The sequence below is a fragment of the Lithobates pipiens genome, unplaced genomic scaffold (assembly GCF_037356315.1).
Source record: "Lithobates pipiens isolate NorthernLeopardFrog02 unplaced genomic scaffold, aLitPip1_a1.2 Scaffold_8, whole genome shotgun sequence".
Lineage (NCBI taxonomy): Eukaryota > Metazoa > Chordata > Amphibia > Anura > Ranidae > Lithobates > Lithobates pipiens.
The window spans coordinates 128,274,183-128,418,361 of NW_027507903.1; the positions used below are offsets into that span (position 1 = coordinate 128,274,183).

General features: G+C 42.7%; 1 protein-coding gene and 1 pseudogene across 1 annotated transcript; both read right to left on the reverse strand.

Annotated features, from left to right (window-relative positions):
• Window positions 1–530: 530 nt before the first annotated feature.
• Window positions 531–103,276, reverse strand: LOC143963745 (death-associated protein kinase 1-like). Its single transcript, XM_077473470.1, has 17 exons — window positions 103,145–103,276; window positions 93,566–93,695; window positions 90,294–90,359; window positions 85,315–85,413; window positions 79,084–79,188; window positions 75,402–75,497; window positions 53,687–53,797; window positions 51,347–51,457; window positions 50,023–50,103; window positions 37,846–38,061; window positions 37,583–37,676; window positions 37,306–37,469; window positions 33,740–33,854; window positions 29,152–29,300; window positions 24,152–24,205; window positions 8,037–8,162; window positions 531–6,723 (listed from the first exon to the last, which is right to left on the reverse strand). The coding sequence occupies exons 3-17, from the start codon at window positions 90,312–90,314 to the stop codon at window positions 5,530–5,532; spliced, it is 2,736 nt and encodes a 911-aa protein (XP_077329596.1). The 5' UTR covers window positions 90,315–90,359; window positions 93,566–93,695; window positions 103,145–103,276; the 3' UTR covers window positions 531–5,529.
• Window positions 83,737–84,749, reverse strand: LOC143964388 (uncharacterized; annotated as a pseudogene).
• Window positions 103,277–144,179: the final 40,903 nt, after the last annotated feature.

Consider the following 144,179-nt stretch of genomic DNA (forward strand, 5'->3'; position numbering starts at 1 on the left):
CATTTGGCTCAAACATCGGGCTCATCCCTACTGTACAGTATTTTAGAGTATCCCACGTCCTAACCCCCCTCCTGTTGACAGTTCTTCAAGCAATAAATATCAAAAAGCCATCCCCTAGGCTGAGGTATTGAGCCGTGTGTATGAACAGCTGCTTGCAGGAACAAGCATCCTCTATTTATTAGGGAAAAAACAGTTATTATCAGTGCTCCCTTGCAGGGTTAGCTCTGCACACATTTTAATATATCTGCATTGTTTTGTTTATTCTTTGAATTAACTATTAATTATTTATATTTGCATATGTATTGTGCTTATTCTGACATTTAGCTGTCTTTGCTCCATTGAATATTATTTTAAAGGCATAGCACACCTATTTTTAGTTTATTATTATGTTTTGATCCTGTATTTGGGCATTTCGTGTGCTGCTTTCCCAGGCTGGGTACACTAAGTTTGTTTTTTTTGGTTTATAGATCCCATAATACATGGCTGCAAAAATTCTCTTAATTAGGCTCCTTTAAATAATACGCACCATCTGAGCAGAATTTTACAAAAAGTTTATTTTAATGGAATTCTTAGAAATTTTACAAAAAATATTATTCATAAAATACATGTTACGTTCACTCTGAGTTGTACATCTTGCTCAAGTGTATTCATGAGTGAATTTACAAACTTTTAATACAAGAGGAAATACCAGTTACTGTTGTATCTTCCACTTCCCTTTCATGCGTTAAAAATTACAAAAATAGAGAATTTAAAAAAACCTCTATCTAATAGAATATTGCTTACAGGGATTCCTAAAGTAGATCTGAAGTTCCTTAACCACTTCAATACCGGGCACTTAAACACCTTCCTGCCCAGACCAATTTTGAGCTTTCAGCTCTGTCGCATTTTGAATGACAATTGCGCGGTCATACAACATTGTACCCAAATGAAATTTTTATCATTTTTTTCCCACAAATAGAGATTTCTTTTGGTGGTATTTGATCACCTCTGCGGTTTTTATTTTTTGCTAAACAAATAAAAAAATACTGAAAATTTTGAAAAAAAAATGTTTTTTTTTGTTTCAGTTTCAAAACTTTGCAAATAAGTAAGTTTTCTCCTTCACTGATGGGTACTGATGGGGTTACACTGATGGGCAATGATAAGGCGGCACTGATGGGCACCAATGAGATGGCACCAATGAAGTGGCACTGATGAGGTGGCATTGATGGACACTGATATGTGGCACTCATAGGCGGCACTGATGGGTGGCACTGATGGGCGACACGGATGGGCACTGATAGGTGGCACAAATTGGCACTGATAGCTGGCACGGATTGGAATGGATGGGTATGGGTTAGTCGGCACAGGTGGGCATGGGTTAGTCGGCACAGGTGGGCATGGGTAGGCGGCACAGGTGGGCATGGGTAGGCAGCACAGGTGGGCATGGATGGGCACTGATAGGCGGCACAGATGGGAACTGATAGGCGGCATTGTATTATAATATACTGTACTAATGGATGCCAATCAGTGCCAAACAATAATGCATGCCAATCAGTGATGCCCATTGTGGGCACTGATTGGCATCCATTATGGGCACTGATTGCCATCCATTGTGGCACTGATTCCAGGTCCCTGGTGGTCTAGGGTGGCATACCTTGTCCTGGGCATGCCTGGTGGTCTGGTGGCGTCCCTGGTGGTCCAGTGTGGGCATCCTCGGGGGGGCTGTGCTGATAATCGATCAGCACAGACCCCCCCTGTCAGAGGAGCAGCCGATCGGCTCTCCTCTACTCGCGTCTGACAGACGCGAGTGAGGAAAAGCCGATCACCGGCTTTTCCTATTTACACTGTGATCAGCCGTGATTGGACACGGCTAATCACGTGGTAAAGAGTCTCCGTCGGAGACTCTTTACCGAGATCGTAGTTGCAGGGTGTCAGACTGACACCCCGCAACAACGATCGCAGCGATGCGCGCCCCCGGGGGCACGCAGCGGCTCATAATCCTGATCACGTCATATGACGTCCGATCAGGATTATGAAACCACTTTGCCCCCGTCAATTTGTTATAGGACGGGCGGCCAGTGGTTAATTTTAATAGATTATATGGTTTGGGTGTTTCAGAACTGGCAAAAACCTTTGGACATGTCCAGAACAGGATGCTATGGCTCAGCTGGCTTGGCAATGTCTTAAGCCCCCTACACATGATCGGAAATTCGGCCAGCAAAAGACCGATGAGAGCTTTTGATTGGAAAATGCGATCGTGTGTATGCTTATGTTCTCAATCTTTCGGTCTGACACGCAAAAACTCACACATGCTCAGATTCATCTACAAGATGGAAACTATTGGCTACTGGCTATTGAACTTCCTTTTTCTAGACCCGTTGTACGTGTTGTACGTCACCGCATTCTTGACAGTCGGAATTTGGTGTGACCGTGTGTATGAAAGACCGCTTGAGCGAAATTCCATTGGAATTCCATCGGGAAAACCACCAGATCTTTTTCCGACCAAAATTCTGATCGTGTGTACGCGGCATTAGAATCTCCGAAGGGCAGATAAAGTGGGAGGACAAGCAAAGAAAACTGTTGTTGATGTATTCAGTTGAATTACTTTTGATTAAATACTGTACGTGACTATAACCCCAAGTGCAGTTGACCGTAATCATTCAGAGGGTTTTGGATTCCCAAAATGAAGGATCCAAAATGCAGCTTTTTTCTCTAAATATTCAAGAACACTAAGAAGAATATTACTACAGTATTACAACTTAGTCTACAATGAAGCATCTTAAGACTATGTGGTGTATTTATAAAGCAGTGAATGTGACATTCACCAAACATTCACTGTAGGTGTATCTGCCTTGTGCATGTGTCTTATTTGAATTACCTGCAGTGAACATTCTGTGAACGTTACATTTACTGCTTTATAAATATACCTCTAAGGCCGCGTACACACGGGCGGGTTGTTGTGTTTCACCGGACAATCCGCTCGTGTGTGGGCTTCAGCGGACTTTTTCAGCGGACAGTCTGACGGACTAAGTCTTTCGGAATTTCTGTAATTTTGTCCGTCCAAACTTGGTTTCAGCGGACAGTCCGCTCGTGTGTAGGCAAGTTGGACGGACTAAGTATGGCGCATGCTCAGAAAGGATTTACACGCCGTAGGTTGCATTGCAGTGTATTGGACGTCGTATTTCTAGTCCCGTCGTACGTGCTGTACACGTCATCGCGTAAGCTTTCAGCGGACTGTCTGTTCATCGTGTGTGGTCAAGTCCGTTCATTCAAAAGTTGGACGGACTGTCTGTCGGATTGTCTGACGAACTTAGTTGGGCAGACAATCCGCCCGTGTGTACGCGGCCTAAGGCTTCATGCACAATGCTGCTCCTAAACTCATGTTTAGGAGCTTTTTGCATTTTTTTGCCAAAGCCACTGAACTCAACTCAATAAAAACCATGCACACATAGGTTTTTACCAGTGTTTAGGAGCAGCAGAGTTTAGAGGCAGTCAAAGTTCCTTCTCCTTAACGAAAAAAAATTGCATTCAGAAGAGGAGCTTTTAGGTACAAAAACCGCCAAATGTGATTAAACACATCTACATGCGCCTAAGAGCTAGGTGCATTTAGCACTTCAGCGTAATATTCTTTTCAATAGCCATCAAACAAATCTGACCAATTAAATAAATAATTGTCCAAACCTCAACTGCTGCTAAACTCTCCTAAACTGTTTTGAAAACAAAATGCAACATAGGTGAGTTTTAACGCTGATTTTCTTCTGTCAGGAGAAACAGCGTTTACAATAAACCAGTGTGCATGAGGCCTAAATGTTTGAATGAGGGCCATTGTCTTTCAACTGCATTAAATAATAAAGGGGCATTTCAATCTATTATCAATTACAAGCCATTTTAAGAATAACTTTTTATCTACAACCATGTACTTAGTTCTTTGTGTACAATGTAATATTAAAGAAAAAAAATAAGTTTAGCTGGAGGACAGTTTAGTGAAAAAAAAATTCCAAAGCTATCCTTAAAGTATAAATAAAGGAAAAGCTTTATTTTTATATTTGGATAGAGTGGAAAGGGATTAAAATTCCTGTTTTTCTTGCTGTCTGTGCCCTTATTAGGGAGATTCAATTCTCTATTTGTCATGAAAAGTGGCTAGCATTGCTCTGTAGCATTGAGGTCCATGTCAAGTTAACATGCCCTTGTGCATGTAATTGTGTGCTGGAAAGTGGTTCATGGAACAGAAATAGATATCACTGTACTGCAATGCAAGGGGTAAATATTAAACAAGCCTTTTCAGAGGGTGGAAAAAAGCCTGAATTATTTTACCCTATTAGGCAATGCAATAATCATAATGTGTTTTCTTTTTGCATTAGACTTTTTATAGACAAATGTAAGTGGTTCTAAAGGCTCAAGGTTTTTTACCTTCATGCATTCTATGCATGGAGGTAAAAATGGAGGTAAAAACCTTCTGTGTGCAGCAGCCTTCTCTAATACTTACCTGAGTCCCATTGCTATCCAGCGATGTGAACGAGAGCCTCAGTTCTCCAGGGATTCTCCCTCCTAATTGGCTGAGATTTCAGTCAGTGAACCAATGAGGAGAGAAAGGGTGTGGGGCGAGCCTGCTTGTGTGCCCCCGGAGAAAGCTGTTGGGGGCACTTGGCAGGAGAGAGGGGCAAGGAATGCCGGTGGGAGGACCTGAGAAGAGGAGTGTTGGGGCTGCTCTGTGTAAAACCACTGCACAGAGCAGGTAAGTATGACATGTTTATTGTTAAAAAAAAAACAAAGAACTTGCCTTTAATATCACTTTAAGCATACAGTATGTGTACATATTTTATGCCATGCAAATGTATGCTACATAGGTACGTTGTAATACCTTAAAAAAAGTGATATTTATTTTCAGTAAACATTAGCTTAAAATGAAATGTGAGAAGCAGTACATGATGTAACCAGTAAAATATTAAGTATTATACCTTAAAATATATTGCACGCAGTGACATAAACCAAAAGAAAACAATTCTGTGGCCAGGATTCCCTTTATTTTCTATCATCATCCGGGGTTAGTTGCAAGAATCCCCAGTGCAAAGGGTAAAGGGGCGTTAGAAGTTAATTTAACCCTAGGAATTGGGGAGTGTGAAGTTCCTCTTTTACTAAACGTAATTTCTACTTACAAATGATTTCATCATATGGTAGGGAGGGAATTGGCTAAATGTGTCACAGATTTACTTTAGGCCATGAAGAATCATAACTTAAAACTCTGTATTAATTTTTTACAGCTTAATGCCAGTCAACGTGTTTTTTCTTGGTCTAAGTAACAAACAGAGGGTTAGAACCAGTTGGGTTGTTATTCCTGGCAGCTATATTCGGAAAATTTCCCCAGAGTTTTTTGTTAAAGAAAGCATAGGAACAGAGAAGAAGCTCACCAAAGCTCAAACCAATAAGAACATTACAGAGGTTCTAAACCCTCCCATTTCTGGAGAGAGTCTGCTTATTTTCTGTCCCAGTAACCATACCCATTGAGGAAAAATCTCCTCAATAAACATACAAAAGAGATCTTAGCTGGAACTAAGTGGAGTTGAAACCTGCCATCATTTTTTCAATCTCAGGTAGGCAGTCTTCTCTCTTCATTACACTTAAAGACTCCTTTAGCTGTAAAATAGTCACAGGATACTGATTTAAGACAAGGCTTGTTGGTGATAATCCCTTTTTTGTAGCTTCTTCCTCAATTTGTTTGACAATACTGATGGTTGCTTTCCCAAGCAATTCTGCGAACCATCGCCAATCTTGTCCAGTTGGATGCATCTCATCCAGCAGATGGCAAAGTTTTTTTAATGTTGAACCTTCAATAAAACGTGTGTAGCAATTCCATCCAAGATGACGTAAAATTCTTGTGTCATGCTGTGGAAACAAGACTTCCCATGTTCGAATATAACTACCACAAAGGGAACCATTGTTTATTTCAGCATTCAGGATATCCTCAAAGCTATATCCTTTGATTTCTCTAGTTATGCCAGATTGCATTGATAGTTGTTGTTCCTTGTCACAATTTATACATGATACCTCAGTTACATCACGTAGCTCGATAGGACAAAGGTACAATTTTTCGTAGCTTTGATCCCACCCATTCCTAAGAAGAGTCTCAACTTCTTTTTCTATCTTCACCAAGAGATTGTAACAGTCACCGTCTTTGTCTTTGTCTCCCCAGCATGCAATTAGGTATAAAGATCTCTTGTCTTCTGAGACCTCAATTCTAACCTGAGCCTCTGTGAATAACAGCGCTCCTTCCTTCCACAGTTTGCAATTGTCTTTTCCAAATATGCGAATAAGTTGAATCTGAAGTCTGCCAACAAAGTAATGACTAAAAAATATCCTGCTGTCATTTTTCCAGCGATATACTACCCCTCGCAGATTTTCCCACCTTCGTCTCTGAAGTCCCCCTCTTTTCAACCAAGCTGGCACAACATAATCCCCTTCTGTTGTTTTTAAAATAAGTTCTAATGTCTCCAGCAACTCCAAAGCGGCCTCAGCATCTCCTTCGCCATCATTCAAGCTAAGGGCTCCAACCACCTCCTCAAAACTCCATAACTGTTTGTTTGTTCCGGATGCTGGGCTCAATGCAAAATTGCCAAATCTAGCAAAGATTTTCTGTAGGAGCCAGTTCATGTCCAAGATAATAACACCTGATGGCACTGGAGAGGTAAAGTCACAACAGACTGATGAGATTATTCTTGAAGGACTGTACTGAGGCAAGTACAACAACTGTTAAAAAAAAGAGAACATAGATCAAGCCACAACTCAGCAATTTAAAAACATATATTGTTCTTAAAACAGCCTTCATCAACTTTTATCCTAAAAATTGCAATCCCCTCAACTGTGACTCCTCTAATATACATTACTCTGCTCTGCAGCCATTGTTCCCCAAGTTGATTTTTTTACCACACTCCAATTTAGTGTACTCCATCTTTGTTTTTGTTCTCTCCTCCATCCCTTAGAATGTTTCCTCTGCCATTCTTATTGCCCCTACTTTCCTTCTCTGCACCCCCTAATCCTCCTATTAAGTGTAATCTGAATATTTCTCTAGTTCTTTTCTTAATACTTCTGTGTCCGATATGCTCTTTTCATATTTGTGTTCTGTTCTTTGATGCCTCTTTCTATTTCTCCCCAGTGTTTTCCAAATGCCCTTTATCTGTGATCTCTGTTTGGCACAGACGTCTCACACCTTTTCTTTTTATCTCAAGTACAAATGGGCAGTGTCTACTGAGCTAGACTACCGATTCATGAGGCTTTTGTCCCAGGCACATAAATTTAATTTATGTGAGTTGCTCAGTGTGCAGAAGCAACCAGCCCAGTGGCCTGAGATTGTATATTAACAACACCACCACTCTATTGGATAGTAATAAGGACACCACATGGGATTTAGCACCATCTATTCGCTCCCTCAAGCCCCCAAACTTCATCCCCTTGCTGCTATATAACAAGACTTCTAAACAAATGTGAGTTATCAAAGCCTGAAATTTCATTATATTGTACCTGTACATGGGAGATACAGGGCAAAAAGCCAATTCACCTCATGGGAGGGACCTTTAGAAGTGAGTTTTCTAGTTATAGGGGAAAACCTAACGCTCATCTTGCTTCCTCACTCTGCAGCATTCACATAATGAATAGTCATGTTAAAAGGACTGATTGCTTGACTGCTGTCATGTGACATGGGTGTAGATATAAAACAACAGTTAAAAATATATAAACTTGGAAAAAAAAAAATATTGACTCACAACCTGTAGCGTTTCCCTATAAGGTAGGTACGTGTTACGGAAAGAACACCATCTGAAGCTCCCCTTAGTTATAATGTGATAATAGAGAAACCTGTACACACTCCCACATTTCTGCTGGTTATATACACATTTAGTAGTAGTAGTAGTATCTAACAACCCTTGACACTGATGACATTAGTACATATGGCAACCATAATCTATATTTTAACAAATATTTAACAAAACAAGAAACGAGTATTTTCTGTAGGTGATATATTAGTTATAACATTTTATGTCCCCTGCTGTCATAATTCTAAATACCTCAGAGATGTTGTGCAGATATTCCACAGCAGTCAGTAAAGTAGGAGGGCAGACTGGCTGGCATCCCCTTGCTGCAAGCCATTGTGTAATACTCTCAATAAATTTCTGCCAGCGCTGGAAGCGAACCTAGAAAGTAAATATAAAATGGGTTTAACTGGCAATCTTTAAAATTTGATCACACACAGCATGTAAGAATGATAGTAAATCGCATTTAAAAAAAAAGGTTCATGTCATAATTTGCTAGCATGCATGGCTGAGCCACATTGGCTCCTGCACATGCATGGAGTAGTCACAGCCATGGCACCTCGCTCTCAATGGATAGAGAAACCTGTACACACTCCCCAATTTCTGCTGGTTACAACTGAGCCTTTTTATTGGCTAACCTGTAGGTACAGGATAAAAAGCAAAGTTTACTAATAGGCCATTTCTGCGGGTTCATCCCAGTAGTTTAGAAGAACATGTCACATGTCATCTAGTATCATGTCACTGTCACAGTGGTAAGCTCAAGGAAATTTTGGATCAATGGACGACTCAGAATGACCACATAGCGTTGTTATATTATTATGTTGTGATATCAGGGAAATAGTTGAATCTACCTGCATTCACAAGGTGCACAATACCTTACTGATGACAGAGTAAAGGTAATTTATACTATATCAAAATAAAAAATAAAAATAAAAAATAAAAGACAGATGCTGATACAAGCCTTCACCACTGTCCCTGCGTTGACCCTACCAGACCATGGGAAATCCTTTACTCTTTTCTGCCATAAAACATGCAGCTGGAGCTCTTACACAAGAACATGGTAGGAAAAAACAAGCCACTGAGATATATTTCATGCCATCTGAACCCACTAATCAAGAATTTACCTAGCTGTATCAGACCAGTAGCTGCATGCAAAGTGCTACTAGACAAATTTGCAGACATTAGTTTGGACCATTATTTAAACAGTAATGTCCCTGCATTCCATTCTGAAATTTTTGCAGAGAGCCCCAACAAAAACATTGGTCCGGGGCAGGTTCACAATATGAATATGCGCTGTTTTTCAATTATTTTTGATTAAAGGGTTTTGCAGTTTTTACATAGATACAAACAACCAAACAAAACATTTGACATTTTAAAACAAAAGAGCACAAGTTTCCAACTGTTTGCATACTTAGGTGAGTGGAACAGTAAGATGAGTCAATGAAACATGTTAACATTAATGTCAATGTCCATCAGGTATGAGTAATGTACACATTATATATGTAGGACAAAAGGGGTTATTTACTAAAGGGAAATCAACTTTGCACTGCAAGTGCACTTGAAAGTGCACTTAAAGTGCACTTGGAAGTAAAGTCGCTGTAGATCCGAGGGGAACATGCAAGGAAAATAAAAAACAGCATTTTAGCTTGCACATGATTGGATGATAAAATCAGCAGAGCTTCCACTCATTTCAGATCTACCCCTTAGATTTAGAGCGACTGCACTTCCAAGTGCACTTGCAGTGCAAAGTGGATTTGCCTTTCGTAAATAACCCCCATAGTGTTCTTACTGCTAATAGCAAGGTATACAGCAAGAATCAATAAATGTAGCCCTCCTTCACAATCCGGACATGCCAACTAATTCTGTATCTTAGATTTGTCTACATAAGTATGCCTTAAATACCATTATAGGCCTTGCGGAATTTGCATAGAGACAAGGGTTATTGGAGGTAACCTTGGTATCTGTAACCAGGGGTCCCATGGTTTATTAAATTTAAAGAGGAAGTAAAGGGAAAAAAAAATAAAAAATAAAAAACACACCCTGTAACGCAAAGGCATAGCATACTAGCTCATTTTGAATAACTTACCTGAGAACGAAGCCCCCGAAGCGGTCCTCCGTCTTCCTCTTCGCCGCTGCCATGTATCCCAGAGCGACTTCCGGATCTCGCTGCTCCGGCGCTGTGATTCGCCCGGAGCCACGATGACGTCACTCCTGCACATGCACAGGGGAGCCGACACTCGCGGCATATCGCCGTGATCTGCGGCCTGCCCAGTGCGCCTGCGCGTCGCTGTCTACGGCGCATGCACTGTAGTCAGCGGTGGCTGTCTTCGGGTAAACATCTCCTAAACCGCATAGGTTTAGGAGATATTTCTTGGACCTACAGGTAAGCCTGTAGGTCAAAGTGGTTTGTAAGGGTTTACAACCACTTTAAGGGGAATACCTCAGGATTTTAGGAATTTGGACATGAGGTATAAATAGTTCTTCATCAAGAAAACCCAGAATGCAGGTCAGAGGGTCATTTTGAAGGAAGACCTGAAAAGCCTGATTAATGACCAAAATAATTTTGTTCCAGCAATGTACAAGCTTGGGGCACCTCCAGAACATATACAGATGGTCATCTGGAGTACCCCCACTTTTCAGGCAATCTGGGTTTTCTCTAAGGCGCCACTTAAACAACTTGAGGGGGTTCTATGTACCCAATGAATAACAAAAAGTTGTAACAAACGCTGAGTAGGTGAGATGGAGACAAGGGGGACCTGTTCCAAAATAGACTGCCATTCCTTGCCATCTAATGTTAGGATATATGATGATCAGTCCCTTTTGCCATGAACCTGCACTGTACTGTGAAGATGATGCACCGTTGGCCCATATGAGGCGAGGATATGAGACCTTTTTTGTCAGTAACATTAGCTATTTGTTCAATTAATGGGGTGTTTATCTGTGTGAGGGCCATGGAACTAGCCTGGATATAAAGTGTATGAAAAATCTGGAGGTATTGAAAAAAGCTGGAATGAGGGATACCAAATTCATCCTGTAAATCTTTTAGAGTATAATTGATAGAGAAAAAGCATACCTCGAATATACTAACTGGTAAATCCCTGCAGCTTTCCAAGTTCCTCCAGCCTCCTCGCTCCCAATTTGGATGCAATCTAGAAATATCAACATATCCCAAAATCCTGCGCATTTCATCCCAAACCTTAACCATCATGAGCAGAGTAGGATATTGGCATCTAGTCCTAAACCCACCTGCCTCCAATTGCGCTAACAAGTAATATATAGTAGATCTGGACAACACTGCTTTAATGAGATAGTGGGTGTCCATATTTCCCCAGCCCAAAAAGTGTTGCAGCTTGGATGCTAAAAAATAAAGTCTAGCCAAGGGGACAGCCAATACACAACCATCTTTAGGCAATTTTCCATTTTCCTGACGCCTTCATGGCAGCACACACTGGGAAATAACTCGCCAGTCGGGTGGGTGCAAGTAAAATAATAATTATTCCTTATAATGCTGAAGAATTGGCTCTAATGACGGATCTGCCAAAGTCGGCCATGGATAAATGAGCAGAATCCACCTTGTAGTGGGAAATAAAGGTATTCCTGGAGGACCACGTTGCTGCCCTGCATATTGTCTCTGGTGAGACCCTGCAAAACGCTGCCCAAGAGGTAGCCACTGCCCTAGTTGAATGAGCCCTGATGTCTTCAAGAATCGCCATATGCTGGGTGGAGTAAGCTTTTTTAATGGTTCTGACTAACCAGGATGCAATAGTGCATGAGGAAGCGGCTTGCCCACGCCTGGTTCCATGGGGAATGATCAAAAGAGAGTTTGTTTTCCTAAAAGAGGTGGTAGCAGTTAAGTAGTTCATGATGGTTGTTTTGACATCTAGTGGATGAGGATTACCCTGATCGTCCGTGAAGGATGGAAGGATGATGGTTGTAATGGAAGGAAGTTGTCACTTTTGGTATGAAGTGTTCGGAAGGTCTGAGGACTACTTTGTCAGGAAAGAGAACTAACTTAATGCTTGGATCTCTGACACTCTCCTAGCTGATGTAATCACAATGAGAAAAGACAGTTTTAAAGTCAAGTCCCATAAAGAGATAGTTTAAAATGGAACAAACGGAGGAGAAGCGAGAGCATGGAGAACTATTGAAAGATCCCATGATGCAAAGACTGGCCTCCTGGGGGGTTTAATGTTTAGATCTGTAAGGCTCTGTAAATTGGATTACCAATGGGTGGAATGCCCACTTAGTATCTGTTTTAGCTGACAGAGCTGATACCTGAACCTTTGGGGTACTTAAGCTTAGACCCTTGTTGACCCCCGACTGGAGGAATTCCAGGACCTGAGAGGGTTCCGGAGAAAGGGAATTCCATCCTTTCTGTTGTGCCATGAAGCAGAATCTTCCCCAAACCTTTGAATAGATGGTATTGGTAGTGGCTTTCCTGGCTTGCATCAGGGTTGACTTCATGAGAACAGCCTTGCGCTCTTAGTCTAGCCCTCTCAATCTCCAGGCCATCAGGTGCAATTTCTCTGATGCAGGATGTAAAAATTGACCTTGAGACAGAAGACCCGGAGTTATTGGGAGAGGAACTGGAGGTTGAAGGCTGAGCTGTAAGAGTGTCGTGAACCACGGCCTCCTCGGCCACAGTGGAATAATCGTAAATACCGTCACCGAGGATATCCGAAGCCTGGATAGGAACCTCACAATTAACGGAGTTGGAGGGAATATATACCCCAACTTGAAGTTCCATGGGTGAACTAGACAGTCCACTCCCTCCACCGATGGGAATGAACCTCTTGACAGGAATCTGTGGCACTCGGTATTCATCGGAGTGGCTGCTAAATCTACTTCTGGCGTTCCCCAGATTTCCGCAAGGAGGGAGAAAGTCCGAGGGTTCAACCACCACTCGTTGTTGGATAGCGTTTCTCGACTCAGGCAGTCAGGTAGTATGTTCTGTGCCGCTGGGACATACACTGCTTTTAAACTTGTTAGATGTATCTGAGCCCATTCCAAGATGAGCCGAACTTCTTCCATCAAGGTGGCACTCCTGGTACCCCCTTGCTTCTGAACATAAGACACTGCTACTTGGTTGTCCATTCGAATGAGCACATTCTTGTCCGTCAGAAATGGTGCGAATGCCCTTAAAGGCATAAACGGCTTCCCTGAGCTCTAAAATGTTAGAGACCAAACCTTGAGCCTGAATATGCCACTGGCCCTGGGCTGCCTGGTCTTGATAGTGGGCCCCCCAACCGCTCTGGCAGGCATCCGAAGTGACTACTTCCGGGTCTGGAGGGACTATCGGTTTGTATTTCCTGAGATTGCTCGGGCGCGTCCACCACCATATCGATTGCTTCACTGATCTGGAGATGAAGATGGTCTGACGCATTGAGACTCCATTCCACTGCCTGAGGAATGAGTTCTGTAAGGTTCTCATGTGTCACTGTGCCCATCGCACCATGGGTATGGTTGCGGACATGGACCCTAGTACACTCAGACAGGCTCTGGCTGGTAAGTGATTCCTTGATAGCAGCTTCTGCATTTTCTGTATCAGAGGTCGGATCTTCTCTTGTGGGAGCTGTATCTTGTTTGTTTTGGTGTTCAGATCTGCCCCTAAAAAGATCATATTTTGTGTGGGTCGCAGACAGCTCTTTTCCCAATTGATTATCCACCCAAACTTCTGGAGGGTTGTAAGGAGGATCTCTCGGTGATGAATCAACGTCTCTTGATCCTTTGCTAAAAGTAGGATGTCGTCCAGATAATGGTGGACGCGTAATCCCTTTTCTCTGAGGAAAGCCAACGGTAACAATACTTTTGTAAATGTCCTGGGTGCCGAAGAGATGCCGAATGGGAGGCACTGGAATTGGAAATGATGTTGGTTTATGGCTAACTGGAGAAACTTTTGAAAGGCCGGATGAATTGGTATATGCAGATAAGCGTCCGATAAATCTATTGAAAGCATCCAATCACCCAGATTTATTGCTAGAAGTATGGATTGAAGGTTTTCCATTTTGAAAGCCTCCACTTTGATATCCTTGTTGAGCATCTTGAGGTCTAATACAGGACGCAAATCCCCTGTCTTTTAGCAGAAACAAGGAAGAGTAGAACCCTCTTCCCTTTTGGCATGATGGGACCTCCAGGATCACTCCCTTTTGTTTCAATTCTGCTACGTACTTTACTAGCAGAATCCTTTGGGGTACTGAGGATGGTACTCTGGTTGCCTGGAAATGATTTGGTGGGAGTCTGTTTTTGAATTTCCACCTGTGTCCGAATCGGATTGTGGACAATGTCCATAAATCCTTTATATGGTCTGACTAGATCTTGGTGAAGTTCCTTCTGTTCCCCTGCCGGGGTGGCCTTAGATTTCTGTATCCTTAGAAAAGAAGGTTTTGTGTTTTTCCAGTCCCTTCTAAATTCCCTACCAGGAGAGTAGGACCTGGACTCTCTATATTTGTCCGGAAGATTACGTCTGTAAACAGGTCCCTTCTGCGTCTTGGGTCTCCTGTCGGAGGGGATCAGGCCTGACTTCCCTCCTGTTACCTTGGATATGGCAGAGTCTAACTTGGCACCGAAACAGATTTGCGCCATCATATGGAATTCTGCACCAATTTATTTTTGATGCTGTATTGGCCATCCACGGTTTGAGCCATAGCGCTCTTCTCGCTGTTACGGAGGCCAGCATAGCCTTGGCTAAAGATCTTATAATATCTACTGATGCCTCTGCTAACTTGACTTCTTGCAGAGAGGAAATAATCTTTCCCATTTCAATGCCATCCTGTAGGTCTTTTTCTATTTTAGATGCCAATCCTGAGATGGCTGTGGCCACTGCTGCTGTGGTAATTGCTGGTCTACATGCTCCACCAGCCATGGAATATGCCTTCTTCAATTATAGGTCCATCTTTCGGTCGAGCACATCCCGAAAGGAAACAGCATCCTCGATTGGTAGTGTGACGTGGCGGGTGAGGCGCATTAATGAGGAATTGACGATGGGAGCATTAATTAAAGGCTTCACTTTTGACTCTTTTAAAGGGTACATCTTGGCTAATCTGTTTGTAAGACTAGATCTTTTGTCAGATCTCTCCCACTCGTCTTTAATGAGATCCTCCAGCTCCTCTATAAATGGGAAGGATAACGGATCTCTTTTTAGGTTTGGAAAATATTTCCGTATTTTCTGAGGTTCCGCCGCATCATCTTGCCAGCCGAATGCTTCTTTAACGCCCTTTGCAAAGGGTTCCACCAGGGAAAAATCAAAGCCCACTGACATCTCCTGACCCTCATCTTCAGAGGAAGATTGTGATGCCTGAGTGAGATGGGGGTCTGCTGGAAGTACTGGGAGCAGCTCTATCTAATGCTGGTGTTGTTGTTTCCAGTATGGACTCCCGCACTGATTCTCTTATGAGGTCTGTAGCAATTCTTGCGTCTGCGACAGGCAAGTTATCTGGCAGTGCCGGAGTGCCGCATACCCAGCAAGCGTTTGCTGCAGGTTGGGTGTGGCGGCTTTGACATTGTGAGGAAGCAGATCTCCTGCGACTTGATCGACTGTGGCGTGAGTAGCTATGTTGTGAGTGGCTGTGTCTTCAGTGCCATGAAGGAGATCTTGAGCGGCTCCTGCGGGACATCCTGCTAGACGTATGGCTAGACCTTCTCCCATGGCTGGAACTTGCGCCTCTTGATCTAGACGGGCTGCCAAAAAAATGCAGCATTTAACGTCTGGCACTCTTTTTTTCTCCCCTTCAATAATTACCTTGCCCGGTAAAGCCTCTTACCTAACTTGCTGATGGTGGTCTGCGTGGGCAGTGCACTCCATAGAAAAAAAGGGGTGAAGGACAGTCTGAGATATAGAGAGAAATAATGTGTACATATATATATATACACACATATACACATACAATTCACCTATAAATATAAATATATATATTATTTATTAACAAAGTTTATCTGCAAGAAACAATATAATAACAATAATAATATATATAGGAGTCCCACAGGGACTTACCTGGAGACTGCAGAGTGATCTACATGCAGAGGCAGCAACCTTCCTTAAGTTTTGCAGATTGCACAGCAGAATCACAGAGAAATACAGCTCTGTATTTGAAAATAGCGCCCTTGCGGCGGCTAATTGGCGCTCTGCGCATGCACAGAAGCGTCCCGAGTGTTCCGGCACCATTTTGGATAAGGGAACACACATTAAAAACATAGGGGGGAAAAAAACACTAGCACTGCACGTGCTCAGAGTGGCCGAACGGCGCCATCTAGGCTGGAATTACAGCATAGAAAAAACACCACTGAAGGAGAAACAAACGGCAGCCATGACAGGGGACTACAAGAGACAGCAATCCCAAAGTTAGAGAAAAAAAGGGAATATAAACCACCACTTACTATAGGAATAAAAGATGGATATTATTTAAATAAGAGGAATTAATAGGCAAAAGAAGAAGGGGAGTCCACTGCAAAGGTAAAAAAGCTTCTTTAAAGCTTTGGTAATGCCAGAAATCCAGTAGCCCCTTGAGACCACCAGAGCGGGGGTTCCCTCCATAGAAGCTCCTTTAGAGACTGTACAGGAGGGACTTCCAAACAGGAGAGGCTTGAACCTGCTGGGGCCAATGCGGTAGAGGCTTATTCATCTGAAACAGGAAAACTCTGTCCGTCCAACCTGTCAGGTGAGGATAAAAAAGAGAATGCAGCAGGGTGTCTCCCCTTCAAATTTATAGTTAATCCAATCCTGTCAGGTTGTGGGGGCAGAGTCACAACCCAGTGTGTGCTGCCATGAAGGCGTCAGTAAACAACTTTTATTTGCCACGCGCAGGGAGGGAGACCCACCTGCTGCTTATCTCTTGGGAGGAGCACAGACCTGTCCCAATTAATCGTAAATCCCGAGAAGGATCCAAAGGTCCTAATAAGGGACATGAGGGATTTATTAAAGTACATAGTTAGTCAGGTTGAAAAAAAGACACAAGTCCATCTAGTTCAACCATAAAAAAAAAGAAAAAGAGATCATACTAACCCATATACCCAATCCTATAGCCACAGTTGATCCAGAGGAAGGCGGAAAAAAATGCAGAAAAGCAGGATCCAACTTGCTACAGCAGGGGAAAAAATTCCTTCCTGATCCCAGAGAGGCAATCAGATTTTCCCTGGATCAACTTTACCTATAAATGTTAGTACCTAGTTATACTATGTACATGTATATTTAGGAATGAATCCAGGCTTTTCTTAAAGCAATTTACTGAGCTGGCCAGAACCACCTCTGGAGGGAGTCTGTTTCACATTTTTACAGCTCTTACTGTGAAGAAACCTTTCTGTATTTGGAGATTAAATGTCTTTTCTTCTAGACGTAAAGAGTGCCCCCTTGAACTCAGTGTTGACCGTAAAGGGAATAATTCAACATCAAGTTCACTATATGGACCCCTTATATATTTATACATGGTGATCATATCCCCTCTTAATCTCCTCTTCTCAAGGGTGAATAAATTCAGTTCCTCTAATCTTTCCTAATAGCTGAGGTCCTCCATGTCTCTTATCACCTAAAAATAATAATGCATCATCCATGTATAGGGCTTGTTTATCTTCCATTATCATCCAAATATCTATAAAAATGTTGAACTCAGCCACCCTACTACCTGTATTAGAGAAGGCAGGAGAAAAAAAAAAAAAAGTAAATACTAACAGAGATAGCAGATGTGCTTTGCAGGTGGTGCATGATTTTATTCCCATTCAGAGGGCTACGAGTTTTTTAAGTTCAGCAGGTAAACCAATCAAGCATGCCAAGGTAGTTGATTGGCTGTCTTCAGCCTTCCAACATCTTTCTGAGGTAGCCCTAAAAAAAATTAAAGCACACACTAGAGCAAACATGCCGAAGACTGACGGAAATCAGAAAGCAGACTAGATGGCCAAGAATGCCACATTACAGCCCCGGACACTTGCAGGGTCTATGCAATTTCAATAAAAGTACCCCAGAACGAGAAGAACAAGTGGACCACAGCGGGGGCAACTCCTGATGAAACAAGACTTTGGAAAAAAAGGCGAGCTTTTATGTCTGCCAGTCACTCTTTTTCCATGATTAAAAAAAAAGAAAACATTTCCCTCAATAGAGATAATTACACATGGGTAGGGGCAAGAACCATCATCCTTAATTGACAATGATATAAAAAGAGGTTGTCTGGAGCTACTCCAATATATGCCCCAAGACAGATCTGGGAATGGACTTTCGGTAACCAGGGATGGGTACCGAGGGTACCATAAACTATAGAGAATGACAAAGGAACTCACTTTAAGGGAGAGATCTTCCAAGTTTTGAATGCTTTGGGAATAGAACAAGTTTTCTACATCCCTTACTGTCCACAAATGAGTGGAAACGTAGAAAGACTTTATGAAACTGTAAAAATTGAGTAGCCAGGTTGATTTCAGAAACTAGAAAACTATGGCCTGGATGTCTCCTACTATTTTTCTATTAGGTTACGACTGCACCTAAAGGAAATACTGGACTTGAGATTTTGTTTGGCAGCATGTAATTTTATTTTTCTCAGCAGCTGAAGGCCTCCAATCTTACAGAGTATGTTGTTGATCTCCAAAGGCTTTTGACTAAAACATATTTGTGTGTAGCGCCCTTCTGGATTACAGTAAACTGATGGGTAAAATTTAGCTAGCTCCAATGTAATCAGAGGAGCAGAGGTGAATTGCTTAGGCCTGTTTCCCAGACTGCTGCTCTGTTACTTTCCCCTGTCTTCTAGAGAATTCTGGAACATGGGAGGAAGGACAGAGTCTGCAGTCTGAATATTTATAGGACTCCGGTCAATCCCTGGGAAGGTAAGCTCAAAAGGTGGTGAAATAGCCCATAAATAATCTGAGGCCTGAGCAGCAAGGGGCCGTGTTCCTGAGTCCTGTTCTGCAGGAGTAGACCCCTGTGCAGAGGCTCTGCACACCCCCGTGGCAGAAATCAGGGAAGCCAGCCAGAAGACACCAAGGTCCCAACTAGACTTAGCTGGGGGGGCTATTTGCAAGTCCAGATCCAAGGATCAAGTTTGGTTAGGAGAAGCTCACTGGACAGAGAGCAAAAGGTCAGTTGTAGGAGAGAGCCCAAGCTGTCCTGTGGTGGTTTGAGTCTGTATTTCCCTCATTAGGAAGAGCCTGGTGGATGTCAGCAGCAGACAAATGATGATATTGAGTTTAAGTCGGTATACGACCCAGTGCTGAAGAGTTGTGACAGTGCATAGCTTTGAAACTCTGGAACAGGTCACAGTCAACCTAGAGATCCAGTGCAGCCAACAGTTTGTGCAGTGCAGCCAGAGGTTTGTGAAGTGCAAGCAGAAGTGAGCAGTACTCAACTTGATCTAAAATTTGTATGCCCGTGCTAAAATAGAAAAAAGTGTCTATTAAAAAATAATAACAATAAAGTGTTACAAACTAGTGTATGGGTTTCTGCTGGTAAAAAAAGATGTGTGGTCCCTTTAAATGATATACTGTATATGCAGATCTACAGCGCTGTCCCCTTAAAATTATACAATTCATACCTATACACCATAAATCATTTAAAAAAAAAATATCATTTCATAGAATTCAGTTGTGCAAAAAAACGTCAAAGTTTGAACTCACCATTCACGTGCGATTCAGCTCCAAAATTTTTCCTGAATTTGCACCTAAACTGGACCCAAAAATGCACAGGACCCTTTTCAAATTCGCACTGCAGCCTCCATGGACATGTTTGAACTGGCTCCCTTAAAAGCCGGTAATATTCACATGTTATACGAATTGGATGTGGTGAAAAACACATCTAATTCGCTTATACAATATGTGAACCCAGCCTCAAAGTGCAATCGGTGCTCCAAATCTTTTTATGTGTGATAAGGTGCCATGATCCCCTTTTGTGAAATGCATTAGGTGGGAACTTCCAGTGACGTTACGATCAGCGTTTGGTGCGCACACTACTCTGCTGGTTCTGTACCGGCGTTACATGCTTGTTTGCACAGGAAACTTGTAAATGGAAAATGTGCATGTTTTAAATCTTTTTAACAATAAAACTGAATTACACTAGGGAGATTTCTCTACCTCTTTATGCGACCATTAACCTGCCATTCTATTGAGAGAAGTAGAGGAGCTGGAGAAACAGCATCTGAGCATCCACCTATGATAGGTGTATTCACATTCGTAATCTGTGGAGGAGCTGGAGAAACGACATCTGAGCATTCATCTGTGACAGACGCATTTACAAAAAATACAGATACAAGGGGGTGATCCTTTTTCCAACTCAGTGATTCTCTTTTTGAAATTTTATTGTATTTTTTATTTTTTTCTGATATGTTATATCTTTCACTTGGATGTTAGTTAGTAAGGTTGAATAAAGACACCAGTCCATCCAGTTCAACCTGAGTGAGTGTCTACAATTGTCACTATCCCTGTACATTGCATACTCACATCGGTTCCTACTCTCAAGGAGCCCACAATCCAAGGTCCCCATTAATATACTAGGGCCAATTTTTGGACAGAAGCCAATTAACCTACCAGCATGCCTTTGGAGTGTGGGAGGAAACTCACGCAGGCACAGGGAGAATGTACAAACTCCAGGCAGATAGTGCCGTGGCTGGGATTTGAACCAGCTGCCCTTTTTACTAATAGGCGAGAGTGCTAATCACTACACCACTGTGCCGCCACTTATATATATAATAAGATAAAATAAAAATAAATAATAATAAATTATAAGTTGCTGGATAAAACAAAACTCTGTCTGTCTTTATTTCAGGCTGCAAAGCAACACAATGTGATTATTTTAGGGGAAGTTTCCCTGTTCCACTATCATTTACAACTGCTTTTTTTTTTTTAACCAAATAGTTATTATACTGCTTTATCAATACACAAAATCAAGTTGCACAGACAAAGAGTAGTAACATTGTTCAACAGTGAACATGGCATGTAATTGAGTAGGCATGTACAAATGCAGAATCTATTAAGACAAACAAACCGTAAAGAGTAAAGGGCTTACAGAGATAGGTATATTCAACATTATATAAAGACTAGGTCATTCCCCGGGAATCACGTGCACTTCTACATCAACCTTATTGCTAGGGAAATAGAACCTATTATATCCCCCCTTGTGATCAAGTATTGGTTTGAGGGTCTATTGAGACTCACGATTATACTGGAGCACGACAACTAATCCAAGTATAGTTGGTTCGTGAGTCACGGAAATAACAACTGCCAGTGTTAGCGATTCCCTTCGTCTTTCCACTCATTTGTTATAGTGCGTTATAGCTCCCGTAGGGAATAGTAGCACAACAAGGAGATGTCAAGGAGGGACAAAGAAGTAAAATAAAAATAAGAGAGAGAGAGGAAAAAAAATGGGGATGGGGGTGAGAGAAAAGAAAATAAACTAAGGGGGGGAGGGGGGGTCTCAGGGTTCGGGAAGGGGGGGATGGAATTGAGTATTGGAGAAAAGTTGCAAGAAGAAGAACTACTGGGCAAAGAGGGAGTGGAGATTGCCACCAGCTAACCTCTCCTTCTGCGAATAACATCGATTTAAATTAAAGTTAAACCCGAGATACCAGGTACCTGTTTTCCGAGTGTCAATCACGTTGACAATACTTCAATGCCAGAAGTCAATCGTTACTCTGTATCAGTGCTTGGTATTGCTGCGATTTCTTAAAGGTGAGCAATGGCTCCCAGATTGCTGAAAAGCTAGATATTCTATCTTGAGAGGAATGAATCAGCTCCTCCATTGTCGCTATGTGCTTGATACGATGTACCCAGTTTTTGATCGAAGGTGGGAATTTAGACTTCTAATGTACCGGAATGCACATCCTGGCAGCGTTAATCATGTGCATGGCTGCCAATTTAAAGTATGTCTTTTGAGGGATATTAGATAAATGAAGGCGATATTGCGCTGGTGTAAATTCCAAGGGCATTGAAGAGATGGAAGTTGTCACCTCATGTACCTTGCTCCAGTATGGTCGGATCAGAGAGCATGTCCACCACGCATGGAGGAAGGTGCCTGTTTCCTTTTCACATCTCCAACATTGATCTGATACTGTCAGGAAAATCCTATGGAGCAGGTCAGGGGTTTATACCATCTCGTTTTAACCTTATATCCATTCTCCTGTACATTTACGTTGAGAGACCCCTTGTGGATAAGTAGGTGAATGCGATCCCAGTCCGTGTCTTCTATCTCCCCGCCCAACGCAGATCCCCAGAATACATGGCCCGAGTACATTACAGAGTAAGTCTCTTCAAACATGGAGGCATAAACTGCAGAAATTACATGATTCTGGGGAACTGAGCTCGAGCATAGAGATTCAAACACTGTGGGCGTTCTTGTGAATCCTTCCCTTCTCCCTGGGTTATCTAAAAAGTGTTTCAATTGAGTGTAGGGCCAGAAGGGGAAGGACTTTGTATTAGATATTCCTGCTAAGCTCTTGTTGTCGTACAAACTTGCCCCTGCGGAAGAAGTGTTTTGCAAACATCTCTTCATATGCCGATTCCTGTGCTAAGGAAGACTTGGCTAGCCCTGGAGGAAAGTCAGGGTTACCTCTTATAGGTGTAATCGAGCATTCCGTGGTTGAGAGCGCATGTGTTTTGCAGGACCTATTGAATTCATGGAGAGTCGCCCCAATAAGGGGGTGTGTGTGTAGATGAGGACTGGTTGGTATTTTGGAGAACCAAGGGAGTGAGCGAAGATTATAGCCTCGATATCAGTCGTTCAAGATTTACCCAGTCCTTGTAACGGTCATTAATCCTCCAATCTACAACCCTAGTCATATGTACTGCCCAATAGTACCTTAGTATGTCAGGGAGGCCAATTTCTCCTTTAGATTTGGGTAAAACTAGTTTCAGAATAAAAACCTAAAAAATACAGCGCTGTTCCTATAAACTTAATGTGAAGTAATGAAACAAAAAAAATAAAAAATAAATTGTGAATTATAAACGCAGCAGCAGCTTTAACCGTGAGATACCCACAATTCAAATAATTATTCCCAAATAAGCTGCGCTATACTGATCCGATAAATGCTATGTGAAGTAAATGAGTGAATAAATAAAGCATGAAATCAAAAAATATTAACAAAGTGCAGACAGGGAAATGCATATACTAATGTTCAAATATTAGTCCATCATCCCATCAACAAAAAATGTTTTGCTTGTAATCTCCAACGTGTTTTAAACACACCACACCGATATAGGAAAAGTGTCATCAGAGTTTGCAGGAAAAAAGAGGACTTCCACCACCAACACTACTGCCGCTTACCAGCTACACTGATCCCATCTCAGAGACCAGATATCGCCAAATCAAAAACGCTTCCTCTGAGTCAGGACTGCATGGAGGGTGTATCCTCTTTAAGCGCTTGGTTCAAATGGTTAGAAGAATCCTACGGCCACACCGCTTATTCCAATGGTTAGAAAAATCCTACGGCCACACCGCTCATTGCCCAGCACATATAATAACGAAAGGAATCGCCATAGTGTGATATAGTCACAAAATTTAATATAATAAAAAAGATTGCACTTACATCAAGTAGAAAAAACTTTGCTTTGTAAAACAAACAAATTCGCCGGCCGGCTTAGTAACGCTGCCCGTCGCTTCCGGGTCCAGCGTAGATCGCGGTGACGTCAGTACGTCGCTCCTCCCTACGCCGTTTCGTTATAGGTAACGTCTTCCAGGGGCACTAAAACTAGTTTCGCCCAGCCGATACGCACCGGTTATGATCTCCAAAGGAAAGTTCTACACATCTTCTTGTAAGTTGCAAAGAAATTTGGCAGTAGGCGTATTGGTACAGTTTTCATTTTATATAATATACGGGGGAGAACAGTCATTTTCAGAGCGGAAGCCCTTCCAAACCAAGATAGTGTCAGGACATTCCATTTTTGTAGATCCTGTTGTAAGTGTTTCAGCACAGATAAAAAGTTTTTTTCATAGAGAGTATCTAGCTTACTGGGGTACAACTGCTTTTTTTAACTAAAAGAAGACAGTTTAACCATATATTCTATTATGAACTTAAAGCGGTTATGACAGATAGTGTGGAGGCAAACTCAAAATGCACTGGGACCTATCCAAAGGGGTAAATAAGTAATTGCTATTGGTTACTCACTCTCTTACCAGAGGCCAGAGAGTGAATAGCTGAGAAGCTGTACAGGGAGTGCAGTAAACCAGTAAGGGTGCAAACATGACTTGCCTATTACCACACCAAACAAAGTGGTGGTTTCCTTTTGCATATTTGATGCACAATAACTAGATTGGATTTAAAAAGGCACTAATTAGTCCAGGCTCAGCAAGAAGAGACATCACCAGACACAACAGAGGTCACAGGTTCAGACCTGGGTCCTGACATAGATGTTACAGAGTGATTATCCATTACATGTGTGGATAAAATATCATAAAGCATATCATCACTTACCCGCTGCAGGCCCAGATGCTCCATGACAAGCTGACATATTTTAGGCTTAGGTTCCTGGCAATAAACACAAAAGTAGACAGTTATTCATAAGTACTAATAAACTGGAGATATAATTCCACATACAATATCTCTTGTAAATATGTAGAATCTAAATAATTTCAACTCTAAATAAATATAATAAAGACATTGCATTTCTTACATGATTTATAGGGCCAGCGCCAGTATAAGGCGGCTTAGGCAGCTGCCTTAGGGCGCAAGGATGGGGGGGATAAAATCTGAATCCTCAGTCACTTGCTAGGGATTCAGATTTTTTTGTGAGCTGTATTCCCCCATGAAGCAGGTTGCGCTTCTTCTCTGTGTGGCAGAGATGTGCTGGGAATGAGTGAGGCAGAACTCGGGGAGAGGACTCGAACCTGCTATACAGTGGGGTGTGGATCAGCTATAAGGTACCCACCATGTCCCTTTACACCTCTGGCCAGCAGTTCACACTATACAGCGGTGTAGTTTGACCCTGGTAGGCACCGGCTTTAGTACACAAGTGAGTCGCTTGGCTTGTGAACTTGCCTGTGTCTACCCGGGTCAGTTGCCCCTCCCCCTCTCCCCTGGCCCGTCATGACAGGATAGGCAAAACAAGCAATTGCTTGGGGCCCGAGCTGGCCTGGGGCCCCAGCCGCACCACCGGCCGGCGCTTCCTATAAGCTGCAGCCTGTAGCATGGCCGAGCTCCTCTTCCTTCCTCCTGCAGTCCGCGCAATACAGGGGACTCAGTTTCCTGTTCCCGACCAGACTGACAGGAAGTGCACACACTGAGTGTTCACTTCCTTTCAGTCTGGCCGGCTGGGAACAGAAAACTGAATCTCCTGCCTCGCCGTACACAGTAGGTAAGGGGGTTAAAAAGAAAACGGGGGGGTAGTAATGGGGGGGCAGTCATCAAGACCCATTTAGTAATAAAAATATGGTAGCTTCCTGACCATAATAAAAAACAATTACCATAGCCTTCTTTCCATTTTCTTTCTTTACCATCCCATTTCCATCTTATTGCTTCTTTTTTGAATTAGGTAATATTTATTAAAGTTTTTTGCAAAAATTTACAAAGCAGAGAAAAGACTCTACAGTACACTCTATGGGTGCATATGGGTACTTTAAGACCTCATTGTTTACTGGCACAATGCTTCCATGTTGGTGTGTACATAAGACCCTTTTCACACTGGAGCATATAGCGCAATCCGCCCTTAAAGTGCTTTCACATTCACTCACTGGAGCGTTGCGCTAGCAGGACAGTAAAAAAAGTCCTGCTAGGTGCATCTTTGGAGTGGATAAGGAGCGGTGTGTTTACCACTCCTTCACTACTGCTGCCCATTGAAATCAATGGGACAGCGCGGCTATACCCTTTAACCCTTTCTCAGCCTCTAGCGGGGGGTAAAACCACCCTGCTAGTGGCCGAAATGCGCCGCAAATACGCCCATAGCGTCAGCGGTAAAAATATCGATGTTTTACCTCCGACGCTATGGGCGCCTCAGGGTGAAAGGGCTCTAACCTTGCTATTTTGGTTGTTCCAGAGTGGAACAACTAAAATAGCAGGGTTACGTACACTGGTACACACCAACATGGAACCTTGGAAACAATGAGGTCTTAAAGCACCCATATGGCTGGGCATATAATGGATAAGGGATAAACATCTTGTACAGTGGACAAAGTATATCTAATGATATCTAATGAGGAGAGCAAAAAAGAAAGGCAGTTCCATAATATAACAAACCTATGGACACAGATGTATGTGTTGTAGAGGACTATATGGGTCCCGACTCCTGCTACTAGTCCAGAGAAGAGATGCTGGAGATGTCAACAAGGAGGTTGACAAGGAAACCGCACTTTTTGGAATTTTTTTGGAGAGCCCCTATGCTGGTAGATAAGTTTCTCTCTCCAATATAGTGTTAACTGCATTTCACAATTGTGCCATAGTAGGGGGACATGAAGACAACCATCTGTCTTCTATAAGTTTACGAGCAAGGAAGAACAGACGTATTAGTAACAATTTGATGAATTTGATGGCTGGCTAAATAGCATCTTCAGGGATGATGCTCAGAGGGGCCACTTCAAGGTAGTAAAGAAGCCATAGCTCCTAAATAGTTTGAAATTTGTTAGACCAATATCTATATAATATATAATCTCATTGCTTCTGATACCCTCTAGTTACTCCCTGTCTACACGCACTTGCTTGTCAGCATTAGCTCATCATGAAGTGGAATTATGATATAGGACTGGCACTTACGTCAATTGAACGTGATGTTCGCCAGTCTTTAGACATGGAGGACATTGTGATTGCCTTTGCAGAAAACAAGGCTCGCAAATAGCAGTTTTAGATAATTTGCACGTTTGTGTGAAGTGAAAAATGTGAGAGTGTGTGTGAGCGCGCGTGTCTTAAGTATGTTGGATTTAGTTATTGTGCACTTTTTTAATGTATATTTGATTTTATGGTACAATGGTATTTTTTTGTAAATGTTCAAATGTTGAAAATGTTCAAATTTTATGCACATTATATGCAACAGCAGTATTTGCACTGTAAACCTTTTTTATTTATATAAAGTGTTGGTGAACTTAAACTGTATCGCTATGCTGTGATTCCTGTAGGCTTTGCGTGCGTGCATACGGGGGGGGGGGGTCTCCATGTCAATTTTGCTTGGTGCCACCAAATTCCTTCAAACATCCCTGCCTCCCCCTATAGTGTGACCTGCTGGTTGGAGGTGTAAAAGGAGATGTCTGGCACTACAGAGGTGTGGACCAATAGTGCAGCATAGGAGAGTGACCATAGGGTGACAGCAGATCCTCTTTACATAGACTGCAGAGAGCTTATTTCTGCGGGAAGGAGGGGAGGGCGTGGAGTACAAAGGATACTGAAAATGCAGAGTTGTGTGTGTGGAGGGGGGGGGGGGAGATATATGTGTACATGTGGGTACAGAGGTGTGTTAGGGATGTGGGGGTGCAGTGGAGTACATGTGCTGGGGGGTGCAGATGGGTGCTGTGAGTACGGAGGCGTACTGCAAGATATAGAAGATTCTGGGGGGTTTCAGGGGTTTACAAGGGGTACGGAAGTGTGCTGGGATTGTAGAGGCCTGCTGGGATTTACAAAGACATGCTGGGGGTGCAGAGGTGTATGTAAAGGTGAAGAGGTGTGCAGAGGGTGCAAAGGCTTGCTGGGGGCACAGAGGACTACTTGGGAATAAAGAGGATTCTGAGGAATGCAGAGGTATGAGGGGATAAAGGAAGTATACTGGGGCTGTAAAGGTCTGCAAGGGGGATGTGCAGGGGTGGGGGGGGGGGGGGGGGGGGGTAGGTTGCAGCAAAAATTATCCATTAATTCTTACAGAAGTTCTGACCTGTCTCTAAATATGCTGGCTATCTTGGTAATCTCAATAGTTTCAATATTTTCTATACTGTCAAGGAACGTGGACAAGTATGCAGAACAGGAGTTCTGAACTTCTGACGTTCTGCATACTTCTGACAAGTCAATGACTCAGAAAACTCTGAATCCGGGAGTAACCAGGCAACTGTCTTTTTTAGCGGAAGGCCAGAAATAGCGGCTTTTGTATTTGTCTTAGTACCAGTTTCTTGTTAAGCAAATTTGTTAATTGTTAAAAGTTATTTGTTAATAATTTTCCAAACATACAATATCTCGTATCTGAACATTTATTACTTTATCAATGCCTGAAGCATTTTTTTGCCTTCCTGTGGATCAACTGCCTTATTTTCCCTTCTTAGAACACAAGCAAGATTTTTACTCTTGATAGTAAAAGTAATATAAAGCCAGTGCACACTGATAATGCTTAAACTAAAGATTACAAACTGTAACTAATGTATATTTCCAGGTTACCAAGTTAGAGGATTTGTTTTCTCAGCCAAGTCACAGTATTCCTCACTACTCCAGTACAAAACTAAAATGCTTACGCAAATTAATTCTCACTGGAAACGATACAATGGCTAAACAATCCTCCCCCCCCTTTGCCCTAAATGCCCATCTGAAAAGGGCACATTTTACTACATGGTCCAGGAATGCCCTGTTATATTACTTTTGGTTGGCTGATACAGACTTCAGGAGCTCCGTCCTTCAAACACCTAAGATATGCAACTCATGTAGCTGTCTGTTGGGGTATTTGGAGGACTTTGATTTACCTAACTGCATAAAACTCTTTTATGTCAAAAAGACTATACCGATTCATTAAAAAAAAATCACACAATCCTCCTACCCTTGCTCAATGGCTCAGAGCTGTTGACCTCAAGTAATCCCTATACAGTATATAAGTTAATATATGAGGCTCAAGGATGGCCAAAAAATGTGAAAGGCTCTGGTCTCTCTGTCTAGTATCGCAATCCACGATACTGCTTGTTAAGTTGTATATGAGTGTATATATGAATAGAAGTTTAGATGGTACCTGAACATTATATAGCTGATACACATTTATAATCTGTGTTGATGGGGGAATCGCTCTGGCAGCACTATTTTGTTCTGCAGTTAGGGAGCCTTCACCACTGGCAGAACAGAATGATCCCTGCCTGGGGCTATATCCAACAGCCAAGTTGATCAATGGATTGATTTTAGTACAACCAGCCTACCCATAAATTCAGTCCCTGCTGAGCCAGCCAAGATTCAATCCATCTATGGCTGGCTTAAAAGTCACACAATGTCTGAAAAGGTCAATGTTCATTAAATTACATTATCCACTTTAAATATATAAACTAAACTTAAACTTGAAACTATACATACATAAATGCAAATATACAAAATGTAAAAAAAATACCTTCATAACTACAAAAAGTATAGTGACGGTCTGCATCTCCCTGTTTTGCACTTTTATGTCATTTGCTACCATATGACCGGTACCCATGAACTGGTAAATGCATCTCCCTGTGTTCACAGTTTAATTGAGATGCAGATGAATCCTTGAAAAACTAGGCCCTATAATCTTGGGGCAACAGATATGCATTGCTTACAGATGTGATTACCTGTTTCGTTTTTGCAACAATTATTTCCAGGACGTCTTTGATGGGCTCCACATCTGTCTTCTTTTTACAGTTTATTGGGAAAAACTGTTTCTGAAAACAATTGAACAGCTCTGTCTCTCTTTTCATCACATTTCCGTAAAAGCGTTGTGCTGTAAAGGAATTCACCAAAATGTTTGAAATAACTGTCTGGGTATTTTCCAGTAACTTGTCATGTAAAACTAATATAACAATCTGGGCTCTGCAACTCTCACTAGGTATGCTCCTACTTCATCAGATAACATAAAAGTAGATATTACTGAGCAGGAACTTTAAGAACCATTTTCAAACTTCATGATTTGGCAGACAAAGCATTTTTTGAAATTATAACTAAAGGACATCTGTGACATTATTTTCCCTGAACAACTTTTCATGGACAAACCTATTATAGCAATCTCATGTGTCTTTAAGACTTTCTTCTTGAGGCATTAGGTGCAAAGCAGAGGCCCTTGTCCCTCAACACTGGGCTTTGCCACCCCCCTTGAAAAATGCCCTACTCAATATTGAAAGACAAGTGGCCTGGTCTAGTACAAGAAAAAGGGATGGGGATGGGGGTCAAGGATCCAATTGGAATTTTGAGGGGAATGCAACAACATTTCAATTTTATTTTAATGTGTACTGTCAGGACTACATTGTAAACCACACGCAGCTTTAATGCATTTGATAAGCTTGTTATTCAAAAGATTACTGTATTTTTACCGTTTGACCATATTTTGACCTTTAAGCCACATGTACAGACCCTCTCCCCGATAAATAGTATTTTTTATTTCTTTTTGCATTGGTACATGCCTACCATGGCAGTTTCCAGCTCCCTGTGTTCTTTTTTTCAATAATAGTGTGCCTATTACTCTTGAAAATGGCCCAAATAACATGATTCAGTTCCCATAGACTCAATGAGGTTAGGCTCTAAGTTTGGGGTTCACAGACTTCACACTGGATTTGTCAATCCCTTACTTTAACATGGTTTGCATGATATTCAAGACAATAGCATTTCAATAAATAATAATTTGGCTGCTAGTTAAAGTTCAACTCCAGCGAAAAACTGTTTTAGGCTATGTACAGTATGTGTCCCCGCTGGGGAGATGAGAAGGGTATTGGCATCGCACATTAAATCGGAGTACATTGAACCAACTGCCTACCGATTACGGTATGTCCCACCGCTTCTGTTGACCTGGAAATCTCTTTCACACCTGAACAATGTGACAATATTCTTTACTTTTCCCACAAGTCATCTATTGCCAATAGGATTCAAGATTTGGGCTTTAAACGTCTCTCTCGATGGTACAGACCCGTGAAATTTTTTTATCCATAGGTCCCTTCAGTTTGTTGGCAATGTGAAAAGAAGAATGTACATTCCTACACATAACTTGGGAATGTCCTACTCTTAAAAGTTTCTCGAGTGGTGTACAGGCCTATACTAAAAAGCTTACCGATGTTGACCTGGGGAACAACCCTGCTGCGTTCCTACTGCATCTAAATTACTTATCAAGAAAACAATACAAAAACGTCCTTTTGATTCACATGATCAATCCAGCAAAAGCATGTATCCCACTCAAATGGAAACAACCTTCGCTGTCTTTGACTATGTGGTTCTTGAAAATTCTGGATTTATACACCACGGAAAACATTGCTGCTACCTGGGAACACATGATTTTACTTGGTGGACCTTATCTCATCCTCATAGTTTAGGAATTCCTTTATTGGAGTTTAGTACAACCCCCAGGGCTATTTATATGGTTGGTAGACATGTCCAATTTGTTTAGTTCCAAATTAGTTTAACAAATCTTGACAAATTCTTTAATTTCCGAATTTTGAATTTCCAAATATATCAATTTATAATATATAAAAAAATAAGAGTGAAAATCTGAACATTCAAAAGAATGTAATCGGAAAATTCAAAAACCTGAAAATCTGAAATACTAACTAACTAATAATAAATTATAGCTATTGGAATTTCCTTTAAAATTTTGAATTAGTGAACATAGTTTAACGAATTATCTGAAATAACGAATGCCATATCTAAACGAATGGAGTGTAAAAATCTAATAATAATAAATAACAATAATAATAATAAAACCTTTTTTATTATTATTATTAATTTGTTCTATTCCATTTGTTTAGATGCGGCATTATTTGGAATAATTTGTAACCTCTGATTAATTTGTATTCGTTATGTTCACAAACAACCAAATTTATTATTAGTAAGTTATTATTTAGAATTTTACTGATTTTCTTTCAATTTTTAAGATTTTCAAATTTTAGAATTTCTTAATTTCCAAATTTTTGAATTCCGAAAATCTGGGAATTTGGAATTCAAAAATTCAGAATTAGAAAATTCAGAAATTCGAAAATTTGAACATTCGGAAATTCTGTAGCTTGAAATTCGGAAAATTCCGAAATTCGGGATTTTGAAAATCCGAGTTTTCGGATTTTCGAATTTCCAATTTCCAAAAAAAGTTAAAAAACAAATTTTTTGTCAGTGCACATGTCTAATGGTTGGAATCTGTTTCATGGGATTTGCAGATCCCACTCATTTTCCCTCCCTCATCTTCCCCCTACTTTCTCCCCCTTTTTTCCTCTTTTCCCTTTTGTTATTACTGTGGATACATTGCTTTTTTTGTGGACCTACAATCTGATACTCATCCTTTTTCCCAACCTAGGTGATTTTTTATATCTTCCTCTGCCTCTGTAGGGGTGACCCAGGACTATAGGTGTGGCCTGGGTCTCCTTTTTGCCTTTAGTAAAATTTGTTTGAGCACTAATACACTGGCCAACAAGAATTCTCTTGTCTTTGTCGCGCTCGTTCCCGACACCCCTCTGCTCTTTAGGGGTACCATTAATTCTTAATGGTACCCCACACTTCGGAAAACGTGGGGTGCTTTTGGTGCAGTGCAATTAAATGTTTTTGCATTTTTGTGGGTAGGGAAGCCCATTGAAATGAATGGGCTGCCCTACAAGCAACACGCAGCCACGCAGATGTGAACCAAGGGCTTGTTCACATGTCAGGTTAGAGGGGCAGTAAAACCACATTATTAAGCTGTTTTTACCACCCAAACTTCTACCCCTTTAGCTGCAGAGGGAGCAGTTGGGGGTGCACACATGTTGTGGCTGCAGATGGAAGTATACCCAGGTTAAATGGGCCTGCACTGCCACTGCAACTGTGTGGATTGCACAGTTGCGGTATAGTGATGCTGTATTTATGGGCTTCTCTGAAAAGCGATCTGTGCATGGATTGCTTTTCAGAGGAGCAGCAGTACTGGCTGCTATCACACACAAGCCCTACAAAAGCAGTTCTGATGGTACAAGAATGGGGGGGGGGTCCGGGTCAAAAGTAACATACACACATACATACACACAGACACATGCACACACACATACACACACACATACAGACAAATGCACACAGACAGACATACATACATACATACATACACACAGACATACATACAGACACATGCGCACACACATACAGACACATACATACAGACATACATACAGACACATGCACACACATACAGACACATGCAGACACATGCATACACATACAGACACATGCATACGCATACAGACACATGCATACGCATACAGGCACATGTATACGCATACATACAGACATACATACAGACACATGCACACACATACATGCAGACAAATGCACACACATACAGACACATGCATACACATACATATAGACACATGTGCACACACACATACATACAGACATACATACACATACAGACACGTTCATACACATACATACAGACATACATGCACACACATGCATACACATGCATACAGACACATGTACACACATGCACACACGCAGACACATGCAGATACATGCATACACATGCACACTTATATAGACACATGCATACGCAGACATACATACAGACACATGCACACACATACATACAGACATACATACAGTCACATGCGTGCACACACATACATACAGACATACATACAGACACATGCATACATATACATACAGACACACATGCACACACATACAGACATGCATAGACGTACATGCACACACATACAGACACATACATACAGACATACATACACATACAGACAGACACATGCACACACATACAGACACATACATACAGACATACATACAGACAGACACATGCACACCCACATAAATACAGACATACAACACACACACACATGCACACACACATACATACAGACATACAGACACATGAATAAAGCCCTTTTAACACTAATCTAGCTTTTAGCACAGTACTATACCTTTCCAGCTTCCTCATTCAGCCGGTTACTGCACTGTAGGGGGAAGCAGAGAGCACAGCACACTCCTCTGCACTTTACTTTCACTTTTGAAGCTGACTGAGCTTCTCACAGTGCTGAGATCAGGCTCATCTGACAGCCCTGATCCCATGGCACACTGGTTGAGAGAGACCGGTTTAGATAACTGCTTAAAACTGGACCGCGGGCGGCGATTGGACATGCCTGCTCTAGCTTTAGTAAATTAACCCCTTAGTAAACTGAAGTTTTTCATACAGGTTCTCATTTTTCTTACCTATCAGCATGTGGTTTTCTTCAGGCAGGGTGTCTAAGTGGCTTCCTATGAGTATAACATGTGGCAAAGAGTCAGGGTTATAGGCTAAGCTCAGGAACCGCAGCCAGAAAATCATCTAATAGAGAATTTAAAAGAGAACATATGCAAAAAGATATTAGAAACAGTGACAGTATTAAAAAGAAGTACATTTTAATAAGAATTATATCCAACAAATTTACAAATTGACATATCGGCAGCGGTGACGCTAAATTGTTTAGAGACCTAATTAAAAAACATGAAAATGAGCATCTCAACATAGCATGCAACTATGTTTATGCAACAATAAGTATAAAAAATTTAACACCCTTGTCCCAAAACAGGGATACAGGAAAATTTAGTTGTGCTGGATGGTAGCCAGCCTGGCTAATTTGTAGTGTTTAGTGGTCAAATGGCTTCCTTCCTCATCCTGTTTAGCTGTGGCTTCTCCTTTTTGTCAGTAGGTAGCACTGTTGCCTTTGACATTAATTTGATGAGCTACAGTGAATTCAGTTTATGAATAAACATACTTTTCTCAACCAATCAGACTGGCTGCTATGAATGCTGGGAAAAAGTATTTATTTGGATACAGGTGATTGGGGTCTTCCCTGCCCAGGCTGCAGTCTGGGTGGGATGTGTGAAACAGCTCCTGCTGGGTAGACCTAAAGCCTGTAGACATGTGCGGTTAGTTTCATAGGAAACGAAAATTCGTATGAATCCGAAATACAAATTTTTATGCATACGAATTCAGAACGAATTTCGTTTACGAATTTTGGATCCAAATTCATAACGAAATTTCGTAATTAACGAAAAGTTAACGAACCTAAAAGTTAAAAACCCAGGAAGTCAGCACAGCACAGGAATGGTGGGAACCCCTCATAATGATAAATTCATCATAACAAAAATTCGTAATTGTTACGAAAAGTTCATGAATCTAAAAGTTAAAACCCCAGGAAGTCAGCACAGGGATGGTGGGAACCCTATGGAAATTTCTATGCTTACGAATTTCATATGAAATACGAAATTTCATTAACAAATTTTAGATCCAAATTAACAGAAACATGACTGGTGTTTGGTTCACCAATTCAAGGAAGTCAGCACAGCACAGGGATGGTGTGAACCCCTCATAATGATAAATTCATCATAATGAACTTTCGTTATTTTTTTTGAAAAAATTAACGAAACTAAAGGTTAAAAACCCAAGAAGTCAGCACAGCACAGGGATAGTGTGAGCCCCTCATAATGATAAATTCATCATAACGAACTTTCATTATTTAACTAAAAGTTTACGAATCTAACGTAAATTCGTATTTCGTACGAATCCGAATTTAATTTTGTACACGAATTAAGATATACAAATTTTTTTCGTACAGAGCAAAATGGAGCGGAACGTCTTGATGGTGCCCCTGTCTAAAAGCCTAAGGCCTAACCATGTGCTCAAGGTTCTGCAAGAGAGCCTGTTCACTACCTAAAGGCATGAAGGAAAGGATGGAGACCTGAGATGTACCAAAGGTGACTCTTGCATGACCCGGGTACCCATGAAAAGCGTCAAGACGGAATCATCCATAGAGTTCCTGCACCACCTGTGAGTTAAGTTCAGCTACCATAGGAGACAGCCTATTCTACAAAGTAGAGATGTGTTGGTTAAGCTTAAAGGTTCTTTTCCTGTACTGCTGTCTGCCTTATCTTACCTTTTTGTCTAAGGAGTCTGCCTATCTGCTGATTGTTACTATTTTTGACTAAGGGTGTCCTGCGCCCTATCCCCTTTCTCCCGCATTTTTCCTGATGTGAGAAATAAACGTATCTCTGTTCAAGCATAAAAATACCTGGCACCCAATTTTCTATCTTGTTCATCACGCACCATGCCTAGTAACTGACACCCTGAGGAAGTATGTTGGCACTCCCCGCCTCTGGGAGTCACCACCAGGCTCCCAAAAAGTTGGGGTAGGCGCTACACAAACTTATGAGCATGACAGCCCACTCTCGCTAATAAGCACAAAACAATGACACTCCCATTGGTGTGTGAATCACTGTCACAGTCGGGTCTAACCCAAAAGCAGTCAATTTCTCTACTACTTCAATTGCTACCATGTCATCTTCCATCCAAATGCCAGCACTGGCTATTGGGGTGTAAGTCCAGAGAACTAAGTTTAAATGTCAATTTTGTGGTTTTGGATAAAGTGTAGAGGGATTAGAACACCTGTCAGATTTTTATTGCGGTCTGTGTCCCCATTAGGGTGATTCACCCTCTCTATTTGTCCTGTTTACCATTATTATCAAAAGTGAAAGTAAAAGAAAATCTCATATTATGAGTTGTCCCTAGAACAGGAATAAAGGGAAATTTTCCAATGGGCACGATAGATCTTGTAATTCTAGGGCCAGCCAAGCATTTCGCTCATTTTGGGGAGATTTTCTCTATCTTCCTGTATTTGCTATGGAACAGGAAGTGAATGGAAATCTCTCCAGTGGAACACAGATTGCAGAAAAAATCTGATAGGGGTTAAAACCCTCCCTTACTCTCTCAAAAATAAAAAAATAAAAAAATTGCCTTTAGTTCTACTTTAACCTCTTACTGACCCACTCACAGTAAATGTACTGCTAAGTAGTGGTATGTTGCAATGAGCATGTGCACTGGTACACCCACTGGGGCGTGCAGTGACGTGATTTTGTGACCGCTGTGTCTGCTGTACCCAGCGGAACACTGTGACCGGTACCTGGCCGCTGTGAGCTGCTGAGGTATCATGTGATTGCTATGATTGGTCATAGCAATCACATGATTAGAATGTCGGCAAAACAGTCATGAATGGCTTCCATTTATAACTGTTTTGCTTAGTATTGTGATACTGTGATTGGTATCAAATGGTACCAGGGCCAATCACAGCACTCTGTACTGTGTGATTAGCATCTCAGATCACAACAGTAATCAAGCTATCATAAATGAAAGCCATTCATGATAGCTAAAACTATTCCGAATAACAATGATCATCACTGTTATAAGCAATAATAGTGTAAAAGAAAATTCATGATCCTCCCAGATTAGTACAGTGTCACAATGGTGACAATAAAGTACTCTAATGACAGGATGTACAAAGAATTTAATACCTTTTTTTTTTACATACTGTCATCAGTCATTATAACTGATCACCACCACACCAGTCATATGATGATACTGTACTGCTGGGATTTTATAGGAACAACGCTCTTGAATACACAATTTTGCTGTTAAAAAACACAACATCTCCACAACATCTAATCACCTTAAATAATATTTTTTTATTTTCTAGCTAATAAAAGTCTCAAAAATGCTACAGAAGCAGCTATATTTTGATCTAAATAGTTTATAAAAAAAAGTATGGCGGTGATAAAGTCACCGAATGTCAATCTAGAAAAGCATACTACTATGGTTGCTTATGTTTAGTTGTGACTAGTGAAGTTGATTTACTAAAGCATATAAATAAGAGTGAAGACACAGGAACTTTGTAAACCTTTATCAGTTGTCTGTTAATAATATTTCAATTAAAATAACAAGAATGACAGTGGGACTTCTGTACCTGGTCAATTGCTTGCCTTTGTGCTCCATGCAGGTCACTCTCAATCCCTTTGAGACTAAAGACCACACAATATATAGTGTTGGGTCCACTAGTGTTGAGAAGGAGAGAATGAGTAAAGCAGTACTCCATTTGCCCAGCAAAGTCCCATATAACCAAGGAACCATCTGAAGAAAGAGGACAGAAAAGAAAAATAGTGTAATTTATTTTGAACTCACAAAAATGTCACTGTTTTTGTTGTCTCATCACCACGTAAAAAGTTAAATGCGTAGCCACTCACCCTTTAGATCAGTCTCCGAACAGGACACCCCTTGTGTAGATGGAGGAGATTCAGTTCCATTAAAATAATACTGAAATTTTGAAAGTAGCCCAGTCTGTTAAATAAAAATGGGTATTAAAATAACGAATATATATGTGTGAAGTTTTGTAATCAAGGAGTTAGCTGTAGCTAGAAAACCCAAGTAGTAGTGTAGAACAAATCAGTAACAACTATGTGATGTTAAGATTTGGAATTTAAATTCTGCTTGTATAGCTTTCATTTACCTCTTTTAACGTGTTGACAAATGTGGTTTTTCCAACTCCACTATGCCCACAGATAAAGAGCTTCACCTTCTTCCTAGGCTTTCCACTCTGAGTACCAACCTCCATAATAGGATCACCATCCTCCATAACAGGATTACCATCCTCCATAACAGGATCACCAGCCTCCATAACAGGAAAAGGCAAAGGTCGGTCTTTCAAGAACATCATCTGCTGCTCCTAAACAGATCAGAATAAAATTGACTATAGACATTTAAAGTTGATTGGACATGTAGGCACGATAGGACTACCCTTTTGTTGCCCAGCACTCACACAAATATGAATGCTCAGCTATTCAGCAGCTATGGGAATAGGAGAAAAGTGCAGGTAGCAGTTTTAATTTTGACATTAAATTTCGATTTAGTATTAGTCCTCGTCTTTTGACTAAAATGCAATTTTGGTTTTAGTCATATTTTAGTCTTTTGACTAAAATGTCATTTTAGTTTGAGTCGTATTTTAGTCATCTGAATTGTTTTAGTAGTACTTTAGTCAACTAAAATCTCCTACATTTTAAGTGACTAAAATCCACTTTTACTTAAATTGTAATGCATTGTTTCTCTAGAATTGCCAAGCTCATATACTGCTGGAGTAAAAATATTTTCCAAAGTTTTGTACGATATACAAAAGCATAAAGGATGTCAAATAAATGCCAACGAGCCAATGCTTCCTCCAATATAATCATAGGCCATAACATAGTAATTTAAGAGGAGCTACATCAAGAAGAATTTAGCCTAACCATATGTCTATGGCTATAAACCCAGAAGTATAAGCAACTGGTTACAAACGTAAGATATATTTTTTTTAATAATTATGAAATAACATTTCAATAAACTGTAGGTCACCCATAGCCAAGTACATGGAGAGATAGGGGTACATCATTGTCAGGAAGTAAACCTAAAGCCTCATATCACACAGCCTCACTCCTGAGGAAGTATGAGAAGAAAGAAAGAAAGAAAGAAAGAAAGAAAGAAAGAAAGAAAGAAAGAAAGAAAGAAAGAAAGAAAGAAAGAAGCTGGGTTGGTCCCCTCAGCCCAGGCCTCTGTCCTCAGGGTGACCCAACATCTAGGGGGCTTGGAGGTATGCAATCCAGGGGTTTCTCACTTTTTCAAACATAGCTTGTTTATCTTTACGGACACTGTTCAGCCATAATCGGAAATATTTTATGTTTCAGCAACGTGATATTAATCACAGGCGTTTTCCTTGCTAGTGTTAATTTTGTCAACTAAAACATTTTATTTGACTAAATGAATACTATTTTAGTCAACTAAAATATGACTAAAACTAAAACAATTGAGATGACTAAAACTAAAATGCCATTTTAGTGTTCCCTTTGAAGAACTTCAAATAAACTTTATGTTAAAAAAAAAGCCATTTTAGTCAAAAGACTAAAATGGGAGAAAAACTAAAAGACTATGACTAAAACTAAATTGAAATTTGACTTCAAAATGAACACTAGTCTGTAGTGCATGTTCATACCTCAATACCATAAATAATAACATGTTCGATTTTTCATTCCAGCAGTAAATAATGAGTTTGGAAATTGTAGAGAAAGGTTAACTAAAGCATTACAATTTAATTACACCCATTCGATTTTAGATGACTAAAATTAGTTTTGGTCGACTAAAATGTACTGGAGATTTTAGTTGACTAAAACGTAGGACATTTTAGTAAACTAAAATGGACTGGAGACTAAATGGGACTAAGACTAACAAGCCATTTTAGTCCTAAGATTATGACTAAAACTAAATTGAAATTTGCGGCAAAAATTAACACTGGTTCCAGTACAGTCCAGTGCAGGAAAAAAGCAACATGTTCTACTTTTCTAAGGCCGCGTACACACGCGGGGACTGTTCGCTCAACTTTGTCCGTCAAACAGTTTCAGCGGACAGTCCGCTCAAAATTAGCATGGACGGACTTGCCCACACACGACGAACGAACAGTCCGCTGAAACCGTGCGCGATGACGTGAACGGCACGTACGACGGGACGAAAAATACGACGTCCTATACACTGCAATGCAAACTTCGGCGTGTAAATCCTTTCTGAGCATGCGCGGAACTTAGTTTGACGAACAAGCCTACACACGAGGGGACTGTTCGCTGAAACAGAGTTTCAGCGGACAGTTTTTCGGAATTTCCGAAAAACTTTGTTCAGCAGACTGTCCGCTGAAAGCCCACACACGAGCCGTTCAGCGGACAAAGTTGAGCGAACAGTCCCCGCGTGTGTACGCGGCCTTACTGGAACACTCTGGAACTGACTGCACTGGTGTGAACTATGTCATTGGAAACCATATACTGTAACCTACTTTCTATGCGTTTTTGATGCAGAGAAAAAAACGCACTAGACTGCCTGTATTGGGAACTGGACCTATAGGCCTTTGTTGATCCTTTGTTGATCCACTATGTGAATCCTGGAATAAAAATCTAATAACATGTTAATATTGATGGTATTAAGATTTGAACATGCACTACAGACACAGATTTAGCCCTCTTTATAAATAAAACCAAATTTCACAAACAAACCAAAAATTTAGCTTTTTGGTAAACAGAAGTTCGACTTTAAAATATATATAAAAAAAAAAAAAAGCTGTGAACTCTATTGGCTGTAATGCCATTGCACATATAACTTGAATGTATATATTTAAGTAATCCCTGTGGCGATCAAGATTTATAATTATTTTCTGTGAGGGCTGGAGGTGAAGGTTTAATTCTGGTTTATGAGCAGGATTTTGTATTGTTTTTATAGTATGTTGGTATTGTGTTGGTTATTATCTGGGATGGTATATTATTTGTATTTGATAGTTTGATTGTCTGTTTTTTTAATCTTTGTTATTTATTAAATGTTGTATTTCAATTGTATGGATATTTTATGTGTAATGTAATTTTAATTTTGTTAAATTGGTGCTAATGGCTGTTATTGGTAATTTTGTTGTGTTTTGCATCTTGTTCAGTTTATTATTGTGATCTTGTGTTGTCTTTGTTCAATGTGTCTGTGTCGGTAACAAATTTTCCCAATTTCCCTTTGGGATTAATAAAGTATTCTGTATTCTGTGTATTCTGTAATATATTAGTAACATTGAAAATTAAGAAAAAAAATAAGAAAAACTTTTTTGCTATTTTTTTTTCTTTCAGCAGCTTAGTAAATGCCCCCTTTCCCGACAGGCTCCATGGCAGCATACGTGTGGGTTGACCCTGCCTCCATAACCACCCAATAGGACCCCTCCCTATAAATTTCAGCTGTGAGCTCCTAGCCATGTTCCTTTTTTGTCCTCCTCCGTAGGGCCATATGTTTTGGTTCTCCTACCTGAAGACAATGTCCTACAATCATGATCGGCGGAATGATTTGGTGTCAAGTCCCTCCGATAAACCTTGACTGTTAGCAGGATATGGAGTGTATGGCAGAGTAAGCGCAGAAAAGCTGGAGTCATGTCTACCATTGGAAAGACAAGCGCGCACAGGCCTGTTTACCTAGCAGTTTTCAGGTGGCCATTATCTGCCCTGAAAAGCCCGGTGTGTGTATGGATGTCCTGGCCAATTTGTTTCGTAGGTAGTGGTAAGCGATCGCCCTCGTGATAGCAGTGTTTATGTTTGTTGTGTATTGTTTTTCTGCATTAGCTGTCCTTTTCACATTTTTCCTTAGTAGCAGCTGGCTCCCTGTGCGTCCCTCTTACTTACGGGTTCCGTCTGCGTTCTGCGCATCCGCGGTTCCGGAACGAAAGCGAGGTTTGGTTTTGCACATGCACGCAAGGATCGCAGGCCTGGCGCAGCCATGACATCACGCGATGGCAATTTTAAAAGCCTGGGGAGGCCTGAGATCTTGGGAACGATCGTGGGCATATCGGTGACTTCCCTGAGTACCTGCAGAGCCTAACCCAGGTAAGTGCAATTTTAGATGGGTCTGAACTTTGTCTTTTCGCTTGCGGATGTCTGATGTATTGTCTGTTCCACCTGCAGTGTATTCAGTATCAGTCATGGACTCTTCACTGCCTCCTGGTGGCCAGTCCTCTCGCAGCAGGTAGGTTTGGAAACTGTGTTTTTTCCTTTACTTTGCCTGCTGGGGGGAAGAGAGCTGAGTGTAGGGCATTATTCCTGATCTTGTGCCTTTCTCTCTCTATTTCTGTCTTTCCTCTTTCTCAGCCCTTCTAGTTCTGACCAATGGCAGAGTAGTTCCCGCAGAAGGAGTGGGTCCTCTAAATCACACCACTGGCACTCCTCCTCTGATTCTAGACACCATGGTTCCTCCTCTAAGTCTAAGGACCATAGTAGAGGTTCTCCCCACCCCCCCACCCTCATCTCACAGTAGGGGCCCGGAGAGATAATGTTGGGGATGCAGGATCCCAGTTCCTGCGAGCAAGTCTCTCTGTGACCCCTGTTTCTCTAAAGCAGCTAATGAGAGGGAAGCTGCAGACCAACACTGGAAACACAGATTAAGTGGGTCATGAAAGAGTCGCTACAGGAGAAAGACACTGAAAAGCCTTGTGATTCCCCTCCAGATCCACTGATTCCCCTGTCAGGAGAGGGACAAGTCCATGAGACATGGGAGTCTTCCCAACCTAGTCACCGGTCAGCTCCCCCTTCAGATAGTGGTTCCGATGTTGTCAGCAGTCACCGCCCGGTCAGGCCTTGTGACTCCGACCCTGGTTGGCGGATCCAGTTTCTAAACAAGCTTGGTGCCTTATTCCCTTTGAGGGCACCTCCCTCTTTGGCAAAAAGCTTGATTGCCCATAACTCAGGCCATGGGTGGTAAGTCGGGGTTCCTTCCTCAGGATAGGCGTTTACAGAACCAGAAACGCACCTTTTCAAGAACACAGAATACCGATCGTGCAAGGGAAGCACGCAGCTACAGGCCTGGTCGTGAATTTTCAAGATCATGGAAATCCAGGCAGTCCTCTTCTTAAAAGCCAACAAAAGGGGCTTCCTCTGGTAACCAGGACTCCACTAAGTCCTTTTGAAATTTGACCCTCTTAAACATGTCAGATGGGGGCTCACCTTCTCCACTTCCAGCATGTTTGGGCGGCCTCAATTCAGGATTTCTGGACCGTCAAGACGGTCTCCTCAGGCCACACCAGGGTGTTCAACAGCACTCCCAGACTAAGATTTATGCCTACAAATCTTCCAAGTTCAGAAGAAACTAGACAAGTTCTTTTAGCTTACGTAAGCTCTTTATTGGTTCAAGATTAGTTCATTTCTGTTCCAGATGGTGAACGAGGCAAAGGCATGTATTCCCCTCTATTCTTGGTACAGAAGAAGAATGGCACATGGAGGGCAGTCATAGATTTGGCACATCTCAACCGGTTTATCCGAAAAGAAAAATTCAAGATGGAATCACTATTAACGATCCAGTAGTCGGTCAATCTAGGGGACTGGTTGGTGTCAATAGACTTGAAAGCTGCCTACTTTCATGTTCCTATGGTGACATACTTCCAAAAGTTCCTATGCTTTGCAGTAGGCGATCAACATTTACAGTTTACTTGCCTTCCATTTGGTCTCATGACATCACCTCGGGTGTTCTCCAACGTTCTGTTAGCTGTTGTTGCTCTGCTCAGAGTCAAGGGAGTTCATCTTCACCACTATTTAGATGTCCTCCTCCTTCGAGCCCAGGACAAAGGTCAACTTCTAGAGCACAGGAAATAGTAATTGCCACTCTCCAAGAGTTTGGGTGGCTCCTGAATTTGGAGAAAAGTCACCTGAGTCCATCTCAGTCTCTCATATTTCTAGGTGCGCATTTCAACACAGTGGAAGGCACCATCACGTTACCCGAGGAGAAGGTTGTGGTGATCTGGGACAGGATCCGCTCAACTCTCGCTTCTTCTCACCTGACCGCTCTTCAATGTCTGAAGGTGACTGGCACCATGGCAGCTAGTATTCCTATGGTGAAGTGGGCGCAATGGCACACTCGCCCATTCCAAAAAGGGTTTCTCCAACAACGGGATTCTCCCAGCAAGAGTCAGCACATCCTTCTCACTCCATCCATGAGAAAGTCTCTCCTTTAGTGGCTTCAGGGGAAAAATCTCTGCAACTGCCATTTGATCCTTCCCATGACATGGGTTACAATAACCTCAGATGCCAGTAATCGGGGCTGGGGCGCTCATTGCTCATCGGAAGTGGCTCAGGGCAGATGGGACTCACCATCTCAAAGGATTGTGTCCAATATTCTGGAACTGTGGGCAGCCTTTCAGGCACTCAGGTCCTTCCGCCATCTGATAGAGAACTCCTCAGTGATGCTCCGGTTGGACAATACAACCGCGGTGGCTTACATAAGGAAGCAAAGTGGAACTCGCAGCTGGTTTCTGCTACGAGAGGTTGAGCCAATCATGAACTGGGCTCAGAAGAATTTATCCAACATTTTGGCAGGCTACATTCCAGGGGTTCAGAATGTAAAGGTGGATTTTCTATCTTGTGTTCAAATGGACTACAACAAGTGGTCCTTACACAAGGAGGTGTTCAATTGGCTCCTAACACTGGGAGTGTTTCCAGAAGTAGATCTTTTTGCATCCCCATGCAATTACAAGCTGACCAAGTATTATTCAAAGTTCTGGGATCCCCAAGCCTATGGGATAGATGCCCTCCGGTTGAGGTCCAGCAAGGCATACGCCTCCCCTCCAGTACCTGTGATATTTCAGTTTCTCTGCAGGCTCCGAACAAAGGATGTGGAAGTCACAGCAGTCATACCGTTCTGGCCCAACAGGCCATGGTTTCCCCTCTTAACACTCCTCAGTTATCGGGACTCAATTCCTCTGCCTCTCAGCCCAGATCTTCTGTCCCAAGGCATAACTCTACATCCATGTCCAGCTCACCTACACCTCAGGGTCTGGTTTTTGAGAGGGGAAGGCTTAAAGCCTTAGGTTGTCCTGAAGAAGCTATTCCGACTCTTCTTAATGCCAGAAGGAAGAGCACGAATAGAGTTTACGAATGGATTTGGTCCAAGTTTTCAGAACACATGTCCTTTAGACCTAATCCGTGTGGTTCTCCAGAGGTCCAGGATATCCTTAGTTTTCTGCAATCATGTTTGGATTTGCCTCTAGCAGTAAGCTCTCTTTGTGTACAAATATCAGCCAACTCTGCGTTTACAGGAATTTCATGGGCTAATCACTCCCTGATTCGTCAGTTCTTCAAGGGTGCTATTAGACTTAGACCTCAAAGAAAACCAAGGTTTCCTAAATGGGATCTTCCTCTTGTTCTAGATTTCCTTTCCACGCTTGGAACAGATCCTGACACACCTCTATCAGTCAAAGACCTTACGCTCAAAACCGTTTTCCTGGTGGCAGTAACAAAAGAGTGTCTGAAATCAGAAACTTAGGTTCCAAGGAGCCGTTCCTGACCTTTTTTCCACATAGAGCAGTGTTAATTCCCATGCTGGGCTCAAACCCTAAAGTAACATCTATTTTTTACGAAAATCAAGAAATTGTGTTGTCTACCTTTGAGACAAGAGAGTGTCCAGATGTCCAACCCCTTGATGTGGGACATACTTTGAGTCAATATTTGGAAGCTATGGAATCTTTCAGGCAAACAGACTTCCTTTTCATTATTCTACATGGAAAAAATAAAGGAAAACAGACCTCAATCAGATCCATTTCTGCTTGGATAGTTCAGACCATACAAAAGGCTTATAAAGTGAAGGGCTTGACTCCTCCAGAGGCAGTGACTGCACACTCAACTCAGAGTATCTCAACTTCCTGGGCAGCTTCTCATCATGTCACGCCTGAAGTTATATGTAGAGCGGCTTCTTGGTCATCTAGTAATACTTTTGTTTCCCACTATTTTGTTGAACCAGCCGCCTTGTCATCTGTTAATTTTGGTTTGAAAGTGCTGTCAGTTTTAAATAAATGTATTTTCTTTGCTCAGCATTGTACCCACCCGGGTGTGTTTGGCGAGTCATTTCCCACATGTATGCTGCCATTGAGCCTGTCAGGAAAACGTAAAATTTATATCAAATACTTACCATCATTTTCCTTTTCTGATAGGCTCCATGGCAGCAGGATTCCCTCCCAATGCTTGGAGTAGGCTAGTTACGAAACACGGCTAGGAGCTCACAGCTGAAATTTATAGGGAGGGGTCCTATTGGGTAGTTATGGAGGCGGGGTCAACCCACAAGTATGCTGCCAGGAAAGGAAAAATACGGTAAGTATTTTATATAAATTAACCGTCACTCCGTCACTCACAGCCACGCCTCCTGGCCTCACATTGGGCCACTGTTCTGTCTATCATATGAGCAGGGCCAGGAGGCGTGGCTGTGAGTGACGGAGTGCCGGGGACACAGGAGATTGTGGCTCTGTGTAATTCAGCGATGCTCGCTTCGGCACTGAATAGGCTGCATTGTTGGTCAATTTATAGGCTTCAGATGGGCACCGAACAGACTGCATTGTTGGGTAATTTAATGGCTGCAGATGGGAACTGAACAGGCTGCACTGTTGGGCAATTAAATGGCTACAGATGGGCAGTGAGCAGGGTGCAATGATGGGAACTTTAGAGGCTGCAGATGGGCACTGAGCAGGGTACATTGATGAGCGGTGACCCTAATTTTTCTTCAAAGTTCTTTATTTAAAATGTATGTTTTTTTTCCTTAAACTTCCCTTCTAAAATTGGTGTGCGTGTTATATGCCTGTGCATGTTATACATCAATAAATACGTTAAACATCTTAGTCAGAGACACGATATTTGGGTTAGGAGGCAACCCATTGGTGCTAGTTTATACTGAACTGGTATGAAAACAATGCTGCATATTATAATGTTAAGAAAAAGAAGGCAAGATACAGACGAAGAAGACAGGAGAAAGAGTAAATAAGGAGATGGAAAAGGGGGGGGGGGCATTTTAGTTTTGGTCATATTTTAGTCTTTTGACTAAAATGCTATTTTAGTTTTAGTCATATTTTAGTCTTTTAACCAAAAATGTATCCGTGGCAGTCAAAAACAATCATCTGGGTGGCTGTCTTTCCATGTTTATTGTGGATAAAAAAATACAGCGCTCTCAACACACTAAGCTGCCGTTCATGGTGTGCGATCTGGCTGCTTCCTGTATCTACAGCTCTATATCCATGCCTGTTTTAACTGTCTTTTTGTAAGTACCGATCCCTATGAGCATTAAATAAACTTTTATAACAGTACTTCACTATTATGCCTTGTACACACGGTCGGACATTCCGACCACAAAATCTGTCGGATTTTTTCCGATGGATTTTGTCCTAAACTGGTATTGCACACACACGGTCGGACAAAGTTGTCCGAAAATCCGATCGTTCAGAACGTGATGACGTTCATTTGTTGCGACTACGTTGAGGCTAGTAGCCAATAGCTTTGGTCTCCTAATTTGATCTGAGCATGCGTGGCACTTTGTCCGATAGGAATTCTCTACAATCGGAAAAAGTCTGATCGGATTTTTTTGAGATTCTGCTCTCAAATTTTTTCTGTCGGAATTTACGATGGAAAAAGTCTGATAGAGCCCACACACGATTGGATTTTCCGACAATATAATATGATCGGACCTTTTCCGTCGGAATTTCCATCCATTTGTACAGGTCATTAGTGCATCCTCTTTTCATTTCTGGGTGCCTGAATATCCTGTTGAGAGCCTCCTATTGGAATCTATCATCTGATGTTTACATCGATCCACCATCTGATGTTTTCACACCAATCCACATGTGTGGGATACCATTTACAAGCCTGAAGTGACCCCTGGACTGCAAAGCTGGGGGTTGTCCTGTTATGGTGGGTGGGGATGCAAAAGAGGTGTCACGGTACTCCTGTAAGTTTGTGAAGCATTTTTTGTAACCTACTTCATTGTGGTCTAACCCGTCAGTTGCATTTATTTGGATTTTTATTTGGATTTTTTTGTTGATTTCACTTATATTGTGTGTTGTGAGCTCTGTATTTTTTTATCCATATTTATCCAAGTGATTAGCACCTTGTCTACAGCAGCTGCATTTTATTATCACTTAGCTGTTTCCATCAGCGCAAGTTTTTATTTAGTAATATATTTTCGCATTTCCATGTTTATTGACAGTCCTGATCAGTGTCAAAATAAGGACTAAAATGCTTTCTTGCATTTCCATATTACGGGCTCCTCAGAGTATTAGCACATACCATTCGTTCTTTCTATCCAAATGTCCCCTTGTGATTCCCATGTTGAAGCTGAGACTTCTAAAACTAGGCATGGGCACCATTTAAGGAATGCCTTGTATATTCTCTGTTTGCATGAGGTAAAGATTGTGATGTCACTGCCCTGCCTCTCCACTCCATCCAATCAGAGAAAACTTTTCATTCATTAGAAAAATGTAAAGCATTCCTTGAATGGTACTGAGTGAGTGACCCCCTGTAGTTACTATGCAGCAGGGCATGATATGGAATCCAGAAGACGGGGGATCACTGTAGTAGTGGGTGGCTTCTATGGTGCTTTTCTGTTTCTACAGATTTTTAGACATGTGCCATTCGTTTAGTTCCAAATATTTTTTTTAACAAATTTTGACAAATTAGTTCATTCCGAATTTCCAAATTTTTAAATTTCCGAAATTATGAATTTCCGAATTTTTCGAATTTCTGAATTTCAGATTTCCAAATTTTCGAAATTCCAAATTTTGTATTTCCAAATTTTGGATTTTCGGAATTCCGAATTTTCGTAAATTTAAAATTCGAAAATTCAAAATTCAGGAAAGAAGAAAGAAAATCTGTTTAATTCTAAATAATAATAATAATAATAATAATTTAATAGTTATTATTTAGAATTAAACAGATTTTCTTTCTTTTTTTCAGATTTTCTAATTTTCTAATTTTTTGAACTTCCAAAAATTCGGAATTCCGAAAATCCGAAATTCGGAATTCCGAAAATCCGAAATTCGAAAATCCGAAATTCGAAAATCCGAAATTCGGAAATCTGAAATTCGGAAATCTGAAATTCGGAAATCCGAAAATCCGAAATTCGTAAATCCGAAAATCTGAAATTCGGAAATTCGAAAATCTGAATTTCCGAATTTCTGAATTTTTCAATTTTCTGAATTTCCGAAAAAAGCAAGAAAATGAAGGAAACGAAAATGAACTAATGTTTTGTCAGTGCACATGTCTAGAGATTGTCCATGTATGGAATATGCATACTTACGTTGGTCCAAACTGAATCAATGTATTTATGCAGAAAAAACAGCTTTGCAGTGTATGTAAAGGAATTTTTTGATTTGCATAGAATAGAGAAAGGTTAGGCAAAATTTTATTGCAGCCTGTATCCACATTTAGTTACATCCCTCTATTTGTTCTGTGACCATTGTTAGAATACAGAAAGTAAATAGAAATCAAAAGTTGTTATTGCAGCAGCAAAAAGTGAGGGAGATTTTCTGCGATTTCTTATTGTTTCCTGATGCACAAGTAAAGGGAAATCTGTGCAATAGGTACAGACAGAAAAAAAAACCTGAAAGGGTTTTAATACTTCTCTCCTCTACCCATAATACTTTATTCATCATATTTATCACACTTTGAATGTGACGATTCAGAGGAATCTTCTACGTGGTTGTAAACCCTAACATGTACCCACTGAAGTGGCTAAAATCTGGTGATGCACAGAGATTATCCTCCTACATAAGTTGCACCCCTTTATCTGCAGCCAGACTTTGTCCACAGCCATTTGAAGTGTTTTTCTGAAGGCAAGGAGTGGGGATCTGATGTCCCACATTGCACAGCATAGAACAGGGAACTCTTTACAGTCTCATAGGAAAACATGCATATCTGAGGCTGTCAATCACAGGCTGAGTGCTGAAGCCCCCGTCTCTTGCCCCCCTGGATCCCTTGAAGTTGGCACAACCTGTCAGAAGTGACTTTGGAAGAGCTTTAGATCAAGGTACACACTATAGAACAGTGTTATGCAATTAGCAGACCTCCAGATGTTGCAGAACTACAATTCCCATGAGGCATAGCAAGACTCTTAGAGCCACAAGCATGGCAGCCAGAGGCAGAGGCATGATGGGACTTGTAGTTTAGCAACAGCTGGAGGTCCACTAATTGCATATCCCTGCTATAGAAGAATATGCTTTGTTCAGTTCTCATGTCAGAGGTTTCTAACCATCTCAACGTGCAAAAACACATGGATTGAGCAATCCCAAGGAAGACACTGAAGAGATTACAGAAAGGTGTGCTGACCTTGTTTGTTTGATTATGTCACATACCTGGGTTTGGTTTTGGATCAGTCTTATAACCCTAAGTGGGGCTTTTATTTTCCGAGCTTCATCAAGAGCAGTGAGACCATCCTAAAAAGTTAAACCAATTATAACCTTAGAGAGAAAAATTCTTTCCTTTTTGGGACAAAAACAACACTCATTCACGTTTTACACCCACCATGACAACAAATAGAGAGGGATGGGTACAAAAATCATGCTACATGAAAAACTGTAGATAAACAATGTTAATAGTAATGTCTGATGTGCTTATTTTGGGTTCTGGGTGAGAAAGGTATTGTATTTTTGTTAAAGATAAATTTGCTCCACCTCAGCGCGTTTCGACACTACGGTGATTATCTCAAGAGAGTCTCGTATTGAGATGGAGCCATCGTGTGGATTGGATCCTTCAGCACCGGAGCAGAGGAAAGTCTGAATGCAGAGCAACCTGTTAATGTTGAGCCTGAGAGATAGCAAACTATGGTATATATACTGGAATTTACCCACCTTTGACAATATACTAGTAATGACAGTGATCAGCGACTTATAGTGGGACCGTGATAGGGCAATTTGACACTTGCTGATACTGGCTGGGAGGTACACTAACTGAATAACTGACAATTACATCAATAGTGACACTAATACATTGATCAGTGCTAATAATATACACTGTCACTGTACTAATGACACTGGCTGGTAAGGTGTTAACATCTAGGCACAATCAAAGAATTAACTGCGTGCCTAACAATGTGTAATGTGTGTAATATGTGCTGTTTTTACTTAAAGTGGTTGTAAAGGCAGAAGTTTTTTTATCCAAATGCATTCTATGCATTAAGATAAAAAGCCTTGTGTGTGAAGCAGCCCCCCCCCCCCCAGCCCCTATAATACTTACCTGAACCCCCTCTCTATCCAGTGATATCCACGAGTGCCTTGGCCATCCGGGACTCTCCCTCCTGATTGGCTGAGACACAGCAGTGGCACCATTGGCTCCCGCTGATGTTAATCAAACTAAGTTAGCCAATGAGGAGAGAGGGGGGGCAGGGCCGAACCACAGCTCCGTGTCTGAATGGATACACAAAGCTGCAACTCGGCTCAGGTGTTGGGGCACTCAACAGGAGGGAGGGGCCAGTAGCTCCAGCTGGGGACCTAAGAAGAGAAGGATCTGGGCTGCCCTGTGCAAAACCACTACACAGAGCAGGTAGGTATAACATGTTTGTTATTTTATTGTATGTTTATAATGATTTGCATCATGGCCTTTCCATAGTTATTCTTTGGCCAAAGCTTTGCTCTGTTTAATCCACTTCCAAAATATCATATGGCTCTCAATAATACTCACAGAGTTTCTGCTCAGCAGGTCAGGCTGGTATTGTAGAGCAAGTGTGATCAGAAGTTCTATGTTCTCGGTGGCTGCTCTTCTCAGAAGGGTGAATACAAAACTCTCTTTGTCCTGTTAAGAACATTCACACTGTGAAACAGTTGTTTTCAATGTAGACAATAATGTGAAGAAACACATCCAGTTCATTAGTATTTAATGTAATACAACATACAGGTAAGTGTCTGGCAACTTTAGATTACACTATATTGTCAAAAGTATTGGTACGCCTGCCTTTACACACACATGAACTTTAATGGCATCCCAGTCTTAGTACGTAGGGTTCAATATTGAGTTGGCCCACTCTTTGCAGCTATAACAACTTCAACTCTTCTGGGAAGGCTGCCCAAGGTTTAGGAGCATGTCTATGGGAATGTCTAATTCATCCCAAAAGATGTTCTATCGGGTTGAGATCAAGACTCTGTAGAGGCCAGTCAAGTTCCTCCACCTCAAACTCACTCATCCATGTCTTTATGGACCTTGTGACTGGGTAACAACACAGGAGCACAAGTGGTAGATAGGGAAAAAGCGTTAACAAGAAGTCTTTGAACAAGGACCTTCATGGCAGGATTACCAGGTATTATTTTAATGTAATATTTTGATTTAAAATAGTCAAATTAACTTTTTAAGTGAGATTAACATGTTAAATCTTAATTGAGATTTTAGTGGGTTGGGTTTACATCTACTTTAAAGATCTTTGTGTCCTATTCTGTAAGGCCGGTTTCACACTATAACCCGTTTCGGATCGCACAGGAGCTCTGTGAGTCCCTGTTCCCCGTTTCAGGGACGATTCTTTGCCTGAATTCAGCCCTGAAATGGAGCCGAAGACGCTCTCCATAGGGAACCAGTCACATTCTCCTGCTATGCAAATTGGATGTGGGGAAATACGCATCTAATTTGCATAGGTGTGAACCTGGCCTAAAGCAATTTAAGTGGCACAAATGACAGCTCAAATTGAAGGTTTGTGTAATAATATAAGGCAGGGGTAGGCAACCTTAAAGGAGGTGGAGATCTACCTGAGCAACATGGGAAAAGTCAAAGATCACCGGGCACAGTGTCGCCTCCTCACACCTGATTTAAGCCTCTAATTACCGTACTACGGTGTTACAATTACATGCATTGCACGGCAATCATGGGTTTAAATCAGGCGGTGAGGAGGTAACATATCACTGCCTCACCACATGTCAAACACACTCAGATCGCTTTTCAGAGGAGCATCAGTGCCTGCTGCACTTGTGAATAAGCCCTTAGTTGCATTTGGCAGTGGCACCCTTAGGGCTCATTCACACAAAGTTGGGGGGTGCTAAAACCATGCAGTTGATTTGAGGCAGTGGCCAAAGGTGTACACATGCTGCATCAGGAATTAAACCCCCTATTGCTTTTGGTGGGTGCCACCGCCTGCCAAACGTGACCCATTCAAGTAAATGGTACCAATCGGCAAATGCCCCTCAACTGTGTGCTTATGCGGGGTCAAAGGCGGAAAAAGAAGGTCGCAAAAAAAAAACCACAATGCCCCTTTTTTGTTTAACCCCTTGTTTGCGGAGCGACCTTATTTACTTGAATGGGTCATGCTTGGGAGGTGCTACACCCACCAACCATGACGGGGCATATAATTCTTGCTGTGGCTGCGACATGTGTACACCCCTGGCCACTGCAGCTAAAGGGGATGTGGTTGGGCTGGGGTGGTAAAAACACGCCTTAACTGTGGAATTTTACCACCCCCAAACTACAAATTTAACTAAACCCTTACTGTTCTGAGCCACCTATAAGGTTGCTTTCACACTGATGTGCTCAGTGCACCTGCGACTGTCCTGGGTTGGCTGCACTTTGAAATAGACTTATATTATATCCTGCAGGGTTGGTGCACTTTCTGAATGCGCACCAAAACTCCTGCATTCAGAAAGTGCATCAAACCCGCTGGATATAATTTCAGTCTATGGCTAAGTGCAGTAAATCCGCAGGAAAGCAGCAGGTGCACTGTACTGCACCTGCGGTGCGTGAGTAAACCGCAGCACATCAGTGTGAAAGCAGCCCTATACTATTATGCCCAGTGTATGGCTTCACACTGATCTGAAGATCTCTTCTTTCCTGCTGCTGGCACCATTCTGGAGACTACTACCCGGGATAAGAAGTGGAGTGCAGTTGATATCACTCTGCATGGGAGTCAGCACTACAGAGGAGGCATCGGTTATATGCAGCACTTGCTCCCTACTACAGCTCCAACTTTACAAGTAGTCCCTCTGCATTGCACTCTGTTTGATGCTCTGGAATAAGGCCTTTGCTTACTACACGATGAATTCTTACCTGGTTTTGTATTGTAGGATTTGCTCCCTTTTCCAGTAAAGCCTGGCAGATGTTAGAGGAATAACCAGCAGGTTTCAAGGATGCAGCCAAATGTAAAGGAGTATTGCCACGCTGGAAAACCAACATCACAGATGTATGACTTTACAAACACTAACATTTATTAAAGATTTTTCTAAGCATTCAAGCATCTCTTAAGAAGTCCAAAAGTACTGTTAATATCTAGTACTGTTTATATCCCCAATGTTACACAATATCAAATCATTATATAATGAGGTTGATTTACAAAAACTGGAGAGTGCAAAATCTGGTGCAGCTCTTCATGGTAGCCAATCAGCTTTTAACTTCAGTTTGTATTTTAAACAGTTTGTCATTAAACTTTAACAAAAAAAAAAAACTGTAAGCTGATTGGTTTCTGTGCAGAGCTGCAACAGATTTTGCATTCTTCAGTTTTACTAACCTCCCTAGCAGTATTCCCGAGTGAGGCTCGGGGGTGAAATCTCACTACCAAAAGCGGTAACCCCGAGCCACACTCGGGATCGCGTCACAGGATCCAGACAAAGTTACTCACCTTGTTCGCAGGATCCTGCAATGTCCTCCCACTGTGTCCGCAGTTTGTGTCCTCTGCCCGGTGTACTGTGTGTGTGCCAGGCTCTGTTCCCGGCGAGCGGCGGAGCCCAACGGCAAATTCAAAAAGTGAAAAACACATAAAACATACAGTACACTGTAATCTGTAAGATTACATTACTGTATCAAATCATTTCACATCCCTTTTGTCCCTAATGCTTTGTCAAGTGCCCTGCATGGACTTTTTTATTATATAAGCCATTCTTTCTGCCGGGAGACTTGAGAATGGCATCCCAAAAGTGTCCCTTTACGTCAAAAGCGTTTTTTAACCAGCTAGAAATAGTAAATTTTATAATCACTTGCAGAATTGAGCGATACTGATTCGTGGGGAAATTTGTCATCAGACACTGAAAGTGATGACAGCGACAATTCTGCGACTGAAAAATGTCAGTGTTTTGGAGTTGATTACATTATTTAATACATTTTATTATTATTATATTATTATTATTTTTGATAATTATTGATAGTTATTTATTATATTATAATTTATGATTTTATTGTTTCAAACCTTATCATACCCGGGATGTCTAATAGACTCTTGACTCTTGTTTGGACAGATTTAAGTGAGTTATTCCTAAGAATTAAATATATATATATATATATATATATATATATATATATATATATATATATAAAATGACAACTTTCTATGCAAAACAATGTACCGCTTTAAGGCGCAATAATCTGACTTAATCATACCGCCAGGGAGGTTAAATCGACCCCAATGTATGAACATTGAAGCCACACCTTTCTTCCACTATCCAACAGGGTCTGCACCAGTGGCCACTGGTGGTTATTTGTTTTGGGGGGTGGCAAACAACCGAAGCATCCTCCACCCCCCACAGCAACTCAAACCCCCATCTCCCCCTCCACCACGCTATCTGCCAGTCGGTCCACTGGCACTTACCCCATCCGGCGGGTATCAGCGGGGATCAGACATTGGCGGTCATTCGAGAAATAGCAGAAGGATCGGGCATCCGAGGAGCGGTGGTGATGGGGGGAATCAAGCAGCGGCAGGGACCAGGCATCGCAGTAGCTCTACTTCTCCTCACTTCTGCCGTGCGTCTCCTCCCCTCCTCCTAGACGTCCAATAGGAAGTCCTGTCCTTTCAGCCAATTGGGTGACAGGTATCAGACCTGCTCCCTGATTGGACAGGAGGAGGATCAGTATTGCAACAGCGAATATTTATTCACTGTTGCAACACAACTGGGTGGGCTCCAGAGACAATGCTCTGCGTTCTGAGCCCACCCTATTTTGAAGCCTATTAGAGACTCTGGCTTTAATCAGGTGCTTAAAAAAAACCCTGCCGCTGTGGACGGGCCACCCCTGGTCTGCTCTTCCCACAAGGATGTGACCAAACAAAAAATTAGGTCAATATGTGCTTATAGAGGAGAAGCTGTACATGTTTATACTTAGTTTTATTTTCAGCTTGAGTGAGCCAAGAAGCTTCTGTAATTAGCATTTACAAGGAAGCAAAAGAAAAAAATTACCAAAAAATAAATACTTTTCTGATGTTCTCTGATGTCCGATGACTCTAATCACCAGATATATGGGTAAAAATGGGAAGATTTGTTCATCCTTTCACTGCTCCTTCATAGTACATATTATTATTATTATTATACAGGATTCATATAGCGCCAACAGTTTGAGCATCGCTTTACAAAATGAACACTGTTCATTAGAGCTTACAATCTAATGCCGCGTACACACGATCAGACTGTCCGGCGGACTTAGTACGGTGGACCTAGTCCAGCGGAACACCCGCCGGACTTTCCGAACGATGGACCTGCCCACACACGACCAAACTTTTCCGTTTGAAATGAACGGATTTGCCCACACACGGAGGAAAATACGTTCATTTTGAACGTGGCTCCAGGTATACGGGACTAGCGAAGGAAGTCAATGTCGCCGCCTCCATGGGCGAGTGTAGTGCCATATTTTGCTGCCTATCACAGAATGCAACGGAAGTGATGTTTCCGCCAGAAATTGCGTACTGCGCATGTGCCGTGCATTCCAAACGCTAGCGCCATGCATTCCAACATATGTTCGGCAATACAGTTAAGCAAAAGCATCACATAATGTTACGGAAGTGACGTTTAACATTTTGAATCAGCGGAAGCATCCCATAATGTTACGGAAGTGACGTTTAACTTTTCAAACAGCGGAGAGCACCAGAGAGAGAGCAGGTAACCATGCTTTGGATTACCTCTGATATACCTCCCCTATGTCGATTAACTATGATATGTCAATATAATATATGTTACCTGCCCTATTACCTCTGATATACCTCCCCTATGTGGATTACCTATGATATGTCAATATAATATATGTTACCTCTGATATACCTCCCCTATGTGGATTACCTATGATATGTGAATATAATATATGTTACCTCCCCTATGTGCATTACCTCTACCTATGATATGTGAATATAATATATGTTACCTCCCCTATGTGCATTACCTCTACCTATGATATGTGAATATAATATATGTTACCTCCCCTATGTGGATTACCTCTGATATATATATATTTTCACATCTGTGGGTTATGTATATGTCGAGGGTGTATATTGGGTGAGGGATGTGAATATATATGGGGTATGATGTATAGGGATGAGGACACAGAACATTGAAGCCTGGGGATAGGGATGAGGACACTGAACATTGAAGCCCGGGGATAGGGATGAGGACACTGAACATTGAAGCTCGGGGATAGGGATGAGGACACTGAACATTGAAGCTCGGGTATAGGGATGAGGACACTGAACATTGAAGCTCGGGGATAGGGATGAGGACACTGAACATTGAAGCCCGAGGATAGGGATGAGGACACTGAACACTGAAGCCTGGGGATGAGGACATTGAAGCCCGAGGATAGGGATGAGGACAATGAAGCCTGGGGATAAGGATGAGGACACTGAACATAACTTATATACACCCTCCACACACACACATATATATATATATATATATATATATATATATATATATATATGTATGTATGTATGTATGTATGTATATATATATATATATATATATATATATATATATATATATATATATATATATATATATATAGGCCTCAAAATTTCAAGTCCTGAGCTAATAGCCAGGTCTCAAGGGTTACTCGCCACCAATTGACCCATCCCTAATCACGTCATCATAAATTATCTCATTGCAGCGTAACCTGTGCCCCACATTACAACCTCACCGTGCCCACAATTGCAGCCTTTGCAGGGCGCACAGATCATGACAAGTTAGAGGAGAGCCGCCGGATCACCGAGCAGTAAAACACGCCATAACAGCTGACATTGAGACTGTCTCCGCTTGGCTCACTCTCACACAGCCCCTTCTCCTCCTAACCCCGCACCTGTGATAGTCAGAATGCATCCCCGCAGTCCCCGAGAATGGCTCCCAATCAACTCCGCCCGCCGGCGGTGCTTGCCCCCACTCCCAGGCAGCCCAGCTCCTCGCCAGCCCTCATTTTCCACTTGCAAAATGCGAGTAGGCTAATGGAAAATTTGAGGGCTATATATATATATATATACACCCTCCACACACACACATTATATATATATACACATACATACATACAGTACATACCATTCCCCACCCACCCAAAATATATTTATACACCCTCTACATATACATAACCCTTTATTTATATTTTTTTATATATATATATATATATATATATATATATATATATATATACACTCCCCCCAATATATATGTATACACCCTCCACATATACATAATATATATAAATGTAATTATAAAAATATATATTTTGGGACAATTGTCATTTATACAGAGATCAGTGCTATAAAAATGCACTTATTACTGTGTAAATTACACTGGCAGGGAAGTGTTTAACAGTAGGGGCGAAGAAGGGGTTAAATGTGTCCTAGGGAGTGATTCTAACTGTGGGGGGGGTGGGCTAAAATTGACCAGACAGGGATCTATTGCTCAGAACATATTATATACACAGGCAGCTCTGTGACACGATCGCTGGACACCGATAGACATCGGGTCCCGTGGGGACAGAGCGCCCCGCGGACACAGAGCTTGCAGCAGCAGCAGAACATGGGTGCGCGCCAGTGCCCCAAGGGAGAACGCCCTCCAATGGAGAAAACAGAAGGAGCCAGGAGCGCTGCTGAGGGACCGTAGTACAGGAGGTGCAAATAACATCAATGAGGGATCCGTGAAGAGGAGGATAGGGGCCACTCTGTGCAAAACAAACTTCACAGAGGTGGTAAACATGACATGTTTCTTTACAAATAAATATCCAAAGAAATACAAGAGCTTTACATATCCTCTGCTTTTTATCCAATGCACTTTGTGTAATAGACTGTGCAGTGTGTCTTGTACAGGAATGTGTATTTTCTTATAACACAGGGTTATATATAATAGACTACACTGAATAGAACATACTATACAGTAATTGTTGTTATGATTTGAGTAACCTAATAACGCATATATTCCACAGCGTGGCAAAGTCTTTTTCTTAGCTCAATGTCATAACCTTATATTGTTCCCTCACAGGATTTGCATTTAATAACCTCTATTGCCTAGCAGTTTCCAGTCTTTACAGATACCCAGACAGTGAGTATTTAGCATATCTTGGTGGAGTATTTTTTTAACTGAGCTCACAGTCTTAACATTATATTGTTCCCTCACAGGCTTCGCATTGATGCCATCTTTTGCCTAGCAGTGCCTGATTTATCTGAACTCCCAGACGGTAAGTATTGTCCTATAGTTTGTTGTATTTGAGCTCACACTCTTCTACATTTATAGGTATGGAGAAGTCGCAAGACCTTTTCAACTTTCTGTCAGCGGGAGAATATCCATCTGGATATACTAAATCACAGAAGTACCGTCTTAAGAACTACGCCTCCCAATGTACAATACAAGGTTATTATCACAAAATACCATCAACTTAATTCTGGACTATAGCTTTTTTATGAATGAGCTGTTAATTGTTCCCTTTCATTACAGGAGACGAGGTCTACTTTGAGGGGAAAATTGTTGTTCGATCCAGGGAAGAAGCTAGGAGAATCTTTGAAGAATTCCATTCTACTCCTATGGGCGGTCACTCAGGAATTTTGAAGACCAGGATGGCCATGTCGTCAAGATTCATCTGGAAAGGCATGAGCAGGGATATTGAGCGCTGGGTACACACAAATTGGTTTAATGTTTTTTCTTCTATCATTTTTTATGAGAGCTTTACACGTCTTTACCAACTGCTCTATTTTATTTTTTAAACAGATCCAGGAATGTGACCAGTGTCAGAGGATTGGAAAGCCTTTGGCAGCTCCAAAGGCATTGGAGTGTATTAAGGTAAATGTATTCTGTGTTATGTATCTATGTATCTATGTATGTATGTATGTATGTATAAAACACATTTAATCCTAAGGCCGCGTACACACGGGCGGACTGTCCGCCCAACTAGGTTCGTCAAACAGTTTGACAAACAGTCCGTTCAAAATTAGCATGAACGGACTTGACCACACACGACGAACGAACAGTCCGCTGAAAACTTGCGCGATGACGTGAACGGCACGTACGACGGGACGAGAGATTCGAAGTCCTATACACTGCAATGCAACCTTCGGCGTGTAAATCCTTTCTGAGCATGCGCGGAACTTAGTTTGACGAACAAGCCTACACATGAGCGGACTGTCCGCTCAAACCAAGTTTCAGCGGACAGTCTTACGGAAATTCCGAAAAACTTTGTTCGTCAGACTGTCCGCTGAAACTGTCCGCTGAAGCCCACATACAAGCGGACTGTCCGCTGAAACACTGTTCAGCGGACAAAGTTGGACGAACAGTCCGCCCGTGTGTACGTGGCCTTAGTCTTTCATCACAGGTGTCTGCTGTCTGGGAGCTGGTCGGCATTGACCTTATAGGCCCCTTACCCAAAACAGCGGATGGTTATCAATATATCCTGACTTACTATTCAAAGTGGGTGGAGGCTTATCCTCTAAAATCTAAATCAGCTGTTGAGGTGGGTCAGCGTCTTTGCTCCATGATATATCAACATGGCTGTCCCCAACTAATTCTTTCCGACCAGGGCAAAGAATTTGTTAATCAAGTATGTGTAATTTCAATTGTATTATCTTAGCTGTTTTTTTGTTTTGTTTTTATTGCTACCTTATGAAAAAAAAAAAATGTATGGGTGTTTTTTTTTTTAGCTCCACGACAGGATGTGCTGCCTTCTTGGAATTAAAAGGAGTGTGACGGCAGCCTATCACCCACAGACTAACGGCCTGGATGAAAAAACCAATGATAACATCAAGCGGTAAGTTGCATTCCTTTTAGACTTTGACCTGCTGAGGTCCTACCTATTTTACTATTATCAACTTAGACATGCTATTCAAGCCCAGTTTGGCTTTTTGGATGATCACACAGACCTGCCCCCTCTGGAAAAGCTGCTCATACAGCCAGACCCCAATAAACTGATCTCTACATACTACGCTGCCCCGATGACTGACATTAACCATAGGTTTCACAATACTCAGGTGAAATGGACTTCCCTAGATATTTCACTAGACAATGAGGACTGGTCAGAGTTTAGGGATACATTTAAAAGCTCTGTCATTGCCTCCCGGGACCGAATTATACAGATTAAAGTATTCCATCAGACTCGCCTCACTCAGGCTAGACTATATAAAATGGGACTCCTGCCCTCGGCTAGCTGCTTTCGCGGCTGAGGCCGGCTTCTTTGGCCCCTTTCACACGGGGGCGGATCAGTAATGATCCGCTCGCTCAGCGGGGATCGCTCCATTGTCCCCGCTGAGCTGGCTGCGGACAGGGCGGTCTCCGCACATTGTGCGGGGACCGCCCTGTCAGCTCTCCTCTATGGGGATCATCCGATCTGCTCTGCAGACGGATAGAAAAATAGGATTTTCCTCCGTCTGCAGAATCTGACTTTTGCGGAGGCGGACAATAGCGGGTGTCTGCGGATGTTCATCCGCAGACACCCGCTGTCCCATAGGGATGCATGTATGTCCGTATTTCATCCGCAAACGGATGGATGAAATACGGACATACCGTCCGCATGTGTGAAAGGGGCCTTACACTGTTTTTGGTTGTGGCCAATAGTTCAAGATTTCTGGGAGGAAGTGGGTGCCTTTGTCTCCTCAGCGCTAGGCCTCCCAAACATTATTCATTTTTGGGGACTTGCATATTTCCACTCAAGCCAAGAGACTGTTCCGCATACTTTATTTCTATGTTAAGCCATTCTATTATCCTGGAAGGGTGCATAGTACTCTCTAAAGTCCCTCTGGTTGAAACTCATTGACGATGTTATCCCGCTCTATAAACTTACTTTTGAGCTCCGGAAATTGAATAAAATGTTCCATAAGATCTGGGGTAAATGGCTGGCTAGACCGTTGACTCTCCCACAGCACAGATAATTTATACTTATCAGCCTTTACTGGGCCGTGCCCTGGAGATTTCATTTGTCTGAGTTTTTTTTATTTATTTTTATTTTTTTATTGTTGATCTGCCTCAGTTCTAATGTGCCTGCACTTTTCCTCCTTTGTGCCTTGTGTTCAATTATTGCACTATATATATATATAATGTTTTTTGGTATGCTCCTTTGTATCTGTGCAAATTGATGTATGTGTTAGACCTGAGTGTGCCCAGTTTGTCTGTGGCTAATGTTTTTTTTTTTTTTTCTCTGTATGTCTATCTATTGGTTTGTGTTGAATCTCAATAAAAACATCTGGAAAACAAAAAAATAAAAAATGTGTTTAACTTGTTTTGTTTTATCATTCTAGAGCTCTCAGGAAACTTGTAAATGACCAGCAAACCAATTGGGATGTATATTTGGACGCCACGCTTTTTTCTCTACGATCTAAAGTCCAATGCACGACAAAGCATTCTCCCTTTCTTCTAATGTATGGGAGGGAGGCGGTTTTCCCCTCTGAAGTTCCAGTTGACCTGCCTGTGAGTTTTTATTATTATTATACATGTTTTATCTAGCGCAAACTGTTTGCATAGCTCTTCTAGAAATAAATCTGTATTTATAATCATTTCAGTCTTCTACTATTGAATATTTGTAGTTGCAAAACATTTTGACTGTTAATGTCTGTTTTACTTATTTTGATACTATATCAAACATTCTTTGTCTTATTATAACTTGTCTGTCCTTTCAGCTTTCAAATATTATTATGCCTGAGGAAGGGAGCTATGACGTGTTTGTGGCAGAAAAGAGAGCATCTATGGACAAGGTGAAAGATGTTGTAATGAAAAATATTGAAAACACGCAGGATAAGCAGAAGTTGGCTTATGAAATAAAAGTTTTGAAGAAAAACAAGGGGTTATCTTATAAACTTGGCGATGAAGTCCTGTTGTATAATGCGAGGAAACGTGGAAGAAAAGGAGGAAGAATGGAATGCGACTTTTCAGGCCCTTTCATTATTGGGGAGATGTGTGGCAAGGTGGTTGGATTATCAAATTTACAGGGGGTAGCTTTAAATAAGATGACTAATCTAGACCATTTAAAGCCATATCGAAGAGCTGTTGGCATGTCTCCCGAAGAGAACCTCTGCAGTGTCTTGTCCAAGGATATCCCTATTGAGGTACAAACAAATTAACTATTCTAAAGTCTTCCATACAGCTGCTTTGCATATGATTTGCCTTGTTCTGTTTTTTATCTGAGTCTGTTCTTCCTTCATGTACTATATGACTTCTATTCTTTACAAATATAATAACCGTAAATAACGTAAAAATTTTCATTTGGAAGCTTTCGCCAGAACCATGCCTAAATGTCCTGCAAACCATAGATGACAGAGGTAGCAGTCACTGGGTTCTTATTTGGCTATGATGACCCTGTTGGTCATTTTGGCCTTGTTTAAAGTGTTTGGCCATGCCCTGTTGGTATGGCCTCCTTTTTTTTTCTTTGTTACCCAGTTTTCTTATTTGGCCATGCCCTGTTGGTATGGCCTTTATATTTGGCCATGCCCTGTTGGTATGGCCTTTTTTTTTTTTGCACCCAGTTTTGTTATTTGGCCATGCCCTGTTGGTATGGCCATTTTAATATGGTGGCTGCTCTTGCCAGCTCTTGTTTTCAATATTATAATGACTAAACTCTACAGATTGAGGCCTTACCAGCAATAGGTATGATTCCGATATAGACATATTGAGAGTGTGTGTGTCTAGGTATGTATATGTAACACACAAGTCTGAAATAAAAAAAAAACTAAATTAAAAGGCAATTGTATACCTAATTTAAACATGCCAACTTAAGTCTAACTCTCATGTGGGCATCTATTAGGGCATATTGTGATTAAAAATTTAGAATTACTATAAATTTGGAGATAAGGCATACTCAACCTGTATTTGTTTTGGCTCCAAAGTATGCAAACCAGGGCTTTTTTTCAGCAGGAACTAGGGGGAACTCTGTTTCACCACCTCTGACTCAGGTCTTCTGCTCCGTGCTCACCACTATCACTTGGTAACACTGAAGTCCAGCTTCTGCATTTACAAGTGATAGGTTATTTCCCAGTAGCTCCCACAGGTCAGATCTCCTATGCAGATCCCAGACAGGGACAAGGGAGATACAAAACAGGTGTCCAGGGTTTAGTGCAGTCATGGGCAGGAGAGGGTGTGTGGTAGGTTGCACCCTCTGTGGTCTCCATTTTTTCTCCCTTGCAAGTGACTGTAGTATAGTATAGTATGCTGGGAGGTATTACAGCCGGAAAGGTGTTTTAAGCTTAATATTGCAACAAATGTATGACAGATGGTGGAGCTGTTAAGGAGGGGGGAGTAAATGAGGGCAGTGGAGGGAGGGGGTTGTATGCAGAGGGAAGAGCTACTATTTGATGCCATTTGGCAGGTATGTGAGTGTGGCAGGCATGGTTGAGTTCCTGCACTTATTCTCTGAGAAAAAAAGCCCTGATGCAAACCATAACATTTCTTCAGTCAATCCTGGCCATACATGGTTAGAATTTCAAAAGAATTTTCTTGGTAAAATCGTATCTAAGACTTTTCATATAAATTTCGCACTGTTAGTGGGCTGCAGCAACAGACGATTTTCGTGATTTGAAATTTGAAGAATCGGAGATGTTGGAATAAAGAAAAAAAATATTTTCTCATCAATGATGGGGGAATCGTGCGAAAAATGTAATTAGAAAAATCCGCATGTGCAAGAAAATAAAATTCCCGGAGAGAAAATAAAATTACAGGCCACGAAAATTATTTTCTGTAGCAATATGAAGGCTTGGTCAGCCGAATATTGAAAATCAATGGTGGCATCATCGGATCAGAAAAAAGCAAGCTTTCTGATTTCGAAAAGAAAAATCGTTCAAAATTGCACCGTGTATGGCCTGCTTAAACTTGTATCAACCGTTTTTTTGTTTTTAAACAGTTAAAGTGTTATGGGCTGCTGAATATGATGACTCGGTGCAAGCAGTTGTGGGACCATACAGGCTGTATGTGTCCTCTTTCCATAGGCTGCGTGGGATAGAGTGGCTAAGTGATGAGGTAATAGGTTGCACTGTTTAAAAAACATACATGTAAGATTGTTTTCAAAATATACATATTTTTAAAATGTGTACATATATTTTTTCATAATAAAGGTGATTGATGCCTACCTTCATCATCTGATTGCAAAGCATCAGGCAAGACTTAATAATGTTTATGAAAGTGTTTGTCAATTATTTGCATTATTGTGTTTGCATAACGTTTTATTATCTTCCAACAGGAACCTGTTCACCAGCTCTCTGCAGTGATCGCTACAGCATTGTTTAAAGGAGAATTCCACAGACTTGGAAAGGTTGGTCAATTTTTACACCTATAATTATCCGTTGATTGGTGGGTGTAAAATTATCTATTATAATAGGAATATATATACAAAAATTTGGCCAAATTTATTAACTTTGCTTTACACCTATTCCTCAGACAGTGTTTCCAATAGAAGATGTTTGGATGTGCCCAGTTAACCTTGACGTACACTGGATTTTAGTTGTATTTATTCTATAAAATTTGATTTAGCTTTCTTTACTTTTTTGCACATTATTTACAATTGTTATATGTATATATACTTATACTTATATCCTTTTTTTTTTTTTTACTGCTGATTATATTTTTTAATGGCTCTCATTACACAAGCCGCAACACTTAAGATAACAATAGGAAGTTTTAAGATTTGTTAAGCAAAAATGCATTTTCTAAGGCAGATATTAGCAAAATTCTAAACTTCATTTGATATTGAAGGTTCATGACTTGTCTAATTGGGCCATCTGTGAATTATAAATATGAACACCGTCTAAGTTGTGTGTTTTGTTTTTATTTTTAAAAATTATTTTTTAGATTGTCATCGTGTCAGAGCAGGTCCTTGTGGTGATAGACCCAATGGGAAATTAAACTTCCTATTATTCTATATTGCAGAACAACTGGGGGTAAGTGTGCTTCTTGTAGAAAATGCCCATCATACATATGTGCACATGTTTCTGATTACATGTGTCTTTATTTTAAACCATGACTAGTCTATTCTTGAACATGCACTCACGTGAAGCCCAATGGAAGACCTGGATAATGGAACACAACAACCAGCAGGATTCCCATAGCTGTGGTGTCCTAATCTTGCTGGTAAACTTTTATTCTCTTCTCGGTTTTGTGTGTGTGTGTGTGTGTGTGTGTGTGTGTATACACTTTTATTTATTTTTTGTGATTAAAATCACCTTTTCAGAGATGAATGAATGCATTATAACTGTCCCTAGTAAATTATGATTGCAAGCCTTGGGCTGTTATTCCAAAAAGGCAAATATATAACAAAATAAGATGTGTTTTTCCATATTGCCACCCTGCCTGGCCTTACATTCATGTGAAATACTGTTACAAATGAGAAGTGTGATGCTTTTACAGTTTGCCAAGGAGTTCCTTAGGACCAGGACCATCAGTACTGTAAAGACCACTTCTGAAGCAATGACGGATGCTAGACTGGAAATTGTTTGTGCCCTATTGCAGTATAAAGATCAGTAATAGAACGCATAGCATGAACGATCGGTTAGTCAAATTTTACAAATACAGTTGCAAAGCTGGAAACATGTTTATCACTAACAAAACGGTTCTTGTACAAATTTACGTTGCACTGTAAAGTAACATGCTATGTGTGCTTTAATGTTTTTACTCCTTTATTTTAGGTGAGACGTAACTTTATCACAGGATTCGGAAATTAAGTGTGGAGGTATGTAAAAAGTGTCACTGTGTTGGTGTGTGTTTGTCTCTGTGTGTGTGTGTGTGTGTGTGTGTGTGTGTGTGTGTGTGTGTGTGTGTGTGTGTGTGTGTGTGAGAGACAGAGAGAGAGAGACAGAGAGAGAGAGAGACAGAGAGAGAGAGAGACAGAGAGAGAGAGAGAGAGAGAGAGAGAGAGAGAGAGAGAGAGTGAGAGAGAGAGAGAGAGAGAGAGAGACTGAGAGAGACAGAGAGAGAGAGACTGAGAGTGAGAGAGAGAGAGACTGAGAGTGAGTGAGAGAGACTGAGAGTGAGAGAGAGAGACTGAGAGTGAGAGAGAGAGACTGAGAGTGAGAGAGAGAGACTGAGAGTGAGAGAGAGAGAGACAGAGAGAGAGAGAGACAGAGAGAGAGAGAGACAGAGAGAGAGAGACTGAGAGTGAGAGAGAGAGACTGAGAGTGAGTGAGAGAGACTGAGAGTGAGAGAGAGAGACTGAGAGTGAGAGAGAGAGACTGAGAGTGAGAGAGAGAGACTGAGAGTGAGAGAGAGAGACTGAGAGAGACTGAGACTGACAGAGAGACTGAGACTGACTGAGAGAGACTGGTGTGTGTCTGTGGGTGAAAGTTGAGTGAATGGTCAGTAACAAGGGTTGAAGCCTTGACGTGGCGTTACTGCTCACATGGGAATCCATGTGCCAATTCAACCAACCTCAGTAAATGTATAAATTATGTGGTTAACCAAAAACGGTGTTCCATTTGTGTGCATAATATCAACATTTTGTGTTAAAGGCACCATCATTGTGACAGACCTACCCAGGACAGGTAATTTGGGCAAAGTTAAGGATCAAGCCTCTTACCCACTTCTCTGGGAGATGGGTGACTTGGGAAAACCTTAGACATACAGACTCTGGAAATCAAGAACCGTGATTCATGTTGATGACCTAGCTGGGACATGTATTCTTTACTGATGACTGTTCTATTAGGATACACTAGACAAATGCCTTTCCCATTGTATGCCGCTAGGATGCAGTCCCATTGTAAATTAAGACCTATTGTGTCTGCTAGCTGATAGAGGCTTCAATCTATTGCAGTTGGGGGTTCTCCCTGTCCACTACAAGCCTCAATCTCACCCAATCTACTACATACCTCCATCAAATGTATCCATCCACAACACCCCTCCTCCCATCATATCACTTCATACCCGCTCTTCTCTATGGGGAGATTGGATGAAAAAGGACCAACTGTCCTTTTTTCGTCTGACATGCTGGACGGATGGTGAATGTATTGCCATTTGTCTGTTTTTAGTGGATCTTGTTGAAACGGATGCCCGGCGGGTATCAACAGACACATGACATTCACCTTCCCATAGAAATGAATGGTTGGGCCAATTGTACCTGCCAGAAAATGGACAGGCGAATCTGATCCTGTGAAAGGGGATTCAACTATCGTTGCTCACTAGAAGTTTGTGAGCAATATCAGACAAGACTGTACATCCACCTGCTTACTGTTACTTACTTTTGACTGTAAAATGCAAAAATAAAGAAATGTATTTAGCGTTACTGCCTGTAATAAATAAAAATAAAGTACTCCAATACATACTGTCTGAATGTTGTCGTTCATCTAGAACAGGGGTACCCAAACAATGGGCCAGTTTACTATACTTAGGCCTCCATTATTGGTGTCAGTGAATAGAATGGTGCCCCAAAGAGGCTGATCAAGAACTGAAGAAGTAAAAAAGTTGTTCAAGATACAAACCACTCCATATCCTTAGGCTGATTCTGTCAATGGTGGAGAGACAAACTATGGTGTCTGTAAACTATGTTGAGAAGCTTATGTGATTGAACCAAAAAGCTTTTAAAATTATAATTTTACATCTAAACAGACCCTCCTTTCGAAAGCAAAGCAACATTTGTTCAGTCTTGTATTGTTAGTCAACCACACAACATGCATCTGCCACAAATATGAGTACACAGCAACCTAAGTGCGGTGCGCATGGCACTGCCAACACATTGACAGCTCTCAGCCAATCATAGGACGTACATGCTAGAGACAGGGGATAGACAAAGGGATATGGATGCTATGGCCATTTTAAATTGTGGACCCCCAAACACAGGGTAGATTTGGGAAAACTAGCATGTCTTTGAACAGTGGTGTACCCAGAGATAAGCAATGCAAGTTCAGTGAGAATATGCAAACTCCATGCATATAGCATGCTAATCATGTTTCACACCAAGAACCCCAGAGCTGTAAGTCATAAATGGGAAAAAAAAAATGAAGCTCTAGCATAGTTGCCAACTGTCCCACATTACTGGTATTTAGACATTTTAATTGGTCTAACGGGGTTTTGTCCCATGAATTTGGAGTTTTAATGATTTCTCTCAACCTCCGCTAGAGGTGCGCAGCCAACATTAGTTAACAGTTTCCTCCCGCCACTATTTTACAGAAGACCAGCTGTTGTGAGGAAGAAACAAGAAACCCGGAACCCAGGCTAGGCCTCCATGAGCCACTCTTCTGTAAATGGTGCAGAGACAAAATCACCAGTGGCGTTGCTACCGGTGATGAAGAGGGGGGGACACCTAATGTAATGAGGGAATCGACTGTAAACACCTGACATAAAGAGGGCCACCTGATGGCATCTGGTGGCAGGTGACAGTGGCAAGTGAGACGCTCAGGTCTCCAAGCTGATTCTGCATTATAGTGAGGTGAACTATTTAATTTTATGTTACAATGTAATAAGTACATTTATGGGCTTCAAACATCCTGACACCAAAACAACCATGGTACCGTGATGAATGAAATGGTAACACCAGGTGTTGGTAGTATATATGCAGCGATACACCGATCAGATGTTTATTTGTAATACATTGTGTGTGTTTATTAAATGCTATGTAATCACAATTTATGTGCAAACAGGATGAAATGGCACCCCCCCTGAACCTGAACGTTTAAATTTGCATTCATTGTATGTGTTCTGTAGATGATATATGATTTCAAGCTCTAGGGGTAAAACAAGTCCCAGCATAGCAGGACCTAACACCACAGGTTGCCCTGTCGTTGTATTAGGGCAGCTGAGAGCTCTAGAGGGACTACAAGTCCCAGCATGGCAGGATAATCCGCACTGGTTTCCCTGGATTGTATTGGGCTGTACATGGACAGCTAGCATCTCTAGAGGCACTACAGGTCCCAGCATTGCAGAACCTAACACTCCAGGTTGTTTTAGGGTTTATAGGGACAGCTGTCAGTTCTGGAGACACTACAAGTCCCAGCTAAGACCGCACGTAGCTCAGCATAGGCACTACAAGTCCCAGAAATCCAGAACCTAAGACCGCACGTAGCTCAGCATAGGCACTACAAGTCCCAGCAATCCAGAACCTAAGACCGCACGTAGCTCAGCAAAGGCACTACAAGTCCCAGCAATGCAGAACCTAAGACGGCATGTAGCTCAGGATAGGCACTACAAGTTCCAGCAATCCAGAACCTAACACTGCACGTAGCTCAGCATAGGCACTACAAGTCCCAGCAATGCAGAACCTAAGACCGCACGTAGCTCAGCATAGGCACTACAAGTCCCAGCAATGCAGAACCTAAGACCGCACGTAGCTCAGCATAGGCACTACAAGTCCCAGCAATGCAGAACCTAAGACCGCACGTAGCTCAGCATAGGCACTACAAGTCCCAGCAATGCAGAACCTAAGACCGCACGTAGCTCAGCATAGGCACTAAAAGTCCCAGCAATGCAGAACCTAAGACCGCACGTAGCTCAGCATAGGCACTACAAGTCCCAGCACTCCATAACCTAAGACCGCACGTAGCTCAGGATAGGCACTACAAGTCACAGCACTCCAGAACCTAACACCACACGTAGCTCAGGATAGGCACTACAAGTCCCAGCAATCCAGAACCTAACACTGCACGTAGCTCAGCATAGGCACTACAAGTCCCAGCAATGCAGAACCTAAGACGGCACGTAGCTCAGGATAGGCACTACAAGTCCCAGCAATCCAGAACCTAACACTGCACGTAGCTCAGCATAGGCACTACAAGTCCCAGCACTCCAGAACCTAACACCACACGTAGCTCAGGATAGGCACTACAAGTCCCAGCAATGCAGAACCTAAGACCACACGTAGCTCAGCATAGGCACTACAAGTCCCAGCAATCCAGAACCTAACACCGCACGTAGCTCAGGATAGGCACTACAAGTCCCAGCACTCCAGAACCTAACACCACACGTAGCTCAGGATAGGCACTACAAGTCCCAGCAATCCAGAACCTAACACTGCACGTAGCTCAGCATAGGCACTACAAGTCCCAGCAATGCAGAACCTAAGACCGCACGTAGCTCAGCATAGGCACTACAAGTCCCAGCAATGCAGAACCTAAGACCGCACGTAGCTCAGCATAGGCACTACAAGTCCCAGCAATGCAGAACCTAAGACTTCACGTAGCTCAGCATAGGCACTACAAGTCCCAGCAATGCAGAACCTAAGACCGCACGTAGCTCAGCATAGGCACTACAAGTCCCAGCAATGCAGAACCTAAGACCGCACGTAGCTCAGCATAGGCACTACAAGTCCCAGCACTCTATAATCTAAGACCACACGTAGCTCAGGATAGGCACTACAAGTCACAGCACTCCAGAACCTAACACCACACGTAGCTCAGGATAGGCACTACAAGTCCCAGCAATCCAGAACCTAACACTGCACGTAGCTCAGCATAGGCACTACAAGTCCCAGCAATGCAGAACCTAAGACCGCACGTAGCTCAGCATAGGCACTACAAGTCCCAGCAATGCAGAACCTAAGACCGCACGTAGCTCAGCATAGGCACTACAAGTCCCAGCAATGCAGAACCTAAGACCGCACGTAGCTCAGCATAGGCACTACAAGTCCCAGCAATGCAGAACCTAAGACCGCACGTAGCTCAGCATAGGCACTACAAGTCCCAGCAATGCAGAACCTAAGACCGCACGTAGCTCAGCATAGGCACTACAAGTCCCAGCACTCTATAACCTAAGACCACACGTAGCTCAGGATAGGCACTACAAGTCACAGCACTCCAGAACCTAACACCACACGTAGCTCAGGATAGGCACTACAAGTCCCAGCAATCCAGAACCTAACACTGCACGTAGCTCAGCATAGGCACTACAAGTCCCAGCAATGCAGAACCTAAGACCGCACGTAGCTCAGCATAGGCACTACAAGTCCCAGCACTCCATAACCTAAGACTGCACGTAGCTCAGAATAGGCACTTCAAATCACAGCACTCCAGAACCTAACACCACACGTAGCTCAGGATAGGCACTACAAGTCCCAGCAATCCAGAACCTAACACTGCACGTAGCTCAGCATAGGCACTACAAGTCCCAGCAATGCAGAACCTAAGACCGCACGTGGCTCAGCATAGGCACTACAAGTCCCAGCAATGCAGAACCTAAGACCGCACGTAGCTCAGCATAGGCACTACAAGTCCCAGCACTCCATAACCTAAGACTGCACGTAGCTCAGGATAGGCACTTCAAATCACAGCACTCCAGAACCTAACACCACACGTAGCTCAGGATAGGCACTACAAGTCCCAGCAATCCAGAACCTAACACTGCACGTAGCTCAGCATAGGCACTACAAGTCCCAGCAATGCAGAACCTAAGACCGCACGTGGCTCAGCATAGGCACTACAAGTCCCAGCAATGCAGAACCTAAGACCGCACGTAGCTCAGCATAGGCACTACAAGTCCCAGCACTCCATAACCTAAGACCGCACGTAGCTCAGGATAGGCACTACAAGTCACAGCACTCCAGAACCTAACACCACACGTAGCTCAGGATAGGCACTACAAGTCCCAGCAATCCAGAACCTAACACCACACGTAGCTCAGGATAGGCACTACAAGTCCCAGCAATCCAGAACCTAACACTGCACGTAGCTCAGCATAGGCACTACAAGTCCCAGCAATGCAGAACCTAAGACCGCACGTAGCTCAGCATAGGCACTACAAGTCCCAGCAATGCAGAACCTAAGACCGCACGTAGCTCAGGATAGGCACTACAAGTCCCAGCACTCCATAACCTAAGACCGCACGTAGCTCAGGATAAGCACTACAAGTCCCAGCACTGCAGAACCTAACACCACATGTAGCTCATGATAGGCACTACAAGTCCCAGCAATCCAGAACCTAACACTGCAAGTAGCTCAGCATAGGCACTAGAAGTCCCAGCAATGCAGAACCTAAGACCGCACGTAGCTCAGCATAGGCACTACAAGTCCCAGCAATGCAGAACCTAAGACCGCACGTAGCTCAGCATAGGCACTACAAGTCCCAGCACTCTATAACCTAAGACCACACGTAGCTCAGGATAGGCACTACAAGTCACAGCACTCCAGAACCTAACACCACACGTAGCTCAGGATAGGCACTACAAGTCCCAGCAATCCAGAACCTAACACTGCACGTAGCTCAGCATAGGCACTACAAGTCCCAGCAATGCAGAACCTAAGACCGCACGTAGCTCAGCATAGGCACTACAAGTCCCAGCAATGCAGAACCTAAGACCGCACGTAGCTCAGCATAGGCACTACAAGTCCCAGCAATGCAGAACCTAAGACCGCACGTAGCTCAGCATAGGCACTACAAGTCCCAGCACTCCATAACCTAACACTGCACGTAGCTCAGGATAGGCACTACAAGTCACAGCACTCCAGAACCTAACACCGCACGTAGCTCAGGATAGGCACTACAAGTCCCAGCACTCCATAACCTAACACTGCACGTAGCTCAGGATAGGCACTACAACATGGTTATTTAAAAATGATACGAGGTAACAAGGGAAGTATTAGTGTTGTAACTCACGGCCCAGTGTTTGTGTTGTCTGCAAAGTCACTTCCGTAACATTATGTGATGGTTTCGCTGATTCAAAAGTTAAACGTCACTTCCGTAACATTATGTGATGCTTTTGCTTAACTGTATTGCCGAACATATGTTGGAACGCACGGCGCTAGCGTTTGGAACGCACGGCGCATGCGCAGTACGCAATTTCTTCACTTCCGTTGCATTCTGTGATAGGCAGCAAAATGTGACACTACACGAGATTGACATGTCGCTGGCCCCGTCACCTGGTATGGACTTAAAGGGGAAGCCCTACGCCAAAAAAACGGCGTGGGGGTCCCCCCTAAGGTCCATAGCAGACTCTTGTCCCCCACTTCAGTTCTTCAACATCTCAAGGAGGAAGAAGAGGAGAAGAAGAAGAGAAGGCGGCGGCGGCGACAGAAGACCGGGCCACCGCTAGTAAAAGAGCTATAGGAAGAAAGCGGAGGCCCGGCAGGAAGAACTGAAGTGGGGGACAAAACCCTTGAGTCGGAAGAAGACCCCCGGGCGGGGGTGGCGACGAAGAACAAGAAAGCTGGGCTCCTCCGCTAGTAAAAGAGCTAGCAAAAAATAGCGAAGTCCAGAGAGAAGACCCCCCCAAGACGGAAGACCACCGGAGCTGTGCAATAAATTATTTTAAAACCTTGTGTTGTGTTTTATTTACACTTTTTTTCCGCAGGTGAATGGGTAGGGGTACATTGTATCCCATACTCATTCACATAGGGTGGGGGGCCGGTATCTGGGGGCCCCCTTATTAAAGGGGGCTCCCGGATTCCAATAAGCCCCCCACCCGTAGACCCCGACAACCAATGGCCAGGGTTGTCGGGAAGAGGCCCTTGTCCTCATCAACATGGGGACAAGGTGATTTGGGGTGGGGGGGCCGCAGGGCTCCCCCTTCCCCAAAGCACCCCCCCATGTTGAGGGCACGTGGCCTGGTATGGCTCAGGAGGGGGGGGCGCTCGCTCGTCCCCACCCCCTTTCCTGACCGGCCAAGCTGCGTGCTCGGATAAGGGTCTGATATGGACTTTGGGGGGGATCCCCACGCCGTTTTTTGGGCTTAGAGCTTCCACTTTAAGTCCATACCAGGTGACAGGGCCAGCGACGTGTACGGGAAAGTCCGTTCATTTCAAAAGTCCGGCGGACTAGCGCACAGGCGGCCGGACTCGCAGTCCGGCAGACAATTTTTGAGTCAAAACTTCTTTCTAAGTCCGCCGGACTTTTGGGAAAAAAAAGTCCAAGTCCGCCAGATAGTCCGATCGTGTGTACGCGGCATAAGAGAAATGGTCAAGTGATAGAAACGGTAATAACTGTGAGGTATGAGCTGATGGAGAAAGTAAAAAGACAGAGGCTGATATACTAAAACTGGAGAGTGCAAAATCTGGTGCAGCTCTGCATAGAAACCAATCAGCTTCCAGGGTTTATGTCAAAGTTTAATTGATCAAGCTGAAGTTAGAATCTGATTGGCTACCATGTACAGCTGCACCAGATTTGCAGTTAGTTTTAGTAAATCAACCCCACGTTGTATTAGTTAGATGCTGGATAGGCTATTATAAAGACATGGCTTTTTACTAATCACCTAAAGGTGGTAAGAGTGGGAGATAGTCGGATAGATTGGGGTAAGGAGTTTTAGAGAATGTTAGAGGCTCTGGAGAAGTCCTGGATGTGAGCATGTGAGGAAATGACAAGGGAGCTAGACAGCAGGAGGTCTTGTGAAAATCGAAGAGAGCAATTTGGTTGGTAGATTGGGACCAGGTTAGTGATGTAGCTGGGTGCAGTTATGACATCATAGCTTGACAAATCTGAAATATAAATCACTGCTTGACTCCTTTTTCTCTGTGATCAACTTTTTTCGCCAAAAGGTTTTCTAACCTTTTGGAAATCATTTATATTGATAGGAAACATTTCTAACTGGCCTGATTGATACAAAAACATATGAAATGGTCATATTATTTTCCCTAGTTGGCCATAAATGGCTTGCATTACATTGTTAAATTAAATTGTTAGTGTTGAATTTTGAGTTGCTTCAACACGCTCACCTTATCCTGCAGATTTGCGTCAGCTCCTTTATCCAGTAGGAAATTGACAATGTCTATGCTTTTACCTCGAATGGCTTCATGAAGAAGGGATGAACCCTAAAACAGAGAAACATCTTAAAGGTGGTTGTCTGCAACAAAATAGGAAAAACTACAGCAATCAACAAGAAGAATAAATGAATGAAAAGAGTAATATGATTATAACAAAGAGAGAATAATAGCAAAAAATTGCAAAATCACACAAGCTGTTAAATAAATGAAAGCAGTTAATGAAAAACAAGAGCAATCATCATTGCAAGATACAAAAAAATGTTTTTAAAACTTTAAAATCAGATACTAATACAACATCAATGCTGTTTTTCTTCTGACTTTTCTCTTGTCTTTTTTGTTTATTGGACTATTTGCAGTAATTTCGGAGTGCATTTTATATATGCAATTTAAACAAAATGGGAAAGTCCTGCGCTTATCCTCCCACCTAGGTGGGCATAAATAATAACTGTGACTTTTTAGTAAATGAAACAATAGAGGAAAGCTACAACCATAAAGGTCTGAACCCCTGACACAAACATAAATAATAAAAAATAGGTGTGCTAATCAATAGTGTTTAGAACAGTGCAAAAATGCATACATTCCTCAAAACTGAATGAATATTTAAAAATTGGTGAAAATATATATATGTATTAAAAACGAGGAGACTTGCCTAAGCAACCCACCTGAGTCTTCTTTCCCAGGTGAAGCCTATCACGGGGAAACGCATCAGGTGGAGCCCATTGTGAGACGTCAATCTGTTAGAGCAGGCTGGTGCAGACCGCTGCTCTGCTTGTTGCTTTTTTGCTGATGTGTAGTGTGTTTTAAATAAATCCCTTGTTAAAACCTACTTCTCTATGAGGCTTCCCTCTCCTTTCCACACATCTTTTAAGCCTATCTTTAAGTTCATCTATTGGACGTCGCTATATCCATTGATACGGATGTTTCTGTGATTGCTGGAAAATTGGATCCGCTGTTACGGCCCAGCCTGCCAGAGTCTATCGGGATTGTCATCTAGCGTTTGAGATCTCTATAACCTGAGATCCACTCGCTTTGGTAAGAGGCACATATAAGAGGTGAGGTGAGATTTACAATTTATGTTGTTGGAAATTTGAAGGACGCTGAAATATAAATTTACCAGGTTGACCTTAATAATTTTTCATAAGAGCTTTTTTATAAGGGTTTTCCAGTTGGACATTCACAAAATTCTTGGATTTCATTACATTTTTTATACTTGATGGACATGTGTCTTTTTTCAGCCTGACTAACTATGTAACTATGTAACTATTGATTAGCACACTTATTTTTAATTGTATATGCACTTTACCATGATTTCTATGTATGTCCTTTTTAAAAAAGAGTAATGTTTCATTGAAAGATATGGCACATTGACGGTAATAACAGCAATGGACTTATGATCCTTATACCATAACCAAGATAATATATGCAATAGTTGAGAATATCATCGACAAGGCGTAACAATCAACATGAAATGGCTCAGGGAAGAGGACTATACGGAGACTACGAAATCCCCACAGCTGCAAGCTTTGATGACCAATTGGGTGGCTATATTATTTAGGTCCAGTTAAAAGGATGGAAGAAGGCAAGCTAAGCACCCAAGTGGGCTAGACAGATTACAAGCGAAAAGCAAGGTTCCAGAAGAATATGATACCTAAAAAAATGGGTTAGATTAAAATTACTATCAAGGTCATCTTTTCCAAGAAATGCCGGGGAACGGAAAAGGAGAATATGGAAGAATAGAGGAAAAAGGAGTATATGTCCTTTTTAAACAGAGGCTTTTTTTCAAATGAAGATTTATTGCTTTATAGTGATATGTGTCATATATACCAAGTGCAGACCCCTCTCTACCCTCAGCCTGTGATTGGATAATGAAGAAGGAGCCACAGCGAAAATATAAACTCATCTCTCTGCTCACTCTGCACTCTCCTCCAGTCAGCATATTCCCTGTCAGTACATCTGCATGCAACACACCTGACTGGCCCCCTAGTACTGCCACTGTGCACAGTGTTAAGATGGAAAGATATCAAGTCAAATCTAGAAACTTAAACTAGTTGCATTTAAAATGTATGTCATTATTTTTAGTCTCTGATGTAATACAACGTACATAATGAATACATAACTTTTATTTTTTGGTGGGGGGTGGGATTCCTTTATTTACCTTCCCGGAGTTCAACTTCAGTTCCCTCAGTACTTTAGCAATTGAAAGAAGAAAGAGGTCGTATGACTGGGGCTGTGGTTGCCATCATCCTTTATTGGTCACTACAGTATACATCCTCAATTTATGGGATTTTAAAAGCAACCCAAACACTTTTTTTTTATGTATAAAAATATTTTATTCTTATTCTTTGAAAATACTAAAAAAGTAATTCAACAAAATCTTTTTCTACAACCATGGTTTTACAGACAGACATCCCAACTCTTGGAACCATCTACTGTTTCATGTGGTGGTGGGATTGAACAGCAAGCAGCTCGGGAATACCACTTGATGCATTACAGATGTGCTATTATGGTGTATATTGTCCATGTCTATATGTAAAATCACGGTTGTAAAAGACTTGATTGAATTACTTTTTAGTATTTTTAAAGAATAAAAATAAAGAATAAAATATGTTTATACATAAAAAGTGTGTTTGGGTTGCCTTTAACATCCCATAAAGTGAGGAAGTATACTGTGACATACTTTAACAACTGAGACATTTTAGGACAAGCTAATAAGCAACTAATTACATATTTCATTGTTCAAAATAGATGTTGTGATGGGAGTCACTTTGGGCGGCTGGCCCATGGAACCCAGCTCACCCTAGAGAGGTCAGGGAAACTCCTTGTCCAGCTCCCCCAGGCCCCCTTATGTGTAATTCACCCTGTGTCTATTAGGGTCACAGGGTGACCAAGAACCCCTGACCAGACTCACCGTACAACCACACCTGACTCAGCATTTCGTGTTACCTTTGTATTACAGGGTTCTATATATGTGATTTGTGTTGAAAGAATGAAGGGGCTCTTTCACTTAGGACAGTAATATTTCTGAAAAATATCCCTCAAGAAATATATGAAGATAAATTCCACATTTCGTCTCAGACCATTGCTAGATAGTTTGAGGTGGGGTGGGGGTTGTTATGTGTTTTTTTAGTGGCTGTATCCCATTTTTCTATTTTTTCTGTCTGCCTTGGGAGAAAAGTACTATGGGATGTATATGTCTATGTGGATTAGATGTTGGCGGGGGGGGGGGGTCTCCAGCAGCCCCTCTTTAAGACAGTCTACTGTTGGAAAGTTGAATATACCTGTGTGTCTCTTGTTACTGAATGCAGTTTACCCCATCCTGTCTCATTATGTAAAGAAGGGGGATTGTCACCTGAGTGTATATCTCTTTGTACCTGTGTTTGAATAAACAGTCTTATGCATCTCTTCACCCTACACTGATGTCTCAAAAAGTGACTGGGTGGGCAAAGGGAAATTGGATCGCACTGGTATCGGGCAAAGGAAGCTTATACGGCGGACATACTTGAGTACGGGGGTCGGTCACATGAGATAGATATTAAATCTGTTAGTTATAAAGTAGGAGAATAGAAGTTAGTAAGACAAAATACATTTCTAAAATAGGCTAGCTTAAATTCTGTCTCCATCATTCTAGTTATACCTTAATACTTTGGACATTTATTGCATCGGGAGCCTCCGAGAGAAGCCTTTGAAGTACATTCAGATTTCCTCCAAAAGCCGCAAAATGCAAAGGAGTTAGGCCACTCTGTAGAGAATACAATATCATACTTATATACACCAAAATAATGAATGATGAGGATAAATTATAACGTTGATTATATTATTATACATTTTGCATATTGTAAGATCCAGCTCCCAAAAAAAAGAAATGATTAGAAAACTATTGTATACATTATTGTTATAATAATACTATATTATCTTAGCATACAAATGGAAATGACTAAGTTAAACTAAAAAAGCAAAAATAGTGATGCAAGTTTATAAGCTACTTCTGCACAACAAAGAAAGAGTCTGATTAACTATGGTAGCGATTGACGTGAGATGGCAGTCACTAACCCCCCTATTTTAGATCAGTCAGGCAATAATCTCTTATCTATGGTTCCGGCAGACAGCAGGCAATGCCTTTGACATGGAGCTAAAGCCAAAATATGAACAACAGTCAACAGGCAGGTTCTTTATTGCAGAAGAGACATGAAATGTATTTTCTGCAATAAAATATACTTACCTGCCTGTCCCCAATCCCCTTCAGAGTGTACATTGAGCTGTGCGCAGCTCAGGTTTACATTCCAGCACACTGCCAATGGGGTGGATTTACTAAAACTAGAGAGTGCAAAATCTGGTACAATTCTGCAGTGAAACCAATCAGCTTCCAGGTTTTATTGTCAAAGCTTATTTAAACGAGCTGAAGTTAAAAGCTGATTGGCTACCATACACAGCAGCACCAGATTTTGCACTCTCCAATTTTAGTAAATCAAACCAATGTGTCGGGGTGACTGCACTTCTGCACATGTGTGGAAGTGATGTCATTCTGCACTAGCCAATTAAAAACAGGGGAAAACCGGCACCTGTAGGAAACTAGGGAGAAGATATCAGCACCAGCAAGAGATCTTGCAAGCATCGGAACGTTGGCATAGGTCAGTATTTGTTCCTTAGATACACTTTAAGAGAACAAACAGGTTGGAAAAAACAATCAAGCTGCTATTATTCCCTTGGCCAAGATAAACTGTGCTGCTAGCATTTGGCCCCTTCCCAATCCTCCACTCTGCATAAGGGTACACATGAGAGCTCTTGTGTGAATGTTGGCAAAATGCAGCATAGTGCCTGAGGGCAATTGGATTACGTATACACTTGTATGCATTCTCTTTTTTTATCCACATCTTGAATGCTGTCTGTATGGTTGATCAATTAAAGTGTTCAAGCGCATTTGGAAAGTATTCACAGCGCTTCACTTTTTCCTATTTTTTTATGTTACAGCCCTATTCCAAAGTTGATTCAATTCATTATTTGTCCTCAAAATTCTACAAACAATACCCCATAATGACAATGTAAAAGAACTTTGTTTAAAATGTTTGCAGATTTATTAAAAATAAAAAAATGAAAAAAATCCCATGTACATAAGTATCCACAGCCTTTTCTCAATACTTTCTTGAAGCACCTTTGGCACCAATTACAGCCTCAAGTCTTTTTGAGTATGATGCTACAAGCTTGGCACACCTATTGTTGGTCAGTTTCTCCCATTCTTCTTTGCAGGACCTTCCAAGCTCCCTCAGGTTGAATGGGGAGCGTCGGTGCACAGCCATTTTCAGATCTCTTCAGAGATGTTCAATTGGGTTCAAGTCTGGGCTCTGGCTGGACCACTTAAGGACATTCATATAGCTGTCCCGTAGCTAGTCCTTTGTTATCTTGGCTGTGTGCTTAGGGTCGTTGTCCTGTTGGAAGATGAACCTTCACCCCAGCCTGAGGTCTAGAGCACTCTGGAGCAGGTATTTATCAAGGATGTCTCTGTACATTGCTGCATTCATCTTTCCCTTGATCCTGACTAGTCTCCCAGTTCCTGCCGCTAAAAAACATCTCCACAGCATAATGCTGCCACCACCATGCTTTGACTGTAGGGATGGTATTGGCCAGGTGATGAGCAGTGCCTGGTTTCCTCCAGACATTATGCTTGCCACTCAGGCCAAGGAGTTCAATCTTTGCTTCATCAAACCATAGAATTTTGTTTCTCATGGTCTGATAGTCCAGGTGGGCTGTCATGTGCCTTGTACTGAGGAGTGGCTTCCGTCTGGCCACTCTACCATACAGGCCTGATTGGTTGAGTGCTGCAGACATGCTTGTTCTTCTGGAAGGTTCTCCTCTCTCCACAGAGAAATGCTGGAGCTCTGTCAGAGTGTCCATCGGGTTCTTGGCCACCCCCCTAACTAAGGCCCTTCTCGCCCAATCGCTCAGTTTGGCTGGGCAACCCGCTTTAGGAAGAGTCCTGGTGGTTCCAAACATTTTCCATTTACTGATAATGGAGGCCACTGTGCTGCAGAAATTTTTCTGTACCCTTCCCCAGATCTGTGCCTTGATACAATCCTGTCTCTGAGGTCTACAGACAATTCCTTGGACTTCATCTCTTGGTTTGTGCTCTGACATGCACTGTTAACTGTGGGACCTTATAGACAGGTGTGTGCCTTTCCAAATCATGTCAGATCAACTTAATTTACCACAAGTGGACTCCAATTAAGTTGTATAAACATCTCAAGGATGATCAGTGGAAATAGGATGCACTTGAGCTCAATTTTGAGTTTCATGGCAAAGGCAGTGAATACCTATGTACATATGATTTTTTAAATTTTTTATTTTAAATAAACTTGCAAAGATTTCAAACAAACTTCTTTTACTTTGTCTTTATGGGGTATTGTTTGTAGAATTTTGAGGAAAATAATGTATTTAATCCATTTTGGAATAAGGCTGTACTATAACAAAATGTGGAAAAAAGTGAAGTGCTGTGAATACTTTCCGGATACACTGTATGTAAACCAGGGGTGTCCAACTTTTTGAGGAGCGATGGCCACTTTAGCGACTTGGTAACTGGTTGCGGGCCACAATGAGCAGAGTGGGCAGATTACGGGTCTATGTCCACTCTGCATATGCAGAGCAGACACGGACACAGCCATCTCTACTCTATGGGCCATCTGATCCCATCCCCTTCTGTTTTTTTAAGTGGATCGGATTGGAGATAGGCGGGTGTAAAAGCACACAAGTATGTTTACATCTGCCACTCTATAAAGGCGAATGGAGGCTCTGATTGGGTCCACCTGAAAAACAGACAGGCGGGCAGAATGGACCGATCATGTGAAAGGAGCCTAAGGCTGCATTTACGCTTTTGCACTGTGGTACCTGCACCTCAACTGACCTCAATCTTCAGTTCTTCCTCAGGATTCCTGCAGGTATTGCTGGCTGCTGCTGTCCCCAGGCATGTATGGCTGGTGGCTGCTGTTGGATGTCCTCTAGGGTAACTTGTTCTGTTGTCTGGTACTGCTGTTGAGTACTGCTGCGAGGTACTGTTGCTGGGTACTGCTGTTAGGTACTGTTGCTGGGTACTGCTGTTGGGTACTGTTTTACTGTATCCCATCCCCGAGCATAAGTGTGACAGGAGCTGGTGCTGGAGGAAGCTTGCGCCTGTAGTAGAGAGCAGAGCCGATACAGGAGGCATAGGCTCTGCTTTCTCTAGTGCCGGTTTCATTCTTTAAACCAATGCCCAGGGATGGCAGGTCGGGAACTGGGCTTGCTGACCTGCCATCCTGTAGCAGGAGGTAGCAGGCCACATCAGTTGGGGATGCCTGATGTAAACCCTAGCTATGAACATCTCTTATTTTCTCCCTTTTGTTTCCAGTTGAAAGCACTGATTGATTGATAAGTACAAAAAAAAAAAACGTTGATCTTGAGAGCTGATATCTTCCTGTGCTTTCTGCTTGTACTGCACTCAACAACAGTTAGCACTGTTCCCAGTTCTCTCCCTGGACTACAGAACACCTCCTGCTATGTTTTGGAGATGAGTAGAGGAGGGGGTGTTTTGCACTTCTAAAAACTTCCTGTCCTGGGGTGACAATGTTGCTCCTCCATAGATACAAATGAGTAAGTGAAAGGAAGTGTGTCCTGGGCAGGATCACCAAAAACAAAAAAGGTTGTAAAAAGAAAATTATGCAGCCACAACATAAGGACTGGCAAGCTGCATTATGTAAAATGTTTTGTTTTGTTTTTTTGGAATTTGCTTTAATCAGGCTCTAAGCAAAAGCTAATTTATCATAAAAGATCAAATAATTTGCAATGGATGTAACTGATTTTTTTTTTATTATGCCTTGAATCTCCAACTTGCAATAAAAAAAAGCAGTTAACAAAACATACCTATAGCAGTGGGCACGCGGGTGGCGCGATTTCGGGAGGACATTTTATGAAGCCCTCCCAGAACTGATCAGTTTATAGTTAACTGGAACCTGTTGTGCTAGAAATATTGCTCTCACTCTGACATTTGCTTCAATATGTTACACTTGTGGTGCGACCACAGTTTACATACACATCCTTGGGGTTGTGGAAAATTTTTTAAAATATATTTTATTGTGACTTTCTTTTTTATTTATATATATATATATATATATATATATATATATATATATATATATATACTGTATATATGTATATATATGCATTTTTTTTGCATAAATATATATATTTTTGCACATTTAAAAAAAAAATCACCTGCATAAAATTATGCTGAATTATTTTGTTTGTTGAAGGCATGAAGGCATTGAGGAGTTTTAAGTTACATGCAGCATAGTAAGGCACATGTCATAAAAATATAGATGACTGGACGAAGAATGGCCATTCCATGAAGAATTCAGCTTATTAGAAAAAGGTCCTGTATGCCGTGGTTATTTATCAGACACAGGCTTGCTCTGGCTTTCATTGTCTTCTGAATGTATCTGCAAGTCTTCTGCAGTACCAATACGTTCTGGTTTGTCTTTCTCAGGAAAAGGTTCTGGTTTCTGTTTTTGAGACCTACTGTTTAAAATTCATTGAATGTGTTCGCCCTAAGGCATTCCCTAAGGCATTCTGAGAATTAAGCCTCTCCCCCCATGGCTTGGGGTTCCAAGTCCACATTGGCAGTTGCTGTCTGTCTGGATCATGTCTGGTTTCCCTTTGTTGTTCTGTTTTCTGGAGGTACGCCTGGTCAAGCTTTGGGAGGATGCAGGAATGATGCGTCCAGTTTCTGCTGAGTACTGTGTGGACCTCCGTGGTTCCTCCTTCTCTTTCTTCTCTGGCTTTGTGTCCACAACAGCAACTTTTGTAGCCAGCTCTCTCAACTCATCTTGCCACGCTTCAGATATGCCACCCGAAGCCAGATATGGAACTTTGTTACTATGTGGATCTCCTATAGCCAGACTGGGAACCCCCAGCAGGTTAGTAGGGAGCTGGTTCTTTATCATAGGATGAGAATACAGAGGGGAGGTGACAGACCAGTCATCATTCACAATACATATAGGGATCCCATTAAGCCCTTGAATATGTGTGACCCGATTAGGATGGGGATTATGCCTTTAAAAGAATGAGTGCTGGCTGTAATTGCCATATCGAGAATAGCTTTTAGTCGGCGGTCTCATTGCTTCATCACTGAATCGCATAGGGGTGTTCTGGGCAAGATTTTCCAGTTTTTCAGCCAGGGCAGCAATGTCTTGGCTTTTAAAAGTGCTGGAGATGGGATTCTTCATCTCTTCCATCTTTTCTTTTGAAGATTTATGATTAGTGCCCAGTAGTTTACAACTTTCGATGCTGCTGACTCCTGCCCTTTCAGGGCTGCTTCCCTGAACTTTCAGTCTTCACAGGAAAGAGGTAACAGTGGATAGTGCAAGAAAGGGTGGGGTGGGGGGGCAGGGGAGATTTGTTGTTTTGTTGTCATCCTAAGCCAGGGGTTTGTGAGTTTCTAATGACGCACACAGTATACGGCAGGGGTAGGCAACCTGGGGCCCTCCAGCTGTTGTGGAACTACATTTCCCATGAGGCATTGCAAGGCTGGCCTATTTATGTAATTTTTACCTTATACCAAGGGGTTAATAAACTCCCATGTGATAGCACTGGCCAGGTGACAGCATCTAACCAAGCATGGATCTGCTCAGTTAGATCAAGGTTGTGGATGTGCCTCTGCCTCCCCCTTGCTCTCTATCCTGGGGATCCCAGTAAGAGGGGGAAACCGTGCCACCTGCACTGTGAAAGTGATCGGTGGCTTCATAGCCTCTGCATCACTTTCACTTTCAAGCTGAGAACCCTTATTACACTGTGTTCTAACACCATAAAATGCTAGGTAACTTAGCATTTCCAAACACATGCTTACCGCATTTCGGCCCAGAATGTCATTTCTGTCTTGCAGCAGATTGAGTACTCTCTCCAAGTTGTCAGCATGGGCAGCATAATGCAACTGTGTATTCCCACTCTGAAAAGGATACACACAGACATAATAACTTACATATGCGCTAATTCACTTATGTCATGGATTTTGAGCTTCAGGACTAGCTATGTAGCATTGAATATATGTATCACACAATGAACATCACAGGTATGCAAATGTTACAAACTGATATAGGAACAACAGATGAGAAAGCATTTGTGTGTTTTTATGCATATTGCTTAAATATAGTGACCCTCTTTTGAATTATAGACGTTCCAAGACAAATACCCTGTAAAGGAAGAACTGAACTTCTGCTAGAAATGTCAGTCTCCTGTGTCCCCTGCAGCTCCCACTGTTTCCACTTTCTGACCTCCACTTATTGCAGGATACAATAATGATGTGGAGGTCAGCCAGACAAACCAAAGAGATCAACAATCAGATTCACAGCAGAATTCAGGGGACCATTCCTCTTCAGTTGAGTAGTATTTGGCAGCGCAGACAGCAGGAAATGTATTTTTCCAACTATTGCTAACAAAACCTTCTGCTGGTGTTATTTTTTTTATCATTATATCTTCTTCAAAGGTCAATCCACAAACTGGCATTAAAGTTTATGGTATATAATCAGTGTTAAAGTGTCACTAAGCCCACATCATAAAACAACTATCAATAAAAGGTGTATCACGGTACATGCTGTTCATACTCACTCAGTCACTATGAGATTCGTTTTCTGTAGTCTGCAAAAATCCTGGTTGATCCTGCTGCTCACTATCTCCACCTTCTGTTTGTGTCCCCAATTCAGTTAGGGATTTTGCAGAACAGTGTTGGCACCTCTGCACATGCTCAGTTTAAGAATTTCCTCCCTATCACATCTGAGCAGCCACTGTGACTATAGAGTCACACATGTGGGTGTATACACAATGGTAAATGACAGCCCACTCCCTCACTCCTCCTCCATGCCCACTAACCAGCTAAACACAATTTGGTTGGGATATTACATGTAGAACAGGGGTCTCAAACTGGCGGCCCTCCGGCTGTTGTGAAACTACAAGTCCCATCATGCCTCTGCCTGTGGGAGTCATGCTTGTAACTGTCAGCCTTGCAATGCCTCATGGGACTTGTAGTTTTGCAACAGCTGGAGGGCCGCCAGTTTGAGACCCCTGATGTAGAATAATGGAAGCTTCATCTACCTCTTATTCTAAGACACAGGCTGGAGGGACATGTGATGACAGCCTGTGAGTGTTATAAATCCGCTCACACCATGTTATTGCTAGACATGTGCGATTCATTTCGGTCCGAATCTACATTTGGATGAATTTTTGGTTATTCAGAGATTCGGATGTATCTGAATTTGTGAATAACAATAGTAACGAAGTTTGTTCAAATTTGTTTTGTTTATTTGTTTTCTAATTCCAACATTTTTTGAATGATTTGAATTTGAATTGGTCGAATATTTATGGACCTATCCATATTCTGTTTGAAGAATAGCTGGTTGTTAAAGAGCGGGCCAGGAAGCTGGGTGCCGTGTCCTTAACAGTCAATGACTCATCAGCTGTCAGCAGATTTCCCCACTGACAACTGAATGTAAACCTAAAGAATTGCGGCAATGAAAAATAAATAAAAAAAACATGCCAAAATGTAAAAAAAAAGGGGTGTGGGGTCACCCCCAAAAATCTATACCAGACCCTTATCGGAGCATGCAGTCCAGAAGGCCAGGAAAACTTCCTGAACCATACCAGGCCACATACCAGGCACTCTCCAAAGCTCATCCCCTCCTTTCCTGACCTGCCAGGCTGCATGATCAGATAAGGGTTCAGTATGGATTTTGTCTGTGTCTCTGTGTCTCCACCCATCCCCCCCCTCCCGCTCCTGTTGCTATTCGTAGCAAAAAAAAAACTTTACAAAATATCCTGCCAGCCCCTCTCCTTTATTTGGAAATAACTGACTCTGTAAGTGTTTATTTAAATAGATACTTCTAAATACCTTTTTCCTGTTATCTTCAGGCCGGTCATGTGACTCCCTGCCGCTCTGCTAATACGATCCTAGGCTACAGTGGGCTACAGTCCCGGCTGGCGTCGGAGGAAGATCTCAGCTCCTCCCACTGTAGCCCTGGATCGTAGTAGCAGCCAGGAGACGTGCGAGCCGTCTGAAGATAACTGGAAAAAGGTATTTAGAAGCATCTTTTTAAACAAACAGTTACAGAGTGAGTTGTCGCCAGATAAAGGAGAGGGGCTGCCAGTGAAAGGTGTTTTAGGGTTACAACCACTTTAACACCCAGCTACTCTTCACACAGAATTCAGATCGGTTGATACATTTTCAACCGTTTCAAAATTTGTTAGAAAATGAATAAGCAAAACAAATTCCGAAACAAATCCACAAAACGAATTTAGTAACGTAATGCATTTATCCAAAACAAAAATTTCCATTCTGCATATGTCTAGTTATTGCCACAAAATAATAAAGATTTGATTTCAAATATATATTTGTATGACAGTTTTAAACAGTTTATTGATATTAAATTATTTATGTTTACTCTGTATCCCAAAAGGCTGTGATTTTTTATTTTAAACATGTGACCAGTAGCTGAGGACTAGAAGCTCCTCCTGCCTATGTTTCTGCACAGACAGGCTGGAAAAAATCTGGGTCATGTGACAGCTGTATATCGATTAGGAAAAAGTTTTTTTTTTAAATTAAAATAATTACAGTGCCATCATCCACATACAGAAATAGAAGGGAGAAGGTAAATGAAACAGTGTGTGTTTAGTATCACTTTTGTATCTCTAGTTCAAACTTTTTTTTTGTTTTGGATCAAGTAAGGAATGGATAGTACCTATTCAAGCTTTGATTTGCTGTCTGTGTCCTATTAGGAATATATTCTCTTACTTCTGAGTTATGCCTCGTACACATAATCGGATTGTTGGCCAACAAAACCGTGGAATTTTGTCCGAAGGGTGTTGGCTCAAACTTGTCTTGCATACATGTGGTCACACAAATGTTGGCCAACAATTATGAATGTAGTGGCGTACTAAACGTACTACATGGATTTTAGGCTCTTTAGCGACACCCTTTGGGCTCCTGCTAATTTTGTAACAGTAGAAGTTTGTTGAGTGCTGATTTGCGCTTTTGTTTTCACGTTTTTCATTTCGTGCTCTTTAGTTCATTTCCGAACGGCCGTTCGTCAACCAGACATTTTGCGCAATCGGAGGAGATAATGTGTTATTTATTATTGGCCTTGGAGTTATTGCTTTGACATTATTTTTTTGGTTGAATAATGATTTGATTTGGTATATTTTCTATATTTTTGGATGCATAGAGTGCACTTTTTGGTTAAGTTCTATTGGCAGATAGCATGTCTAATTTTTTTTTTTTTTTTTTTAATGCACAATAAAAAAAAAATACTTGGCTATGTGTTTTACTTCAAATGACAGTTTGGGAGTAGGCAGTTACATTTAAAAAAAAAACACAATGTAAAATTGTCATGTTGGACACCAACATAGTTGTATATTTGATCTTATAAACTACGGGATAAAGGTGTTGTGGTAACTTGCACAAATAAAAAAAAAAAATTAAATAATAATATTATTCTTGATATCACTCACTAGAAAAAAAAAGCCTTTGAAAATTCGTTTGCAATAACGCCATCAGTATCACCAGCAAAGAAGCTTCATTATTATCCCATTAAAGAAGAGAATGTGCGCTGCATTTGGAGATTCCATAATTTGCCACGTCACGAATGTTAATTCTCAATTACTCATTCTCATTACAAAGCTAGTTTACAAGACCAACCGCTTCTACTTTCGAGCATGCATGTTTTTACTTTTGACTTTTGTGTGACTGACTTGTGTACACGTGATCGGAAAATCAGTACATATTTGTTGGCGGAAAATTTGAAAACATGCTAGCCAACATTTGTTGCCGGAAAGTCCGATGGAGCATACACATGGTCAGATTTCCCGCCAACAGCCTGACATCACACATTTCCCGCCGTAAAGTCCGATCGTGTGTACGGGGCTTAAGAGACAGGTGAAGGAAATCTCTCCAAATGTAAGGCAAATCCCTCTTACATTGTTGTCATTTACAGGCAAATCTTCCAGTGAAGCACCTGTTCCAATGACCTCCAATTGGAGACCTTTTTCCTTATTTTCTGTGCCAATAATCACACAGAGTGAAGGAAAATCTCAATGATTGGGGACACAGATAGAAAACAATATCTACCAGACTATAAGAGCTGTATAAACTATAAGAGCAAGTGTCAATGGGTTTTGGGCTAGTGTCGATCAGTTTGACACACTTCTGAGATACTTTAGAATTAATTGACAGGTTCAGATGACCTCCTTCTGATCTGCTTCAAGTATATTTTACATTCCTGTAGGCTTGTATGGAAGTGCATAACCTACTTAAAGGGAACAAAAGCCTGTCAGCACAAGTCCTAGTGGATAATTTGCTCTATTACTGAAAGTTAAATGAAAATGGATTACTGAAAGTTAAAAGAAAAGACTTGGCCCTTGTACACACAATCGGAGATTCCGACAACCAAATCCAGGATTTTGTCCAAAACTGTTGTATACATACGGCCGGACGAAGTCGTTCAGAACGTGATGATGTTATTTCGTTACGACGGGACTACGTTCAGGCTAGTAGCCAATAGCTTTGATGTAGGAATTTGATCTGAGCATGCGTGGCACTTTGTCCGATCAGAATTCTCTACACATGATTGGAGTATGTCCGATCGGAGCATTTTGTCTGAAAATATTTCCGGCAAGTTAGAAAATTTGGTCCGACGGATATTCCGACGGAAACAGTCCGATGCATACCACACACAGTCGGAATATCCGACAAAACGCTCCGATCGGACACATTCCGTCGGAATCTCCGATCGTGTGTACAAGGGCTTAGACTTAGACTTAGAGTTAGACGGAAACTGTTACCTCATCAGGAGCTAAAAGCATTCTTCCCGGGTTTTTCTGTTGCTGCTTTCATAAGTTGCAGTCAATCTGAGGATGGATCAATACACGTGAAAAACATTACATGATACAATTACAGCTACAGATAGTGTGTGCAGTATAGGCAATGTCTTTTGTAGTATTTTCCCCCTATGTTTCTGAGGATATGGCGGCTAGGACACACTATTTCATATCAGGAGGCAATGCCCCACAGCCCAGAAGTTATTTATTCTATTTTATTTAGTTATTTATTTATTTATTGCAGGTAGTTAACATAGCGGTGCCAATTTACTCAGCGCTTTATACATATATATATTGTACATTGACATCAGTCCCTTACCCCCAAGGAGCTCACAATCTAAGGTCCCTCTCATTCATACATACACATACTAGGGCCAATTTAGAATTAACCTACCAGCATGTCTTTGGAATGTGGTAGGAAACCGGAGTACCCGGAGGAAACCCTCACAGGTACAGGGAGAACATGCAAACTCCAGGCAGGTAGTGTTGTGGCTGGGATTCAAACCAATGAGCCTAGTGCTGCTAGGCAGAAGTGCTTGTTATGGCTACGAGTATACAGTATGCTTCGCACTAATATTGAAGGAGAAGTACAGCCAAAGCACATTTGGCTGTACTTCTCCTGTGGATCAGGAGTGCTGATTATTTTCAGCAGACAGTGGGCTGAATCCCAGTGCCATCTGATGTCACAGAGCCGGTCCAGGCTTGTGATAGATCGCGACCATGTGGTTGGGATCCCCCAACATGCCTGGACCGACACCTGATTCAGCAAGCCGCTGTGAGCCTAAGCCCTCCTGCCCCCTCCACATCCCAGCGCTCCAGTAGGTGCTGGGGGGGGGCGCAGATAGAGAGCAGTGACTGACAGTCCCAGCTCTCTGCTCAGGGAGCATGAGAACTGAATGGTCGGTGGTGTTTGATCACTCGGTTCTCAGCCGGATAACCGAGCCGGAGGGGGACAGATGCAGCATCACACCGATGTTGCATCCACCTAAGCCAAAAAAATTCCCATACTTCTCTTTTAACAAACCTCCACCCCCCGAATCCATGGGAAGCCCTGCTCCATCAGCCTAATTTGGACCTGATGAGGTCAGAAAGGAAAATGGTTTCTTTTATTATTTTAGCAGCATGTCAGATTGTCACCAAAGTTTGGAGGCAGCCATCCCTGATATTTATAGAAGTGAAACAGGAACCATGGTTCATGAAAAATTAACTTCTGTCTTGAACATCAAAATTCCTATGAGTATGGTCTCTAGCTTCCCAATAACCCCAACCCTAACTTCATTCAATCATTACTCTCTCTCTGATATGACATAGAGCCTGCACACCTACACACTGATGGCTACCCACCCCTCTCTATACCTCTCCCTCCCTCTCCTCTACCTGGCCGGCTACCTACCCCCCTCTACCCCTTCTCCCTCCCTCTCCTCTACCCTTGCGGCTATCCAACCCCTCATTACCCCTTCTCCCTCCCTGTCCTCTACCCTTCTGGCTACCCACCCCCCTCTACCCCTTCTCCCTCCATTTCCTCTACCCTGCCGGTTACCCACCCCCTCTCTACCCCTTCTTCCTCACTCTACTCTACCTTGCCTGCTACCCACCCCCTCTCTACCCCTTCTCCCTCTCTCTCCTCTACCTGCTGGATATCTAACCCCTTTCTACTCCTTCTCCCTCCCTCTCCTCTACCTGGCTGGCTACCCACCCCCTCTCTACCCTGACAGCTACTCACCCCCTCTCTACTCCTTTTCCCTCCCTCTCCTCTATCCCGGCCGGCTAACCAACCCCTCTATACCCCTTCTTCCTCCCTCTCCTCTACCTTGCCTGGTATCCACACCGTCTCTACCCCTTCTACCTCCCTCTCCTCTACCTGCCGGATATCTAACTCCTTTTTACTCCTTCTCCCTCCCTCTCCTCTACCCTGCCAGGTACCCACCCCTTCTCCCTCCCTCTCCTCTACCTGGCTGGCTACCCACCCCCTCTCTACCCCTTCTCCCTCCCTCTCCTCTAGCCGTCCGGCTACCCACCCCCTCTCTACCCCTTCTCCCTCCCTCACCTCTACCCGTCCAGCTACCCAGCCACTCTCTATCCCTTCTCCCTTCATCTACAATACCCTGCAGGCTACCCACCCCCTCTCTACCCCTTCTCCCTCCATCTCCTCTACCTGGCCAGCTACCCACCCCTTCTCTACCCCTTCTCCCTCCCTTTCCTCTACCCTGCTGGCTACCCACCACCTCTTTACCCCTTCTCCCTCCATCTCCTCTACCTGACCGGCTACCCACCCCCTCTCTACCCCTTCTCCCTCCCTCTTCTCAACCTTGCCGGCTACCCAGTCCCCTCTCTACCCCTTCTTCCTCCCTTTCCTCAACCTTGCTGGCTACCCACCCCCTCTCTACCCATTCTCCCTCCCTCTACTCAACCTTGCCTGCTACTCACCCCCTCTCTACTTCTTCTCCCTCCCTCTCCTCTACCCGGCCGGCTACCCACCCCCTCTCTGCCCCTTCCCTCTCCTCTACCCTTCGACACATTCCTCTTTTGCTCTTTTTAGCATTAACTCTCTCTTTTCTACATTGACAAGTCTTAAACATGTACCAAATTGTATATTCATGGCTCTATGCCGTGCCATCTCTACAAAGATATTGCTGCTTATTGTATAGATTAGAACACATTTGTTGACTCAAGCTACAAATCGTACTGTCTAGTATAACCTACCTGCAGTCTACTCTTGAGCTTTGTAAAAGAAAACAAAAGCCTGTGTGAAATAGTTAAATGAAAGCATGACAAACAGTTCGCGCCAGGTTCTTAATGTGCTCAATTTCAACAGTGAAATTGAATAGTGAAAAATAAAATAACCTTCAACCTACAAAGAACATAAAGGCACTTATCTATGAAAACACATTGATTTCACTAACAGAAACCTCTCAGGACTTTTCATTAATATCTAAGCAGAACTAGACTGAAAGTTGAAACCTGTATGTACCCAGGTCAATTGCTTTGTACTAACTTTTATAAATAAGACCCGCAATGCATATTCCTAATCACAAATCTAAAATACCTGTTTATGATAATTTTTACAGCTTTTATTTACAGAAAACATATTCAAACATTCCAAGAAATCATTAGAAAAAAAAAGGATTAAACACATTCTTTTGGAATGAGTTGTATAAACTAGAATGAGAACAAATTGACACTATGCTTCTGGTTATAGTAAATAGAACTAGGTCTTTGTTCAACAATTTTCTTACCTGGTCCGACGACTTTGGATGCCGTGGCTGTCTTCTCTTCTTCTCTTCTAAGCCTTCATCTGAATCTTCTGATTTCCCAGCAATAGGAAACTCCTCCCTCTATGCAGATGACGATGATGAAATATAAATTCTAAGCAGTAAAAAAAAAAAAAAGAAGTTGTGTTTCGATCTACTTTCATTTTAGCATCACTGAAAATCTATATAATAAAAGTTTATGTCTAATTTGTCTGAATTCACTACACTGAAGCTCAATATACAAAACAAGAAAAGGAATGGAATACACATGATCCAATGATGCAAATGCAATATTAATTCAGTGTTTCAGAGTAGTGATGAGGCATGTAGAGCTTTCTTTTGGTGGTATTTAACCACTTCAGCCTCAAAAGGCTGAGTGCAACGTTGTACCCACACAAAATGTATGTCCTTTTTTTATAAACAAAAAAAAGAGTGACAATTTTGAAAAAAAAAACACAATATTTTGTACTTTTTGCTATAATAAATATTCCCCAAAAATATTTAAAAAAAAAACAAATTTCTTCATCAGTTCTCCCTCCCTCTCCTCTACCCTTCCGGCTACCCACCCCCTCTCTACCCCTTCTCTCTCCTCTACCCAGCCACAGGCATGTACTGGCCATTGGGACTACCGGGAGTTTCCCGGTGGGCCGATGGCTCAGTGGGCCACTCTGATGTAAGGGGGTGCTGATGGGACACTCTGATGTAAGGGGGCTGCTGATGGGCCACTCTGATGTAAGGGGGCTGGTGATGGGACACTCTGATGTAAGGGGGCTGGTGATGGGACACTCTGATGTAAGGGGGCTGGTGATGGGACACTCTGATGTAAGGGGGTGCTGATGGGACACTCTGATGTAAGGGGGTGCTGATGGGACACTCTGATGTAAGGGGGCTGGTGATGGGACACTCTGATGTAAGGGGGCTGGTGATGGGACACTCTGATGTAAGGGGGGTGGTGATGGGACACTCTGATGTAAGGGGGCTGGTGATGGGACACTCTGATGTAAGGGGGCTGGTGATGGGACACTGATGTAAGGGGGGTGGTGATGGGACACTCTGATGTAAGGGGGCTGCTGATGGGACACTCTGATGTAAGGGGGTGCTGATGGGCCACTCTGATGTAAGGGGGTGTTGATGGGACACTCTGATGTAAGGGGGTGCTGATGGGACACTCTGATGTAAGAGGGTGCTGATGGGACACTCTGATGTAAGGGGGTGCTGATGGGACACTCTGATGTAAGGGGGCTGGTGATGGGACACTCTGATATAAGGGAGTGCTGATGGGACACTCAAAATGTACGTGGGCCGGTCTGGATGAAGTCCAGGGCCAAATTTCTGTCCCAGTCCAGCCCTGCCCAGCCAGCTACCCACCCCCTCTCTACCCCTTCTCCCTTCCTCTCCTCTACCCGGCCAGCTACCCACCCAATCTTTACCCCTTCTCCCCCCCTCTCATCTACACGACTGGCTACCCACCGCCTCTCTACGTCTTCCCCATCCCTCTCCTCTACCCTTCTTTGACACAATCCTCTTTTTCTCTTTTTAGCATTATCGCTCTCTTTTCTACATTGACAAGTCTTAAACATATACCAAATCGTATATTCATGGCTCTATGCCATGCCATCTCTGCAAAGATATTGCTGCTTATTGTTTAGATTAGAACACATCATTTTATTTCTTCTGTTGACTCAAGCTACAAATCATACTATCTAGTATAACCTACCTGCAGTGTACTCTTGCGCTTGTATCCTAAGTTTGAAAATAAAAAAAATTTCTGTAAAAGAAAAGGTATGCCTGTGTGAAATAGTTAAAAGAAAGCATGACTAGACACCTGGATGTTCGCGTTTGACAGGATTTGGCCGAACTTCGGAAAAAAGTTCAATTGAAGTCAATGGGGACCCAAACTTTTGAGGACTAAAATGGCTCTAAAAAAGTCATGGGAAGGGCTAGAGGGCTGCAAATGGCAACAAAATGCTGCTAAGAGCATGACAAGTGCTCTGCAAATATATAGGGAAATAACTTAAAATAACATAAACTAAATAAATATATACATAGGCTGGAGGCCCCCTTCTCAGAAGAAGAGGTACAGGAAGTGATTAAGAACCTCAGAAACTCAACGGCACGATGCCTTTCTGGAAAAAAAATATTCAATTTAATGAATAAGCTAGTGGGAAAATAAAATACTTTGAAATTTAAAAAATTTAAAATTATAATCTTGACCTAGGAGGATGAGGTCCATATGGAGTAGGAGGTTGAGGTGGCTGTGGATGTGGCGGTGTAAGTGGAAGCGACGGTAGAGGAGGACGAGGTAGCCAACACTGGTTCAAAAATACAACAATGGCTGGGTAAGGCCGGTGATGTGTTGAATTCTGTCCCCCCTCGGATAGTGTCCGCCCTGTACTGTGCTTGCTCAGTATGTAGGACAAGGGGATTTCGAAAATCTCCGAAGATGAATGTTGCTGCGCCGTGAGTCCAGGTTCAAGCCACACCATCCGAGGTTCAAGCTGAGTGAAGCCAGGCCGTGCCCGAAGCAAGCTGAGTGAAGCGAGCCCATGAGGGGCCCTGTTACTATGTGCTACCGTATGTCCACTTGGATGGTGGGGCTTGAACCTGCACTCACTGCGCAGGCGCCGTTCATCTTCCGAGATTTTCGGAATCTCCTTGTCCTCGGGCCGGACACTATCCGATGGCCTGACAGTTTTTGTCAGAACATGTATACATGTCTATTTTGCACATGGTACGGACAAGTCCTGTAGGATCCATGCTTGGTTCATTTTAATGAACGTGAGCTTGTCCACATTGGCTCTTGATAGGTGGCTGCGTTTGTCTGTGATAATGCCCCCTGCCGTGCTAAATACACGTTCAGATAATACACTGGCTGCAGTTGAAGGGGGCAGACCCATCATTCAGTACGTGTAAGCGTGTGCACACATACTGCTCCACCACATTGGTGAAATGCTGCCTCCTGCTAAGACGTTCCATCTCAGCTGGTGGTGCTGGTTCTTGTGGCGTGCTGACAAAGCTTTTCCACATTTCTGCCATGCTAACCCTGCCTTTTGAGGTGCTGGCAGTTCCCCGGCTGCGTTGGTGCCTTCCTCTTCCTCTGCCTTTGCCTTGTGCTTCCACCGTACCCCCGCTGTCAGGTGGGAATGCCACCAGCAGCGCGTCTACCAGAGTGCGCTTGTACTCATGCATCTTACGATCACACTCCAGTGAGGGAATTAAGGACGGTACGTTGTCCTTGTAACGGGGATTCAGCAGGCTGGCCACCCAGTAATCAGCACCAGTTAGAATGTGGGCAACTCGGTAGTCGTTGCAGAGACACTGCAGCATGTAATCATTCATGTTTGCCAGGCCGCCCATGTGAACATGGTTCCTCTTCCTCCATCTCCTCCTCCTCCATCTCCTCCTCCTCATCCTCCACCTCGTCATCCTCCAGAACTGTGCCCTTGCTGCCGGACAATTGTGTACCTGGCATTTGTTGGTGCAGGAACCCACCCTCATAGCCACTTGTAAATGACTGCCCTGAAAGCCTTGGAAATGATCCCTCTTCCTCCTCCTCCTGTGCCACATCCTCTCCCATCATCGCCCAAAGCGTTTTTTCAAGGAGGCATAGAACTGGGATAGTAACGCTGAAAACGGCGTCATCGGCACTGGCCATGTTGGTGGAGTACTCAAAACAGTGCAACAAGGCACACAGGTCTCGCATGGAGGCCCAGTTATAGGTGGTGAAGTGGTGCTGTTCCGCAGAGCGGCTCACGTGTGCATGCTGCAGCTGAAACTCCACTATCGCCTGCTGCTGCTCGCACAGTCTGGCCAGCATGTGCAAGGTGGAGTTCCACCTTGTGGGCACATCACATATGAGGCGGTGAGCGGGAAAGCCGAAGTTACGCTGCAGTGCTGACAGGTGAGCAGCAGCAGGATGAGAACGCCGAAAGTGCGCACAGACGGCCCGCACTTTCTGCAGCAGCTCTGGCATATCGGGGTAATTTTTAAGGAACCTCTGGACCACCAAGTTCAGCACATGCGCCAGGCAAGGGATGTGTGTCAAACTGGCTAGGCCCAGAGCTGCTATGAGATTTCACCCATTATCGCACACCACCAGGCCGAGTTTGAGGCTCCCTGCCACCAACCACTCATCGGTCTGTTGTTCCATGTCCCTCCACAACTCCTGTGCGGTGTGGGGTTTTCCCCCAAACAGGAAAGTTTTAAAACTGCCTGCTGTCGTTTACCCCTGGCTGTGCTGAAGTTGGTGGTGAAGGTGTTACACTGACCGGATGAGGAGGCGGTAGAGGATGAGGAAGCGGAGTAGTAGGAGTTAGCAACAGGAGGCAAACTGAAGCGCCCTGCAATCCTCGGTGGTTGAAGGACATGCGCCAAACTGCTATCCGCCTCAGGCCCATCCGCCACTGCATTTACCCAGTGTGCTGTTAGGGAGATATAACGTCCCTGACCGTGCTTACTGGTCCACGCATCCGTAGTTAGGTGGACCTTGCCTCAGATGGCGTTGCGCAGTGCACACCTGATTTTGTCCCCCACTTGGTTGTGCAGGGAAGGGATGGCTCCCCCGGAAAAGTAGTGGCGGCTGGGCACGATGTACTGTGGGACAGCCAATGCCATCAGGCTTTTAAAACTCTGTGTCTCCACCAGACGGAATGACAGTATTTCAAAGGCGAGGAATTTTGAAATGCTGGCATTCAGGGTCAGGGATCGCGGGTGGCTAGGGGGGTACTTCCTCTTCCGCTCCAGTGTTTGGGAGATAGAGAGCTGAACACTTCCATGGGACATTGTGGAGATGGTTGGTGACCCAGGCGGTAATGTTGCTGGCAGATCCTCTGTTTGCGGGTTGGCAGGTGCCACTGTCACTACAGAGGTGGATGAAGAGGCCAAGACTGCAGCAGAAGAGGAAACAGGAGGAGCCAGAGACCTTTCTTTGTTTTTGAGGTGTCTACTCCACTGCAGCTCGTGCTTTGCACTTAGATGCCTGGTCATGCAGGTTGTGCTCAGGTTGAGAACATTTATGCCTCGCTTCAGGCAATGTCAGCAACCCAATCTACTATCGCCTGTACTTGTCCCGGCCTCAACATTCGTACAGCCGCATTAGGCCCGACAAAATACCGCTGCAGGCTCTGTCGCCTACTCGCACCTGAGGAAGGTGTTTCACTTGTGCGTGTAGCTGGCACAGATTGACCACGTCCTCTCCCTGCAACAGGAGCTCCACCAGCAGCACCATGACCGGAGCCACTTCCCTTCTTTGACGTCCTCCTCCTATTTTCCAAATTTAGGATCTTGCCCTAAATGGGTGTTTTTGCAATAGCAGAATACACCCAGAGTATGTGTATCTCAGAGCTACAGAAATGCCGAAAATGCTTTTTAAAAAAAATGTTTTAGTCCTAAATTTTTTTTGAATAGCACAACAGAAGAAAAGTATATAAATTGTGTAACGCACACCTCCACATATGCAGAAAACACTGCAAAGTTTTTTTTTTTTTTGCTCTAAATGGGTGTTTTTGCAATAACAGAATACACCCACAGTATGTACAGGGTGTATCTCACAGTAACATATGCAGTGCTGGTGCACTGAGCTTGTAGATAAAAGTTTTATTTTCTCTGGCACTGGGCTCATGGCAGTGTAAAAAGACTGTGCACTGCAACCCAACCAGGTAAATCTATGTAGATCGCTGAGTTATTAGAATAGATTTCTGAATCTGGACTCCTAGGTAATTCTCTCTCCCTCAAAGCAGCAACAGGAACCTTGTCCTACACTGTCTATCTTTTCTCTCAGTGCAGTGTAAAATCGCTGACCAATTAGAATAGATTTCAGAATCAGGACTCCTCTCATGTAATTCTCTCCCTCATAGCAGCAGCCAGGAACCTTTCCCTACACTGTCTAAAGCAGAGTGACGTGCTGTGTGCCTCTAGCTTAAATAGAGGCTGGGTCACATGCTGCACTGGCCAATCATAGCCATGCCATTAGTAGGCATGGCTGTGATGGCTTCTAAGGGCACACCAGTTAAACCAATGTTGATTGGCTGCTGCAGGGCTTTTTAAAATGTGGCATTACTTTGCCGAACACCGGACCCAAACTCGAACATACAGTCAATTGTTCGGGTTCGGGACCAAAAATCCAAAAGTCCGGTATAAACCCGAACTTTACAGTTCGGGTTCGTTCAACCCTAAGCATGACAAACATTTTTGCGCCAGGTTCTTAAGGGATGTGTGCTCAATGTCAACAATGAAGTAAACAAGTGGCCGTGGAGTAGGGTGTAGTAAGGAGGGGTTTGGGTTCCTGGAGGACTGGACTGACTTCTCAGTTGATAACCAGTACTATAGAAGGGATGGACTGCACCTAAATGAGGAGGGTGCAGATCAGCTGGGAATGAAGATGGCCAAAAAGTTAAAGGGGTTTTTAAAATAGGTGATGGAGGGAGGGTCCAGAGGTAGAGATAGCCAGCGTGGAGCATATTCCAGAGGGTAGTATTGGGGGCATTAGTGGTAGGTTGACCAAAGCACATAAGCTCAAGGTAATCTCGGACTACCCAATAAGAGGATAATATGCGACCGGTCTAAATTACGTGGCATGTTCACCAATGCCAGGAGCCTGGCGGACAAGATGGGTGAACTTGAGATACTGTTGTACAAGGAGGATTTGGATTTTGTGGGAATTTCAGAGACCTGGTTCAACAGCTCTCATGATTGGCTGGCAACCATTCCAGGGTAAACCCTTTATCACAAGGATAGAGAGGGTAAAAAAGGGGGAGGGGTATGCCTATATATCAAGAATAATGTACAAGTGAATGTGAGAGATGACATCACTAAGGGAGCTTGGGAGGAGGTGGAATCCTTATGGGTAGAGCTCCAAAGGGATGAAGTTAATGGGAAAATAATACTGGGAGTATGCTATAGGCCCCCTAACCTGAGGGAGGAAGGGGAGGCAGATCTCCTATCACAATTTGGATTAGCAGCAAGGATGGGAAGTGTTATCATAATGGGGGATTTTACCTATCTAGACATAGAGTTTGCAGAGGGAACCACTCGTTCATCTAAGGCTCGCCAGTTCCTAAATGTCTTGCAGGACTATTTTATGGGTCAGATGGTAGACGCACCAACTAGAAATAAAGCGTTACTGGATCTACTGATTACCAATACATACCTGATCACAGATGGGGAAATTTAGGTAACAGAGATCACAGGTCAATTGGATTCAGTATAAATCACACAAATAGGAATCATAAGGGGGATACAAAGACACTGAATTTCAAAAGAGCCAACTTCCCTAAACTACGAACCTTGCTAGAAGGCATAAATTGGGATAAAATCTTAGGAACAAAGAACACGGAGGAGAGATGGGTTTTCTTTAAGAGCATATTAAAGTGGTGTTCCACACACACAAAAATGCTTAAAATTCCTAAAAAAAATTAAAAAAACAAACATTTGGAGAGAAAAAAATTTAAACTCACCTCTAAATGTCTGTTGCTAGGGGGTCCCTTGTAGTCTGCCTCCTTCGGTGCCTGGGCTCCTGACATCCCTTCCCCTCAGCGCAGGAAGGGCTAAGCTCTGCCCCCTCCTTCCTGGTTTGCACCCGAGGGTACTTAGGGTACTCAGTCAAGTAATTGCCAGACCATTGTTCCTGAATTTTAATGACAGTCTACTGACTGGAATGGTACCAGCTTATTGGAGAAAAACCAATGTAGCACCAATATTTAAAAAGGGCCCAAAATACATCCCTGGGAATTACAGACCAGTTAGCCTAACACCAATAGTATGTAAACTCTTGGAGGGGATGATAAGGGACTATATACAATATTTTAGTAATGAGAATGGTATCATTAGCAGTAATCAGCATCGATTCATGAAGAATCGTTGTTGCCAAACCAATCTATTACCCTTCTATGAGGAGGTGAGTTGTCATCTAAATAAAGGAAGGCCCATAATTGTGGTATATCTGAATTTTGCAAAAGCGTTTGACACAGTTCCCCATAAATGTTTACTGTACAAAATAAGGTCCATTGGCATGGACCATAGGGTGAGTACATGGATTGAAAACTGGCTACAAGGGCGAGTTCAGAGGGTGGTGATAAATGGGGAGTACTTGGAATGGTCAGGGCTGGGTAGTGGGGTCCCCCAGGGTTCTGTGCTGGGACTAATCCTGTTTAATTTGTTCATAAACGACCTGGAGGATGGGGTAAACAGTTCAATCTCTGTATTTGAGGATGATACTAAGCTAAGCAGGGCAATAACTTCTCAGTGGGATGTGGAAACCTTGCAAAAAGATCTGAACAAATCAATGAAGTGGGCAACTACATGGCAAATGAAGTTGAATATAGAAAAATGTAAAATAATGCATTTGGGTGGCAAAAATATGAATGCAATTTATACATTGGGGGAGAACCTCTGGGGGAATCTAGGATGGAAAAGGACCTGGTGGTCCTAGTAGATGATAGGCTCAGCAATGGCATGCAATGCCAAGCTGCTGCTAACAAAGCAAATAGAATATTGGCACACATTAAAAAGGAGATTAAGTCCAGAGATAAAACAATAATTCTCCCGCTCTAGAAGACTCTGGTCTGGCCGCACCTAGAGAATTCTGTCCAGTTCTGGGCACTAGTCCTCAGGAGGGATGTACTGGAAATTGAGTGAGTACAAAGAAGGGCAACAAAGCTAATACATTTTCTAGAGGATATTAATCATGAGGAAATGTTGTGAGCACTGAACTTATTCTCGCTGGAGAAGAGACTCTTGAGAGGGGATATGATTTCAATTTACAAATACCATGCTGGTGACCCCACAATAGGGATAAAACTGCAGAAGGGAGTTTAACACTTGGCCACTCATTACAATTAGAAGAAAATAAGTTCAAACCTTAAACTACGTAGAGGGTTCTTTACTGTAAAGGCGGCAAGGATGTGAAATTCCCATCCACAGGCAGTGGTTTCAGCAGGGGGCCATCGATAGTTTCAAGAAACTATTAGATAAGCACCTGAATGACCACAACATACAGGTATATACAAAGTAATACTGACATATAATTACACACATTGGTTGGACTTGATGGACTTGTGTCTTTTTTCGACCTCACCTACTATGTAACTATGTAACTATGTAACTATACAACATACAAAGAACATAAAGGCACTTATCTATGAAAACACAGTGATTTCACTAAAAGAAACCTCTCAGGACTTTTCATTGATATCTAAGCAGAACTAGACTGAAAGTTGAAACCTGTATGTACCCAGGTCAATTTCTTTGTACTATTTTTTTTATAAATAAGTCCCGCATTGCATATTCCTAATTACAAATCTGAAAGAACTGTTTATGATAATTTTTACAGCTTTTATTTCCAGAAAACATATTCAAACATTCCAAGAAATCATTAGAACAAAAAGCATTAAACACATTATTTTGGAATGCGTTGTATAAACTAGAATGAGGACAACTCATTATTTATATTATATTCTATGTTAATTATGCTTTTTCTCTGATGTTTGTCCTACTTGTTTCAACACGAATATGTATGCTTCTGGTTATAGTAAATAGAACTATGTCTTTGTGCAACAATTTTCTTACCTGGTCCAACGACTTGAGATGCCTTGGCTATCTTCTACTTTCATCTAAATCTTCTGATTTCCCAGCAATAGGAAACTCCTCCCTGTATGTAGATGACGATGATGAAATATAATCTCTAAACATCAAAAAAAAAAAAGAAGAAGTTGTGTCTTCATCTGCTTTCATTTTAGCATCACTGAAAAACTATATAATAAAAGTTTGTCTAATTTGTCTGAATTCACTACACTGAAGCTCAATATACAAAACAAGAAAAGGGTACGGCACTTTGTCACTCTAAAGCCTCATACACACGATAGGACTTTGTACAAACTTTCCCTTTTGATTTTTGTACAAAGGGCGTCGGCCCTGAACTTGTATTGCATACACACAGCAGGACTTTTTCAGCCAACTTTCACCAAACCACGTGGTTTTTCTGCTCTTTACCGCCACCTTTGGTCAACTTCTGTATTGTTGTCTGATCTTTTGCATTGGTTCTGAGCATGCCTGTTTGCACTTTGTACAAAAGTCCTATGGTTTTCTGTACACACGATCAGACTTTGCTCCATCGGACTTTTGTTGCCAGAAAGTTTGTCCGTTCGCACAGCCAACAAAAGTCCGATGAAAGCCAAAAAAGTTTGTCCGATGGAGCGTACACACAGTCGGATGTTGCTCCAAAACAGCTAATTTGCATGTTTGTTGTCAAAAAGTCTGATCGTGTGTATGGGCCTTAACAGAATTGTGCAGTCGTGCAACGTTGTAGCCACACAAAATTTATGTCCTTTTTTCCCCACAAATAGCTTTATTTTGATGGTGTTTGATCTGCGGTGTTTATTTTTTGCACTATAAAAAAAAAAAAAAAAAAAAAAAAAAGTGTGACAATTTTGAGAAAAACACACTATTTTGTACTTTTAGCTATAATAAATATCCCCAAAATATATTTTAAAAAAAAGAATTTCTTCATCAGTTTAGGCTGATATATATTCTTCTACGTATTTTTGGTAAAAAAAAAAATCGCAATAAGCGTATATTGATTGGTTTGCGCAAACGTTATAGCATCTACAAAATAGGGGGATATATTTATGTAATTTTTATTATTAATATTAATTGTTACTAGTAATGGCAGCGATCTACGATTTTTATCAGGACTGCGACATTGCAGCGGACAAATCGGACACTTTTGACACTATTTTGGGACCGTTGACATTTATACAGCTATCAGAGCTAAAAATAGCCACTGATTGCTGAATAAATGTTACTGACAGGGAAGGGGTTAACACTAGGGGGCAATCAAGGGGTTAACTATGCTCCCTAGGTGTGTTCTAACTGTAAGGGGGGTGTGACTGTCTGGGGGAGGAGACAGATCGCTGTTCCTACTTAGTACACATGATCTGGCTCCTCTCCCCTGAGAGAACAGGGATGTGTGTGTTTACAAACATACATGTCCCTGTTCTCGCTCTGTCACGAGCAATCTCGGGTGCCCAGCGGACATCACACCCCCTTGGCACACGCATCGGCACTGGGGACACGCGGCGGCACTCGCGTGCCTGCTATAACGTCTTAAGCGAGCAACGTATAGCTATGGCGATTTGCGCAGCTGTGCCAGCCTGACACAGTATAACTGTGGCGGCTGGTCTGCTAGCCGTTAATCACCGATGTGTTTTTTTATTTTTTGCTAAGTAAACATGTAAAAAAATCAAAATTATAGAATTTTGCAAACGGGTAATTTTTCTCGTTCATTGATGTGCACTGATGAGGCTGGACTGATGGGCACTGATAGGCTGCACTGATAGGCTGCACTGATGTGCACTGATGAGGGAGCATTGATGGGCACTGATGGGCATTGATAAGGCGGCACTGGTGGGGATTGGTAGTCAACACTAATGAGCACTGGTAGGTGACACTGATAAGCACTGATAGGTGACACTGATGAGCACTGGTAGGTGGCACTGATAGGCAACACCGATGAGGAGAAACAGGTGGGCACTGATTGGCAGCAGTAGTGGGCACTAGTTGGCAGCAGTGGTGGGCACAGATTGGCAGAAGCCGATTATTGGCCCTTTTCTCCTCTCTTCCACACCCTAACAGTATGAGAAGGAGCGGTGTGAGTAACTGTCTTCTGTTGACATCGTGATCAGCTGTGATTGGACACAGCTGATCACATGGTAAAGAGTAGCTGATTGGCTCTTTACCTTAATCTGTGTTTGGCAGTGTCCAGAGGACACTGCGAACACAGTGCACTGCCGGCTCCCAGCAGCAAATGTGTGGCGGGCGCCATAACGAACTGGACGACCCCATTGTATTTATGTGAACAAAATGATAAAAAATGTGTTTGTTTGGGTACAGTGCTGCATGACCGAAAAAATGTTTAAGTGTCCAGTAGGCAAGTGGTTAAATAAATTATTATAAATAATAAATAAACACCCAAACCTGAACAAAAAAAATATATATAAAATTATTATTATTAATAATAATAATAATAATAATAATAGTAATTTATATTTTGTGTTAGGGTTAGGGTGTTTAGTTATAAATTATTATTATTTTTATTTTTTTAAGAGCTAGAGGTAAAGGTTGTGGGGTTAATTATTTATTTACTATTATTTAGTATTCATTTATTGCACTTATTTATTATTTATGTGTGATTAATTTTATTTATTTGTGTATTTGTTTTACATTTATTTATTAGTTTCATATTATTATTGTTATTATTATTATTATTATTAGTAGTAGTAGTAGTAGTAGTATTAACACCCTAATCCTAACAAAAAAATAAAAATAAATGACCCTATGTCAGAAAGTTAGTTTAGCTAATACTTATTCTCATACATCTACTGCAAATTCTTCTTCAGCTAATGCTCATTCTCATACAGCTAAAGCTCGTGCTTGTGTACCAGCACACAGACGCCTTCTACCACCCTTTTGTCTTACTGTATATGACCCCGGCTCACCTTGACTATGTCCCTGACTGTTGCAGTCACCTATCAAGCTACTGGAACCTATGCTTCTTTGAACCTCTGTCACCCTCCATAACGAACTGGACGACCCCATTGTAGCCGTCACTCGGCTATAGTGCGGCAAGTAGTTAAAGAGTAACTTCACTTTTGTTGAGAGAAAAATATTCTGCTCTGGGTGATATGTGATTTTAACAAACTATGTTGCAGAGTCCTACCTTTTGTTATCCTGGAGAAATTGCAGTTTGTTTGTCTGTGTCCATGTGCTAAGTGAATTAGGAGTGGTTTAATAATCATCAGTCAGCTGCTGCACCTGCAGGGCTCTAATGAGGAAAACTGCAGGGTCCTCATTTCTTTAGACATAATTTACCTTAGGAGGTATTTCACCAAAAATGCAATTTTTGTTGCAAGATATGCTCAAATTTGTTCGGCGATCTGTGATTTTTATCGTGACTGCGATATTGCAGCATACAGATTGGACACTTTTGACACTATTTTGGGACCATTGGCATTTATACAATAATCAGTGCTATGAAAATGCACTGATTACTGTGTAAATGTCACTGGCATGGAAGGGGTTAAACAATAGGGGGGCGATCAAGGAGTTAAGTGTTTTTCCCTGGGCGTGTTCTAACTGTAGGGGGGATGGGCTCACTAGAACATAACAAAGATCACTGCTCCCGATCACTGGGAGCAGTAGATCCCTGTCATGTTGCTAGGCAGAACAGGGAAATGCCTTGTTTACATAGGCATCTCCCCGTTCTGCCTCTATGTGTTATGATTGCGGGCCACCGGTGGACATCGAGTCAGTGGGACCCACGGGCATGCTCCAGCAGCGCGTACATGCCAGCTAGCCGCAGATGAGGCAGCAACGCATGAGTACGTGATTTTGCGCACCCTAGCCACTTTGTCGACGTATATTGGCGTGAGCCAGTCGGCAAGTGGTTAATGTGTATGTCACATACCACTAAATAAAAAAAAATATTTTTTTTTCACAATACCACCCTATATTTCCCTAAAATGTTATTAAACCCAGGAACCTGCATTCATGATCTGGTATCCCGCAGAACACAGAACATGAAAATTAAATTATTTTAGTAAATCTAAACTGACAAATACCTTTTCTCATCAGCGGTATATAGCAGTCTTGTGACTTCTATCAGTGTCCAACTGAGCACTAGTTAAATCTTGTAAGAGGAGTTTTCATTCTCCTCTGACTGTCCTATGAGGCTTCATGACCCCTGTCCCTTTGTCTGGACAGTGCTGTTTACATGCACCCTCCCAAGAAAATAACTCCCTAGCAATAAACACTAAACTGAGCATGTGCAGGGTGCCTCCAGGCTCTGTACTATCATCAGATGGGGACAGTATAAGAAGGGAAGGATCAGAGAGGACGGGATCAAACAGCCTTTTTTACACAATGCACAGGATTACACCTTAGGTTTCACAGTGAGTATAGCAAGCATGTCTTAAATCCCATTCACATCTTAGCATTTTGTAGCTTGAAGCTTCAAAACGCTGGAGGAAAAAAAATCTATTATTCTCTATGGAGATGGTTCACATCTCCACTCCAAGTTGCCTGAAGCCAAAGCCTGAAGCTAAAAAAAAAAGTTCTGGAGCCTTTTTATAGCTCGAATCGTGCAGATCTGGGTGTTTTTGGCACATTTTTATTCCCAAAGAAATTTCCCACTCAAATAATAAAGTTGAAAACCTAAAATAGCAAAAATATATGAATAAATAAATGTAAACTAAATTCACAAATAACTAAAAATCATCATAAAGATAAAAAAAATTAATTAATAATATGTAATAAGACCTAAATAAATGATAATTAACCCCTGATCTTAAAAAATGTTAACCACTTTCTGCCCACGCTATAGCCAAATGAGGGCTACAACGCAGGCTTCCAGTGCTGGGAGGACGTCAATAGACGAGAGAGTCCTTCTGGCTCAGCTGATCACAGAACAGGGTAAAGGGCAAATCACAGTGGGCCATTTACCACGTGATTAACTGTCATCCAATGACAGCTGATCAGGAAGTAAACAGAAGCCGGTTACCGGCTTTTTTTCAGCTTGTAATCAGCGTGATGAGAAAGAATAAAGCCGGTAACCGACTTCTGTTACAGGGACATCGGTCCCAATCTGTACTGCTAATCAGTGCCAATGAATGCCATCTATCAGTGCCCACTCGAAGAAGTCAGAATCTGTGACGCAATGTGTTGGAAGGAGCTGATGACGTCACTTCTGTGTTGTGAGTATCCAATAGTAGCGGTGAGGAGAGCCTAATAAAATTCTGTGATATTTCTGCTTTATATAAGATGATCATTATGTGAGTGGGCACTTATTCATTTTAAATAAATCTATTTGTACATACAATTTTGCATGATGAAAGCCTTTCCTCACCTCGTGGTAGAGGTGGTGTCACATAACAGTGAAGTTCTTTATCGTGAAGAGGCACTTTAAGAAACATAAAGTTTACACAAGGATTTTACTTTATTTATTTATATGGGACTATCATTGTTACCATCATTATTGCCTATTTAGTATATATCACGTATTGGCTGTTCACGTATGATGTTTATGTTGAATTTGTTTTAATTTTTATGGTTCATTGTTTTCAATTCTAATAGTGCCCACCAGTGCCACCTATTAGTGCTGCTAATCAGTGCCCACCAGTGCCTCATCATCACTGTCACCTACCAGTGCTGCCTATCAGTGCCCTTCAGTGCCACCTATAAGTGCCCTTCAGTGCTGCCTATCAGTGTTCATCAGTGCCATGTATCAGTGCCTCCTCATCAGTGCCCACAAGTGCTGCCTCATCAGTGCCCATCAGTGCAGCATCATCAGTGTTGCCTCATCAGTGCCGCCTCATCGTTGCCACCTCATCAGTGCCTATCAGTGCCCATCTATGCAGCCTATCAGTGCCCATCAGTGCAGCCTCATCAACACACATCAGTGAACGAGAAAATTACCTGTTTGCAAAATTTTATAACAAACTATTGTAGCACTAACCCCTGAAAGAGCTGCTGGTTATTTTTGGGCTTACCGTTACCCTCCGTTCTCCTTGTTGCATGTCTAGAGGATGTCCCGTGGTAGATGTCCCAGTTGAGACTGACAATAGATCCACTTGAATGGATTTGTTTTGCAAACTCAGACAATTGAACAGTCTTTCAACTTGGGATCAGAGGGTTGGAAAGGAAGTTCAGGTACTCTTAATGTCAAAGTCCAAAAAACATTAAAGAACTTGCTTACTTTGACTGCATATAGAGAATAGCCATTCGCAGCTGGATGAACACTCAGGTTGGACAGTCCCTCTCTCACAAGGCCTAGCAGCCAACAAAGTGCTTACTTAGGAACAAAATCTTTGTCGCAGACATTGTTGCAGAACATGTAGGGAAACTAAGCTTTAGAACAATTGTAGGATACCTGGATCTTTCAGCCTGCTTGGCGATATCCACAAGACCGGATTCTCTTTGTTACTTCAGCCCTTCCAGGCTCTTGTTAAGAAAACCAACTCGTACGTGGTGTTCTTCTAAAGAGTCCTCCATTGGAATGCTCTAAGTACACTGGGTCTCTCCCGAACCGGAGACGGCATCCAACCACCTCAGAATCCTCCTTTAGTTTCCTTGCCTCGGGCTAGCCAGCCCCAAAACATTAAAGTCAGGTGGATCCGCACCCCAGGCCATAGCCTTCTTGGGGGCTGGTAAGGAGAACCAGGACCATGTAATCAGCACATCACACTGGACCGGAACCCCGAACCACGTGACGTCCGCATCTTAAATACCCTCTCCCAGAGGGCACAGCGAGAGGGCCACACCCACTGACCTGGCTCTGAAAGAGAGTAACTTAGGCACCTAACCAGACCAAAGTTCCACGCCTGCCACAAGAGACAGTGCCCCCTGTGGCTAGGCTGAACATCTCACAGTCCAGTCAGACTGATGCAGAGGTCCAATTTAGACAAATATACCCAAACCAAACTGCAGTTTAGGTAAAGTTTAACTTTGAAAAATGCATAGCGCGTGCTCTTCAGGAGCCGCTGCTACACTATGAAAAACTTTTAGTTTTTTTTTTCAAAAGTTTTAGTCTTATCTTGTTTCTTTAGCAAAAAAATAAAAAACCCAGTGTTGAATAAATACCACCAAAAGAAAGCTCTATTTATGTGAACAAAATGATAAAAAATGTGTTTGTTTGGGTACAGTGCTGCATGACCGCAAAAATGTTTAAGTGTCCAGTAGGTAAGTGGTTAAATAAATTATTATAAATAATAAATAAACACCCAAACCTGAACAAAAAAAGATATATAAAATTATTATTAATAATAATAATAATAATAATAATAATAGTAATTTATATTTTGTGTTAGGGTTAGGGTGTTTAGTTATATATTATTCTCTTATTTTTCCTCACCTGTTGGGACCGCACGGATCAGCACTCCCTTACTGCTTCGCCCCAGCCAGGTTCTAGCCTCTCCTAGTTGGCAGTCCTTACCGGTACAGCCTCTAAACTAAGCTAAATGGAAGGAACCCCACTCTGGTGATCTCAGAGGAAATCTTTGGATTATCACTGGATATTAACTGGACCAGCTCTGCACAGCGGCATAAGGGCTTACACTGTGGAGGCGCATTAACCCCTTAAGGGGAGAGGGAGCTGGTGAGTGCGGACTATTGTCTTTACACACGAAAATCGCACCGGTTGCAATCCAGGAATCCACTGAAAACTGAAACACACTGTCACCTTTGTTTGTTTTAGAAGAACTTTTATTGGAGCTGTATTGTCTTTTCTGCCGTTGGACTTTTATATCAACTAAAAAACGCATGCTACCATTTAGCGACTTTATAAGTATATAAGGACTGAACATGTACACTATGGCACTTTAAGTAGCACGTAGCACTTTTTCACAGTAGTTATTGTCATTATGGCACTTTTTTGAATGTTCAGCACTAATGCATATTTGCACTTTTAAAATCGCAATAAGTGAATTATAACGTTTATATGTGAAGTAGGGCCTTCACAATTTTTCTCTACGCATATGGCCAGCGATTTATATATGTAGAATATTTATTGTGTTTTTTCCATACAATATTGGTTTCTTTACATTTTATTTTTGTATTATTATTTTATGAGAGACATTGTCACGTAGGCATTGTTTAGTTACACTTCCAATTTTTCACATATTTACACAGATCTTTGTAAAAACAATATGTAATTAAGAGCAGGTGAGCCTGCAGCAGGTATAATTAATAGTAGGTGAGCGCTGTTACTACCACTTCTGGCATATATTCACTATAACTTTTGCACAAACCAATCAATAAATGCTTATTGCGATTTTTTTTTTCAAAAATATGTAGAAAAATACGTATACATATTTTTTGGGGATATTTATTATAGCAAAAATATTGCATTTATTTATTTTTTCAAAAATATGTAGAAGAATACGTATACATATTTTTGGGGGATATTTATTATAGTGTAATGGAAATTTGTAGGTTCTGTATATAATTGTTTTCTATTATATATGTATTGCACGATGCCCTCACTGTGCACACGGCACTAATAATGTTTTCAGTACATGTTTTGCATTCTTTCGAGTTCTGATTAGAATAAGCCTGCCTATGTAACGCCCCTTGTTACCATAAACGTACAATTGTAATATTAATGTGATACCTACGTAATCATGTGTATAAAAACCTTCAAATGCGTCATAATAATGGTGAACGGTTATTTGGAAAGATGCTGAGCGTATCTTTTGTGTCTGTTCCCTACTGCAGTAGTTATTAATTTGGAACCACTAATCAATATGAGGATAGGAGTTGCCTATCATCAAAATATCCATTTCAGGTGGCGAGCCAGCCAGGAGGGGTTATCAGGTGACCCTGAGTATCCGAAACGAGGAGCTTGAGACGATCCGGGAATTTCTGATAATCAGCCGGCTGAGGTAAGCCTTTTGCTTACATTTGAGTTATCAGACTTCCTTGATCGGTAAGGCATTTTCGGGACAAAGGGTACCTATTTTACTCCCCTTAATCGAACTGTATTGATTAGTGGTTATATGTTATGTTGTCACTGTCTACTGTCCATCAGAGTGTTATAGAGAAAGAGAAGAATAGTGCTGTTCACAGAGTATAATGTAGTACATCTGCTACATAAAGTAGTTTAGAGGCAAGAGGGTATAGGCACATGTAGAGAAGACTGGCCAGTCATTATGGGCATTAAATTAAGAAAGGGACAAAGAATAATGATGGGTAAGAGACCCTCAAAAATGCCCAGCGCAAGAGGAGCGCTATATATGAACCGAAGATGTGGTTCCGCCTATACTGAGCCCCTAGATTAATGGTTAAAGTGGACAGGGATCCACAATGGGTAACTGGGTTACCACCAAAGTCCACAGGGACAAAGAATCATGCAGAGTATACAGCTAGAGAAACAGCTATTTATGTGAGCAGGATGGATCAAGAGTGACATTAACACTAGACAGAAAGGGACTTTTTGATGTTAAGTTGTGGGATGAATTTGGGGTCAGGCATTACAACTAGTAAAGTCAAGAAACAGTAATGAGAGTTAAAACAGAATGCTTTATATGTTGTCAGAGAGGGAAGATGGGATGAGCACTATAGCTGCCCGTCTGATCATAGAAGGTACAGTATGTGAAGTATGGAATTAAAATACATTGGATGCAAAGGATATCAGAACAAAATAAAGAAAGCAGAAATTTAAGCAAGGAAGTATTTAAAAAGCATTAAAATAAAGAGAGAATGAAATGCATGTGTTGTGTACAAATGGGAATAATGTAAGCGATTTTAGAGCGATACTTGTGTATGTTTGTGAATGCTGGAACCTGTAGTTCTATCGCTTGTGTCATGCACGCAAATATGACCCCCTCCTTTGTGCTCTCCTGAAAGAATGTGGCTGACATGAGAGATTGGTGATAAGCTGGAGGACACCATGCCAATTTCAGTTTTTTAGACAAAACATTTATAACAAAATGTGCCGGGTTAACGAATCTAATGATAAACAATGTGATCACAATTATTTTTGAATCTGTTTTCCAAACATGGTAAAATGAAGGTTACAAATTAACCGTGTCTTACACAAATTTAATATCCTGTGATAGTGGAAACAGTGCATTAAAAAAAAAAAGAGAGAGAAATTGAGTAAAATTAAGTAATATGTCCCCCTTTAAGGACATTTATCTGTGCATATATATTAGTGTGTGATATTGAAATTATCATATGAGTATTAATTTCTAATATGACTTTAACAATTTTATTAATAAATATAGATATATTGAAACTGGTTTAGACAACCTTTGGTTGGAAATGAAATCAAGGTTAATGGGGAAATTGGTAAAAATTGAATTAGTTTAGATTAAGATTAAGATTTTATATTTATTGAGTGGAAAGAGAAAAAATTAAGATGAGGTTGTTAATTTGAATACAGCTGCAATAATGTTTAACAAAGCCAAGATGAATGGGATACATAAGGAAGTTTTTCTACAGAAATGAAATCTTAAAGTCTGATAATAACTTGATGTGCGGTCCATGATGTGAGAGTAATAATAACATTTAAATATAACAGACCCATCCCATCAAGTCCACACACCCTGTTAGGATAGCTGCAGCCTGCAGCCAGTTGGTTTATAGTTTTTGATGGCCAAGTGCTTTCTGGTCCGTCATACATATTGTTGGTCCTTTTGTTTTTATGTATTTTTATTTTTGAAATCCAAAGCAGAATGTGTGGATTGTGAAATGATGTGCCCCTTTTCCTTATAATGCAGTGGGTATAAGTAGAAGAATACTTAGGGTTTATGGAAATCTCTGCATGACTGCAGGGTATTCTTATCATTTATTATAATATTGCCAGGAAAAAGTTGTCTTTTTGAAACATGAAACTGGAGTTCTTACACAAACAGCATGATAGGAAAAAGCCATTGTTATATTTATGCAAGCTGGACCCAGTAATGAAGGGTTCACCCCGATAGATCAGAGCTGTAGCTTTATGCAAAGTTGCTATTAGACAAAGTTACAGATATTATTTTGGTTGAATATTTCATTTTTAATAGTCCGACATTCTGCACAGCAAATATATAGCTAAGTGTTTGTCTAATGAAAGGTTCAAAATATGAATTTGTTTTGTGTGTTTATGTACAAATCTAACAATGAAAAATGTGTACATTTGAATCCAGCCACCTTATTGCCTCTATTGGAGGAGGCTGGAGACAAAGAAAAAACACATGTGTTAAATTGATGACATAGGAATCATCTGCTGTGAGCCCAGTGCAGGACACACTCCCAGAAGACCCGAGTATTTACTTTTTTGTAGTGTTATTCCTGGTTTTATACCAAGGATGAAGTTTATCACCCAGAAGGATACCCTGTATTCAGAGTCATTGGATCCTTTTTCCCCAGCTCAAGAAGCAGAGCTCCATGTTTTAGGAAAGCCTGTGAGCTATAAAAAGAGTATATATTTATATAGATAGTCAAGATAGAGAGCTTTTGGTTCCATTTGAAGGGCCAGAAGTTTGTTTTTACTTCAGCAGGTAAAGCAATCAAGCATGCCAAGTTAATGTGATCGGCTGTTTTCAGCCTTCCAGGTTCTTGCTGAGGTAGCCATACTAACAGTAAAACTCACATATGGAAGCAGACCAGGTGACTCTAAGGATGCTACATTTACAGCCCCGGACACTTGCTGGGTCTGTGCAACTCACAGATTCCACCCGAGTTCTGGCCCAGTATAGCTGGGATTAATAATTCAACTTTAAGGACCCCAGAACAAGAAGCACAAGTGGTCCACAGAGGGCAACTTCTTACAAAACAGGACTTTGGAAAAGGTGATCATTTATGTTTGCCAGACACTCTTTTCCCTTCAGCTTGACACATGGACATCAGTCACAAGTAGTTATGGCTGCCTTAGTAAATGAGCATGGGATAGAGCCAGGGTTCTCCACAGTTGTTTTTATAACATATCACTTCTTGTTTTACCTGTTACCAAAGGTGTTACCAAAAGCTGAACATCCCTTCCAGAGATAACAAAAAGATATATCCAAATGCCTAAGTCAGGATGTTACGAGTATGTATTTTGTTTGTATGGACATGTTTTCTGGATGTCCAGTGGCAAATGCTACTGCAAAGGCCACAGTAAAGTGTTATCAGAAGTAGTTTGTAAGTACAGAGTGCAGAATCTACAGAGAGTAACAGAGGAAATCATTTTTATAGGAGAGTCCTTACTAGAAGTTTTGGGGTTTTATTTTTACACCCCCTACTGTCTACAATGTAGTGGACAAAGTAGAGTAAGACATTAGAAAACTTTTGCCTGAATGTTTTATTATATTTTATCAAGCCCGTAGAGGGATGTTGGACTCTCTCCCTATGGGATTTGGTTTGGGAGTGTGTTACTCATTTGCTTATATTTTGTCTCAGCAGCTGAAGTCCTCCATTCGGATCTCACAGAGAATGGTGCTGATCTTTTAAGGTTTTTGACAAACTTATTTATGTGTTTTCTCCCCAATTCCAGATCCTAAAAGTTTGGAAGGATCTAAAACTAAAGCCAGTTGACTTGTGGATTGTTAAGAGACATTTATATATAAGGAAATGTTTGGAGACTCAATACAGCATCTATTTTATGTACAGTTTTGCAAAACTTGAAGGAAAAGTCACCTGGATCCACACCAGACACTGCAAAAATGACTAAATGAAAGAAATCTCTGTGTTTGATTTGTTTCCCTCTTGCGATCACAGTCTAGGGCAATTTTTGATTCAATTACTTTAATTGTAAGGGATACATATATTTGAAAAGTAGTTTAGCCATGTTGAAGTCATATTTGTCTTTTGTACCTCTTCCATTTTATGTAGAATTGTCTGTGTTTACATGTGCTGATAAGTCAGCATACCAGCAATTAAGCTAGAAGGCCATTCTGGCCACAGGAGTGTACAGCCAGTACTCTGTAAATATGTCTTATCAATCATTTGTTTTTCACAGTGAAAAGTCGTTTTGTAATGAAAAAAGCTGCTCAGCTATTATTTTCTCCACAATGGAGTTTTTGCCTCTTTGGCCAGGATTACCTCCACCTAAGCGTGTGGAGGTTCCAGGTTAAAGGTGATAGCAGGTATGGTTAGTGATCAAAATATTGATCAAAAGAGAGGAGACTGTAATGGAAATTTGTAGGTTCTGTATATAATTGTTTTCTATTATATATGTATTGCACGATGCCCTCACTGTGCACACGGCACTAATAATGTTTTCAGTACATGTTTTGCATTCTTTCGAGTTCTGATTAGAATAAGCCTGCCTATGTAACGCCCCTTGTTACCATAAACGTACAATTGTAATATTAATGTGATACCTACGTAATCATGTGTATAAAAACCTTCAAATGCGTCATAATAATGGTGAACGGTTATTTGGAAAGATGCTGAGCGTATCTTTTGTGTCTGTTCCCTACTGCAGTAGTTATTAATTTGGAACCACTAATCAATATGAGGATAGGAGTTGCCTATCATCAAAATATCCATTTCAATAGCAAAAATATTGCATTTATTTATTTTTTTATTGTTTATAACGCAAAAAATAAAATCCGCAGAGGTGATCAAATACCACCTAAAGAAAGCTCTATTTTTGGGGGAAAAAGGACATCAATTTTGTTTGGAAGCCATGTCCCACGACCGCGCAACTGTCAGTTAAAGCGAAACAGTGTCGAATCACAAAAAATTATCTGGTCTTTGGGCAGCCAAATGGTCCAGGGCTGAAGTGGTTAAAACAAAAAAATTGGGCTAACTTTACTGTTTTTTTGTTTTTTTTTATTCATTGAAGTGTATTTTTTCCCAAAAAATTGCGTTTGAAAGACCGCTGGGCAAATACAGTGTGACATAAAATATTGCAGAAATTGACATTTTATTCCCTAGGGTCTCTGCCAAAGTATATATAATGTTTGGGGGTTCCAAGTAATTTTCTAGCAAAAAATATTGATTTTAACTTAAGAAACAAGTGTCAGAAAAAGATTTAGACTTTACGTGGTTAAACTTCCTGCATTTACACGTTGTTGAAAACTTGGCAGACTGCCCGGATAATTTCTTTTGACAGCTGAGTGAGCAGATAAGTCTCTCCACTTGTTATATGAAAGAATCGGCAAACTCTGCAATAGAGATCGTCAGGGGGTTGAATCGAGATCAGGATTTTTTAACGATTAATTGTGCAGCTCTACTAGGCATGCACAGGTGTTTCTGCCGGGAAAGTCTACAGGCATTTTTATCAAAATACACACATATATATACATATATATATATATATATATACATATATATATACACATATATACAGACAGACATATGTTTATGGAAAGTTTTTTTCCAAACAAAGTTTTTTTGGGTTTTAGAAGACTTTCTTGAGTGGGATTTTTTCCACCTGCCCAGGTAGCTTAATTACGTAAGCATGCATCACCTTCAAGTTTTTGGTCTTTATCCATATATATTTTTTATGGGTTTGGCGTGTTTGCCTTTATTTTTGTTTGAAGAGTTAATCTTGTGATTATGTGAGAGAGTCCAGCTGACTCACCTTTACATCATTACTGGTGTACAAGGTGAGTCAGCTGGACTCACTGATGAATAGAATAATCTGGATGATTTTCGGAATTGTCTCCGGATGACCTGCTTTCACCAACTCTTGGCATTGTTGACCACCTATATTAGAAAGCAGAACACATGCATGAGGCTTTTATTTTAAATTTTGGTTGAATAATGATTTGATTTGGTATATTTTTGGATGCATAGTTCTATTGAGAGATAGCATGTCAAATTTTATTTGTTTTCTTTTTTTAATGCACAATAAAAAAATTGGGGAGAATAATACTTGGTTATGTGTATTACTTCAAAATGACAGTTTGGGAGTAGGCAGTTACATTAAAAAAAAAATGCAATGTAAAATTGACAAGGGACACCGACATAGTTGTATCTTTGATCTTAAAAACTACGGGATAATGATGTTGTGGTAACTTTCCCAAAAAAAAACAAGCATAATAATACTATTCTTGATATCACTAGAAAATAAAAGCGTTTTAACCAGTAGCCGACCAGTGCACTATGATTTACGTTGACACAATGGCACGGCTGGGCAAATGGGCATACAAGTACATCGCCTTTAAGACATTGTGGGTGCGTGCCTGGACGCATACTCCGTGACCGTGCCTGCAAACTCTTTGTCTGCCGGGGGGCCCATCGTGTCACGGAGTGGAAGAATGGGGAGATGCCTTTGTAAACAAGGCGTTTCCCCGTTCTGCCTAGTGATATGACAGGAATCTACTGCTCCCTGTGATCAGGAGCAGTGGTCAGGAGCAGCGATCGCTGTCATGTCAATAAAAGCCCACCCCCCCCCCCCCCCACAGTTAGAACACCTCCCTAGGACCCACTTAACCCCTTGATCGTCCTCTAGTGTTTAACCCCTTTCCTGCCCGTGACATTTACACAGTAATCAGTGCATTTTTAATAGCACTGATCGCTGTATAAATGATAGTGGTCCCAAAATGGTGTAAAAAGCATCCGATGTGTCCACCATTATTTTGTCACAGTCATGATAAAAAATTTTATAAAACTGTCATAAATCTATCCCCTATTTTGTAGCTGCTATAACTTTTGCTTAAACCAATTAATATACGCTTGTTGCAGTCAGGGCCGTCTTTAATATTGATTGGACCCTGGGCAAACATTTTTTTTGCCCCCCCCCATGCAGTTTCGCTCTCCACCTGCTTTGAGAATAAAAAGCAGCAAGACTTAGAATCAGTTTACTGAATAAGATCAGGCAGCGATTGCGTTTGGTTGCCAGAGGTTACAGTGTATCATTACCACTCACTGACTGGTTGCTATTTATGCTTGTTGATTGGTTGCTAGAGATTACTTTACATCAATACTGCTCATTGATTGGTTTCTAGAGGTTATAGCACATCATATCCTCACTGCCTGCACACCAGGGACTAGGGAGACAAGAGGGTCCATTAATAAACACTAAACTCCTAGGTAACCTAGGATTTCTGGGCTCAGTGGCAGTGCAGACTTTCAAGCATGCCTGTTCACCTCCTCAGTGGGCAGCATTCAGTATAGGTGATGGTGGATATGACCTCAGGGGGGCATGATATACATATGAATATCGCCCCTATTTACATATGAATCCTGCCGTTCTGCCTCTATTTACATATGAATGCTGTCACTATTTACATATCAATGTTGGTATTTACATATAAACACAGGGTCTGCAGGTGAGTCATCTGTACACAACAACAGTGCAGAGCTGGGAAGCATTAGTAACAGAACTTCACACTGAGATATCACGGCAAAGCATGGGACTAAAACCTCAAGGGATGACAGAATTTAAACTGGGATAGTTGGCAAGTATGAAGCAGCTTCTTTGGGCCCCACAACAATGACAGGGCCCAGGGCAGCTGCCCCTTTTGCCCTGCCTTAAAAACGGCCCTGGTTGCAGTTTTTTTACCAAAAATATGTAGAAGAGTACATATCGGCCTAAACTGAGGGAAACTTTTTTTTTATATATTTGGGGATATTTATTATAGCAAAAAGTAAAAAATATTGTAAATACATATTTTTCAGAATTGTTGCTTTTTTTTGTTTATAGCATAAAAAATAAAAACTGCAGAGGTGATCAAACACCATCAAAGAAAAGCTCTATTTGTGGGAAAAGAGGCCGTCAATTTTGTTTGGGTGCAACGTTGCATGACCGCGCAATTGTCAGTGCCTTATCGCAAAAAGTGCTCTGTTCAGGAAGGGAAGGTAAATCCTTCTGGGCTGAAGTGGTTAAAATACGTTGGCAGAACTCCATCAGTATCACCAGCAAAGCAACTTCATTATTATCCAGTTAAATTTCGAGATTGCATAATTTGCTGCGTCACGAATGTTAATTCTCCATTACGAACACTAGTTTACAAGACCGACCGCTTCTGGCTCGTCCTTTCTTTCCGAACATGCGTGTTTGTACTTTTGACTTTTGTCTGACGGACTTGTGTACACATGCTCGGAAAATCCGACAACAGCCCGGAAACTTTTAAAGCCTGCCATCCAACATTTGTCCATGGAAAATCCGACAACAATTGTCCGATGGAGCGTACAAATGGTCAGATTTTCTGCCAACAGCCTGTCATCACAGAATTCCCATTGGAAAATCCGATAGTGTGTACGAGACGTAAGTGTATCTTTATGTTGCCTAAGCATTTGTGTGTTAAATATGTTTGCAATGTTATGTGCTGAAGTAGTAATTTTTCTTTGTTTTGTTTTCTTCACAGTTCCCATTCAACCCAGAGCAGTGACTCTTATTATTTCAACTACAAAGGGTTTTTGCATTTTTGCTAAGCAGTTGTGTTTCAAAGTGCTTGGGTCACCTTTTTAGAATCCAATGTGCTATGTGATTTCCTTTCACCATGTTGTGATATATATCACGGCGTTTGTGAATGTGCGCATCCAGATAGATATAGTTTTATAAAAAAAATTGTGTGTGTATCTATCTACAAAAAAAATGTATCTGTAGATGGCAATCACAAATATAGATGTATCTATAGTTTATATATGTACGCAAAGTCGTCTTTAATATTGATTGGACCCTGGGCAAAACTTTTCTTGGGCCCCCCATGCAGTTTAACTCTCCACCTGCTCTGATGCCGCATACACACGATCAAAAAGTCCGGCGGACTTAGAAAGAAGTTTTGACTCAAAAATTGTCCGGCGGACTGCGAGTCCGGTGGATAATCCTGCCGTCTGTGTGCTAGTCCGCCAGACTTTTCAAATAAAAGGACTTGCCCACAAGGAGGAAAGTCCGTTCATTTTGAACGTGGCTCCAGGTAGACGGGACTAGCGAAGGAGGTCAATGTCGCCGCCTCCATCGGCGAGATTGACATGTCGCTGGCCCCGTCACCTGGTATGGACTTAAAGGGGAAGCCCTACGCCGAAAAAAACGGCGTGGGGGTCCCCCCCAAGTCCATATCAGACCCTTATCCGAGCACGCAGCCCGGCGGTCAGGAAAGGGGGTGGGGATGAGCGAGCACCCCCCCTCCTGAGCCGTACCAGGCCACGTGCCCTCAACATGGGGGGGCCCCAAAGCACCTTGTCCCCATGTTTATGAGGACAAGGGCCTCTTCTCGACAACCCTGGCCGTTGGTTGTCGGGGTCTGCGGGCAGGGGGCTTATCGGAATCCGGGAGCCCCCTTTAATAAGAGGGCCCCCAGATACCGGCCCCCTATTCTATGTGAATGAGTATGGGGTACAATGTACCCCTACCCATTCACCTGGTGAAAAAAAATGTAAATAAAACACAATACAAGGTTTTAAAATAATTTATTGCACAGCCCCCGGGGGTCTTCTTCCGTCTTGGGGGGTCTTCTCGCCAGACTCCTCCGCTATCTTCTGCTAGCTCTTTTACTAGGGGAGGAGCCCGGCTTTCTTCTTCGTTGCCCCCGGGGGGTCTTCTTTCGACTTCGGGGGTCTTGTCCCCCGCTTCGGGGGTCTTGTCTTGTCCCCCTCTTCGGTTCTTCTTGCCAGGCCTTAGCTTTCTTCCTATAGCTCTTTTACTAGCGGTGGCCCGGTCTTCGCCGCCGCCTCTTCTTCTTACGACTTCGGGGGTCTTGTCCCCCTCTTCGGTTCTTCTTGCCAAGCCTCCGCTCCTTCTTCCAGCTCTTTTACTGGCGGTGGCCCGGTCTTCTGTCATCGTCACTGCCTTCTCTTCTCTTCTTCTTATAGGAGATACTGACTCATCGCTGTCTCTGCCCGTAATGACAGGGACGCATTGTGCAGCGACTTATATAGGAACAATGGGCGGTGTCACCGGGTGATGTCCCCACCCCTTATGATGTCACAGTCCCAGCATCCTCTGGGACTGTGACATCATAAGGAGCGGAGACATCACCCAGTGACCCCGCCTATTGTCCCTATATAAGTCGCCGCACAAAGCGTCCCCATCATTGAGGCCAGAGACAGCTTTGAGTCAACATCTCAAGGAAGAAAAGAAGAAGAAGAAGAAGAAGAAGAAGAAGAAGAAGAAGAAGAAGAGAAGAGAAGAGAAGGCGGTGGCGACAGAAGACCGGGCCACCACTAGTAAAAGAGCTGGGAGCAGAAAGCGGAGGCCTGGCAGGAAGAACCGAACAGGGGGACAAGACCCCCGAAGAGGGGGACAAGACCTGCAAAGTCGGAAGAAGAGGCGGCGACAGAAGACCGGGCCACCACTAGTAAAAGAGCTGGGAGAAGAAAGCGTAGGCCCGGCAAGAAGAACCGAAGAGGGGGACAAGACCCCCGAAGAGGGGGACAAGACCCCCGAAGTCGGAAGAAGACCCCGGAGCTGTGCAATAAATTATTTTAAACCCTTGTGTTGTGTTTTATTTAAATTTTTTTCAATAATAATAATAAGCAATATTAGAAGAATTCCAAGTCTGCGTGCTGAAAATTTATCGTCCCTAACTGCAATAGCACACTGCTCAGCGCTTCAGGATTCCGATTCAAAAGAAAAATAATAGTAATCTTTGGACCAATACTTATGATCACTAAGAAATTCAATTAAATCAGAAGAATGATAGTGATAGCTGCTGCTTGTTTAAAACATACGTCATATAAAATAGTATATATATAAAAAAACTGATAAAACTTCAAAAAGTCCACTAATTAAATATATATATATATATATAACAGCGCTCAATATGCAAAATCTTGTTCAGATGTTGTTCATATGTGCTCTTGAAAGAATAATAGAAGAATACTTACTTGGGCAAAAAAAACGGCACACCACGACTTTGTTCTCTTTCTGTATTGCTTTGGCCCTTACTGTGAGGCATGCCAGGTGATATTTGGCCAAGTAATCCACGATCTAAAAAAGTACAATACAAATTTTTTTAAACACCCAGAAGTCACATTTGTTTTGGCTATACATTCTGCACAATTAGTCGACCAACCTTGAACTTGGTGTGGTGGTAATGTTGCTTTTGCACAAGGTGACTCCACCATGCTGGACTCTGGCCTCCATGTGACCTTTTATTTAGTCATAGTGGTCATGCAAGATTTTGGGGGGACTATTTCCTGGCAAAACAGCAAAAGGGAAGGTGATGCCATTTTCCAGGGGGCAAAGGCTAGACAAGTGCCAACATTGTTCAACTCCTGCAGCTGACCCCCCTTTGTCTCAAACCCACTTCCAGTGGCGTAACTAGAACCTTCTGGATGGGTGATCAGCATATCTCCCAGAAAGACCTTTCATCATCTGTGTATGACGGGGGGAGAGGGGGGCTGGCAGACAAGCCTGCAGTGTCCTCCGGGAGCCGGCTCTCATAGAGCTGCACTGCATCTGTGTGCTTAAAGTTTGTTTACCTGGGAGAAGTATGCAGTGCAGTGTGGGCCGGACTCGGGGGGGCGGGACTCTGGCTGGGGAGAACAGACATCGGACTGAGCGGCAATGCATGGAGCAGGAGAGGGGTACTCTGAGGAGCCGGCCAAGGACACAGGTCATGCGGGGAATGCACAACTAAAGAGCAGCCAGTGCGATAGTCGAGCATGGAGCTCTGCTAGTCACCCTCCACCTCCAGCCACCCGTGTGCATGGTGCACTGGTACCCCTAGCTGCCTATGCTGCTGCCGGCCATATGTAGAAGGGACTGCATGGGCCCCCTGCAGCACAGGGCCCAGTTGCGGTTGCGACTTCTGTACCCCCTATAGTTACACCCCTGCCCACTTCTAAATGTGTGTACACTTATTAGCCAATAGGCCTTGTTTGTGTAAATGTTGTAACACAATACGGTATTGATCCCCTGCTTATGAGCCAAAACACACCCAATAACCAAGGAGGAGCCTAGATGAAGCTTTATAAGTTTGCTTGGAGCAGTGGGACAGTGGGGACATATGCAGGTGCTGGGGACTGCAGTACCTGGATGTCCTGCACTAGTCATGGGTCTGGACCACTGATGTACAGTACACACATTGTGTACCGGCCCTGGAAGGAGGTCAGCAGCCAGGCACAGAAAAGAGGTGGATGTGGGAGAAGGGCTGCCATCAGGGGCTTACAGCCCATATAGTTGTAAAGGGCCCAAGCATCTCAAAGGACCCGTGTGCCTGGCGGAGATGGGAGAAGGCAGGTGCGGGTGCAGAGGAGCTCCGTCGATGCTTCTGTATGAGTATGAGTGTGCAGCTGCTGCTGCTTTGTGTCATTGAGCTCAGTGAGCTCACATCAGGCTCTTTGCTGCCACCTCTGGCAACTTCCTGCATGTGCACTCCTCGTGTGTGCTGCCTGTACTGTATCCGGGACTGCAGCTCCTATCTGTGTCTCAGCCACATGTGGAAACGAACTGGGATTGGAAGACCACCTTACAAGTAAGGGCTGTTGTACAAGTTAAGGGAGGTGGTTGTGTACGTGTGTGTTTACGTTTGTCATGTGAGGGGGGCTTAGAGCATACAGGTGTGAGGGAGCCTGAGGCACTGAAGGACTTGGTGGGATGGCCAGTGTGCGGGCCCTGGGGATGTTGGTAGTCAGGCTCAGGGGAAGGGGCCCAGGCCAAAAGCTGGGTATAGGTCCCCTCAATTTCTTATGGCTGATGGTTGCGCAAAGTTCCACCTCCTGGACAGGCTCCCAGGATGGATGTCACACTGGTCCAATGTCGGGATGTGTGATGTCCATCATAGGACCCGATACAGGAGATGGCACTTTGTGTGACTGCTGCAAGCACCGGGTAAGTGGCAATTTCCTCCTGCTCTGTGTAAACCAGCAGCTCACCTCTCTCCATGGCTGCACTGGCAAGGCTGCATTGATGGGCATTGATGAGCCAGGCAGCAACCAGCAAGTTAGCTTTAACCCTCAACTTCGGCCTGAAGCCCTGGTCTTTTTCCCACCTAGCAACACCCCTGTCTGTGTATTCATAATGAAAATTGGCTCAATTAGAAGTTGTATACACCCGCAACAATTAATGTTAAAGTGAATCAGCTGAACTTCTTCTCTATGTGGACTCCTTAAAGAAAAATAAAGCAATTAGAAAAATATATCACGAGACTGATGTTTACCAATAAAGAACACATTACATAATAAAAACCTAAACTAGTGGAAAACATCCCACCAGAAAAGTAATTTTAAGAACAAAATGTAATTTAAAGCGTATAATGAATGTGAACACATATATGTATGTATATATATTCCTTAATAAAATATCTGTTGAGTTTTGTGGCAGAGAACCCCATGTATGTGCCACTTGGGAGTTTTCAAAACATATGTGTATATATATATATATATATATATATATATATATATATATATATATATATATATATATATATTATATTATATTATATTATATATATATTGAAAGGATTATAAAGATATATATGACTCTCACATATACATAAGTAAGCAGGAAAACCCACGCTAATTGTTCTGTCAGAACTTCTACAGATAGATAGGACTCTCACCGGACGATACAGCAAAAAAGCTGTTATTAACCCTATGACCAATGTTACCACCTAAATATGCAATCTAAGGTACCGGTCCTTGACACCATAATTGTGATTATAACAATCCTAATTTGATATAGATATGCATCATACTTTCATATAAGCACACAATAACACATTGCAAATATGCATTCCATATGAATTGTGAAAGTGATCCGTGAGATAGAGAGACTTAAGTGAACATAGTCATTCTGAAAAGTGTGTGTGTGTGTGTGTGTGTGTAATATATATATATATATATATATATATATATATATATATATATATATATATATATATATATATAAATATATAAATATATATGCCCATATTTATTTTTAAGAGGGAAGTTTCAGAAAAAAACTTAAATTTTAAATAAGGAACTTTGAAGCAAAATAAGGGTAATTTCCTATCTGCAGCCTCACCATTGCCATGAATGCAGCCTGATCAATGGCTATCTGCAGCCTCACAAGTGCCATCAATGCAGCATCATCAGTCCACATCAATGCAGCCTCACCATTGCCATGAATGCAGCAGTCTCACCATTGCCATCAGTGCAGCCTGATCAATGCCCATCTGCAGCCTAGAGGGTAAAGGAAGGAGGGTGGGATGAGCGCCGACAGATTACATACAGGGAGAATCTCCTATGATAGACAGAACAGTGGTCCAATGGCGGCCCAGGAGACGGGAATTCCTATTACAGAGGCCGCCAAGTAAACAGGAGATTATCACTGTATGTAATCATTGGTTCAAAGATCCTATACCAGCCACTAAAGGTCTAATATTCTTCGTATATTTTTTAAATTAGCTTCATCTTTTCAAACAAAAAAGTCATACAAAAAAACAAACAGTTTATGAGCTTAGCTATAATTCTTTCTATTAAAAGGTTAATGGTAGGTGTGACCCAATGCAGCTATAATTAAACAATGGCATGCCTCCATCCCTGCATATGTTATGGAAAATGTAAAAAATAGAGGTGGGACTTACATAAAGCATGTCATTGTGATTGATAAAAAAAAATATGTAAATTTAAAAATAATTCATTTTAATTTGATTAAATCTCATGATCCCCTGGGGTTAGTCCTTGATGTCTATAATCATAATGAATGAATAAATTATATAAATGATATATCATTTGAGATATAATAATGAAAAATTATTAACATGATATTGGTAATAATAATACTAATAAGGTCCCTGCCTACGCCATGTAGCACCGACTGAGCAGCTTGTAGGGGGTGGGGGAACTCACCACCTGGGGCACTGAGTGCCTCCGTAGGTTCCCCCCACCTCTGCTGCAGCATGCGATGGAGAAGCAAGAGGACAACACCTGCGAAGCATACGTGAACATTGTGCCGAGATCAGACCCCGCTCCCCCATTGTGCGACTAGCGTGGGCGGAGGGGAGAGAGCTGGGCGGAGCGCAAACCCCGGGACAGAGACCACTAAGGATCCAGCCCCACCGCTCATGGTCTGGGCTGGCTAACCAATGATGGAGGGGAGTGTCCCTATTAGGACACATTTTTAGTTCACACCTGCCTAGCAATGTATAGTCCAAGCTATTTTTCCCATCATTTACTGAGACCCATGTGACTTTCTAGGAACACTCCCCTTCATCATCAGTTAGCCAGCCCAGACCATGGGTGGTGAGACTGGATCCTTAGTGGTCTCTGTTCCAGGGTTGCAATGCACCCAGCTCTCTCCCCTCCGCCCACCCTAGGCGCACGATGATGGTGAGGTCCGATCTCGGCGCAACAGCGTGATGTTTAAGCATGCTTTATGTGCGTTGTCCTCCCCACCCCCTACAAGCTGCTCAGTTGGTGCTACATGACGTAGGCAGGGACTCACCCAGGACCGGGGGTACATCGGCCGTGCTCAGCTGACAGCTCACTCCTCTTAAACTTTTACAGGGAAGGGATCACTTTGAGCTGGACTCCCACTACACAGGCAATGGTAGGTTTACTCACCTTTTATGTGCCTCCACTGCGGGGACACTTATATTTTAGTGCTAGAACCAGATACCACGGTGCCGTGACGTGCAAATGCGTGCGGACCAAACCCCTGTTTTTAACACATACTGTTAGACAGGTCAATTTGGTTGTCTGCGAGCTGGTGGTAAGTGGGCTTTGGTTTTTTCCTGGGCATTCCCCAGACATTGCTGTCACCTTTTACATATATCTCTCTTTCCATGCATTTGCTATTTACATACACACCTTTATGGGTGCGTTAATCTCGCCACCAACCTAGTTTCACATATCTTCTTGGGTTTGTGCTATTTTCTTCCATTCATCTCACGCACACCTCCTCACATACACACACTCTGGTCTCACTCAAGAGCTCATTTCACACTCTCATTACAGGCGCACACACACACACACACACACAATCCCTTCATGTGAACATACACATGTTTGATTTCAGTCACATCAAACTTTGCTAATTTTTAGCCATTGGCTTTATGTATATACTGTAAATTTTTTTTACATTTTCACATTCATTCACAGGTCTTGGTCAAACATGTACACCACTTACTGATTGGACATGTGGTGTTGCTGTCTGCACCCTCCGCGACTGCTGTTCTCCTGGTCCTTTCTCCGGTCATACTTCCAGGGAGGGGGGGGCTTTGCGGTTGAGACAGTTATCTCCAGACCACCAGGACATTCCCATGCTGGAGCTGGGTATTACTTACAGATCTGTCTGAGTATTTTTTTAAAGTGGGTGTACTTTGTCACTTTGTTTGCATTTGAGGGCTGTGTTTATTAATAGTTACTTTATTTAATTTGACTTTTCAGTACATACATGCATCTTACTCCTGATGATTGGCAGCATAAAGCCATGAAACGTGTTGGTTTAACAACCTATAGTACCCAGATATTTTTTCTTCAATCATGAATTTTAACAATAATATTATTAATTGTCTGTATATCTAATATGTAATCTATGATCTGTAACTTGATTTCAAATTTTTCTGTATTTGTCGTATCCACTACTGTATGTCCATGTACTGTATGTGCAATAAACATTATTACCAATATCGTGTTAATAATTTTTCATGATTATATCTCAAATTATATATCATTTATATAATTTATTCATTCATTCATTATGATTATAGACATCATGGACTACACCCAGGGGATCATGACATTTAATCAAATTAAAATGAATTATTTTTAAATTTTAATTTCCATTTTTTATCAATCACAATTACCTGCTTCATGTAAAGTCCCACCTACATTTTTTACATTTTCCATATAATTATTTCTAGCAACTTTTACAAAGGACACACATACCGCCCAACATTTTGAGATGGGAATGAGGGACGCATACCAGCAAATGTATGTAGGCATGGGACACGCCCTCCTGCCACACCCCCTTAAAAGGAGAATTAACCCAAAAAAAGGTTAATTTTAAGTTAAAGTTTTTTAACCACTACTATTCCTTTTATATTGGCTTTTAAAATGTAAGAGAGGTTTAGCATTGGAAAAAACGTTTTGAAAGATAAAAAAATAGGATTTTTATATACAGCTTACCTGTAAAATCCTTTTCTTGAGAGTACATCACGGGACACAGGTGCTTTATTACATAGTGGGTTATATAGGCACCTCTGGTGATTGGACACTGGTTAACCCCCAATTAAGGAGAATTCCTCCCCTATATAACCCCTCCCATATGGGAGGCACCTCAGTTTTGTAGCAAAGCAAAAAGAAACCATGTAAAACCCAAGAAGGGCGGGAGCTCTGTGTCCCGTGATGTACTCTCAAGAAAAGGATTTTACAGGTAAGCTGTATATAAAAATCCTATTTTCTTGAGAGTACATCACGGGACACAGGAGCTTCATTAGATAGTGGGATATCCCAAAGCAATGCTCAGTTTGAGGGGAGGGAGACACAGATCAGAATTATAGACCGCCATGGACCAGAGGATCTAAACTGCAGCCTGCAGTACACTGCACCCAAAGGCGGTATCCTCTTGCCCTCTGACATCCACCTGATAAAATTTGGTGAATGTGTCGACTGATGACCAAGTTGCAGCCTTACAGATCTGGTGATGCACTGCCCAAGAAGCACTTACAGCCCTAGTTGAGTGCGCTTTCACTTGAAAAGGAGGACTCTTCCCCTTTACACTATAGGCCTGAAAAATAACCTGTCTAATCCACCTTGAGAGAGTGGATTTTGATGCCGCCTGGCCCTTCTTAGGGCCTTCACGGCAAAATAAATAAGCAATCCGTTTTTCTTATCTGAGCAGTTGCCTGGAGATAAATACCGATTGCCCTTACCACATCTAAAGTGTGCAAAGACTCTTCTTCTGCGGACTGTGGATCCGGAAAAAAGGATGGCAGGATTACATCTTGATTCAAATGGAATCCTGAAACCACATTAGGCAGAAAGGACCTATTAGGACGCATTACTACCCGGTCCTTATGAATAATTAGATAAGGTTCCTTGCTGGAGAGAGCTGCTAGTTCTGACACTCTTCTAGCCGAGGATATGGCTACGAAGAAAACCAATTTTTTAGTCAAGAGTAGTAATGAAGCCTGATGCAAAGGTTCAAATGGTTGCCCCTGCAATGCCGAGAGAACCAAATTCATATCCCATGGGCATACCGGAGGTTTGACTGGCGGCCTTAACCGCATAGCCCCCTGGATAAAAGCCTGCACAAGGGAATGTGATGCAAGTGGCTTCTGGAAAAACACTGACAAGGCCGAAATCTGCACCTTGATAGTGCTTACGGCCAAATTAATTTCTAGGCCTAACTGGAGGAAAGCCAAGATCCTGCTAATGACATACTTCCTAGGATGCCATCCCCTGGGTTCACACCAGGAAACATATGCCTTCCAGATTTTGTAGTAAACAAGCCTGGAGGCCGGCTTTCTGGCATTGACCAGAGTAGAAAGGACTGGCTCAGAAAGTCCACCATCTCTCAGAATGTGGGTCTCAGCAGCCAAACCGTTAAACTCAGACTGTGTAAAGCAGGATGGTAAATTGGACCCTGCAAGAGTAGATCTGGCCGGAGAGGGAGGATCCACGGCCTGCCTACTGCCAACTTCATGATCTCTGCGTACCAAGGTCGCCTGGGCTACCAAAAGAACTGACTTTGTTTCCCTCTTGACTCTTCCCAGGAACCGTGACAGAAGCGGGAAAGGTGGGAAGGCATAAATGAGATTGTACCGATCCCAGGGAACTGTAAGACCATCCGACCCCTGAGCAAGTACATCTCTTGTCCTTGACACAAATTTGTCCAGTTTCCTGTTGAATCTGGACGCAAACAGATCTACATCCGGAGTGCCCCACTTGTGACATATGTTCCGAAATATGTCGGGGTGTAGAGCCCATTCTCCTGGGCATAACTGTTGGCGGCTTAGAAAGTCCACTTGCCAATTTTCCACTCCTGGAATGAAGACTGCAGAAAGGCATGGAACATGCCTTTCTGCCCAAGCAAGTATGCGATTCACCTCTATTTGTGCAACCAGACTCCTGGTGCCCCCCTGGTGATTGATATAGGCCACAGCTGTGGCATTGTCGGACTGAACTCGAACAGGGAGACCCCGTAGTCTGTAAGACCAGTTTATGAGAGCCATATAAACTGCCCGAATTTCCAAAACATTTATGGGCAATAGCTTCTCGGTCGCAGACCATTTCCCCTGCGAGCAAGTCTCCTCCAACACTGCTCCCCAGCCTGTCAGGCTGGCATCTGTAGTTATAATTTTCCATGGAAGAGGAAGAAAAGTTTTGCCTTTCAGCAGATTCTTGGTCTGTAACCACCAAACGAGACTCTTGCATGTCCCTGGGGATAGACACATAAGAAGGTACAAGGCCTGGGGCTTCCTGTTCCAAGCCGCAAGGATGCAACATTGCAAAGGCCTTGAGTGAAACTGGACGAATGGAATGGCCTCGAAGGAGGCGACCATTTTCCCTAACAGTCTCATACACACCCGAATGGGGGAAGTTCTTCTGCCCAGAATTAGGCACACCTGTCAGAGAACTCACCATGTGAAGATCCATCCCCGTGTGGCAGCAGTGTTTCCTGTATGCCTGCTGAGCCTCCGCTGTCTACCTCTGTGATCAACCTACACCTCTTCCTCCGTGAGGACCCAGCGTCTCCAGGTCTTCAACTTCCACCTGTAGGCACCTGCACCCTTTCGCTGTCTTCACGCTCCCTGTTACCACCTCCAGGGGTGTGGAGACTGGAACCGTGCAAGAGGCCACCCTCAACAGTCTGACTCCGCTGTAAGGTACGTGTCACACCAGGTCCCCTATAGCCATGGCCTTTGGCCTTGGTAGAAACACCCTGCCCTGAGAGGTGTCGATGACCATGCCCAGATACTCCAACCTGGTAGCAGGCTGTAGGGATGACTTTTCTAGGTTTATAATCCAACCTAGGAGTTTCAGGTGTTCTAGCGTTTTGGTAACACTGTGGTTCAAGAGCGCTACTGTTTGCTCTATGAGAAGTAAATCGTCTAGATAAGCCATGACGGTTATACCCTGAGCTCTTAGGTTTGCCAAGAGAGGGTCTAGAATCTTTGTGAAGACTCGAGGAGCCATAGCGAGACCGAACGGCAAGGCCACAAATTGAAAATGGCGCTGATCTACCGTGAACCTTAGATACTTTTGGTGTGTGGAAAAAATTGGCACATGAAGATATGCATCCTTGATATCTATCAATGCCATAAACTCTCCCCCATGCAGGGAGGAGACCACAAAGCGTATTGACTGCATTCTGCAAGACGGGATGTGCAAAAACTGGTTCAGATCCTTCAGATCCAGGATAGGTCTGACACCTCCATTTGGCTTTGGAACGGTGAAGAGATTTGAGTAAAAGCCTGAACCCTGTTCTTTTGGGTCCACTTCCACTATCACCCCCTGGGATAGTAAGTGGTCTAAGGCCAGAAATAGTGGTTTTTGCTTTACTGGATCCTTGACCTTAGGAAGCGAGAAGGTGGAATCTTCTGAAACTCTAGCTTGTAGCCCAGAGATATCAAGGAGGTTACCCACGCTTCCCACCAGGCTTCTGCAAACTGCAGGAGCCTTCCCCAACTCGGCCGAGTGGGGGCGTCCCTTCACAAGGAAGCTTTTGGGGTCTGCTTGGCAGGCTTTTGCCCCCATGTCCTTTTCTGCCCCTGGGCGTGACCTTGGGCCTTTCCCAAGGGAGGTTGGGAAGGCCGTCGCCACTGCTTAGAGCTTGATGCTCCGGGAGAAAAAGAATGCCTAAATGATGGACGTTTGCTCTTTTTGATTGGAAGGAGAGTAGATTTATCCCCTGTAATCTTTTGGACGAAATTATCGAATTCCTCTCCAAATAAGCGTTCCCCCTTAAAACGGGAACCCAATCAAATACTTCTTACATGATAGCTCAGCTGCCCAATTTTTTAGCCATAGGGCCCTTCGCATGTGTACCAACAGGAGAGACAAGCGAGATGCTTGTTGGACAGAATCCAAAATCGCATCAATCATAAAACACAGAATTTGAGGAATTTCTGCATAATTCTCCACTTCCTCTCTGGGAAAAAGGCCAAGCATCTGCTTAACTTGTTCCTTGAGGAACTGACACAACCCCACAGTTGCGACTGTAGGTTGCACTACAGCGCCAGCCATGGAAAAGGAGGCTTTCAATAACGTTTCCAGCTTATCAGTTGGCTCCTTAAATACCTGAGCATTATCCAAAGGACAGGTCAGGTTTCTATTTACACAAGAAACAGCCGCATCGACAGATGGGACCCCCCACTTCTTGGTGAAACTTTCCTCCAGAGGATAAAGCATAGAAAACCTTTTAGGAGGAGTAAACAGTTTATCGGGATGCCCCCAATCCTCATACAACAATTTATCCATTAAGGGATGAATTGGAAAGGAAAAGGCAGTCTGTGGGATTCTCCTGACACCCAGGGAAGAAACAGAGGATATAGCGGCCTCAGCAGCGGGCATTCTGAAAGTGGTACGCACCAACTCAGTATAATATTGAATCTGTTTTCTGAATGCTTGGGAGGAGGGGACTCTCTCCTCTTCCTTTGACTCATCCGACTGCTCTTGATCCCTATCCCATGATAGGGATCTCTCCTCATTGTCAGAGGTGTCATCTGAAAGAGGAATCTCATCAGAGGGAGGGGATCTACCCCTTTTTCTGCTATCTTTTAGGGAAGCTGAAATAAAATTCATGATTCTCCATTCCAAACCCTCCAATGTAGCCTTAAGGGAGTCTTCAGTGACATACGCTGGGGCTGAAATAATAGGAGAGGCTGCAAAACCTGACAGGGGCACTGACTCATCCTATGAGGCTGGCTCCAGTCTTACAGGGGGGGATGGTAATCTACAGGCACTTTTAGAACCCCTGGACCTAGGCGGTGATTTACCAGTGCCCTTGTTACGAGGAGACATAGTCCTAAGCTACAAAGCAGAGGTACTAGTACAAAAGTGCAATCACTGTTGTGCTCCAAGTCTCACAATAAATATATATGCTTAAACTGCACAACCTGATGCTGAGTAGGTGTCTTAGGTTTGCCTGGATCCAATCCCTTAGGATGCCTACTGCCCACAGCTCCTCTGTCTTCCACTTACAGTCCCCTGGCGCTCTGAGCTTTTTAAAATTGCCACTTTGGCGCCTGCGCAGTAAAGCGCCATGCATGCTGCCGTGCACGGCCCGCAACCACACCCCCCCTCCTTCCATTAGTATGGGAATGCGCGCTCGTACTGCTGGTCGTCCAAGGGGGGAGAGGATCACCTACGGAGCCGCGCGGGACCCCTAGAATATGTGGGACCTCTCTCTTACCTCTATTGTGGCAGAGTCTGCAGCGGAAGACGTGAGCCATCTGAAAAATCAGGCTTCACTGAGCGTGTGTATCTGAAAGGCATGCAAGTATGCATCAGGCTGCTCTTACTCCCTCTAGTGGTGGAAACCAGGTAAGACATACAACTACTCACATGAAGAAATCCATAATATATGATTTCTATAGGATTAACTTCGCTTACCTGTCCCCGCCGCAGGAATTGCTGAGAACAGACAGATTCCAGCCTTCACCCATCACGGCGGGCAGAGTTGTGCCAACCTTCAGGATTTTTTGGGTTCCTTCTCAGAGGAACCTTATACCTGGACCTTGTAAAAAAACTCTGCCAGAAACTTTTGTGCCACTATGTAAATAGTACGCCAAGTCTGGTTTTCCCAGAGCCCAGTCTTCCAACAGGAGAGGACTTACAGGCAAAACCTTGTTTCTTCAGATGACGAGGCCCGGGTACCATATCACCTTGGGAGTCAAATATCGGCCCGAGATATGGATCCGGTTATCATAGCCCTTAGACCCCCGCAGGGACCTGCACAGAGCTTTCTTCATAGCACGTTTTATGTGACCAACCACCTTAGACACTGGCGAAAAAACTGAGGTGCCTCCCATATGGGAGGGGTTATATAGGGGAGGAATTCTCCTTAATTGGGGGTTAACCAGTGTCCAATCACCAGAGGTGCCTATATAACCCACTATGTAATGAAGCTCCTGTGTCCCGTGATGTATGATCAAGAAATTGCATTTTATATACAGCTATATGGCTCAGACCAAAATGAGGAACAAATGAGGGGGAAAGAGGAACAGAGGGACATTGCTTCAAATCAGTGACAGTCCCTCGAAATCAGGGACAGTTGGGAGCTATGAACACATACATACACATAATTTACACATACATATTGTTTAGGACATAACTATTGCTTACTTTTGTTAAGAATATGATGGATGTGATCTAGGTGGTCTAGTTCACGATGCCTGAGATCGGACCATCTTTTCCTGATTTGGTCCTTCGCTCGCTCCACAACATATTTATTATGAAAAACTGCAATCACCTTCTCCAGAATTAAGTCCTTTCTGGTGTTGGGCCTTTCATAATTATGCAACTTGCAGCCGTAGTCCTATTTTTCGAGTATGGCCACCATCTCCACCATCTCACCCTTACTCATAGGTGTGGCTTTAGCTCTTCTCCTAGCTCCAGCAGGTGGCTGAAACTGGCTGAATCCGCCATATCCTTCACGAACGTTCCGCCGACTAGCATCTCTGTGTGTCACATGCAGGATAATATTCAAGACATTCACGCTCCTGTGTCATCACACACCTGGGGGCCAAGCCGGACGCATGCGCAATGTATAAAGCCCGAGCGATCGTAAGATCAAACGCCTTCGGAAAGATTTGTGAGTGGAGGACGCCTTATATTGGGGCCTACATAGAGACTAAATGGCCTATAGTGCTTATATTGGGGTCTACATAGAGGTGAAGTGGCCTATACTGCTTATATTGGGGCCTACATAGAGGTTAAGTGGCCTATATTGCTTATATCGGGGCCTACATAGAGGTTAAGTGGCCTATACTGCTTATATTGGGGCCTACATAGGTTAAGTGGCCTATACTGTATACTGTGGTCTATATTGGGGACAGCTTATGAGGAAACCAGCTGAACTTGCATTATGCTTTGTTTTGTGTTGTGCATGACTGACAAATTCACTTCCCTGTATTTATTGCCACATTTCATAGACCAATACATGCAGCTGCCATGCTTGTGGAGAATACAAAGTAAGGATTAGTCCAATAAGCAAAAAAGACAGGATGCATTAGAGAAACTTGTGGAATTATGTAAACACCTTTGCCCCAATGCGGACACAAGGTATATGCATGGAAAAATTGCATTACCTTCAAGAGGGAGCTTAATAAAATTAGGGATTCAGAGATGTCAAGAGCAGCAGCAGACGATATGTACAGTTGTGTGAAAAAGTATTTGCCCCCGTTTTTTATTTTTTGAAAAGGCACCTACAGGTATGCGGACATAACATATTACAATTTGCAGTAGGGTAGGCCTCTTGCCAAGAGTGAACTAGACATTAGTCAACAGTCAGCACAAACATGGCTGTGTAAACATCCACAAATCAAACAGTATAATGCTCTGAGTGAGCGGTTAAGAAGTATAGTGTTCTGGGGACCTGGCCCATCTCAAGACCATTGAAACTGCCGGAGAGACTGATGGTCCCCCCCTCCCCGACACCCGAGTTGGGATCTGACTGTGAGAAGAGTAGTGAAGGCCCCAAGACTCCTGAGATGATGACATCCGGGAAACAGCAGGATGGGAGATCCCTTAATGAAAACGATGTCTGCACTATGATCATGTTGATCATCGACCTAAGTGGTCAGCTTGAATAGGTTATAGAAGAGAAAGAATAGAAAAGAGAGAGAGAAGGAGGGACAGAGGGTTGGGGAGGGGTAAGCTACTTCTGGTTAGAGGGGAAGAGCAATGCTTAGATAGAATATTTGCCTGGCTGCAAGCTATCAAGGCTATTTTTAAGATCTTGAGGCATAGGGAGAGCATGGAGGCAATCCCGATATGAGACAGACTCCAACATAACTGGCCCATGGCTTCCAAACCTTGCTGAATTTGGTTGAGGTGTCCAACAAGATGCTGGACAGTTTTTTCTGGGACATGATCCAAGATATCTTCCTCTTAGCTGCAAGGATAGAAGGTCTGGGTTGTTCCCATGCTGCTGCTATTGAGATTTTAGTGCCTAGAAGGATAAAGTGGATCAATTTCTGGGCTGCTTTGGGAAGTAAGGAAGATCGAGCATTTAGCAAAGCTACCTCTGGGGTTCTGGGGACCTGGCAGCCCTTTACCCTATATATATCATATTGAAGATTTTTCTCCAGAAGGTGCGAAGCCTAGGGCACTCCCACCAAATGTGGACCATGGAACTTAGGTGTTGACATCCTCTAAAGCACAATGGGTTTGCCGTGGGATAAATTGCAGCCAATTTGGTGGGGGTGAGGTACCATCTTGTTAACAGTTTAATACTGGCCTCCATAAGTGATGTGTTCTGGATAACCTGAAAAGATCTGGTTAGAGCGGCTTGCCAGGTCTCCAGACTGTGATTGATTGGAAGATCTGCCTCCCAGGCTGTCATGTAGGGAGTTTTGTCCATTGGGCAAGTAAGGGCCAAGTAAATTACCGCAATGCTGCCCCTCTGTTCCATAGCCTGTCCACACCATGACTCATCCAGTGAAAACGGGCGGGAGGGGCTTTTCCTTCCAAATCGAGTGTAGAAAATTAGAGATTTGGCGAAAGCATAATCTTTCCGAGTCAGGGAGCTCCAGTTGCTCAATACAGTAGTTAAGAGTGAGCCCTTGGAGGTGAAATAGTGCCCTATCGGGCATAGCCCCTTGTCCAGCTACCATTTGAAGGCGGATATGTTTAGGCCAGGAGGGAAATCAGGGTTGCGAAAGAGGTGAGCTAGAGGGCACCCTGCTGAGACCAGAGTCGGTAGCCCGCGAAGGGCGTCCCACAGGGAGCATGAGTGGGAAAGGGTGGGTGAGAGAATGGGAGGCCTAGTTTTGGGGGAGCACCATAGTAGAAAATCTAGGGTATATGAGGGTATAGCTTGGCATTCTATGGCTATACAATCTGGTTTTTCATATTTGGAGTAGATCGTGGACAGTTGGGCTAGGCGAGCTGCAAGGTAGTATTTGTGAAGGTTAGGAAGTTCCAACCCTCCCCTGCGCCTGTGAAGGAAAATAGGATTTTTATATACAGCTTACCTGTAAAATCCTTTTCTTGAGAGTACATCACGGGACACAGGAGCTCATTACATAGTGGGTTATATAGGCACCTCTGGTGATTGGACACTGGTTGACCCCAATTAAGGAGAATTCCTCCCCTATATAACCCCTCCCATATGGGAGGCACCTCAGTTTTGTAGCAAAGCAATAAGAAACCACGTAAAACCCAAGAGGGGTGGGAACCCTGTGTCCGGTGATGTACTCTCAAGAAAAGGATTTTACAGGTAAGCTGTATATAAAAATCCTATTTTCTTCATCATACATCACAGGACACAGGAGCTCATTACATAGTGGTATGTCCCAAAGCAATGCTCAGATTGAGGGGAGGGAGACACAGATCATAATTATAGACCGCCAGGGACCTGAGGACCTAAACTGCAGCCTGCAGTACACTACGCCCGAAGGCGATATCCTCTTGCCCTCTGACATCCACCTGATAGAATCTGGTGAATGTGTGGACTGATGACCAAGTTGCAGCCTTGCAGATCTGAGCCAGGGAAGCCTGGTGATGCACTGCCCAAGAAGCACAGACAGCCCTAGTAGAGTGCGCTTTCACTCGAAAAGGAGGGATCTTCCCTTTAACACTATAGGTTTGAGAAATAACCTGTCTAATCCACCTTGAGAGAGTGGATTTTGACGCTGCCTGGCCCTTCCTAGGGCCTTCTGGCAAAATAAACAAGCAATCAGTTTTCCTTATCTGAGCAGTTGCTTGAAGATATATACTGATTGCTCTAACCACATCCAAAGTGTGCAAAGATTTTTCTTCTGCGGACTGTGGGTCCAGAAAAAAGGATGGTAGGATTACGTCTTGATTCATATGGAATCCCGAAACCACCTTAGGTAGAAAGGACCTGTTGGGACGCATGACCACCCGGTCCTTATGAATAATTAGATACGGCTCCTTGCTGGAAAGAGCTGCTAGCTCTGATACTCTTCTAGCCGTGGATATGGCTACCAAGAAAACCAATTTTTTAGTCAGGAGAACTAATGAAGCCAGATGCAAAGGTTCAAATGGTTGCCCCTGCAAAGCCGAGAGAACCAAATTCAGATCCCATGGGCATACCGGAGGTTTGACTGGCGGTCTTATCCGCATGGCCTCCTGGATGAAAGCCCGCACCAGGGAATGCGATGCAAGTGGCTTCTGAAAAAACACTGACAGGGCCGAAATCTGCACCTTGATAGTGCTTATGGCCAAATTCATTTCTAGGCCTGACTGAAGAAAGGCCAAGATCCTACTAATGATATACTTTCTAGGATGCCATTTCCTGAGTTCACACCAGGAAACATAAGGCCTCCAGATTTTGTAATAAATAAGCCTGGAGGCCGGCTTTCTGGCATTGACCAGAGTAGAAAGGACTGGCCCCGAAAGGCCACGGTCTCTCAGAATGTGGGTCTCAGCAGCCAAACCGTCAAATTTAGACTGTGTAAAGCAGGATGGTAAATTGGACCCTGTGAGAGCATATCTCTGCGTACCACGGTCGCCTGGGCCAAGCCGGGGCTACCAAAAGGACAGATTTTGTCTCCCTCTTGACTCTTCCCAGGAACCGCGACAGAAGCGGACTCGGGGGGAAGGCATAGATAAGATTGTACCGATCCCAGGGAACTGTCAGAGCATCTGACCCCTGAGCGAGTGTATCTCTTGTCCTTGACACAAAATTGTCCAGTTTCCTGTTGAACCTGGATGCAAAACAGATCTACGTCTGGAGTACCCCACCTGTGACATATGTTCCAAAACACGTCGGGTGCAGAGCCCATTCTCCTGGGCACAACTGCTGGCGGTTCAGAAAATCCGCCTGCCAATTTTCCACTCCTGGAATGAAGACTGCAGAAAGACACGGAACATGCCTTTCTGCCCAGACAAGTATGCGATTCACCTCTTTTTACGCAACCAGACTCCTGGTACCACCCTGGTGATTTATATAAGCCACTGCTGTGGCATTGTCGGACTGAACCCGAACAGGGAGACCTCGTAGTCTGCAAGACCACTTTATGAGAGCCATATAAACTGCCCGGATCTCCAAGACATTTATGGGCAATAGCCAATGTCTGCTTGTCTTTCACGTTTAATGTGAGTGGCCACCTGAATGAGCTTGCCCCTGATGTATGCTTTGTGCGCTGTCCAAAGCGTCTCTGGGGATATATCTTCCGTTAAGAGAGAAGTATTCTTGTAAGGCTTTTTCAAGTTCTATGACCCTTGTCGGCTCGGACAATAGAGACTCGTTCAGTCTCCAGTGTCCGATCGGGCCACCTCTGGTGCCTGCAAGGATTGTTACAATCACCAAGGAGTGGTCGGAGACAACCATGTCTTTAATGGATGCTTTAACAACCTGGGGTAAAAGTGAGGTGGGAACTAGGATGTGGTCGATCCTTGCGTAGGATTGGTGGGGAGCAGAGAAATGGGTATAGTTCCTCTTCAAGGGATTTAGCTCCCTCCATGTGTCTGTCAGGCCATAGGCATAAAACTATTTAGCAATACGCAGGCTTATTTTTGTAGGGCGGGTCAATCGCAATTGTAGAGGCGAGGACTTGTCAGGGCCCTGATCGAAGGCCACGTTGGAGTCTCCTCCAAAAATGACTGTCCCTTCTAAATGTGGGGCAAGGGCGCGCAATAGGGATTCAAAGAATTTGGCTTGTCCTGTGTTCGGAGCATAGTAGGAGACCAGGGAGTAAAGATGGTCTCCAACCGTGCCCTTTACAAGAAGGAACCTTCCGTCTAGATCCAATTCGGAGATCTTATCAAAATTGCAGGTCTTGGCTATCACTATGGCTACCCCTTTGGTTTTCGTTTCAGCGCTCGCTAAATAAAATTGAGAGAAGTGGGAGTGAAGGAATTTGGGGCTCTACGGGGAAAGGAAGTGTGTTTCCTGCAATAGTAGTGCGTCCAATTTCAGAGACTTGTAGTAATCAAATACTTTCCTCCGTTTGGTGGGGGAGTTGAGGCCCTGGATATTGTGTGAGGCCACCTGGAGCCTAATTTCTGGACTATCAGCCATGGAGCAGAGGGGAAACCCAGCATCTGAAGAAGCCCTCACTTACCCAACCAAGAGTGGAGATCCAGGCAGCAGTGGGTAGGTCCATATAGTGCTTTGTCAGAGTTGAAGGTTGTGCTACAATGGTATGACAACTTATTCCTGAAAAAAGAGATAGCGTTAGGCACAACCTTTGGAGAGGTAGCTTTCTGCATAGGGAGAGGGGGAAGGGGGACAGGAAAGAGGTAGAAAGGTCTCCAGAAAGAGAAAGAAGGGGTTCAGAGGAGGAGAGGCCCCCCGAAACCCAAGAAGGACACAATAATAGCATCCGACCCATGTATGGTCAGACGTCCTGACCCTCAGGCTCCCGAGAGAGTCCAAGGGTGGGGGAGTTACGCATGAGGTCCCTAGCAGACCTCAGGACCCCTAGAGTGGTTTTACCCCAATCAAAGATTATGTGGGTAAAGTGTACAGCACAGTGTCAAACTGGCTATGTAAGAGAATCAAAAAAAAAAAAAAAAAAATTAGAAACAACCAACTGAGTCCCCTGCACTGCAGCCCTCCACAGTAACCGCAGAGCGTCCATTAAGGCAAACTGAGAGAGTGCAGGAGGAATGTGTGGGGCCAGCTGCAGTCCAGGACAGGGGAGAAGGAAAAGACAGATATCAGGGGGGCTTCGTGAACTGGGGTTGGATCGATAGTAAACCTAAACAAAAACGGTGTACTTTGATCCTGGGAAACGTAGGGAGCCAATTCAGAGTGAGGACCTAACCCCAAGTAGTAGGGGGATAGACCTCCGGCCCCTTCCAGGACCCCGGGAAGGTAGTCACAAAAGAGTGAAAAGCAGTCCAGGCTTGAGCGCACGTCAGGTAGGTGCGTTATCCTTGACCTTCTTAGCTCTTCCAGATGTCCACAGAGGGGATTGCGGGCTGGTAGGTGTTGGTCTTTTGTTGGAGCTGTGCCCGGTGTTAGAGGTATCCATGTCGGGTTCTTGGGAGAGGAGTTTCAGGCGAAGAAGAAGTTTCTCCCCCTCAGAAAAGGTTGAGGCCGCGTAGTGCTTCCCTTTATCAGAGAACTTAACAGCAAATGGGAAGGCCCATTTATATTTTATATCTCTCAGTGTCAGCGCGTGTAGAAGGGGTTTTAACACTCTCCGTCGTTGTATTGTGGAGGGAGACAGATTTGCAAAGCCCTGCACCTGGTGGCCCTGACAGATCACTTTTTGAGTGGACCTGGCTCGTTTGATTACTTCCTCCTTGACCAAATAATGATGGGGCTTGGCAATCACATCTCGTGGGGTGCCGTCTCTTCTGGGGGGTCCGAGGGCTCTATGGACCCTATCTAGTTCAAATCGTGGAGTGGGAATGTGAGGTATTAGCTGCGTGATAAGATCGTGAACCGCACCAGCCACGTCTGTTACAGATTCAGGGAGACCGCAAATTCTGATGTTTTATCTCCGCGACCTATTTTCGAGGTCATCAATGCGAGCCATAGCCAGGTCAAGTTGCTCCTGCACCGAGTATATGTGCCTGGAATTTTGGTTGGTTAGGGCTTTTGTGTCCTCCATTCTGTGTTCGATCGTTTCAATCTGTGATCCCAGATTAATGAAATCAGCTCTCAGTTCCCCTGTAATTTTCAGTGCTGTTTGAGATAATCCTTTCTCCAATAGCTCAGAGAATTTGTGGAACAAAAGCATCCATGTGGGATACAGGGTCCCTGTGAGGGCCATCCTGCGGGGGGGGGGGGGGGGGGTAGGCCGGCCTGAGCAGCAGAGTGAGGCCCTATAGGGGGTGGCGAAAAGTCCTGCAAAGTGTGCTCCAAAAGGGATTCAGTGGAAGCTGGGGATGGGATGCTGTCCTGAGGGGGGCCCCTGTGACTGCCTGGAGTAGTTTGGATAGGTGTGAGGGCTGGCTCTGACCTGTAGTCCACCAGGCCTGTGGAGCGGTGTTCCTGTGACAGGAGCTGTGCTGCGGCGCCCATCTTGTATTTCCCTCCCCCTCTCCTATCTAAACAAACAGTGCCCCCAAATTCCTTTTTGCTGGTCCCCCGATCATCCGGGACTGTGCCCGGATGCGTTGGGGCGCTGTCTGGACTGTTTGGGGGATGCTTGGTGTACCGTGCCGTGCGCTGTGGGTCCCGTTGTTCCGCGAGGCAGCGGGGCTCTAGACGATCGCGGCCATCTTGCAAGCCTCGTGCATGCACACTGCCCTTTCTGATTTTTTTCTTTTTTTTGCATATATGTCAAACTTAAATGACTCCGATCATCAAACAAATTTTATTATTACACAAAGATAACCCGAGTAAATACAAAATGCAGTTTTTAAATGATAGTTTAATTTATTAAGGCAAAAAAGCTGTCCAAACCTGCCTGGCTTTATGTGAAAAAGTAATTGCCACTTAAACCTAATAACAGGTTGTGCCACCCTTGGTGGCAACAACTGCAATCAAATGTTTGCGATAACTGGCAATGAGTCTTTCACATTGCTGTGTAGCAATTTTGGCCCATTCTTCTTTGCAGAATTGTTTTAATTTAGCCACATTGTAGGGTTTTCCAGCATGAACAGTCTGTGTAAGGTCATGATACAGCATGTCAATTGAATTTAAGTCCGGGCTTTGATTAAGCCACTCCAAAACCTAAACCTTGCTTTGTTTGAACCAACTGAATGAATGAATGAATGACTTATATAGCGCTACCTATACGAACTGAATCGCCTCAGGGCGCTTTTCTTGCCACCGGTGTCCATCTGCAGCTATTTATGCGGTCCTTTAACCTGTAGAGTCCCGACACACACTTACAACATTGACATGCACATATTATGGCCAATTCTTTTGGACAGGGTCTAATTAACCTACCAGCATGTCAACTGGAGGTAGACTTGCTGTTGTGTTTCGGATCATTGTCCTGGTGCATAACCCCAGTGCATTTGAGCTTGAGGTCATGAACAGATGGCCAGACATTCTCCTTTAGGATTTTCTGGTAGAGCTCAGAATTCATGGTTCCATAAATTACGGTAAGTCGTCCAGGTCCTGAAGCCGCAAAGCAGCCTCAAACCATCACGCTACCACCACCATGTCTGACTGTTGGTATGATGTTCTTGTTATCAAATGCTGTATTAGTTTTATGCCAGATGT

Bases quoted from the DNA above. Each gene is read 5' to 3' on its own strand.
- LOC143963745 (XM_077473470.1), bottom strand. From the start codon at position 90,314: ATGCTTTTAGCTCCTGATGAG. The intron at 53,798-75,401 runs GTGAGCGTGTTG...TTGGTTTTCCAG, and splicing joins ACGCAAATCTGCAGGATAAG to CGTGGCAATACTCCTTTACA. The intron at 50,104-51,346 runs GTGAGTATTATT...TTAACTTTTTAG, and splicing joins ACCTGCTGAGCAGAAACTCT to GATGGTCTCACTGCTCTTGA.